This window comes from Anabrus simplex, chromosome 1 (assembly GCF_040414725.1).
Source record: "Anabrus simplex isolate iqAnaSimp1 chromosome 1, ASM4041472v1, whole genome shotgun sequence".
NCBI lineage: Eukaryota > Metazoa > Arthropoda > Insecta > Orthoptera > Tettigoniidae > Anabrus > Anabrus simplex.
Genome location: NC_090265.1, coordinates 221,821,182 through 221,965,360, shown reverse-complemented (window position 1 = coordinate 221,965,360; position 144,179 = coordinate 221,821,182). Strand labels below are relative to the sequence as shown.

Here is a 144,179-nt window from a genome sequence, read left to right as displayed (position 1 = left end):
AATTGAACTACCTAAATTTAATGGGAAACAAACGAACCCGCTAGATTTCCTTAAGATGATAGAAAAACGATTTGAAAAGCGTTCAGAGGAAGGGTCTATGGACTGGGAAGACGTTATGGAAAATATTGACCATGCTTTTGTAGGAGAAACTCGGTCTTGGTTCATGGTATATAGGCAAACGATGACGAACCTGAAAGAATTCAGAAATAAGTTTAGAGAGAAATTCTGGAATGAAGCGATACAAGCTAGGGAGAGAGAAAGGGTGGTATTTGGGAGGTACAAACAGCATGAAGGAGTTACTATGACCGAGTACTTCCTGGCACATGTCATGATTTGTCAGAACTTAGATGGTATAACCGAGGGGTCTGATGTAGTAAGACTACTTTTGAGACATTTTCCGGACAGGGTGAGAGAAGCGGCCTGCATGCAAAAAGTTGGAACTATTCAGGAGATGGAGAACCTACTAGGCAGTTTTGATGCGTTAGGTAACCTTAGGAGTAGAACGGAGAATATTCAGAACTTTAGTCATCACAACGGAATGAGACATAACGGTAGAATACAGAATCACGAAGCTCGCAATCAGTTCAGACCTCAGCAGAACAGCAGGAGCGGAGCACCTGAATATAGGACAGGAAATTCCCAACGGAGGCCAGAGCAATGTACTAATGAGTCCAACGTCAATACACAAAGGGAACCTTTAAACTAACTAGAGGCTGTAATGTTAGGTCAGAATTCCAGCCTAGTACGAAGGTAGCGAAGTGTCTTGCCATGAAAGTGTTACCATATGACCTAGATGTTAGAGACGATTTGTTGTATGAACCCGAGCAGAATAATGGAGATTCAAGTAATAAAGTAGTATATCCCGTTGTTAAATTGAAAGTCTGGGGGGGCGTGGGTTAAAGTTTTGATTGATTCTGGTAGCCAAATATCATGTATTAGTTCTCAGTGGTATGAGTCATTAGTGAAACAGGGTATTCAGTTGGAGGAAATGCCTGTTAAGTCTACTTTCATCATTACGGCTGTTGGAAAGAGGTCTAAGCAAATTTGTAAACAAGTAGCTGTCCCGATCTGCATTAATAATTCTATTAGCGTTCAGATATGTTTGGTAATTCCGCATTTAATATTTGATCTTATCTTGGGATCTGACTGGTTAACGTTAAAATTGGCTCAGTTAAATTACAATGATCTAGTGCTAAATTTGAGGTGGAATAATGAGGATATCAAGGTCAAGTTTGAGGAGGAAACTCAGAGGAAAACGGAAGTTAGTACAGTGTGGAGAATGAGAGAGGTTTCTAAAGTAAATGAAGAGGCTAGTGAGGGCCTGAAGTTGTGCCAGTTGTGGATTAATGAGGATAAAATATGTGGCTTGAAAGAAGCCATAAGTAGAAATCAGTTGAATGAAATCCAGAAGGACAAGTTATATGAAGTGTTATGTGAACACGTGGAGATTTTCTCCGAGAAACCTGGTGTTACCCATCTGTATGAACATTCTTTTTCTGTGCTGGATAAGACTCCATTCAGCGGACCGCGGTATCCGATACCACACAAATATGCCAAAGCCGTAGAGGATCAAATTCAAGCTATGTTAGCAGACGATGTGATTGAATTATCAAACAGTCAATATGTTAATCCCTTAATTGTCGTGCCTAAGTCTGATGGATCAATACGTCTGTGTATTGAATGCGAGAGCGTAGTGAGAGTGTTAGGTTTGCCTGAGGAACCACCTCGTAATGCTGAATTTTACGTCCGACTGGCACGGGAGAACCTGATTAAATTTGGAGATAAACGTAAAAGGCAGCAGAAACGTAAGGTACTGGATAACTTTGAGGTAGGTGATATGGTTTTGGTGAGAGTTCCAATGTTGTCAAATAGTGAGGATAAGGTAACAAAGAAATTTTTTCTTTTATATCAAGGCCCTTATAAAGTACATAGAAAACTAGGACCCTGTGCTTACAAGTTAGCGGATGGCGAGAGCGTAATGAATGGTTCATATAACATTAGTAGTTTACGGAGATACCTGTCGTGTGAGGTGGCTGAACCGGATTGTGAGATATAGGTCAGTAACTCGGGGAAGTTGCTACTTGTTATGTCAGACTACGAGCGGAATGAGTTTACGTCTCAATTGTGGTGGTATTTCCTAGTTGTGTTTGTAAACAAGGGAGGTGTTTGTGTGGCGGTAGATTTACGCTCGTTCATTGACGATAGATCATCTGTTTTCCGTATGTGAGGCCATGAAATTTTATATATTTGTTTTCTGAGATGTTACAGAAGGCTAATTAAAGCTGACGACGGCAAATAATTAATTTTCCCGTATGTGCATTTCTAACTTGCAATAATTTTACCGTGAGCTTAAATCACGTGTGTATTCATGTGAAGTGTATTGCATCCTGCTTCAAGATAAGGTTGAAACATTCGAAAGAGTGATAAAAGTGTAAATTGTTTGTATCATTTGTTTTCCATGGTTCTAATGTAAAAGATTGGAAGAGAACGTGTTACTGCTATCTAGCAAAGAATGTCGGAGAGATGGGGAGTAAAAGGACAAATAGACACTCGGCAGAGTCTGTAATCTGAATTGTATATATATTATGTTATATTCTCTAGGATAATCTTGTTTTTTACAAAAATGGAAAGTTGCTTGTGTTGGGCATAATTTAGTATCTAAACCTCAAGATGAACTGAAATAACAGACATTCGCAATGGTAAGCAGTCTAAGAGAGATATGGAAACAGTGAGATATAATTAATTGTATGAAAATAATGTCGCTCGTTATGGGCAGGTAATAGAGGTATTTCAAGTCAATGTGGGAGTAAGTGTGTGAGTTCTCAACTCATGTGATATTTGTTAAGAACTCATGGGGGCGTATGTAACGTTCCAGACGTTACAGTGTAATTATGTTAATTTTATTATGTGTAATTAATTCAGGAATTTAACGTCATGATATTTATTTTGGTATGTAATTGTATTATAATTCATGTTTAATCATTTGCTCACTATCATTTCATTACTTTGTAACTACGACTTGTAAACGAGGGCTGAATATCCTAATATTCACTTAGATTCTTGCGACATTCGTTTAAAATTAACTTGCAGTAGATTTCCAGAATTATTCAAACTGATCACCGCCTATATTTTCAAAGGAGCGTCATGTTGCCATGGATACTGAGTGAAAGGACTAATAGAAGAACAGTTGATATCAGGGTTAAGACCCGTCAACTCTAATATCTGGAGTGGGGAGAGACGTGTCATCTGATTGGACCACGTGTAGCGACCTGTAATTAGCGCCAGAGAAGGTTATAAAAGGGCGTGTTGGAGCTCTTGGCATCTTCTTCTAAGTGATTCTTATTGAGTTTCTACAATCTTCTACGTGATTCTTATTGAGTTTCTACAATCTTCTACTTGATCTTCTACGTGATTCTTATTGAGTTTCTACAATCTTCTACTTGATCTTCTACGTGATTCTTATTGAGTTTCTACAATCTTCTACTTGATCTTCTACTTGATTCTTCTACTTGATTCTTCGGATTCTTCGTTTGATTCTGCATTCGTATTCTACATTAATTACTTCATTTACCACGACGTGGTACTTAGAAATTCTGAATGAGGGGTGTATAGCCACTCTCATCAGGAAGTACGTACAGCTCGGCTACAAGACCGGTTTGAACCAGTCTAAGTCAATAGGTGGTATTAATCTAGATAGAAATGAAACTTCAGAGAACATTTTCAGTAAAGTTGGAAGGATTCTTAATTGAGTATCCTCTCCATATAACGCAAGGTGGTTCTTCTAACTATGACTTAGGGCTTATCTCCAATATATGGGATAGAGCATAATAGGGAGTGTTAGTTTTGAAGCCATCTTCCAATTAGTGGGAGGTGCAATTTGTAAGGCAGGAATGGTACTTAGCTGCAGATGAAGAGATTTCAAAGACGACCGGTGATGTTCCCGCTACAAGGATGGAAGCTTTCCAAGGACCAGCAGAACAAGACTACATGGTGAGCAAGCGAGTTAAAGATATTGCAAGTTTTCGCGAAGTAGAGTCATTCAACTTTTTGTTAAATTCATTTTCTATTTTAAATTCAGTTCTCGTTAAACCGTCGTCATTTATATTAAATATAATAAATAGTATTTTTCTAGTTCATTTTAATCAATCTGCCTTAATTAGCCTTTTGATTTCTAATTCTCCTGCTTAATGATTAGTGCACTATCACCCCACCCCTGTGATAAGAGTCCGTCCAAGCTTGATTATAAATTTTTATCTTTAAGTCCTCAACTTAAAGATTGGCGCCCTTAGCTTGAATGGTTGCATTTCTCGTTCGATGATTGTTCTCCGAGAGGGGAAGTCACAATATCATAAAAGAAAATCCGAAACAAACGTTCCGATATAAAACTCTCGTCAACTACAACAACCATAGAGACATGGACAGAAACAATAAAATCACGAAGTATAGGCCGCTCAAATAACACTCTCCTCGGTAGAAAAACATATCACCCTTGCCAACACACGGCGGAATGACTCAAAGAGGAGATCCACATCTCCCAAAATAAAGCAGCAAATACCAAAACCACAGGGTCCAACCTTTTACAGATGCTGCTCAACAGTCTACCCGAGGCAAGTCACACAATCAAGAAAATGCAAGCTTTTTAGATGAGGAACACATCCTCTTACTCAAAATCACACAAAATAATATCTCATGTCCTAAAGTTGCGTGAAACTGAAGAAATATGAAGGACGTCGTCTAACATTCACTCGCATGAAAGAAACATGACTGCGCTGGTCACAAATCAAAGCACTCGCGCACAAAGTAAACATGAATAATAAAGTGGCCAACTCTGAAATAGATATGATAAAGTGAAACCAAGAAATTGCCACATTGACAATCGATCATGTCTGAACATCGGAAAGTTACTGAAATATCTCAATCCTACATCGCGAGAAACTCGTATTGATAATAATAAATTAAATTGATAATGAGAATAATAAATTTTACAGAACTCGTGAATCAATTACTAATTTACAACCTAGATATAGAAAATAGTTGTGAAAATGACACTAACCAATTCGTGGATCCACACTCCACCGTTTTAACACACTCTCACTCGCACATCATGCAATAAATCCCAGAAAACGTGACAGCATTTTTCCGTACACTTTGAGCTCCCATTAATAATACAATAATCTAGTCCTTCCTGACTTTAATTTGAATCCTTATTTACATTTAAAATTAAGCCCTGAGACGTACACTGCGTCTCAAACATCAAAGCAAACAAATCAAAATATTATATCAGGCTAAAATAAGAAACTGACTCGTAAAGAAATGACGCTAACCACTCAGCTAAATAAATCAGAATAAAATGTAAGAAAGCAAGCTGCGACCTCATGCAAACGGTCCACATTTATGTTACAATTATATTTACATTAACAAGCTTCCTATCATTTACTTTAAATAGGACGTATTCCTTCCAAACAAAGCTATATCTACAGAAATTAAATATCAAACTAACCTATCCCCTTTTGCAACATTAAACACGTTCACACTCGCATAATTACATTAAAAACTCTGTACTCATCTGTTCCATTGACTTATGGCCGCCCGTCTTCAGGAGACAGCCGACCCCATCTTGTTTTTAGCCAGCCATATCGATGATGATGCTGCCTTCCGAAAAGACTTGGATCAGTCCTTTTGTCTCCATCGAGGGGTAGAAAGGTGATGTCGTATTTTCCGTTGCTGATTCTGCTTCTGGATGTCGTCTAAAACATCCCCTCGTTCACGATGTAGAAACTAGGTCAATATCAACCTGCCAGTTACTAGAATACTACAGCCGGGGTAAATTCCACTGACCGTGAAACCAGTTCCCATTCAGTAGCAAAACTGCTTCTCTTACCTACTCCCGTAACTAGGTCAAATATTTCCCATTATATAAACGGCTGGACTGGAAATTGTAAAGTTTATGCCCTTGGAAAACTATTTACACAGGCAGGCTACTATGCATTTTGAAATGATTAAATGAAACTGTTCTCTCCCTTTGGTAATCGCAATTAAATACCATTCTCCCAGTTTTAGAAAACTTGAGTATATCAAATGCAGACTGAGCGTCTTCCAACAAAATCTTACAAGTCCCAACACGATCACTTGCATAAATAACTTCTTCTTCTTACGATGTTACCTGCACAAAATCTCGCCGAATAATTGGGTAACTAACTGATGCGGTCATCGTTTTTATTAACTCGTCCTCGAAGACGCAGTCGAATCCTCGATTGGGGCCACCTCTTCCCTAGACCAATGCCTCACCATATCGAAGGTGGCTCTATCGTTTCATTCGCTCGACACATCGCATACCTGACGCTTACTTCAAACATCACTTATAAGTGACCCTAGCCTCTCCCCGGGCATCTGAAATGTTGTCCATTGGAATTCTATTGTTTCTCTTGTTCGGCTTCGTGTGCGGCATGTCGAAATTCCACCTTCCAAACTTAGCCGGTGAGCAAACAAACCCGAGCTCCACGCTCCCTGCAAAAATTGCAACATGTGCTGCTGAATGTAGATGCCTCCTGCCAGTGACTAGTACTTAATAAAATGAAATATTCTCTGGACTTGATTAATTAAATGGGCACTTCAATAAGGGCTAAATATCCTTCTTCTGCCCTTATGCTAAGGACCTTTAAAATGCAGCTACATCACATCTTTTGTCCATGAACCAACCACCTTCAGCTACTCGCCTTCTGTTTGGCTCACTAACAAGCACTAAGTCTACTTTACTTTCCAAGGCTGTTGCATACATAATGTCATGACTGTCGGGTTTCCTCATGAGATTCGCCTGCAGTATGTCCGTTATTGGCCGTTTAAATTCAACTTCCTTGCTTCTAATATTAACTTCCTGTAAGTAGGGAATTTCATTTGTCTGAGTGGTGGCCTTCTACTTGGCACGTGGTGCAAAACAAATTGTTCCCACACTCCGCCAAATGGCCTCCTTGTCCACAATTTAGACAGCTCCGAGACCGATCATCTTTATCGTTGCACTATGGCGCTTGCAACACCTTGCAACTGTAACTCTTTCCTTCACTAGACAGGTTGCCCATCCCACATTTATTTTCTTTTACTTTAACAGTATTTTCGATGGTTCCGTTGGCAAGATTACAGTAGCATTCAGATTTTCAAACCTCCCCAGTCTTAGACGTAATATTGATCTGTGATTCTTCAACAGGAGCTTCTAAGGAGAGTGCTGCTCTAAGATAAATTAGATCCGGATCCATACCGTACACTAGAATAGTTGTATCCTTCCTCTTTGTTGAAACCTCTACTTCCTTGACATTTTTCATTATCTCACGTAATTCGTCAGCCTTTCCTTTGCCTTCTACAGTAAGTATTAGGTCATCCTTTGCTGTTTTTCGTATTCGTTTTATTTTTAACAACAATTTTTTCGATGTTCACTCCTTCCTTTACTGTTTTAAGCAATTCAGCATACGTTTTGCCAGCAGCTTTGCACATAACTGTTTCCTGAATATTATTATTTAAGAGTTTCCTTTTCGATTATAACTCCGCAGAAACAGCCTGTTATATCTGTGTTTAACCCGGCTACAAGCACCCTATATCGATGTCACTCTTACGAAATATCCATTCCAAGATTTTCCTTGTATAATTCCGGTCAAGACTATCCAGGATAGTTATCAGCACCTTCCTTCTTGAACAAGTATCAATTATCTCCCTCCAGTGGGTGAGAAATGAATACAGGTTCTGCAGGTCACCGCCCGGTTCACACCGCTAAGCTCTCCCGCTTGTGACAGGCCTTGGGTTTCTACATCTATTTCAACCTCTCTGAATTTGACATTGCTATGCTCAATACCTCTACTCTCTTTTGAGGACATAACCGTAAATCATTTAAAGGAGTATAAATGACTTATTTACCTTGACAGAAAAGGGATGCCTTTTTAGCTCTTCAAAGAGAGATAATACCACGTACTGAAGAGCAGCACTTCTACTTATAATAGTAGTAGTAGCAGCAGCAGCAGCAGCAGCAGCAGCAGTAGTAGTAGTAGTAGTTTATTGCTTGTTTATTGTGCATTCTGGATGTGTTTGATGTTCAGATATTCAAAGCAGCAGTATACAGGTTTTGTTTTCTAGCCATTTTAACTTGCTGACCACCCAACAGGTGTGTTAGGACTGCAGCCCAACTAAAGGTTACTGCATGCCCTCACTACGTAAAGAAACAGCAGACAGCACAGGTCAGTGTTTCTACCTCAATGAAACAATAAGCAGTCTATAAGGAGGGCCACAGTGCTGCTGCTGCTGCTGCTGCTAGGCTGAGTGGCTCAGCCAATAGAGTGCTCGCTTTCCAAGTCAAAGTAGGCAGTTTTGATCCCAGTTCAGACCGGTGGTATCTGAAGGAGCTAAAATTTAAATACATCAATCTTGTGTAGTAGATTTACTGGCACATGAAAGAACTCCTTCAGGATATTATAGCATCTCTGCATCTCTAAATGCCATAAAAGTATAGTGGAACCAATAACATTATTACTATTATTTTCTTAGTTGCTACTATTACTTTCCATTCATGATGAATAGCAAAGTCAGTTAACCATGAAAAAAGCACATATTACAGGGTCTACATAAAATATTCATTAAATTGTTAAATGAATTTTATTCTGTACAAAATGTATTTAAAATTTCACTCAAAACAGGTTTTATTAACAAATATATAGAATATGATTACTGTATATACTGTAGTTGTTAGAAGAAAAGGTCCATTTTGTAGTAGAAATTGAGCAGACAAGGGTTGTACTTCTACTACAAAATAAAGTTAAATATTAGGAAGGAGTTAACAATGGCACTTATCAACTCAGTGAAAAACTCAAGACATCAAATAGCTTTCACAGTATCATACAAATTATGAAACAACAGCACAATACAACACTGTCAGAATGAATGAAAAGAAACTTGTTAAGCACTCTGATTTAGATCTTCATCACAAAAGGCATTAGAAGAGTCAACAGTGAAATGATATAGCTGAGTGGTATGTGGACCAGAAGGCACAGGTGAGAACATTTAACATAGGAAGGAAAGATTCAATGGGATCTGAAGATCAAGGACGGTGGACAAAATCCTGCCTGTAACATGATTACCATCCTAGAATGCACAGTGCCAACCAGCTTCTCTGCGAAAGGTTTCATACCCATGCTTTGCTTCCAATTTCAAAGACACCTTTACTCATATCAGCCTCATCAATCTTCACATTCTTTATGTAACCTTCTAGTATAAACACCATGGGACATTGCAAGCAGCACAAAATGGACCTAACCTCATAAGAAACACAATTTCATGAAACAACTCCGGTGTGTCTGGTCTTGCTTCCAGATCTTTAACCATTCAGACAACACAGAAAAACAAGTAAAAAAAACATACCACTTTCCACTTATGCCAATTCCCTTTTGCCTCCCTTAAAAAGTTCAAGCTGGCCATAATATATATACCTCAACTCTCAGAGACTTTGAATTGCACACGTTAAGTCTAGAGCAGACCCAGACTTGAATATCACAGTTTCCCTTTGGTTGTCTTCCTATCTTTCCATTCCTGTCCGTACTACCAGATGGATTACTGTGCTGTTTTAACATTCCACTAAATATACATTCAAGACTTTATATTACAATATTGGGGTGGTGGTGTTTCTTTCTTCTCTCCCCCAACCACTAACTTTGTAATAAGATATCCTCTGATTTTAAAATTCAAGCAATACTAAAATTAGAACAGAAGGAAGGAACCCTTATCAGAATAAAAACTTCCTTACAACAACAATACTTTGTTCAATCCCTCAAGAGTTTTACATTCCCTGGGTAAATATCTCCTTGCTTTATTTTAAACTGTAATTTTTCAATCTACTTTGAAACAATATGCTGAGACAATATTAAATAATGTGAGCCTCCCCCTTATAACCATTTTGAAACTGGCCTTTGCGCCCTAGAATATCTGTGCCAAGTGACTACTCGACTAACAGTTTAAGATAACGTAGGCCGCGCCCGGTTTCTCCTAGCTCTGTTCGGTTGAGCATAACTGCGCATGCGCTGGCCGACTACCAGGCAAAACTTGTCCCCTGCTCGCTCGCCGACGCGAGAGGAGTTCGCTTCGGTCAGCCATGTCGAGCTGGTGTGTATTTGTGTCCGGCGTCATGAAGTGGTTGAGTACCAGGAAACCACCGTAATCTTTACGTTAACGGGGATTTTCCCCGTGTGAACTAGTTGGAGACCTCCTGCCATTTCTTATGATAATGTTTTTGGATTTATTTTTCGTCTGGATACTTCCCAACGAGGTCTGGATGCCGGTCGTGTGACTGTATTTCTTCGTCAACAATGGCCAGGTTCAAATTCCTTTCTTTTCTTCATCACCAAAGGTATGTACCAGCGTTTGAATCATTTTAAACGTCGTCCTGAAGAGGATTTTGATATTTTCGAAGATTTCTGGAAAAATAATAATAATAATAATAATAATAAATATTTGGACTTCGTCGTTAAATTAATACCTATTTGTGTGTGTGGTATTGAAAATCTGAAAAACAGTTTCGGCAACTAATCACAGTAAAGTGGAAGTTTCACCGTGAACTAAATTGGAATTATTAATTTAAAATTTAAATAATTATTTTTGGCACTTTAAATTGTAACCTTCTTTGTAAACCAAGGTACAGTCTCCAAGGTACCGAGCCTTCCTTCTTCAGCTTTCTGTTTGCTTTCCTGTGTTTGTTTTCTAATTCGTTTGGTATGTTTTCTTCTCCCCTCCCCCTTCTGGGGTTTTGGGTGAATTAAAATTTTTCTCTTGCCTGTTTTCCTCCGTGTTTTTGGAGGCGTTGCTTTTGTTTTGGTGTTACCTTGGCAACGTTTTGGTGTGTGTATTGTTGTCGGGTGAATTGTTGTCTGGCGTGTTGAGCCTGTGTGGAACTTGAATTATATATTTCGGGGTTGAGTGTATCGTTTTCTGTTTAAATTAATTTATTTATTTTCTCCTCTTTTCATATTGTGTTACCATTTCCTTGCCCCGCGTGAGGAGGCGTTTTTACGTGAAATTCTATATGCCTTGTAAACTGTCCTTGGTGGAAACTAAACTTTTTCAAGTTCGGTAATTACGAGAAGCGGCTTCGTTGAAGATCCATTTTATTGAATAATTGTTAACTGAGTTTTTTATTATTAACTAACTATCCGTGATCGATCACATTTAATTTCAAGGTAGTTTTAATGTAAGAAAGTCTATTGGTTTTCCGTTGTTTTCTGATCACATTTTATTAGGTACGGAGGTCATCCTTTCTTTCTTGTTGTTTTCATTAAATTTTCAAATTATCATCTGTTGAAGAGTATTTATTTTCAATTAATTGTCAATTAGTAATGAATTAATTTTCTTTTAAACCCTACCTGGGTATATTCTAATTTATTTTATTTATTGTTAATTTCCCTATCCATTTTTCAACCTTACGTTTATTTCATTTACATTTTGGCCTTACGTTTTAAAATAAACTTAGGTTTTATCAACTTAATGACTTGGTTTGTTACTTACTATTTGCCCTTCCATTAAATTTTTTTAACTTCATGTGAATGCTGGTTTTCATTCGCCACGTTCGGTGGAGCACTGCCACCGTTTTTCTTGTGCATTAAGTTCCACGGCCTTAAGTCGCTTTCCTCCGCTGTTTCCGGTAAGTTATTTCTATGGTTTCTTGTTTTTTATTGTGATTGTACCTTGTTGTTGCTCTTCTTGTGCCCATCTCCCTTCCTCGTGTTCGCTATAACTCCCATTTTGGGGCGGACACGCTAGCAACCTTCTCGCCAGGGCCTCTATCTATCTCTCTCTCTCTCTCTCTCTCTCTATCTTCCTCTCTCTTCTTCTCTCACCCTGGTAGGTAAGGTTATTCACCTCATCATCCCTAGGTGGTACCGGGGTCCTAGAGGGTGGTGAGCGGTGAGAGTGGTAGCAGAGCGGTGGTTGTTTGTTGTTCCACTGTTGTTGCTCTGCTGCCTAATCTCTGTTGTTTCTGCCTTGTGCTACCTAACTTTCCTCCCCTCCTACCCTTGTTTGGTGCAGTGCTTTGGCGAATGTTGGTGGATGAAAATCAAAGACTTAAGAAACAAAAAGTGTTATTGTCAATAACTATTGTAAAAGGAAATGCAAGGATCTCGTGTAATTCCCTATGTTATTTGTTTCATGTACCTGTGTTTTGGAGTTCCCTGTTGCTTTCAACTGTGTTTATGCTGAGCTGTATGGACTTGTCTACTTGCTGATTATGATTTTGAAAACCTATGGGTACCTGTGCTGTGAATTCTGCTTCTGCCTTGCTGTTTTGAGGTGACCTGTAAATTTTTCTTCCTTTTCCCGGCGGATTTGGTGAGTGATTGCAATGTAATTAATTATTCTGGGTTGGTGGAAGTTGTAATAATTGAACAACTTGTAATGGAGTATGACTTGGTTGACTCAGGGCTACTGGTGTACTACCGCCTGGTACATGTCCTGTATTATCTGTACTGGCTGTCAACCTTGTATTTTTGCTGCCTACCTGCATACTGTGGTTGCGATTTCGGTGGGAATTAATCTGGTTTAATCGTGGAGAGCTTTTCTGATCATCTTGTTAGGTGAAGGTTGCTCGGTTGCTTTTGGAGAGTGACATAGTGTGTCCTGGGATCATTTTATTGCGTTATCTGTTCTGGCCTTGCTTTGGGCTCCGAGACTTAATGATGTTACTATCATTTCTAGTATATTTCCTGTATGGTACCTCGGTGGTGTACATGCTAACCGTTTATTGGTCTTTTAAATTTAATACCTTCTTACTGCGTTAACCCTGGGGTGTGATTCTGATTATAAATTGACCTGGCCACTAAGCATGTCCAAATATGCCTACTTATATGTGTAATCGGTTATGTGCTGAAGTGCACGGTGATGTGTTATGCCCTTTCATGGTTTTGAAATGTGACCTGGTGTTATGGTATTGATGGTTGTATGTGCTTTTCATTTAATTGGGGCTGTGTGGGTAAAGTTATTTGCCCCTACTAACTTATGGCTAACCTCTGTTGTTTCCATGCCAGTGACCGTTCTTGGCTGTTAGTATCTGATAATCTAGTGGACAACATCATGGTATTTTGAAACTTTTCAAACCTGTAATGTTTCTGTGCTCTTTGGTTGGTTTTTAATTTGGAAATTGCTTAACCTTACTCGTCTATTGTTATTTCTTTAAATTTGGTTTAGGTTTCTGTTATCTGTAGTGTAGTTGGCTTTTAGTGTGGCGTTAAACATGCACCCTTGTGAGATCATGTCTGGTTTATTTGACCTGTTACTAGAGAGGTGTTCCCATCCTTGTGTGGAATTTGGTATATTGAATCTGCCTATATGATGTGCCTCGATCTTTACCGAGCTTTGTGTGTTTGTGCCTTGGCTGTGTGCTGTGTGTTGTCGGTTTGTGTGTCCTTTCATTTCATCATCCCGCCCATGAATATGTATGTATGTCTGATCTTGGTTTGTGATTGGAGTTACCTTTTCTGTCAACTGGTTGTGAGGCAGTTATCAGTTATGGTTGGGTCATGTTGGCCGGTATTAGGTTGGGATAACTGGATGGCCTTGTGCCTGAGCTATTATAGTTTTAACTGGTTTTTTCCTTTTCTGACATTTGGTCGAGCATGTTAGCTATTTCTGGTGTGTCGTGAACCATCTTCCTCGTGTAACCTATCAACTAGTTCAAGGATAGTTATCTGGTGACTGGGCCACTTCAAGTTTTGCTACTCGTAACTTGTCTTGCTGGGTATTAATTAATCTGACTGACCTTTTCTGAACTACTGCTTTGGATTTCATCCTGCTGTAAACATTACTAGGTGGTTTAGTGTTTCTTATGCCCGATTATTTACTCCATTTTGGTATCGTGCACTACTGTGGTAATTATAGGCCTAGAATATGTGTTGTCAAAATTTTGTTAACCTATTGGTACTTATCTAATTCCTTTGAGTTGTGGGTTCAAGTATTCCTTACCATATCTACTTGTCGGGTCTTGTGTTGTGTTGTTGATGATCCTCTGCCTGAGGGGTGGTATATGCCCTTTTGAACCTTCATTGGGATGGCTTTGGACATATGTAAGGTGGTTGTGTTGTAACGGTACCGTGGATTATTTTTGGGGAATTATTTTGGGGTGGCATGAGAACTTCACGGCATGTTGTTGAGGATGTTTGTGTTCCTTTAATCCCTTTGTGGAGCTGACACATGTCCGGTGTGGTTGGTCATGGTTTGGGTTATTATTTGTGTTGTATTATTTGGTGATGTTGGCACCTTGGTATGGGCAGTGTTCGTGTCTGTCTTTGATTTACCTCCGTGTTCTGTGGATATGGCCATTTCTTCTACATGAATCTACTACTCTCAGAATTAGCTTGTTGGTCTTCAGTAATGTGTCTGTTTGGTTTGCTCGGGTTTTCTTTCCCTGTCTCCATGCATTTCCTATTGATCTGATGTCGTGTCTGTAACTTCTTCTACTGTAATGCTCATTTTAATTTTACCTACCACTCTATGGTGTTTCATTTTTCACAGTGGATCTCTTGTGTCTGTTGACTTTGGTGTTTGTCATCTTACCGTGCTCTGGGTTTGCTACTCTGGTATGGGACGGAGTAGTGCTCCCTTGGTCGGTACTGGAATCTTCCTGCGAGTTGATTATGGGGTCTTCTTGTAGAGTACTGCCTTCTTCATGCTACTGTGAGCATTTTCCATGGACTCGCCTCGTATTCCGCCACTTATGTTTTATTTGCTTGCTCTCCTGGTGGATAGGAGAAAGTACCTGTGGCCTTATTGGGACAGTGTGATGGGAAAGTCACGTATTTGTAGACCGGGTAATGCCGAGACCCTATTGGGTATCCGGTGGTGTACGTTGTGTGCGTCATTGCTCGATATTTTCCATTTTGGTCTTCCGATCTGAGGTTTTACTTTGCCTTTTAATTTGATTGGCTGGCCGTTGTGAAATTAATTGTATTTAAGGTTCTGTGTAGTAGGTTGGTTACTGATTCCAGATTGTGTTCCCTCCTGTGATTCTTCTATCCCTATTTCTGTTCCGTTAATTCCAGGATGCTTATTTGTGACTAATGATGTGCGCGGTTGCTTGGTGTTGCTTGGCTGATTTGTTGTCGATGACAGACTATTCGCGAACCCTCCATCTGGATACCTTAAGAAGTCTCCAACAGGTCCAGTCAATCCTTCCCTTGCTCTAAACATGTTTACCCTTTTAAGCCTTGGATTTTCCATATTTAATATCCTAACTCTAACTTCTTGAAGCTGGATTTATCTATTGCGTCTTGGTTGCTTGTTCTCTCTCTTATTCAACTAGGTGGTGTATTTTGATGTGGGAAGTTGAACCTGTATTTGAAATTTTTTTTCTTCTCCTAATGCTCTTGTCAGTGGATCTCGGAAGCTGTTAGTGGTCGGTTCTTCACTGTGTCGTAGCCCTGTATCTACTAAATTCTAAATCTTGGACTTAACTTGCTTTCTTTGGGGTATGCCTGTGTAATGACCTTTGCCTAGATGAAAAACCTTCTCGACCTATGTCATATTTATTTATGTTTAGTTAGTGGTGGTAAGCCGTTGTACTGTTGTGATGGTACTTGTGGACTAGGTGTTGTTTCACTCAGAGTTTCTGATCTGAACTTCTGTGGAAAATCGCTATTTGGCACTGCGGTCATGGCACCTTATGTTGTGGTTGATGCTCTTGATTATGGGTTGTTGTTTTTGCGGTAATTTTATTCTGGGTATTTAATTGCTAACCGAACCGAGGATTGAAGTTTGAGGTCTTGTTCGGCTATGGTGATGGGTGTGGGTGCTCGTTCCATTCCGGTATTATGGATACTCCGTGTACTGACTGGTGCTTACCCTGTTGACTACCTACTACTGTGGTTTGAGTGGTGTACCGTGGCCCTGACTCAATCAAGCGTAACAAAACTGTATTGATCTAAATTTGCGGTTCACTTATTTTGAAGATTACATTCACCAATTGCGCTTTCTTTGGTCCTCCCCTGATCCCGTTGTGCGTTTCATTCCCCTGTTGTCACCCTTTTGCAACTCGAGATCATGCATTCCCTTAATATCAAAGGAGACTTGTAAAGGTATTCATGCATTAAAAATTAATTTACCACCGTGCTTGAGAAAATAACCTGGATGCGTGGACTTATAATCATGTGGTTTTTGTTTAATTTTGGTCAGTATATCTGTGATTAGTGTGAGAGTTGCCAAACCTCAAGGTGAACTGCGTCATGTGTCATAAACTATATCATTGTCTGATGCATTGAAAAAATGTGTATTGGGTGAAACTGATTATTTGGCGAACTCTGGTCATTGTGCTCTCTATTTGATGACAAACTTTACTCTGGTGATTTTCCGAGTGCTCGGTAACGTTTCTGGACACTGATGTTGATTGCACCCCGCCAATTATTTCTAAAAACTATGTGATGTGGAACTGTGTCTTGGTCTATTAACCTGGTCATGTGAACTTCTAACTAAAACTAGTTAATCTTGGTGGTCGTTTTCTGTTGGACTACTCCGCCCAAATTTAGTGTATGTGTGACCACCTCATCATTGATGGCATATGCATGAGATTTTGTCGTCGTTTCGGGGCGGGAGGGCTGAGACAATATTAAATAATGTGAGCCTCCCCCTTATAACCATTTTGAAACTGGCCTTTGCGCCCTAGAATATCTGTGCCAAGTGACTACTCGACTAACAGTTTAAGATAACGTAGGCCGCGCCCGGTTTCTCCTAGCTCTGTTCGGTTGAGCATAACTGCGCATGCGCTGGCCGACTACCAGGCAAAACTTGTCCCCTGCTCGCTCGCCGACGCGAGAGGAGTTCGCTTCGGTCAGCCATGTCGAGCTGGTGTGTATTTGTGTCCGGCGTCATGAAGTGGTTGAGTACCAGGAAACCACCGTAATCTTTACGTTAACGGGGATTTTCCCCGTGTGAACTAGTTGGAGACCTCCTGCCATTTCTTATGATAATGTTTTTGGATTTATTTTTCGTCTGGATACTTCCCAACGAGGTCTGGATGCCGGTCGTGTGACTGTATTTCTTCGTCAACAATGGCCAGGTTCAAATTCCTTTCTTTTCTTCATCACCAAAGGTATGTACCAGCGTTTGAATCATTTTAAACGTCGTCCTGAAGAGGATTTTGATATTTTCGAAGATTTCTGGAAAAATAATAATAATAATAATAATAAATATTTGGACTTCGTCGTTAAATTAATACCTATTTGTGTGTGTGGTATTGAAAATCTGAAAAACAGTTTCGGCAACTAATCACAGTAAAGTGGAAGTTTCACCGTGAACTAAATTGGAATTATTAATTTAAAATTTAAATAATTATTTTTGGCACTTTAAATTGTAACCTTCTTTGTAAACCAAGGTACAGTCTCCAAGGTACCGAGCCTTCCTTCTTCAGCTTTCTGTTTGCTTTCCTGTGTTTGTTTTCTAATTCGTTTGGTATGTTTTCTTCTCCCCTCCCCCTTCTGGGGTTTTGGGTGAATTAAAATTTTTCTCTTGCCTGTTTTCCTCCGTGTTTTTGGAGGCGTTGCTTTTGTTTTGGTGTTACCTTGGCAACGTTTTGGTGTGTGTATTGTTGTCGGGTGAATTGTTGTCTGGCGTGTTGAGCCTGTGTGGAACTTGAATTATATATTTCGGGGTTGAGTGTATCGTTTTCTGTTTAAATTTATTTATTTATTTTCTCCTCTTTTCATATTGTGTTACCATTTCCTTGCCCCGCGTGAGGAGGCGTTTTTACGTGAAATTCTATATGCCTTGTAAACTGTCCTTGGTGGAAACTAAACTTTTTCAAGTTCGGTAATTACGAGAAGCGGCTCCGTTGAAGATCCATTTTATTGAATAATTGTTAACTGAGTTTTTTATTATTAACTAACTATCCGTGATCGATCACATTTAATTTCAAGGTAGTTTTAATGTAAGAAAGTCTATTGGTTTTCCGTTGTTTTCTGATCACATTTTATTAGGTACGGAGGTCATCCTTTCTTTCTTGTTGTTTTCATTAAATTTTCAAATTATCATCTGTTGAAGAGTATTTATTTTCAATTAATTGTCAATTAGTAATGAATTAATTTTCTTTTAAACCCTACCTGGGTATATTCTAATTTATTTTATTTATTGTTAATTTCCCTATCCATTTTTCAACCTTACGTTTATTTCATTTACATTTTGGCCTTACGTTTTAAAATAAACTTAGGTTTTATCAACTTAATGACTTGGTTTGTTACTTACTATTTGCCCTTCCATTAAATTTTTTTAACTTCATGTGAATGCTGGTTTTCATTCGCCACGTTCGGTGGAGCACTGCCACCGTTTTTCTTGTGCATTAAGTTCCACGGCCTTAAGTCGCTTTCCTCCGCTGTTTCCGGTAAGTTATTTCTATGGTTTCTTGTTTTTTATTGTGATTGTACCTTGTTGTTGCTCTTCTTGTGCCCATCTCCCTTCCTCGTGTTCGCTATAACTCCCATTTTGGGGCGGACACGCTAGCAACCTTCTCGCCAGGGCCTCTATCTATCTCTCTCTCTCTCTCTCTCTCTCTCTTCCTCTCTCTTCTTCTCTCACCCTGGTGGGTAAGGTTATTCACCTCATCATCCCTAGGTGGTACCGGGGTCCTAGAGGGTGGTGAGCGGTGAGAATGCCAAAGTCTTATGTATCACCATTTCCAAAATCCATTCTATGGCTCCTTCTATGGACACATGTCCACATAACCAAACAATAATCAAATAATCAAACAACTTTGATAACTGGATATCTCTGGTATTAATGTGCTTAGTTCTCATAAACAGATCCTAAACATTCAACAGCTCAAACAGATGACCACAGAGAACAACACCACAACGTTCTTATGTTTTGTGGGCTACAAGATAGCTTTCAGCAAAGTGATATGGTCAAGTTCTGGACTATTCTCATGGAGATAGGGATGTCAAGCCACCAGGTATACCTGCTTCAACACTTGTACTCTTCAAACACTATGACAGTAAGAGTCAATAACACTTCCAGATAACTTCTTTACAGCTGCCAGAGTGAGCTTTCCCGTCTCTTGTTTAACATATACAGTGAATACATCGTTAATGGGTTTCTAGAAGACTGGAATGGCAGCATTGCAATTAAGAGGAGAAAAATAAAACATCTTGGATACACAGATGACACTCTTGACAATTATGACAGAAAAATACCGTATGAACCAGGAATCATCATGCAGAAGCTAGAAGAAAGGCAGAGCCAATGGTCTTGAAATCAACAACACAAAGACTAAAGTGACGATTGTAGACTGCCCCCATAACAACAGACCAGATACCACAAAAATTGCTGATTACAAGTTCATCAGTCACTTCAAGTATCAAGGATCTGAGTCAGAGATCCATAGGTGCATTGTGATAGCGAGAAATTCGACAGAAAAACTTACTCGCATTTTGAAGGACACCTCAATCATTAACAAGCAAAGTTCATCCTCATGTGAACTCTAATCTTCCCTATATGGTCTACGCAGTGGAAACTTGGGTGATGACTGATGAAGATGACTGTTTGCCGCAAAACTAACATTCTAGAAATGTGGCAGTAATTCTAGCTTAGTGCAGCCCTCGCAAGGCAGACCCTCTGACAAGGATGGGTGGTTTATGCCAAGTGTAGGAAACTGTGTGTTTCTGTGGTGGAGTATAGTGTTGGGTGTGGTTGCAGGGATGTTGAGAACAGCACAAGCGCCTAGTCCCCAAGTTCAGAATATTAACCATTTAATACTAAAACTCCCAACCCACTTGCAAATCGAATCCAGGGCTCTCTGAACCGAAGGACACTACGCTGACCATTCAGGAGATTACTTCCAATCTTGGATGGCACACCGAACTAATTAATCAATCCTGAAACAACTAGGCATCAGAATAAGACTGTTGTTGTCCCTCATCAGCCAAAGAAACTCTAGTATGGTCATCACACTACCAGGAGACCAGAAGCAATGAAAAGACTCATCATAAAGGCTAACAACCATACAATCATCCAAAAGTTCATTTCCATTTTTACTGGTTCACATCATAGTAAAATACTGTAGATGTTAATTTCAGGAATGCATTTTTTTCACATCACTATTTAAAAAGTTATAGTACCATACTTTTGTGACCTCCTCACAGGACACATTTGCAGCTGCATGTAGAATAGTACTGTACAATTTTATTACCGTAGTGAGGAAAATGTATTAACATTCAATTTTGAGTAGATAATCGTGATACATCCTTCGAATGTGCTGATGTTATCAGAGACCAGAGGAAGAGTAAGCTAGTAACAAAAAGAACTAGAGAGGGCTACAGTTTGCATATCTACTTGTGCAAAGAAAGAATTTTGTAAGTACTGCAGTAACCACAAGTTAAAAATTCTCTCTTCTTTTTAAATATACCTTCATAATAGATATCTATCTTTTCAATATTTAAGGCCATTACCAACACATACCATATTTACTCACGTAATTAACACTCTTTTTGACTAAAAATATAGGCAAAAAATCTGGTTTCATACATTCACATAATTCTGACATACAAAAAATGTATTTACAAGGAAAGAAAAATACATGAAATGCTGTACATACAAGACCAATATGTAAAGTGCAATTTGATCGTCATATGGTGTAAAATTATCACGTTGGTTTTCTTCACAACTATCAAGAGCAAAAGCTTACATCTGGCATATTGAACACACATATCATGCATCACGTATTCCAGACGTTCCTCTTGTACTCGTGGAAACTTAGCAGTTTTCGGTTTGAAGTAACCTACTGGTACAGGAAAGATATTCTTCCCATTGAGAGATAACAACAACACCAAAAAAAAAAAAAGAATTAGTTAAAGTACCAATCATATTTGTATATAATGGCATACCACAAAAAGAAGAAAACAATTTCCTTTGTATGCTATTCGTTGTTGTTATTGCAGGAAGAACTGCTGTTGTAGTTGCTACTTGCATCTTTCCAGAGCAAATCCTCTTCACTTCTGTCTAACATGTTCAGTTTTGTTGAACTGTTTTCCATTATCTCCAAAAAATAATGCCACAAGAAATGACATAAACATTGTAACACAATGATACCACGTATTCCAGATGTTCCTTTTGTACTTGCAAAAACTTGAGCTGCGAAACACTTTGCAACAATTGTTGGTAGCTTGATGTGCAATTTATTCTGTTTCCACTAGTACCATATATTACACTCGGACACTGCCCTAATCCCATAAACCTTAGCGTAATTGATTACCGCACCACTAGCTTATACGATGCAGTATTACTTGCACAATTCCTCACAGTAGATTTATTAACAAACAGTTATGAGATCACAGAACACATGAGAAACACTTGCATAGAACCCAATATCAACCATTCTACAGGGAATGTTCTTGTGTCATGGCATCCCTGACTCACACAATGAACTAGTTGAGTACCACAATTTGGAAATGCAACACTCGCAGAACTGCACAGCAAATGCACGAGAAAATGGGTGCATCAAATACCCATGAAAAAGATATTTTCTTAAATTTTAAAAAAATGGGGTGCATAAATTATGCAATAGAGAGAATTACATGAGCAAATATGGTGTTTTCCCTTTTAGGAGTAATTTCTTCTTACTAGCTCCCTCAATTATGACTCCTGAACCTTCTCAAATGAATCTGCATTTGCACGACACAGGTAACTTGACATGAAGGATACGGTTGGGTTATATTGTTCAGTTTATTCAAGACTTGTGCTATTTTATAGTATTAAAGAGAATACTGAAAGAAGAGCATCCTCAGTGGTTCAAGTACATATGGTTTAAATAAGGAGCACGACATGATTTTATTACACAAGCTGACAAGTATTTGGTATTAGTGAATGTACTGTAATCACATTCTGCTAAATAAAGAAAGTCTAAAGAAAACCTTTAGAGTCTAAAAAATTGAAAATTTAATGACCTTCACCAACTTGTTTTTTAACCCATTTATGCCCAGCGGGTCGTTTGTGAACCATCCGAAAGAAAAAATTAAGCAGAGCGCATTTTTTGTTGTTTCGCGTTGGTAGCGTATCCACTGTGTGTAGTAACGTTGCCCACACTGCCGTGCTTCGGTCGGAGCGGTTCCCCCCTCCACAGTGCAGTCGCTGCTCGGCAGCTAGTTGAGTCATGGTGGAATCTGCATCACGCTCTCGCCATTACTGATAAGTAGAGTGGTTAAAAGTGTTAAAATGTAGTGTTCAGTGTGTTGATATTGTTCAGGGATATCCGATGCGTGTTGAGATCCCTTTACTGTTTCAATATGTCAAATGGTTCTTACAATACGCCACGAATAACATAGCGTGGGTCGAAAACGACCCGCTGGGCACCGCAGCCACAAATTAAGAATTCATCATCATCATCGGTTTGCCCTTCTAGCGAGCCAGGTAGGGTGTTTGAAAACGAGCGTCTTCCAAAGTTGCCTATTCAAAAACATTTAGTTGTCCAAGACAGATTCCCAATTCCATCCTCTTCTCTCCACGTCTTCCCTCAGTTGGTCCGTCCATCTTCTTCTTGGTCTTCCAGCTGGTCTTCTACCTGTTATTCTCTTTTCCAAATAAGCACATGGTAACCTTGTGCTATTCATTCGTTTAACATGCCCAAACCATTTAAGTCTAGATGACCTAAGTCGATTCATTTAGACCTAGGTTAGATCGGATCTCATCATTTTTCACATGATCAAGTCGGGTCTTTTGGAGGGCAGTTCTAAGAAATTTCATTTCACAGGCATTTCAGTTTTAACCATATCTTCATGTGCTGTCCTGACAACGTCCAACAGCATTTCAGCATAATTTTAACAAGCACTACAGGAACATTTCATTTTATTTACATTGGTTGATGTGGAAACTCCACCTAGCAGTTCTGTGTCAGTGGCGTCCAGTGGCTTGCATACTGCTAACACCACTCAAGTAGATTTTGTGATTGATGATCTGACTACAGAGTCAACATTTACCATTTCAAGTTTTGCAATTGAAATTGTAATGAGCTAATGACTAACAATTATATGAATATTAATGCAAAAAAAAGTCTGGATGATGAGCATACTCCAGCTGCTAAGAATTTAGAGCCTAATTTATTTATTTTTCAAATTTTACACATAGTTTATCCCAGATTTTAATGTCAATTGTATTTTTATACATTTGTTTTTATGTCAATTGTGTGGTTGTACATTTTTTTTTTTTTTTTTTGCTAGGGGCTTTACGTCGCACCGACACAGATAGGTCTTATGGCGACGATGGGATAGGATAGGCCTAGGAGTTGGAAGGAAGCGGCCGTGGCCTTAATTAAGGTACAGCCCCAGCAATTGCCTGGTGTGAAAATGGGAAACCACGGAAAACCATCTTCAGGGCTGCCGACAGTGGGATTCGAACCCCCTATCTCCCGGATGCAAGCTCACATCCGCGCGCCTCAGCGCGCACGGCCAACTCGCCCGGTTGGTTGTACATTTGTTTAGTTATTAGATGTATTACATTAAGGCTGAAGATGGCCAGCCAAGACCGAAACTAGTCCCTAGTTTAGTAATGTAATTAAAAAATATTGCATATTATTAGAGCCCGGATTTCTGTGCACTATCAAATCTCAAAAGATGCATACATTCATGCACTATCATATCGCGGAACATGCACAATAAAGTGGAAAATATGCACTATCAATATTCAACTCCATTTGAAACATTGTACAACTACTAATTTCTCCAAATTGTCTTGATTTAAGCTCGTCCGTTTATCTGTCAGCACATTCTTAAGCACAGAAAATGATCTTTCTACTTACTTAAACCAAGACATTTGGGATTGAGTGAGGTCAAATTGTACGTCTTTTGCATTTTCACCACAATACGTAATTTATAAGCTTGACGAATTCAAAATCAGGATTTGAACAGATCACTTCGGTGCGATGATTGCATACACATTTGAATGTCCTCTATAACTGGTAACGATTGCCTGCTGTGATAACAAAGACGTGTGACGAGTGAGAGTTCCGGGGAGGAATTTACAGGATAACAACGGAAGAAGGTTCAATGCAAAACCAAGGTTTGTAAGTTGCTATTTTAGTAACTCGGCGTTACAGAAGTGCGATACAAGTTTAGTTTTGTTCGTCTAACATAGATGAAAATATGAGCCGTCAATGAGTAATGCAAAATTTACAGTTCAATTTATAGCAATGTACAACTGTAAAACTGGGACACCTTATTCCTAAGAATTACAGATCGACGTGGGACCTTCCGGCTTACATCAATGTAGCAATAAAGCAACAGATAATAAAGTATTTGGTTAATTGGATTATAGGACCTCTACCATATTTACTAACTTTGGTTGTCAGATAGGATGCCAGGAATACATTCTCTTCGTCTCTCAGTGATAGACGTACTGTATGACGTGGAAAAATGGTCCCAATTCTGCAAACTAACATTCAGAAAAGGCACTATCATGCAAGTTAACATTATATATCACAAAAGACAGAGGAAAAGTCATATTATGCAATATTAAACGACCAACTATTCGCTATTAAATCCAATACCTTCAAAATATGCATAATGCATTAATTTTCTCCTAAAATGGCCAAAACATGCAAACATGCACCGAAGAAGAACGGTTATTTGGAATTATTAAGCCATAAAACGTATGTTTACAAAGTTTGAGAAGTGTAACTACCTTATTTAAAAAGATACATTTGCATGGAAATCCAGGCTCTACATATTATGGTACTGAAAAGGTGGACCGTTACCATAATTTAATAATTATTATTGCGCTGAATACGCTACCAACACGAAACAACAAAAAATGCACCCGGCAGAAATTTTTCTTTCCGCCCTGGCATTCCGACAATTCACTGTGACCAGCTTGTTAGAGAAGTATAGAACCCCTCCTCGTCGGTAACTGAAGCAATGCGGGAAAGCCACGGTGGTCATCTTCTGGTGGATGATCAGCCTCAGCGATGTTGTCGCATTTTCAAAAGTAAAACTATCCAAGCATGCCGAAGATGTGATGTTGCTCTACACCCATATTATTTTGCAGAATTCCACAAGAAGTAAAGTGCACTCTGTAAATGAGAACGTATTTATAGCTTCGTAGTTTTAGAAATTTTGAATGATTCAGTTTTTATGTAAGAAAATGCTTTTTAACAATAATGCCAAAGCCTGTTGCGCCATTTCAATAATGAGTATTCACAGGAAAGTGTAAGACTGACTAGGAAACTCGACTGGCAGCCGGCACAATTCCTATTGTCGCTGCTAGATGGGGCTTTATTTATTCCATTCCTGACCCTGTCAAATGACAGGAAACAGGCTGTAGATTTTCGATGTACTTATTCTGATCATAAACCGATCATTTTTCATCTTTCCTGGGTTCGTTTTCAAGAGCCATCTTTTCCATCGGAGAATGTTCTTAGATTACAGTAGACTCTCCTGGCATATAAATAAACATTTAAACACATTTGAAATAAACGATAGGAATGAGATTGACCGTCAAATTGTTCACCTCTATAATAAGGTCAATAATGCATGGAAGTACAGTACAGTATGTCATTCGTATCGCCAGAAATCCCGCACACTTGCCTACGCGCACAATGACAGCAGATGTAATTTACCGCCAAGTAGCGGTCTTGCATCTTGCTGTGGGGTCCAGAGCATCTATCATAATAATAATAATAATAATAATAATAATAATAATAATAATAATAATAATAATAATAATAATAATAATAATAATAATAATAATAATAACAATAACAATAATAATAACAATAATAATAACAATAATAATAATAATAATAATAATAATAATAATAATAATAATAATAATAATGTTCTGGACCGTAATAGTGCTTTATGGAACCTGATTGTAGTTTACTCTATAAGACAGATAAATCTCAACTTCTGCACCCAGATAAAATAATAAAATATTTTCAGTATATTTGTCCCCTTTCATCAATATCTGTGTGTCAAGAAATATTAAAACTACAGGCTCCACACACCTTACATACTGAAGTCATATGCCATCACAACAAGAATTACTTGATGGTGTGTTTCTCCAGCCAAAATAGAGCCTCGACTATTTGTAACAGGAATGTCTCATTATCATACCAAGTTCTACAGAAGTTACAAAAAACTGAATTCCTTCCTAATCTTTAACTTCCTCCAAAATGCTTCTTACAAAATATTGACTCCACCCATGATGTTAACTGGACGATTTTTGTATTTCTTCGAAATGTCCTCTTCAATCTGCAAGACAAGCAAATGTTCACTTTAACCAAATTTTATTACCATTATAACAAAAACAAATGATTGTCAAAGCAAGGCAGAATGTAGGAAATAAATCAAGTGGGATAAGGAAAACATGCAAAGAAGCAGTAAACACACAAGACATATATAGATTACAATAACACAAAAAATAAAATCTGACATTTCATCAGTCACCAAGGATAAAATGTGAGGTGTTGCAGTAGACTGGACAGTATTCCAGAAGGGATGGATGAAGTACTGAGTATAGATGGGGAAGAGTTTAGCAAAAGAAAGAAAGAAAGAAAGAAAGAAAGATGGAAAGAATTATCGAATAAGGCCTGAGTCCACTTTAAACAAAAGAATAAACTCTTATGCAATCTCCATTTCTCTCAGAGCAGGAACAGAGGTAAGGACAAGTACATGACAATAACAGAGAAGCATTCATAAAGAAAGAAGCATTGCAGGGGTGTGCAAGAATTAAGGAGGCAACTGCATTGTTACCATAACTTCTGAAGCTCTTCAATCACTTTGAGGAAAATAGAAATTTCTATATGGAAGAAGTGAAACCAGATATTATTTTTGGTATAATTATTGCTGTCCTCTTTAGGATATGGTCAGTTTACATGAAAGGAGCTACAGGTGAGGTATAGAAAGAGCTAATGGTAGATCAAAATGTTTTTAAGACTGGAAGAGTTTCTATAGATTACAAGGGTAGTAAACCATTTATCTTGGATGACAAGGTAAGGCTGCCACATCTATGAAGGCCATAACTGCTGAGCACAGGCTGTTAGATTTCTGCTACCCCTGCAAATACTTCCACCAACATTAAGGTTTTATGAACAGCTAAGGAATATGGCTGTTCTACTCTCATGTCTGTTATTCTTTCTGTTTACTTTAAGGCTAAGAATTAGCAGCAATATTCCATTTGTTCATGTGCCTTTCAGTTCAATATGGCTTTAGGTTGTGAATATGAGCGCACTGAGAGTCTGCCTGGAAGTGTTTTAGACAGTGGATCAAAAGTGAAAGTGATAATGAAGAGAGTGTGTGTGATAAAATTTAAGTGAGGCTGACGACTCATCATCCCTGTGAGGCAGCGACAGTTGTCTCAGTCATCAGTCCACAGACAGGTTTCATGCAGCATCCAAGCCACCCTATCCTGTGTTAAGGACCATAACCTTAATTAATTAAGGTACAGCATTTGCCTGGTGTGAAAATGGGAAACCACCGGAAACCATATTCAGAGCTGCCGACAGTGGTGTTCCAACCCACTATCTCACAAATGCAAGCTGAAGCTACGTTATCCAAACCACACAGCCGCTAGCTCAGTCTGTATCAATGTATGAAATGAGCAAATTTCTTTTCTTAAGAAAGACCTTCCTTAATTGTGCTAGTCTGCAATTTATGTCATCCTTACTTATTATTTAGTTATTCTACTACCCAAGTAACAATATTAATCTATTTCCTTCAAGACTTCATCTCCTAATCTATTATTTCTTGCATCACCTGACTTCATTCGACATCACCCCACTACTTCTGTTTTAGATTTATTTTATTTATTTATTTAATTATTCATTCATTCATTCATTCATTCATTCATTCATTCATTCATTCATTCATTCATTCATTCATCTTATACTCCTCCAAGACTGTGTCCGTACCATTCAGCAGCAATTTCTCTAGATCTTTTGCAGACTCAGATAAAATAATAGTATCAACGGCAAATCTCAGAATTTTCATTTCCTCTCCTTGGATTGTGATTCCCTTTCGAAATTCCTCTTTGATTCCCTTTTTCTTCTGTTCTACATAAACAATGAAAAGGAGAAGGGACACAAACTGTAGCTTGGCCTCAATCCTTTATGGATTGCAGGTTCTTTCTCATAGCCCTCGATTCTTATCACAGCAGACAGATTTTTTTTACAGATTGTAGAAATCTTTCTTCCTCAGTATCTGATCCTAATCACATTCAGAATCTCAAATAGCTGGGTCCAATCAACATTACTGAATGCCTTTTCTAGATCTACAAATGCCCTGTACATCTTTTTCAAGTTTTTCGCTCCCTTCTTAACTACTCGTGGTGATGGTCACTCTACAAAGACAGACTGTCAATTCTGAATTTTTAACACAGTGTTTTCGTCCTGTTTTCAATTATATCACACTGAAAAATGTTTAGACTAAGAGGTCCACAACCTCACTATAAACATTTATTGTTTGTTTCCGTCTTACCTCATTTGTTTTCCCTCTTTTCTTCAGAGGTTTTAACACAATTTTTAGCTTTAATTTATGTAAAAATGTTAACTTTTTTCACTGAAGATGTCTCAAACGAGTTGATTATTACTCCATCTAATGATAGAAATGTGTATATATTGAATTGTTTTTTATTTCCATCATATCTCTTTTGTTTTTCATTTGTTCCTTCAATATGTTTTAAACACATTTTTAGCTTCTACTATGTAAATAACTTTAACCCCACTTTTTTCACTGAAGATGGCTCAAACGAGTCGAAACATGTTTGACTTTTATTACTCCATTTAATGCTTTAGTTATGTACTGAATAGGAGGACATATTAAATTTTCCTTTGTAAAGTGAAAACCGTCAATATGGAATGATTCTAATATCTTGTAATGGAAATGCCATCCAGGCAGGCAAGAAAGCAACCTCAAAATAAAGGTTGCCAAATTAAGGCAAGACTTACATTTTTTTGAAAAAATGCTTGATCAATAAATTAACTCCCAAATTTTTAAAATTCACCAAGAAAACTCATAGGAACGCAGCAAAAACTCATGCAACTCAGTTTAAAACTGATAAAATTTGGATTGAAGACAAAATCAAATTTATCCATAAAAAGAAATCTCCTCTGAACCACAAACTATATGGAACTCATTTAGAAGTCTTTGCCCCCTCGAATGGACATCCTTTCAATTACACGTCACTAACAAAATCATACTTTGTTAAAGAAACAACAAACACTTGACATAAAATGGAATGCTCTCTCAAAAACAACACTTAGAAAACATAATACCGCAAACAGCACAAAACTAAATGTTTTTTCACGAACCTGTAGTGAACATAAGTAACATCAATCTCGATGCCAAGAATCTCGAAGAGCTGAGCAAGGGACCTAAACATAATTGGGGTAATCCTTCTAACCGCGATAATTTAATTTCCACCACAGCTGAATCTGAATTAGCCACTAATAAGTTACCCATAAACATACAAGAAAAGGTCCGATATGAAGTCAAACGTAAACTATCTTCTACCCTTAATCAACAACAAACCATTAAACCCAACAATGAACACATAGCTAAAGTCCACAAACTAGAAAAAGTCAAACACAATGACTTAATAACAACAAAAGCCGACAAAGGGAACACTACCGCAATCATGGACAAAAGTGAATATATCAATAAAGCACAAACGTTTTTTACAGAAAACAACTTCATAAACTCTAAAAAAGATCCAACTAATAAAATACAAAGAGACCTAAAAACCATTATTAAGAATGTTTCATACTTGTTTAATGACCTTGAAAAATCCAATATTATTATTATGAATCCGAAGCTTCCCACAACAAAAGCGCTACCCAAGATCCATAAAGCCGACATCCCCATAAGACCCATTATCAATTTCAGAAATAGTCCGACTTATGAAATATCTCAGTTCATTCACAAACTCCTTAAATCATACTATCGTTTTCAAACCAATACATCAGTGAAAAATTCCATAGAATTTTGCAATAAAATTATACACTTTAATTTATCCAAACACCACACTCTTCATTCATTTGATATTACTAACATGTATGCTAATGAGCTGGTTAACAGCACCGCACAACTGATTAAGAACAATCTTTCCAAATTCAGCAATTTAAATATAGGCAAAATAGATGAATTTATTCAGATTTTGAAATTTACATTGAATAACAATTTCTTCACTTTCAATAATGTCGTTTACCAACAGATAGGTCTTCCCATGGGGTCACAAGCTTCAGGGATACTTGCAAATATTTACATCAATCATTTAGAACATTCTCACCTTACTGGTAAGATTAACGGCATTCAACGCTAGACACGCCATGTAGACGACACGTTTGTTATTTTAGACTCCCATGTTACTAACAGCAATACAGTACTTGAAATTCTCAACTCCACTAACCCACATATAAAATTCACCATAGAGTCAGAAAACAATAATGCCCTCAATTACCTGGACTTCCATCAAGCACAACTGCACAATACTTTATCCTTTAATACATACAGGAAACCCACCCATACCATCCAACAAACACCTATGCATATAAGAAAGCAGCTTACAGTAGCATGGTACTCAGAGCATTAACTGTTCCTTTATCTTGCAAGAATTACAAAAAAGAAATTAATACTATTTACAATATTGCAGAACACAACGGTTTCAGTAAAACCTTCATCAACAGAATCATCAATAGATATAAGAGCAGACTCAAGGCTACCCTAGAAAAAGATTCTGCTCCTAAGGAGAAGTTTTCCACTTTCACATTCAATAATAGTAGCATTTACAAAATTCCTATCTTTAAAAATCACAACATTCAAATAGCGTTTAGAACCTCCCACACCAACTCCAAACTCATTTTCAATCCACACACTTTCAACAATAACAATATTAATAATAGATATCTGAACTCCGGAGTTTACAAATTAGAATGCCAATCCTACAATTCCAGCTATGATGGTCAAACAGGCCGCAATTTCGTCATAAGATACACCGAACATCGCAACACTCTCAAATATAATTGTTTTTCAGCTATGAGTGAACATCATACAGAATCCAGTCATGAATACACATCAATAGATAAAGATCTCGCATTATGAGCAAAAAGGCACCATGCTCAATATTCTCGAGAGCATCCACATCGATTTAGATCAGTTTACGAACTACTCTCATAATTTAAATAAAATCAACGAAAAAAAGAACATTCTACTTGAAACATTCATAATCATCATCATCAGTTTTCCACTCCAGTTGCCCGGGTGTGGTTTACGAGCACTCTCCACTTCTGTCTGTCCATGTACCACTCTTCTCTCAAGACGACATCCCAGCTGATTCCTGTTGTTCCTATGTCCTCTTTCACTTGGTCCAGCCACCTCTTCCTAGGTCTTCCTACCGGTCGTTTTCTGGCCACGACTTTGTGTAGCCATTGTTTTGCTGTCCTTCCATCGTCCATTCGTTTGACATGGCCAAACCATTTCAAACGGGCCCTTGTCACTATTTCATTCAGGGATGGGTACTGTAACGGACTCTTTACTTCATCAGCAACTACTGTTATGAAACTCGCCACGCACATAACCTTTCTTCTACGATTTGTATGGACTTACCCTCATCATGATATAACTGCATTTTTCTCCAACTGGAACTTGCATACTTCATACCTTGCATGAACTCTACTCTATTCATCTTCACCATCTTCGATAAACTAACTTCCTTTTGCCGGCTGAAGTCATGTGACCGCCTGGTTTATTCGCGCATGCTTCACTAATCTCTGGAATCTTCCAGATATATTTCTCATTCTACTCCACACTATAAATACCTGGCCTTCCTCTGGAAACATTGAGATGGACTTAGGCCTGTGTGGAGGGAGCAACATCCTACGTCAACTTCGTCCTTAATTATATGTGCCCAGAAGACTTCATGTGCGGGCAGTTCAATTTGTTCCAAGATGAGGTATGACAAACTGATTTCTTTACTGTAAATACTTTTAATCGCATTGGGATAGACTTTGCCTGCAAAATTAAGCTGGGAGCATGGCATTTCCAGGCCGAAATTTCACTTGCCCTTCTTGGGTTTAAAACTTTTCATTCACGACCTTTCGTAACAACTTTCTTTTGAAATGTGCGTGTGGTGTATTGGCAACTGTGCGACTTCTATTGTACACGTACTTCTATTCGTTCAGTGCTTCAGGATATTGTGAAACTGGTTCTATGAAACTACATGGTGATTACTCGGCTGTAGAACTATGTTACCTAGTGTTAATCTGTGGGATAACAGAAGTAGTGGTGACCTGGATATTGTATTTGCATTTTGTTCAGATAATTCTTTCTGCTGGTGTACTCGAATTTGCTAACTGAACATCTTCCCTTTCTTGTCGTTCTCGATTTCTCTTTTTATCGCAGTATTCATTCTTTCCTTGTTTGCCCTTTTCCTTTCCTGCGGCATCTTCTCTTTTTCCTTTCTTTCTCTTGCATATCTTATCTCTTTTTGTTGTTGTTGTTGTTGTTGTTGATATATGAATTTGTAATCCGTGTAAGTGGTTGGGAAAATTTTATATTTATATAGTTCTCATTTCATGTAAATTGTCAGATGTTCGATTTATTGTTTCAATATATATATATCTATTTTTAAATCTTCTACTGGTTTCTGATCTATTTTCACTTATGTCCCTTATTCCTTCGTATATTTCTCTTTAACTTTCCTGGTTATGTAGCATACTCCCTTTACCCAATGTCTTGTAACTCTGCAATGCTTGTTGGAGATTTCTAAGTCCACGGCCTCCATTCTTAATTTGATAGTTACTCCACTGCATAAATTTTACTACTCGAGGGAAACTATTCTTAGATTTTCCATTGGCACTATAATACATAATATATGTGTATTACTCCCATGGGCCCAGTTACAGTACACACCAGCTTGCTCCCTTATTCTTTCATTCCTTACCCTGTCCCTTTTTGTCTTCTGTACCATAGTTCGTAGGAACTTCATTTCTGCGGCTTGTAGTTTGCTGTCCACTTGTTGGGTTGTTGTGCAGGTTTCTAGGCCATATGTTATTATGGGGGTGAAGTATGATTGGAATAGAATCTGCTTTGATCTTAAGGGAACTTGTTCGTTCCAGAGGAGGTTCCGAACTTGATGGTAAAACTGAGCTGATTTTTGAATGCGGTTGTTAATCTCATGCTGTATTCTGTTATCACTTGAAATGATGCACCCAAGATATTTATATTGGTCTACTGTTTCCAGTTGTGTACCTTCCAGCATTATTTTTCCTTTCTTCTTCTGCCTGTTGACAGACATAGTAACAGTTTTCGATTTATTTATTGTTAATCCGTGTGCTTTCAAATGTTCATTCCAGGTGTTCAGCCTCTCTTGGACTTCCTTCTCTGTATTTCCCCAAATTACTACATCATCTGCAAATGCAAATGCATTGATGTCCATATTGTTCTTCTGCTTAATTTCTTTCATGACTTCATCCATGACAGTGATAAAAAGTAATGGTGAAAGGGTACTGCCTTGTTGCACTCCTTTAGTGGTTTGGAACCAATCAGAATTACCGTTTCCTATCTGTACGCAACTGCAGCAGTCTTCGTAAAGCATTTTAACTTTCTGGATAAGCCCCTTGGGTACATTCTTCTTTCTTAAACATTCCCATATAGTCTTCCTTGGAACACTATCAAATGCTTTTTCGAGATCCAAAAACACTAGTGTTAAGTCTTTGCCCTTCTCCCAATGCTTTTCTAACAGTATTCTAAGTGCAAATATGAGATCGGTAGTTGATCGGTGTTCTCTGAATCCATATTGTTCTTCCTGTAGTTGTGGTTCTATTATTTTCCTTAGCCTTTTTTCAAGTATTTTCTCAAATATTTTCAAACCATGAGACAATAAAGTGATCCCTCTATAATTGCTACATTTCTTCCGGCTTCCTTTTTTGAAGAGAGGTATTATTATTCCCTTTTTCCAATCATCTGGGACTTTCCTATCCTTCCGTATTGCATTAATTACTCTATGAAGCCACTGTATTCCTATTGCACCAGTTGCTTTGATCATATCTGCACTGACTTCATCAAATCCTGTAGATCTTTCTTTGGGCATACTATTAAGGGCCGTCTCTACTTCCTTTCATGTTGGCGGACTCTCTTGGTCAGGCTCATCATTGCAGCTTAAACTGACCTGCGTGGTTACATCATTGGAGTCTTTCCCAGTACTGTTGTATAAATTATCAAAATAGGATTTCATGATCTTCCTTATTTCTGTCTCCTCCCTAACTATGTTACCATCTGGTTCCTCTATTGCTGTTATGTATTCATTGTCTCTTCTTATATTTCGTATTGTTCGGTAAAGCTTTGCTGTCTTGCTCTAGTTTATCTGTGAAATCAGTCCAAGCTTTCTGTTTTTCTTCGGCCACAATTTTCTTTACTTGTAACTTCTGATCTCTGTATTTCTGCTGCAGTTCATTTACTCTAGATTCGTTCCTTTGACTTCCTTTTTGCATTTCTTTGTCTCTGGCTTTCCTGGTTTCATTTTTCACTTTCACAGCAATCTTCACCCAATTGTTCCACCAAGGAGTTTCCTTTCCCTTCATTTTGCTATTAGTTTTACCACAAACTTCTAATGCAGCTCCGACAATGCTTTCTTTGAATCTAGTCCACTTGATGTTGCCTTCTTGTAATGCATCTGATGGTAAATTATTGGTCACTTTTTTTGTGTATTCAACTTGTTTCTCTGTCTTCTTTAGCTCCCATGTCTTAATTTTTGGTTTCCTGTATTTCTGAGGTCTATAAATTTCAATGTGCTTTATTGTTGCGAGGAGAAGTCTGTGGTCACTGTCCAGGCTTTCACTTGGTATAACTCTGACATCACATATGGTCTTTCCTGCTTCATTGTCAGATATAAAATAATCTATCAGAGTTTTAGTATCTCCATTCCAACTGTATCTTGTTAGTTTATGACTTAGCTGCTTCTGAAACCAACTGTTGTTTATTCTCAAGCCATTCCTTACACATAGATCTAGAAGACTTTCTCCTTCTGGGTTCCTGTCTCCATAACCATGTGGACCTAGTACATTTTCATATCCACGCCTGTCTGATCCAACTTGAGCATTTAGATCTCCCATTATTATGATATTTTCCTCTCTTTCTATAGCTTCTTCTAAATCAGTTCGGAATTTTTCCTCTTCGTTACAGCCAGTCTGTGGGGCATACACCTGGACTACTGTCAGCACACTCTTGTTAAGAGAGATGTTCAACTTAATAATTCTTTCATTAACATATATTACCTCACTGATGACATCAATGTCCTCTCTTAATATAAAACCTACACCATTTTTGGCTTCTATTTTATTTCCATTCCAATGTAGTTTGTATCCTTTTCTTAGCTTTTTTGTTCCTCTTCCCTTCCACTTTGCCTCACTCAGGCCAAGAATACAGAGGTTCCTCCTTTCCATCATATCTATCAGCTCCTCGCTTCTGCCAGTCAGGGTCAGGATATTTAATGTTCCAATTCTGTGTTTAGGACTCTTTCTTTTGGGCTTCTTCTCAGAACATCGTACTTGAACATCAGCCTTACGGTCATCATACGTTGCAGATGTTTGAGAAGACGTGTCTATCCGGTATTTTCTTTGCGTTCCGAGGCTCGTTTTGTAGTTGAAAGCAATCGATATAACCCTTCAGTTGACTTGCTAAGCCTAACACTGCTGGGGATTTTCTGTCAGGGGTATTCTCCCTTAGCCTTTGGCAGTCCCCTACTTCACTGCAAAGCAGCAGCTGATGAATTTATGTGTCATTTCCTACACAAGGGTCTCATCAAACCTTCTAGGGGAAAACTCCTCCACCCGTAGCTGTTGGTCTTCCCCTAGTTTGTCGGGTTTGGTGTCAGCCGCCCAACCCTCGGCCAGACAGTCGCAGGTAGTACCGTCTACTGTCGGATACGGTATCAGGATCACTCCTGACCTGACTGTATCATTCATATATTCTATATATTTGTTAGGACTTCTATAATAAAAACCAACCTCGCCTCCATCTCTCCAACTCACCACCACTCCCCTTTTCCCCACCAGCCCTGCACCCCTCTTCCCTTCCCTCTTCACTCATCCCATCCTTGCAAACACAGCTGAGCCAACAATAGACATGATCCTAAGAACGGGACCGTTAACTTTGAGAAGGTCAGGCTGTTTCAAGAGGACAACCGCTTAATAAGTAAGTTTCTTCACACTTATTTTCCATTTTTTACTTATCAGCCCAAGTTTCACATACAACCTAATTTTTTTCATTACAGATTAGAACTTCATTGACGGTCACATACAGTTTACCATGCATCTGTCATTTTCTCTAACACAGCTTCTCAATTTTTTGCTGCCCTCCTGACTATTTAAAATAAGGCAAACACACCTAGTCAACATTGGAAACAATCACTGAGAACGAGGACTGCTAAAACTGAGAAGATCAGGCCTTTTGAAAGTGCTACTATTCTAAAATTTGAAATTCATTGGCGGTTTTCCATCACGTGACACATACATTTCACCTGGCACGTGTTTCCTCTCAAATTTAGATTCTCAAATTTTTCGCTCCCCTCTTAACTACTCGTGGTGATGGTGACTCTATAAAGACAGACTGTCAATTCTGAATTTTTAAACCACAGTGTTTTCGTCCTGTTTTTAATTATATCACACTGAAAAATTTTTAGACTAAGAGGTCCACAACCTCACTATAAACACTTATTGTTTGTTTCCGTCTTACCTCATTTGTTTTTCCTCTTTTTTTCATAGGTTGTAACACACTTTTAAGCTTCATGTAAAAATGTTAACTTTTTTCACTGCAGATGTCTCAAATGAGTTGATTATTACTCCATCTAATGATGGAAATGTGTATATACTGAATTGTTTTTTATTTCCGTCATGTCTCTCTTGTTATTCATTTGTTCCTTCATTATGTTTTTAACACATTTTTAGCTTCTATTATGTAAATAACTTTAACCCCCTTTTTTCACTGAAGATGGCTCAAACAAGTCGAAATGTTTGACTTTTATTACTCCATCTAATGATGGAGTTATGTATTGAATAAGAGGACGTATTAAATTTTCCTTTGTAAAGTGAAACACTGATGATGTTGAAGTATTCACACTTGAAAGCACATGTGTTTTAGGGAATAGGTATAATAACATTCTGTCTAAAATTGGATGGCACTTCTTCTGTATCGTACATCTTATACAATAAAGGAATAACCTCGCTATGCCAGTTTCTGCTAAGGCTGTTGGTAATTTTGAGGGTATGTCATCAATTCCAGGTGCTGTGATCCTATTTAAGTCCCTCAAAGCTCTGTCAAATTCTGACCTCAAAATTGAATCTCCCACTTCGTCAGCATCAACAGCCTCTTCTTGTTCCAGAACCATACCATGTACTTCTTTCCCTAGATACAATTGTTGAATGCGTTCCTGCCATTTGTCTGCCTTGTCTTCTTTCCCTAAAAGTAGTTTTCCGAGTTCTTAATATTCATACATCTAGTTTTCCTTTCTCCACAGGTTTCCTTTAGTTTCCTAATCTACATTTCCTACAACTATACAACCTTCAACAGCCTTACACTTCTCTTTCAACCATTTTTCCTTAGCTGTCCTTACTTTCTATCTACATTTTAGCTACCTCTGTTGATCAGTGGTAGAGTGTCAGCCTCCAGATCCCAAGATAGCGGGTTCAAACCCAGTAGAGGTAGTCGGACTTTTGAAGGGCGAAAAAAAGTCCATTCAACCCTCCATGTTGTACGATGTCGGCATGTAAAATACCCAACAAAATTAATTAAAATCTCAGCCACAGACGCCCAAGAGAGTTTCGGTTTACTCTATCTGCCATCTAGCGGGCATAGAGTAAAATGGAATGTTGATATTGACGAGCAGACAGCCAGGTGGCTTCAAATCAAAATACACATGGTAGCTGAGGCCATACGATTATTTTTTCTTTAAATTTTTGCTTTACGTTGCACAGACACAGATAGGTCTTATGGTGACAATAGGATAGGAAAGGGCTAGGATTGGGAAGGAAACGGCCGTGGCCTTAATTAATTTACAGCCCTAGCATTTGCCTGGTGTAAAAATGAGAAACCATGGAAAACCATTCTCAGGGCTGCCAACAGTGGGGGTTGAACCCACTATCTCCCGGATGCAAGCTCACAGCTGCATGCCCCTAACCGCACGGTGAACTCGCTCGGTATTATTATCTATATATATATAAAATAACTTGTCCTGACTGACTGACTGATTCATCATCGCCGAGCCAAAACTACTGGACATAAAGAAATGAAATTTTGGGGATATATTCATATTAAGATGTAGGTGCTCGCTAAGAGAGGATTTTTGGATATTCCTTCTCTAAGGGGGTGAAAAGGGGGGTGAAATTTTAAAATGAGTGTATCTACATCTCAAAACTTTAAAGGTTTACAGATGTAAAAATTGGTATTTAGAATCTTCTTTAAAAATAAGGAAACACGTATTTTTTTATTTTCAGAAAATTCCAACAGGAGGGGTGAAAAGGGTGAAAATGGGGAAAAATGGGTTGAATGCCTTTAATCAGGATACCGGTACTTATATCTCAGAAACTGAAGATATTACAGACCTGAAAATTGGTACTTTTGATCTCTTTTAAAAATAAAGAAACACGTATTTTTTTGTTTTTGGAAAATCCAATTAATGGGAGGGTGAAAAGGGGGTGAATTTTTAAAATGAGTGAATCTATATCTCCAAACTTTTAAAGTTTGCAGATGTAAAAATTGGCATTTAGAATCTTCATTAAAAATAAAGAAACACGTATTTTTTTGTTTTCGGAAAATCGCAATAGGAGGAGTGAAAAGGGGTGAAAAAAGGGTTAAATGCCTTTAATGGGGCTACTTATATCTCAGAAACTGAAGATATTACAGACCTGAAAATTGGTGTTTGGGATCTCCTTTAAAAATAGAGAAACACGTATTATTTGTTTCTGGAAAATCCAATTAAGAGAGGGTGAAAAGGGGGTAATATTTTAAAATGAGTGTATCTATATCTCAAAACTTTTAAAGGTTATAGATGTGAAAATTAGTATTTAGAATCTCCTTTAAAAATAAAGAAACATGTATATTTTGTTTTCGGAAATTCCTAATAGGAAGGGTGGAAAAGTCTGAAAAAGTTGTCCAACGCCTTTCATGAGTCTACTTATATTTCAGAACCTGAATATATTACAGATCTGAAAATTGGTGTTTGGGATCTCCTTTAAAATAAAGAAACACGTATTTTTTGTTTTGGGAAAATCCAATTAATGGGGGGGTGAAAAGGGGGGTTATTTTTTAAAATGAGTGTATCTATATCTCGAAACTCTTAAAGTTTATAGATGTAAAAATTGGTATTTAGAATCTTTCAAAAATAAAGAAACACGTATTCTTTTGTTTTCGGAAAATCCCAATAGGAAGGGTGTAAAAGGGTGAATAATGGGTTGAATGTCTTAAATGAGGCTACTTATATTTCAGAACCTGAAGATATTACAGACCTGAAAATTGGTATTTGGGATCTACTTTAAAAGTAAAGAAACACGTATTTTTTCGTTTTTGAAAATTCCAAATATTGGTGGATGAAAAGGGGGGGGTGAATTTTTTAAAATGAGTGTGTCTACATCTTAGAACTTTAAAATTTACAGATGTAAAAATTGGTAGTTAGAATCTCCTCTAAAAATAAAGGAACACATATTTTTTTGTTTGCTGTAAATCGCAATAGGTGGGGTGTAAAAGGGTGAAAAATGGGTTTAATGACTTTAATGAGGATACATATATCTCAGAAACGAAAGATATTACAGAACTGAAAATTTGTATATGGGATCTCCTTTATAAATAAAGAAACACGTATTTTTTTAGTTTTTGGAAAATCCAATTAATGGCGGTTAAACAGGAGTGATAAATTGGGGTGAATTTTTTGAAAGACTATATCTACAGAATATCTTGGAAACGTAAAATGTTACAGACGTAAAAAGTGGGTGTTTGGAATCTCCTGTAAATGTAAAGAAACATAGGTGATTTGTTTTTGGAAACTCCACTTAAGGGGAACTCAAAAGGGGAGAAATTTTAAAATGAGAATTTTTACAGTATATCTAAAAAAACTTAGCATGTTACAGAAGAGAAAAATGGTATTTTTATCTCTATTAAACATAAAGAAACGTGTATTTTTAGTTTTCGGAAATGCCACTTGGGTGGCGGGGGGGGGGGGGGGGGAATGTGACTGAAAATGGTGTTGAATTCTTTTAACGCTACTGATATCTCAGAAATGAAGGAATTACAGACGTGAAATTTGATATTTGCAATCTGCTTTAAAAGTAAAGAAACACGTATTCTCGGAAAATCCAATGAGGGTGTGTGTGTGTGAAATAATTGAAAATTTAATTGACTTAATTGTATGAGAATACATACATCTAACACAAACAAAAGCTGTTACAGACGTGAAAATTCGTATTTGGATCTCCTTTAAAAACAAAGAAAAACGCGTTTTTGGGAGGAAACCATCTTGGAGGGCGGGAGTGTAAAGGAGTTGAATTCCTTTCATGAGGACACATAAATCAAAAACTGAAGAAGTTAGAGTCGTGATAATTGGTATTTAGCAGATCTTTTACTATTAAAGAAACACGTATTTTTTGCGGGAATATTCACTTAGTGGGGGGGGGGAGTAGTATGAAATGAAGTGAAAAAATAAATTATTTTTATGGGGATACTTATATCTCAAAACTGAAGGTAATAGACGTGAACATTGGTGTTTGGAATCTCCTTTAAACATAAAGAAACAAGCCTTCTTTTAATTTTTTTTTTGGGAGGGGAGTGGGTGTCGGTAAATAAACTTAACGGTGGTGGGGTGTAGAAGGAGGTGAAATCTATTGATTTTACTGTTCTTAATGTACTTATAAGGATCCTCCGTTGCTCAGGCGGCAGCGCGCCGGCCTCTCACAGCTGGGTTCCGTGGTTCAAATCCCGGTCACTACATGTGTCATTCGTGCTGGACAAAACGGAGGCGGGACAGGTTTTTCTCCGGATACTCCGGTTTTCCCTGTCATCAGCCATTCCAGCAACACATAATAGTAATAATAATAATAATAATAATAATAATAATAATAATAATAATAATAATAATAATGTTCCGGACCGTCGTCAGTTGTGCGGACTGCGCTGGAAACGGCTCCTGGACTGGTAATGACTAAGAATGCAGTCCGGCCGCGGGTTTAGTGCCACCAAGGCACCCAATATGACACCACGCCGGTTCTCCTGAAGGATTTTATCCATATTAAAAATGATTATAGGAAAATATGGCAAAGATTTAGGGACCCAACTGACCGGGAGGAATACCTGAGCCTAGCCCGGGAAGTACGAAATCGATTGCTGGAAAGGAAGATTGAAAAATGGGAGGAAACATGCCGAAATCTAATAGAAAACGAGTCAGATCGGGAATTTTGGTGGATTCTCGCCGGAAAACGAGTCAGATCGCGAATTTCGGCGGATTATATATCTAAAACAATAAGCATTCAATTATAAATTTCAGTATAATACCGTAGCGAAGCACGGGTATCTTGCTAGTTATCTATATTTTTTAATCGCCCGTATTTTTTCTGCCTTTCTCATCTTTTGCACTCTTGTACTTTTGCCATTCATCAGTCAGGTCCAGTATCTTCTGAGTTATCTACTGATTCTTACTTGATCTTACCTTACTTTCTAACATTTCTTCAGCAGCCATACTGGTCTCATTCTTCATGACTGTACACTTTTCAGCTGTTGTTTCCTTCAGCCTTTTCATTTAGTCCTTGTGCAACATATTCCTTGAAACAATCCCTTGCACTCTTTTCTTTCAACTTACCTAGATCCCATCTTCTTGCATTCCGTTCTTCGATTTCTTCAACTTCAGATGACATTTCATGACCACTGAGTTGTGGTCAGAGACCACGTCTGCTCCTGGAAAGGTCTTACAATCCAATACCTGGTTTCTGAATTTCTGCCTGATCATAATGAAGTCTATTTGATTTCTTCCAGTGTCTCCAGATCTCATCTATGTATACAGTCATCATTTGTGGTGTTTGAGCCAAGTATTAGGAAGGACTAAATTATGATTGGTGCAGAATTCAACCAGCAAACTTCCTCTTTCATTCCTCTGTCCCGATCCTAATCCTCCTACTGCATTATCTTCTCTTCCTTGGCTTACCATTCCTTTCCAGTCTCCCATCGAAATTACATTCTCGTCTCCTTTTATGTTTTGCATCAAATCTTCTATCTCTTCATATTTGTTTTAGATTCCTCCATCATCTGCTGAACTAATAGGCATACAGGCCTGCACTATTGTGGTAGGCATTGGCGTGGTGTCTATCTTGACAACAGTAATTTGTTCACTATGCTGGTCATAGAAGATCACCCACTGACCTATTTTCTTATTCATTATTAAACAAAGTCCTGCATTTCCTATTTGATTTTGTGCTGATAATTCTGTAGTCGCCTGACCAAAAATTCTGCTCTTCCTGCCAACGTACTTCACTTATACCAACTACGTCTAACTTTAGTCTATCCATTTCCATTTTCAGAATTTCTAACCTACCACAACAATTCAAATATCTATCACTCAATGCCCTGACTTATAGAATGTCAGTATTCATTTTCCTGATGATTGCCCCCTCTCGTGTAGTCCCCACCCGGAGATCCAAATGCGGGACTATTTTACCTTCATCGTCAGTACACCATTCATACAGAGTGAGCTGCATATCCTCGGGAGTTATTTACATTTGTAGTTTACCATTGCTTTCAGCCGTGTAGCAGTATCAACACAGCTAAACCATGTTAAATATTCTTACAAGGCCATATCAGTCAATCATCCAGACTGCCACCCTTGCAACTTACGAAAGTCTGCTACCCCCATTTAGATGAACGATTTGTTAGTCTAGTGTCTCGACAGATACCCATCTGATATGGTTGCACCTACGGCTCGGCAACCTGTTTCATTGGGACATACAAGCCTCCCCAATGCAGCAAAATCACATTGTTCAATGGGAGAGTACCATACTTACGCTAAGTAAATGGTTCTGAACAAAATTACAAATACTCTTCTAGTCCCACCTGTGCCTTATCCCACAAATTTCCACTGAAAGTGTTTTACTGTTCAAGTTACCAATGGGTACTGTTCTGTGAGACTCTACCCTTAAATATGAAATATCTTCACCTTCATCAACCCTCTCCACCTTACCTACCATCCCTAAATACTATTCCTTTGTGTTCCTTTGAAACTTCTGTCAGTCCACCACACACAACAGATCTTATGCCTCCCCGACTGATGGTGTGTGTGATATGTATGATTTTGTGTCATTTTAATCCACTATGCATGAGTCTTTGATATCTTTACACATTACTGTATAATAGGGGAGATAAAGAAGCAAACATTATACAAATTATTATAGATTTAAGTGAACATTTACAAAAGTATATTAAAAAATGGTCATGGTGGTAGCAATAACTGTGACAGCAGTTGTTTTCAGGAGAGAAATAATAAGTTAACTGCTTGCTTTCAGCCTGTCTTGCAAAACATGGTTAGCCTTATACAGAATAGTCACTAGCCATAGTAGGCATCTAAGCAAGGTAAAATACCATCACTGAAAGGTGACAGTGGAGTTGACAGGCAAACAATCTGCAACATAATACAGGATTGCAAAACCTGGACCTACAGAGCAGACCTCACCAATTTTCTCATAGCAAGCAGATAATTTTTTCTCTACTTTGGACATTTTGCTGTAAGGATTTATGCTATTACGAAGGCCATCTGGAAAGTGGTACCCGTTTGCGCAATAAAGACACAGGAGTAAATATTAACAAATATACACATTTTTATTGGAAAGAGCATACTTTACACTACTTCTCCACATAATCTCCAAGCAAATTTAGGCATCTGTCATAACGTGGGACGTGTTTTTGTATTCCAGCGCCATAGTCCTCCGCCACCAGCGTATTGAGATGCGTAGTCACGGCTCGTTTAAGTTCTCATCGCTGTCAAATCTTTTTCCCGCCAGAAAGTCTTTAAGCTTCGGAAAGAGATGAAAATCCAAAGGGGCCAAGTCCGGGCTATACGGGGGATGGTCAAAGGTTTCCCACTTAAATTGCTGCAAAAGTTGTTGTGTTATCACAGCTGCGTGAGGCCTGGCATTGTCATGAAGGAGAATGACGCCTGTAGACAACAGACCTTGCCGTCGATTTTGTATTGCCCACCGTAATTTCTTTAATGTTTCACAATATGCATTAGCATTAATTGTGTCTCCACGGGTCATAAAATCAATGAGTAGTACACCTCTGCGATCCCAGAAAACGGTTACCATGAGTTTCCTGGTGGACAGAACTGTCTTTAATTTGTTTTGGTTTGGTTGGTGAATGAGCATGATGCCACTCCATTGACTGTTGTTTACTCTCAGGTGATGCATAACAAACCCATGTTTCGTCCACAGTAATGATGCGAGTCAGGAAAGAGTCTCCTTCATCAGAATAATGTCCCAAAAACGTCAGTGCTGCAGCCGTACGCTTAGTTTTGTGCTCCTCTGTAAGCATGCAAGGGACCCACCTTGCACAGATTTTTGAATAATGCAGATGGTCTTTGACAATTTCATGAACAATTGTTCGAGACACATTAGGAAAATGTTCACAGAGTTAATCAATTGTGACACGCCGATCGTTCCTCACGCATTAGTCTACTGCACTCAGCAGCTGGTCTGTAATGACAGATGGTCTCCCTGAACACTCCTCGTCGTGTGTATTCCCCCTCCCCAGGTTGAGGTTGCGACACCAGCGCCGAATAAACGACTCGTACATCACATTGTCTCCATACATCTCCATTAATTGGCAATGAATATCACAAGGTCGAACGTTTCGTGCATTAAGAAATTTAATCACGGCCTTCACTTCACAACTGGCGGGGTTCTCAATTTGTTTAAACATTTTAAACGATCACAGACACAACACAAGCAATTCTAGTGTCACGCAACCTCGCACAGAGCAGGCAGACAAGCCACTGACGCGGTCTGACCTTGCCCAGTGGCTACCCAAGTCGTCAGCACTTCATGCGGCACTAATGGGTACTACTTTCTGGATAGCCCTCGTATTTTTATGTTTTGTATTTCGTATTATGTGTGCTACTACAGTATATGCTAAATAAATACAAATAAGATTATCAGTTCCTTGGAACATAAATTGGAAGGAGACCTCGCAAAGAACGAAGGCCAAGAAATCCAATATCATAGCTGCCCTGCCAACTTTTAGAAATAAAAAATAGGAAGATTTTTTAATTCTTGGATTTCATCACATAGTGGAGAGAGGGGCAATGGGACATGTCGGGAAATGGGATGTACCCCTCTAAATTCCCTCCCCTGGTAGCAAGCATTCTGCAATCTGCTTCAATCTAATGGGGATTTACCATAACGTTGATGCGAGCCGAGTGTCAGCCTGAGTTGCGTATGTTTCTTGTGCTGTGTAGAAATATTCGTTTTATTACATTATCTTACATCAGAAGGGTTGAATTTACAAACTAAACTGTCCACTATTTTCTCGAAAGTCTTCAGTTTTCTGAATGTGGAATGCAATATCTTGTGATACACATGTGATTTCCATTTTTCTTTCATCGGTTATAAAATGGCAGGACAAAAAGTGTGAAGGTGTCTAGAAGGGTAATAGTACATGCTGTGTCTCATTACTCCTTCAGTGCGTACAATTATCCCTTCCAAACAAAATAGTTTCATGTTTTACCAGAGATTTATGTGAATGACACATTTACACTCCATTAGCAAAATAAGACGTATATGTCCATATAATTATAACTAAAAATTACAATTTTAGATTGTTCGGAACAGTAAGAGGGCTACAGATAAGACTTCTTGGTCTGAAGAAACGTTAGTTGCTGTAATTGCTTCTGTTGGAACTGGACATAAAGTGTGTGAGGATGGGCGTCAGTTTGGTATTCATGAGGCAACTTTAAAGAAGCATTTGACATGTAGTTTAATGGGAGGACCAAAGATGGGGAGGAAAACTGTCTTTACCGAACATCAAGAAAAGGAACTCTGTTCTCACCTTCTTCAGTTGGCTAGGTTGTATTACTGCATGATGATGATTGAACTACGTCGTGTTACCTATGAATTTGCGGACAGGAACAATCTTTCTAACAATTTCAACAAAACTACTCAATTAGCTGGCAAGGACTTGGCGCAAGATTTCCTGAGAAGAAACCCAGTACTCGGTCTGTGGAAACATGAAGCAACTAGCGTAAGCAGAATTTTATAATTTAATAAAGCAAAAGTTGACAGGGTTTATCATCATCTCTTGACTGTCAGTGGAAAACATAAGTTTCCTCCATCACGCACTTATAACGTCGATAAAACCAGCATTTCGACCGTCCAAAAGCCACCTCAAATAATTGCCCGCAAAGGTCAAAAGCAAGTAGGGACAGCGACCAGCTGAGAACGAGGAAGAAATATTACAGTATGTTGCGCCATGAATCCTACGGATAATTATACACCACCCATGTTCATATACCCTGGTGTGAGGATGTCCACTGCAATAACACGTGGAGGCCATCCAGGAAGCATTTATGTGTGCTCCAAGTAAGGATGGATGAATGAGAACTTGTTCCTGACGTGGCTCAAACATTTCACTGTACACACGCAATCATCCGTGAAGAATCCAACTCTTCTATTAATGGACAACCATTCGAGTCACACATCACTTTCCTCCTTTAATTTCTGCAATGAAAACGGAATTGTTGTTGTATCAGTTCCTCTCCTATCCCTATCAGTGCATCATCTTATGTGAAAACACAAAGGTCTAGGCCTAAGAAGCACTCTGAAATTTTGACAGCCACACCCAGAAAATCAATATCATAGGAATTGGAAAAGAAGAGAGAGAAACAAATACACAATGGTCAAGAAGACCCGAGTTGCAAATCAAGAATATGAAGAAAAAGAAGGTACTTTTTCAAGGCAAGAATTTGTCAGATGAAATATGTGATGATGAACTTTGTCAAAATGATGAAAATGATGATAACACGGAAGAAGTGGTGTCTGGGTTGCTACAGAGGAATACCACCAACGATGTTTGTCTCTTTTGTGGTGAAAGAAGTACATACGTGCCATTGCCCCACATGGGTGGGTAATGATATGCAATACCAATTTCTGTATTTTGACAGAAGACTCAGAAACTTTACTACTTGTGTACTTGTATTCCACACTCCGTATTTCTAAATATATTTCCTATCATACTGAAGTACAGTAGAAATTGTGGATCAAACATAGAACCTTACACAGGTGTTTTGGCTTAGATGCATGCAATTGCCCCTCTCTCCCCTATATTGCGCCACGGTCTACGCGCAAAAAGGACAGGATAAAAGGCATACATATCTACAGTTACAATGTGAATTGACCATTAAATTTAAAATCTTAAACTAAAGATTGTGACAAGAAAATGTACCTAATCACTCTCATTTATGACACATACATACGAATAATAATACAGTCGAATCTCGATATCTCGAACCTTCATTACTCAAATTTTCAGTATCTCGAAGTAACTTAAATTTTCTGGCCATTTGTCCTATTCTTCACGTGTATTTATTTCTCTATTACTCCAAATTTGGTTACACGAATTTCTCTATTTCTCGAAGCAAACATTTCCTCCCTTGAAGCAAAAAATTCTTTGTAACTCGAATTTTGTGCAACATTAACTGTGCAATACGACATCTGTGGTTTGTGAGGAACAGTTAACAAGTAAAGAAAGGGTTACAGTGAAGCTGGGAATTAATATGACGGGAACCGAAAAACTCAAATTTCTAGTGATCGGAAAATCAGCAAAGCCTCGCTGTTTCTCGGGTGTCAATTAATTACTGGTCATGTACGAAAGCAAGCGCAGAAGTCGCGGGTGACAAGCTCCATTTACGAAACTCTGCTGCGTGGTATTGACGAGATGTTTCAACATGAAGGGAGGAAAGGTAAACCACAACAAACAGAAGAGACTAACGGATTTTTTTTTTCCAAAGGTGTTAACGGAGCTATGTTTCTCACTTCACTACTGTATGAACTGTATCCTGTCTTCTAAAAAGTTACTAAGTGTTATAATTGAAGTGACGCCATAAAATAGAGTTTCTTTGTATATTTTTAAGTACTGTTAAGAATAATGTATTCAGTAAAAGCCTGTAGATACACATGATTCAATAAAAAGAAATGGCGTATGGCTTTTAGTGCCGGGATGTGTCCAAGGACTTTGGCTCGCCAGGTAGGTCTTTTTTTCATTTGACGCCCGTAGTTGACCTGCGCATAGTGATGAGGAGGAAATGATGATGAAGATGACACATACACCCAGTCCCCATGCCAGGTGAATTAACCAATTAAGGTTAAAATTCCCAACCCTACCAGGAATCGAACCCGGGACCCCTGTGACCAAAGGCCAGCACGCTAAACATTTAGCCATGGAGCCGGATATATGATTCAATTACGTGCTGTACATGCTCAAAAACGGTATTCTCTATATCTCAAAATTTCGATAACGCGAAATAAAATGTATCTCCTGAGGTGATTCGAGATATCAAGGTTCCAACGCATTTATATAATACTGACACATGCAACAAAATGCATAATAGTTTCCCTTATTAGACCGTAAAATTAATGGAAATTTAATATTATAGGTATCTCTGAACACTTAGAGATCATGTTTGTTATGTTTTTCGCCATAACATGAAGAGAAAACACCAGAAACTGTCACCGACACAACTACCTGAAATACATTCAACTCATTAAAATTATGAAGTCAAAATGAACAAAAATGCAAATACTCGAAACCACCACATATAAAACAGATCGGTATGTCTCATACATTATTAACATACGATTTTGACACAGGGAAGAGCACAGAACTGATAGAAAAGACACCTGGCCTAAAACTCCAACAAAATTATGCACATAAACAATGTTAATAGTGCACGAACCACACACTATGAAACTCATTCTTTCGTCCCGATTAACTGAGTCGCTAGCGCGCGCTAACCTCTCTTGCTTGTAGGACGATTGTCATCCCGAATCCCCAGCCGTAAAGCACACCCGCTGCTGTAGCAAGCAGGAAACACGATACACGAAGGCGACGGATGATACACTCGCATCAAATTACACAAGCACGTAAGAATTTATCCTTTAACCTAGGGGAAGAGTATTGACTGTATTGGAGGTTATACTGGTCAAAAATAGGAAGAATTAAAAATGACTGGAAAATCGGAAGACGAGTTAAAAACGGAAAGTTGACAGGTAAATCGGAAGGGTTGGCAGGTATGCAATATCATGAAAATCCGAAAGAATACTAGAACTGGCCAAAAAAACGTTACTATTTTTTTTCAGCTACACAGAGAAATATCAAATCATGGATATGCTTTTAAGCTCAAAAGATGAAATAATTTCCATTTGTTTATAGCCTCTCTTTATAGGTCTAATAAGTCCAATATCACCATCTTCCAGAAACATGTCTTTCCATCCACAAAAAAGGCATCATTCTTCCATCCATATGACGTACACTGGTTGCCTGGTTGCGGTGTCGGTTTCTTGTCCATGCAAGCTTAAAAATAAATTAATTGAAGCTCTTGTAATGCTACATTTTGACTATTGTGATGTTGTTTTCAATGACGTGAGGCCACAATTTTCCCTAAGGCTACAGCGCGCTCAAAATGCATGTGTGTGATATATATGCAATTTAAGAAAATATGACCATGTGTCACCATCTTTCCTAAAATTAGAGTGGTCGGGACTCCATGTTCGTAATAACCATCATACTTTGTCTCTCCTCCATCGAGTTCTTACTACAACTTCCCCTTTCTTACCTTTCTTCGCGTTTCCACTACTTCTCAAATGTTCATGACAGACATACAAGGGCTCAAACATCCAACCTGCTCATCATCCCTCACCATCAAACTGCCGCATATAACAGCTCATTCTCGGTGTTTGCTGCACGAGAATGGAATCGTTTACCGGACAACGTCAGAGGAATACCAACTACAGTGTCATTTAAAAGAGCGTTAAGAGGTACAGCAGGATGCGAGTGACCTGTGCATTTCTGGCCTTTCAGTGATCGTGCTACTACAATATCATTACTAGCTATCATCATCATCATCATCATCATCATCATCATCATTACTATTATTATTTTTATTATTATTATTATCTTCATCATTATTGCTGTTGTATGTATGTCTCACTATGGTGGAATTTTATTTCAGTTATATTTTGATTGTGTTTAAATTATGTCTTCTAGTATTAATTACGGTAGTATTACTTATGACTTTAATACATACTAATTGGTTTAGTGTAGGAGAAGGCCCAATGGCCTTAACTACGCCAATAAAGACACTTATCTATCTATCTATCTGTCTATGCTAATTTCACATAGACCCCCAACCCAAAAACATATCTATGTTAAAAGTCACATAGGAAAGATGACAGGAGTCAAATCAAAAGGATTAAGCAAAGACTGCATAACTGTCATGTACAGTACATCTCACAAATGAAGAGTACTAGGGGAGAATTTAACATTTACAAAACTGATTAGGTACATTTAACAAATAACATTAGCTGTCGTCAGTTAATTCTGTTTTCCAAAAATCTTTTCACCTAAATTATATTATGGTTATAACAAAGATGAGAAAAATGAATTTTAGCTAACACATGCACTGCAGAGAACTCGTTCCTCTCACCTCACTTTGAAGCTCCTTAGTCTTGTCTATGATCAGCTGCATTTTAGGTTGCAATGAGGCAGCTTCCTCACCAACTGCATGTCGTCGCTCCTTCACAACCTCCTGGGCAGCCTCCATACGCTTGGCAACAGCAAGTTTCTGTTTTAAACCATCAACCAGATGATCAACATACCTAGCAAAAGATATAGGAATCAAAGTACAGTATATATTTGTACATTATCTTCAATTTCACAATGTAAATACAAAACAAAAAATATTTACAACTAGTGCTTTACTGATGATGCAATCGAGGAAGATACACCGGCTCCAATACATACAGGAAAGAACGAAAGCCATATAGACAATTGCTGAATTCAAAAAGAAATTATAGAAAGACACTGGAAATATTTTGAGAGCATTACATAAAACCACATGAAAATCACGAGAAAATATTTATGTGCAATAAGATCACTTAAAGTACCAAAATTAAAGGAAACATTCTACGAGAGAGACTATAAGGAACTTAAAGATCTATACGATGCAAAAATGTTAAAATCCAACAGCCAAGTCAATATATTACTAATACGCAAAGTATTAATAGTGTCAGAAAGAAATTCATATGATTCAAGTACGGTATGTATATTTACATTTAGAAGTAAAAAAGCAAAGCAAAGTCATCTCTGTACAGGCCATGAAGGCCCTTGTAGTGGTGGAAGGTAAAGGCCACCACATTTGTAACCTCGGCACTTGATGGAGTAGAGTGGTTAGCTCTACGCCCCGCCGCCTTTGCCCTCAGGAATTAACCTAGTACTCATTTTTGGTGTAGGCTGAGTGAACCTCAGGGCCATGTCAACCTCCGGAAGTAGAAATCTCGTTTCATAAACAATTTCACAATTTGTGCCTTCTAGTATTAATTATGGTAGTATTACTTATGACTTTAATGCATACTAATTGGTTTAGTATAGGAGAAGGCCCAATGGCCTTAACTACGCCAATAAAGACACTTATCTATCTATCTGTCTATGCTAATTTCACATAGACCCCCAGCCCAAAAACATATCTATGTTCAAAGTCACATAGGAAAGATGACAGGAGTCAAATCAAAAGGATTAAGCAAAGACTGACGGGGTTCGAACCCACGTCCTTCCAGGCGAACAGAGCACGCCTTTACCGCCTCGGCCAGACAGCCCTTCATTCAGAAGAGAAACAAAATTCTATAGTAAGATTCATATATGTATTAAAAAAGATATACGAGACATTTTCAGTTTGAATAGACTGACAGAATTTTATTGTTTTCTCTCGTTTAACAAATTTTAGTAATGGGGCGAAAAGCATACATAAACCCTTAAATTAAACTTTAAATAATACTAAAGAAAAGGCTAAATAACAATTGTCATCTTGTCTGAAGAACTGCGTCATATGATAATACTGTTTACTGGGAAGAACATCCCTTGTACTTCAAAACTAAGTGGTCTCGGCTAACGTACAATAAGATATAGTATAGTTTTGGTAAAACTTCTCGCAATTCTAAAACAACAGGCATAACTGTGTATGAGTGTTGAGTTGCACTTTTAGATTGAACTGCTCCATAGACTTTTAATGTACTGAATTTTGGCCAATGTTTTCCCCATAGTCATCTCTTTGTAAAAATCTTGTCTGATCTGCAGTGAATAAAGCATCATCAGGATAACTAAACGTAACTGCCTCTTGCTTGCTTCCAAAACTCTTGAATTAATCTCTGAGAGTCACATTTTATTACATCATCTTGATGTGTCATATAGAAAACAATTTTTCTTGGTCGGAGAGGGTGTGCATTGAATGTCATGATCTCGAACAACTTGATGCTCCAAACATAATTAATGAAACCATTGGTAGTTCCTCTTGTTAATTTCCTTGATGTTTACACACAATTTTTGTTTCTTCTACTTCTGTTTTCCATCTATACCACTCTTGTTCATCTATCAACCAGGAGATATTATGTTTCATGGAAGACCATGATCAGTGATTAAATTTCATATACAGGTAGAAGCCAGTAGCCAATTATCTTTTCTTTTTCAACAAATGATACTACTATCTGCTTCCACTTTGGACTAGGATGATATGAACTTGACAAGGTTCCTTTTGATTCTTCCGTGTCTAATTCAGTGCTGCTGTCAATAACTGACTGGAAATAAAAATCAATTTCTGCTCCAGTCTTGAAATAGTCATCACTTTCATCAATTTCTTCATGGTCATCTTAATCTATTCTTGTGTTTCCAAGTTCTTTCAACATACTGAAAATGGTTTCTGCCACAATTATGACCTGTTCACATTTTTCTGCTTCCTTATGTCCTTTGCCTTTAAAGAACTGCACTAATAATACTAATTCGGTTAGTAGATTCATCATCACAAACAACTGTAGCAAACGCATACAGCACGGCACAGCACAGCACTAATGAGGCTTGCAATACTGGTCATCGATTGTTTCAGCGCACTCCGTAGTAAGTCTTATAACTGATAAGGTTAATACCCTTGAGTGGTGCTACTACAGTACATTGTATTTATTTTTTGGTCCCTCCTCTGCTGGATGTAAATATACCAAACTTAGATTATACACATGCTTTAAAAATATATTTTTAAATATGTTATTCTAAGATTATTAGCAAAATCCAGCAGCAAATCATACTAGGTTCAAAAACTGTGTACAGCAAAATTGAATGAGTAATCTTCCACATCGTTAATCAATATCTAGGGCTAGGGATATCTTTAGTCATCAGTTTCTGTACTGATATGTGAGGAAACTGATGAAATGTAATCCTGTTCATAACACTTGGTTTTGAACCTCAGACCTTCATAATCTGCAGCTTCTCTGTCTTAACAAAGGACATAATCTTACAGGTTCAATCACAGAGAAGCATGATCAAAACCGCTTACTGCTCTTGAATAAAACTAATATGGGGTAGGGGGCAAAGAAAAAAAAGATATCAAATACAAAACCAAATTGCAAACAAATCAAATTGTTGTCTCTTTTACATGACATAAACCCAAAAGATCATCATGCCCTTCATTTTTAACTATAAAAGCATCAATCTAAATACAGTAGTCATCTACTTCCTTTAAGATTTACTGTATTGGCCCAATCTAAGACAATGTCTTTTACATTAAAATATACTAATAAAAACTGTATTCATCTTGCACGTACAGTCTAACATTTAAAGACTCACTTCTTTGAAAGTCTATTTGTATTATTCCCCAACTGTACTGGTTCGTTGCAGCAGGAGTCACTACGTGCATCACAGCTGAGCTCAAGGTTACGAATGAATCAAAATCTTGACCATTGACAAATTCTTCCAATTTGTGACTTGTGATCTCTTGTTGCTTGGGTTGGCATCATTGTGTTATTGCATTCTGTTTTGATTACTATTCCAGTCATAGCAGATCATGTGGAAAGGAGAGTGTAATTGTCACTTTAGTTAAATAAAGAAGACAGATGTTATGATATAAACTTCAAATTGTAGGTTTTACCCAAGGCAAAATGTACTAATAACGTACAAGCTGCAAAAAGTATGGTGTTTATGAGTGTAATGTGCGCAAAGAAATGAGAAGCAATCAGAGGATCAAAGACAAGAAAATTTAAGAAAATTGATAGGCTCAATACTGGATTTGTGCAGGAGAAACTAAATCCAGGTTATTCAAAAAGTTATTTAGTTATTATAGAATTATGGCAGAGATGTGGGATGTGAGTTAAAAGTTCTGGTAACTGAATTTAAAGCAAGCCTAGGGTGGTATAAAAAAATTATATGACGTTCAGGCTTGTATTTACGATGTCAGATTACTATTGTGCAATGCCTGCCGGAAAATTACAATGGTAAAATTGCTTGCGCTATCAGCATTACATAATAAAACTGAGGAACGGCCACAATAATTTCATTTTAATATAAACCTTTGTTTTTAGATTTACTTTAGGGCTTAATGAATTATCAGAGTTGAAGGAGAGCTTGAATATGTTACATTTTTATTTCTTCTTCTTCTTCTTCTTCTTCTTCTTCTTCTTCTTCTTCTTCTTCTTCTTCTTCTTCTTCTTCTTCTTCTTCTTGAGAGCTCCTGGGTCGGGCTGTGGATCATAGAGCCCTATCCACTTCTGGGTTTCAATGGCGGAACCAGCACCCACCTTAATAAGCTCCTCCGCCCAAAGTCAGGTTATTTAAAGCCACCTAACACTCAGCCAGCTCTCCATGCCACCCTATCCTGCCACCTTTTCATTCCAACATAATTACTGCATCCTACATCTACTCTAATCTGTTTGTCATACTCATGCCTAGGTCTACTAACTTTCTTACCACCTACACTTCCTTCAAAAATTAACTGAACAAGTCCTGGATGTCTTAAAATGTGTCGTATCATTCTCTCTCTTCTTCTCATAAAATTGTTAATAGCCAATTCAATTCAGTATCTCGTCATTCATGATTTGATCTACCCATCTCACCTTCAGTTTTCATCTGCAACACCATATTTCAAAAGCTTCCATTCTCTTTCTTTCTGTGCTTGTTCTTGTCCATGTTCCACTTCCATACAATGCCACACTCCAGACGAAAGTCTCCAACTCAGCTTCAACTTTTCTTTCCACCCTACTGTAAATAATACGTAATAATACGTAATTTTTGCAAGTGTGAATACCTTCCAAAAATTTACAGTCAACTTATATGTGAGCCCATCTTATATTCAGGCCAATATGATAATTTTCTAATCTGGTGTTTCTGTATCACCTGATCTGTACATCCACTGCAATCCTAAAGTTCAAGATAATTTTTTCTGCTACATAAATTTCCACAGCTTCCCCTTCTTTATCTTTCCAACTGTAGTACTAGTTCTACTTCTATTGTAGCAAAATCTCTTTCTCTCTTACCATCGACATTGTCTGTACACTTCAAATTTTGGACTCATAATTTGTATTTATGTCAAATTAGGTATAAAAAATTTGAAAATATGTTCAGTTCAATTTTTGAGTCTGTATGTATTTACATCTCAACATCAAGACAAAATTCCAAGAAACTCAGTATTTAAGTTTAGGGATATCTCAAGAGTAGCTTTATTTTATTTTATTAGTACAGTATATTTTGGTGTAGCAATACTAAGGTAATCAAAACAAGAAATGTCACATTTCTCCAATAATAAAAGCTGTTTTGAAAAATGATACATCCTAGAAGTTGTGTACAATATAATTTCTGATCTTTTAAATTTTTTATGCAGTTTTACCTTACAAATTCTACCTGTGGATGCAGTATTTTTGCGTCTGTCTCCTGGAACAGGCCACAGCAACATGTGGGGTTCACTGAAGTCTCAGTTTCATTTAAGCCTGTGACAGTATGGAAGCTACTGAGGTACGGCGTTCAGAGCATGACTAGTGCACCTGGATGTTTTTAAAGGTGCTGAGTCAGTCGTGTCTGGCTCAAGCAGTGGAAAACTACACCACTCCTCATCTTTCTTAGTATGCCTCATTATGACGACATCAGTTTTTGCAGTTTCCTTATAACCAACTAGCCTCCAGGCTGATGTCTAGACAGACCATATGAAGAATAATAATAATAAATAATAAGCGACATATTCACTATAATTACATTTTTCAAAAACTTTCAAATATCTCCAGAAATATTAGGTCTATCTTAAAAGTGTGATGCTGATGATGCTTGTTGTTTAAAGGGGCCTAACACCTAAGGTCATCAGCCCCTTAAAAGTGTGAATAACAACAATTATAGAAACTATTTTTCAACCAGTTTTGTCTGATACAATTTTATCCTACAAGGTATAATAATGGAGAATTTTTAAAATTTAGATTTTTAGTGAAAAGTCCATTGTCACCAAACATCACTAGCCTACTGATCAACAGTACAATTATTTGTGTTTTTTTTTTTTACAATTGGTTTTATGTCATACCGACATAGAGTCTTATTATTACATGTTATGAGTCTCATTATTCGTGGTATGTCAAACGATGGAAAAATGCTATGAGCATAATATAGATCTACATATGTTATTTGTAGATTTTAGACAAGCATTTGACAGTATATACAAGGATAAGCTATATGAATATATGGAGACGATAGAAATGCCACAGAAACTGATTAGGGTGATCAGAATCACTTTAGGAGAAGTAAGGGCAAAGGTGATGGTGGATGGAAGAATTGGAAATGAGTTTGCTCTTAATACAGGAGTCAGAAAAGGTGATGCACTCTCAGCTACTTTGTTTAATCTGGCAATTAACCAAGTCCTTGAAAAAATAATGGATACCGGAAATATTGTATATAAATCTAAACAAATTTGTGCGTATGCAGATGATGTAGTGTTAATGGCCAGGAATGATAGATATTTGAAGGAAATGTTTCTTGAAATGGAGGAAGCAGGAAAACGGATGGGATTGGAGGTGAATGACAGTAAATCTAAGTATATGCATGTGATTGCTATAGAGGGCAGAAGAAGTCACGATAATCTGACAATAAATGGGCATAATTTTGAGAATGTACAAAGTTTTGAGTATTTGGGAACAATGTTGACAAACAATAATAGAATAAGTGAGGAGATACATCGTAGTATAATAGCTGGAAACAGGGCTTATTATGCAAATCTTACATTATTTAAATCTCGTCTATTGTCTAAACCTACAAAATTCAAAATATATAAGACCCTTATTAGACCTGTAGTGACATATGGCTCAGAAGCCTGGAACCTTTTAGTTGATGATGCGAATAAATTAAGAATATATGAAAGAAAGATTATTAGATGAATATATTGCCCAATTCAAGATCAGAATGGTTGGAGGATAAGGACGAGTACTGAAATACAAAACATATTAGACCAGGAGGATATAGTTAGACTTATTAAGGCACAGAGATTGCGATGGCTTAGCCATGTGAAAAGAATGGAGGAAAATCGAATGCCAAGAAAAGCAGTTAAATCCCGAGTATATAAAAGACATTGCAGGTTATAAACTTCATTTTCCTTGTCCATATTGAAGGTCTACTTGTGATACAATTCCTTTAGTTTTGCCAACTGCCACCTTTTCAATACAATAAAAATATATTACAAACTTACATATTTATTATGATGTTTACATGGTACATGTTTCGCTCCTTTTCGTGAGCATCATCAGCCAAACTATCATTAATATCATCCAATAAGATGTCATACAGAAATACAACCAAAACCATAAACATATAATTTTTATCTTTCATTACAGATACACTAACGAGCCATTATGGAATGTTCGAGAACATTTTACATCCAATATCACATCAAAAAGTGTTTCATCAACAAGTTTGTTCACGAACAATTTTACCCCATTGATAATATAAATTTATACCAATACATTTTATAAATGTTACTCCAGCAACGAGAACAAATCTATCGACCATAATGACAATTATCAACTGCAGAAAATATTCAATACTGTTATGAAGTTTTAATGACAATTATACAAGTTAAGCAACGGGAATCAACACAACTAACCAGATTTCAAAGTTCTTTATTTTATTCTTATTTTTAAACAATTTTAAAAGATGTTCACCAGATGAGTTTTGACAATAAAATGTTTGGACTGAAGAAGATTTTAGACAAAAAGTGTTAACTTAAGACATAATTTTATTGTTGTGTGACTTTTAAAATGTTATAAGATTGTCAATTAGTTTTATAGGAGTAATCTTGAACCAAAGAATTGTTTTATAATCTTACACAATCTCACATTAATGACAGTTTGGCTGATGATGCTCACGAAAAGGAGCGAAACATGTACCATGTAAACATCATAATAAATATGTAAGTTTGTAATATATTTTTATTGTATTGAAAAGGTGGCAATTGGCAAAACTAAAGGAATTGTATCACATATATAAAAGACGGCGACAAGGAAGACCCTGTAATAGATGGAGCTATGAAGTTGAAGCCGACCTCTAGCTGGTTCTCTCAATATATAACAACAATTATAGAAAATATACTGTTACGTGCTGTCCATGGAGAGCAGCCGCTCAGGATCGAAGTAGATGGCGGACTATCGTAGAAGAGGCCAAAGCTCACACAGGGCTGTAGCGCCGGATAAGTAAGTAAGTATGAGTCTCATTATGATAGCCGTATTGGAGTACAGAATGTAAAAGTTTCAAACAAAATTTATTAAAAAACAACCATTGAATGGTGGTTTTTTAATAAATTTGTTTGAAACTTTTACACAGTCTTATGACAATGATGGGATAGAAAAGGGGTAAAAGTGGGAAGGAAACAGCCGTGGCCATAATTAAGGTACAGCCCCAGCATTTGCCTGGTGTGAAAATGGAAAACCATGGATAACCATCTTCAGGCCTGCTGACAGTGGGGTTCAAACTCACTATCTCCCGAATGCAAGCTCACAGCTGCACACCCTTAACATCATCTCTGCCTCGATGGCATTACCACTGAAAAAGTAGGTATATAAATTCGGGGACAGCTGGGACATGCACTAAGCTATATACTGCTTGATTAGTAGCGTAGCAATATTAAGGGGACCAAAATAGGAAATGTCGAATTTATCCATTAATATTACTGTAGCTGCATAGGAAAAACTGTACATAATAAAAGCTGTTGGAAATATAATTTCCAATCTTTTATGTTTCATACCCTTTTGTCATACAAGTTCAGCTCCTTGGTTGACTGGTCAGTACAGTAGCTTTCAGTTCAACGGGCCCCAGATTCGATTCCTAGCCAAATTGAGGATTTCAACTATGTTTTGTTAATTCCTCTAGCTTGGGAACTGGAAGTTTATGATCATCATAATACAAATCTTCATTTACACATCACACTGCTAACCAGCACAGAAACACACACTAGTCGATACATTCCTCCGTACAGGGTTGGCATCAGGAAAGGTATCCAGCTGTACAACTAGGCTAATCCACTAAACCCCAGATAACTGTGAAAGAGGTCAGGAAAGAAGAAACCCTTTTACTGTATGAGGAGTAATAATGGACATATTTGTTACTATTACATTTTTCACAAATATCTTACGAAAAATTAGTTCTCTCAATATATGACAACAATTATAGAAAATATACTGTTACGTGCCAGCCCTGTTGTTGCCCCATTCGGTTCTTCCTAGAAGGGATTAGTGAGTCAGACCAGGGATCTCCCAACCAGCCTGGAGGACATGATCGGCCTCTCCTTGTATTGTGCTTTTGTCGGGTTTCCCCATGGACCTTTTGCAATAGGAAGTGAGAAACTTCCCTCTCTATCTGCACTACGAAGGTTCTAGTACCCCATCGTTAGGATATATAAAGGAGGATAGTCGCAAACAGTCAGTGGAGTAACGGGAGTGGGGCGGCCGTAGTGCTGGCTGTCGTTAGTGTCTCATCAGACTCAGAGTATCGTCGTGTACTGAGCAGAGTACTGTCTATGTTCTGCCTTGGAGTAATGTGTGTTAACTACCACAGACTGTAGACCACCTTGAAGTCTGTGTATAGAACAGCTGGTGTGACTAGTGTGGTCCAGTTACGTTGCTATGAGGAATACTGTAGTACTGGTTAGCACGCTGTTGCTGTTTAGTTGTCAGTGCTGAGTAGTTAACTGTGTGGAACAGCCACGTGAATTGACTGTGTTTACTGTGTGAGTGGTGGACTTTCGCTGAAGTAGAGCCAAGGAAAAGTCGTCGTGTGTTGTGGTGATCAGAAGCCCTGTGTTTGTGATGATGATGCTTGTTGTTTAAAGGGGCCTAACATCTATGTCATCAGCCCCATCCTGTATTTGTATCTGTCTCTGTCTGCATGCAGTTATGAGTGGGGTTACTGAACTTGAGAAACAAAGTGAAAGTAAGGCGAGCTGTCAATTAAGATTTACGGAAGGTTGCCCATCCAGGTAAAAGACTGCCCAGCAGGAGTCCTGCTGTGACAGACTTTTAATAGACAGCAATTAGTGGAGTGTGGTCATTCATTGTTGAATATAATTGTGTGTTTATATCTGTGTGTACTAACTGTGTCATCCTAGAATTAAACTAGATCAATAACACAGAGAGTGTTTTCTTTGTAACAGTTTTCTCAATCTTCTATATCTGATACAGTTTTACTATATGAGCTATAATAATTGAGATAATCACAAATTTAGGTTTTTATTATGAAGTCCACCAACAGCAAGCATCGTTGATGTGGAAATATTGTTCAGACGTAATGGTAACAGACCTCTTGGCGATTAGGGTGGTTGCAATTTTTATAAGCAAAAGAAACTACATGGTCCTTAGCCCCTATTGATCAGTAAGATAATAAAAATCACTAAAGGAGTAGAAGAACGTGAAGGAATGATCGCCTGAAGAATGAGGGCAAAAAGAATCACATGGGGGACTGGAAGCCTAAGCCTCTAATGTGATGGCCTACAATGTCCTGAGTTCCTAAAACTTAACAATAACATTATACTGGCTGAGTAGCTGACTATTGTCCTTACTTGAGATGTGCCCTGTTTCTTCTACCAGTCATCCTCGCAAACTGGTGTAACTGGTGCCATCCAAAAACCAAGTTGTCAACAACGGGCACAACAGCTGGACCACGAGGGCTGATGGTCAAGATGCTGACCACTCAGCCGTGGAATTGAACTCTATCACTGATGATGATCAACCACATATTTCTTCTGCACACCTGAAAACACATTCTTAAAATTTTCCAACTCCAATCTTGTTCAACATTTTCAATTTCTGCCCTTGGTATAAGTCTTTGCAGCTGTTTCACACGACACTACATAAACCTATCTACCCTGTATAATCGCTGTCTATCACTTAAAGCTTCACGAGGCGTTGCAACAGCATTCATCAGTTCTTTGCATATTTATTCTTCAAGTCAATATCTAGTCAATCAAGGTTCCAGTTCTTCAATCTACCCAATTATATCTGGAAATCATCTGTCGCTAGCTGATCATTTTAAATTCCCAACCCTGCCCATACCTTTCACCAATAATATGCCAGTACATCATGTCTTACAGATATCAAATGTGGCATATCTTCAAACCAGACTCTCAATACATATCGGCAGCAGCGGCTGTGACTCAGCTCTGAGAATACATCTTCCTCCAGCAATCGTCTTCATATGCAATATACGCAGGCGATCCAGAAATTAAGTTTCCCTATATGAGCATGCACAACAGATCTATGACATAGCAATCATATCATCAAGGGTTATGAATTTCATGTTGTTGGTCCGTACTGAACTGAGAATAACATATGAATAGTAACACAGTAAGGTTTCCACCTATTCAGTACTAATATGTATTTACAATGTTATAAATTACATGGAACTAGTTTCGACCCGCCTAGGGGTCATCATCAGCCATATTAAAGCATACATACGTATTTTGTTGAATCCTGAAAACATGTTATTTTTAACTGTAATAATCGTATGGATTTTATAATTTATAAAGTGAAGTTTGGTAATGAGATGAGAAATGTTAGTATGGTACAGGTGAGTAGTAAATAATAATATATATACAAACAAGTTTGGAACAAAGTACTAGTGGGGTGCTTAGAGTTGTAAAATATAACCTCGTGGATGTCAGTAGTCCTCATACTAAAGAAACAATGTAAAATAACACATATAAACATATATACAAGTATGTACAAAGTCTGGAGAGTAAAGAGTGATACTCTTTTTAATGTTGAGTTGGCTTGACACTGATCACTTAAGCGGAGAAATTAGGTATTTGGTGTATTAAAGCTGTGTTGGTCAGTCGCGTTGTTGATTGTTGGACGTGAAGTTGTTTTTGAATTTCCAGAAATTCAAAAACAACTTCACGTCCAACAATCAACAACGCAACTGACCAACACAGCTTTAATTTCTCCGCTTAAGTGATCAGTGTCAAGCCAACTCAACATTAAAAAGAGTATCACTCTTTACTCTCCAGACTTTGTACATACTTGTATATATGTTTATATGTGTTATTTTACATTGTTTCTTTAGTATGAGGACTACTGACATCCACGAGGTTATATTTTACAACTCTAAGCACCCCACTAGTACTTTGTTCCAAACTTGTTTGTATATATATTATTATTTACTACTCACCTGTACCATACTAACATTTCTCATCTCATTACCAAACTTCACTTTATAAATTATAAAATCCATACGATTATTACAGTTAAAAATAACATGTTTTCAGGATTCGACAAAATACGTATGTATGCTTTAATATGGCTGATGATGACCCCTAGGCGGGTCGAAACTAGTTCCATGTAATTTATAACATTGTAAATACATATTAGTACTGAATAGGTGGAAACCTTACTGTGTTACTATTCATATGTTAGCAATCATATGCCAGCCAGACAAGTCCCACCTGGTGTCAGTAGTGCAGCAGCAGTGGCTCAAAATGATGACCCATATTCTTTCTCCCGCCACCTGCGAGGTTCGGTCTGTGATGTTTCTTAATGCACAAAACATAGCACTAATCGAAATTCATTGTCAGCTGTGTCAGGTCTATGAGTCAAAGGTCATGAGCAAACAGTTGGTGAGTCGCTGGTGTAGGCACTTTGCCGAAAGTCGTCAAAATATCCATGATGAAAAGGGCCGTGGGCAGCCGTCTCTCATCAATGACAACCTTGTGGAACTGGTGCGGCAGCGCATTATGAAGAACCACTATTATAGAAGTCAGCAGCCATTTTCCACAGATATCGCAATTCTTGTTGCATGAAATTGTCACTAAGCACTTGCTGTTCACGAAAGTATGTGCCAAGCAGGTGCCGAAACACCAGACACCTGACCACAAAATGCAGCGTTTAGGAGCAGCACTGACGTTTCTGCAGTGGTACCATGACGACGGTGACAAGTTCCTCAACAGGATCGTCACGGCCAATGAGACGTGGGTTGCTCACTTTACCCTAGAAACCAAGCAGCAGTCAATGCATTAGTGTCACAGTGGATCTCCGGTTAGGATGAAGTGAAACAGACTGTGTCAGTGCAGAAAGTGATGTGCACAGTGTTCGGGGACAGGAAGGGCATTACTGTCAAATACTATGGAAATTGTGACGGGGCATTAAAAACAAGAGGCGTGAAATGTTCAAGGCAGGTGTTGTGCTGATCCATGACAATGCTTGCCAACATGCGGCTCAGCGCTCAGCAACTGTTCTGCAGGAGTTCGGCTGGGAGGTGTTTGATCATCCACTGTACAGTCCGTATCTTGCTCCCAGTGATTTTCATTTTCATCTTTTCTTGCACTTCAAGAAATTCCTGTCCTCCGGTCAGCATTTTCACATTGACGAAGAGCTGAAGATGAATGTCACACGCTCATTCCATTCCCAGGCAGCACCAGCATACGAAAATTTATCCCACAATATGACAAGTGTCTCAATTCTGATGGTGAATACGTCGAAAAATAGCTCCAACATTGCTGTATTGGGTGCCTATAAAGTTTTTCATGTAACTATATTGTCTTTAAGAAATAGGGAATTTAACTTCTGGATAACCCTCGTAGTTTAATGATACACTTATGATGACTGGACAGGCCAATTTTAGCATGAAACCAGTGTTCACGTAACTTGCACTGAATGTATGGTGGAGACCTCAGCTGAGAATGACAGAGTTATCAATATTGTCATCAAGCTGTCTGCAGCATTCTTCTTTGAAAGTGCTTATAGCAGTACAGACAGTGTCACATTAAACTGAACGATTTTCAGCAAGAGTATTGCAGAATTGTGAGTTCATACCTGTCAATTTCATGTTATGTTAAAGCTGATCTTTGTAGCATTTCAAAGCAGCTCCTTTAATTAGGCCTCACAAAAGAGCAAAGTTCACAATAAAGGATTTGGCAAGGAAGTCTGTTATCATCCATACGATGTACATGCCCTGATGTCCAATGATGGTGGGTTTTATGCTACTGATGTGTGCTTTATTGAGAACTGTAAGGTTGGAGACATGGTCCTCCGATTGGATGTTCAATACAGAAGTGGAAACACTCAAGTCTTTTGATGTCATGACCGTAAAGGGTTCAAGTTTCACAGCCATAAAGTAACATTGAGATTACAACAGCTTGGTACAACATTAGTTTGGTATGCACTGTTAGGTCTCTATTCATGAATACATGTTGTGTTAAACATCCAAATGGCACAAGGGCAGCACCAATTCTCTTCACCACATTCTGTTTGCAGGTACAGCTCTTTGATAAGATACTTCCAAGGTACAAAAAATGGTCACATTCTCTAATGTTGTATCCAAAATAGAGCTGTTGAAATCTGGGAGGGTTTTGCCAGGTGAAGGTTGAGCAAGTACTGCAGTGTTTTGAACGTTGATAGAGGGACCAAAGCAACCATATGCTTTCTTGAAGTACTGGAGTAAATTTTTCAGTTCCTTGGTATAAGAACTGGTGATGCAACATCAACTGCATACTGCATTTCACTTTCTGTCATAACCTTAGTCAGCCTCTGGGAGCAAAGTCTTGCTAGATTGAAAGAATTTTCCATCAAAACAATACCTAACAGTTACACCTGAGTTGTCTACTGTTGTTTCCTGTAGAATTACAGCCAAATATAGAGCAATGATCATTGGAGCAGGTACACACCCATTTCAGTTTGATAAGAAAGAAGCCATTCTTTTTCAGTGTCAACTCAGTTAATACAACAACTTAATACAACAAAATTATAATTGCCCCTTTTTTTACATTTAGTGTTTTTTACAAGCTGACAAACTATAAGTTGTAAATAACATCCATTTTGGTTCATGAGTGACTGGAAAAGCCTTGGGAGGGAATACATATCACTATTATCTCCTCACTAGTAATACTTTCTTCCAATGTGTTTACGAAATCCTTTTAATTTCTCTTCCTGATGGGCACATACTGTACTTGTTTCCGATCCTTCTCAATACAGTGAAGCCCCGGATACTCATCACTCAATAACTCAACATTCCGTACAACTCATTGCTGCCGGCAGTATTACAAGAAGTTTTTGTTCTATTTTTAATTTTTGTTTTAGTTTGCAATAACGGATTAACCATGAAACTAAGGCTAAACTCATGTTTCCATTTCTGAGAGTCCAGGTAAGATATGTGGTTACAGGCAATACTTGGGACAGAAGGTTCCAGATACCAAATGCTATTATTTGTGAGTGTCCTTCAAACTTTCCTAAAGTCTAAAATAAGCATATATGTTTCATAATAATAATGTTATTTGTTTTACGTCCCACTAACTACTTTTTAAGGTCTTTGGAGACGCCGAGGTGCCAGAATTTAGTCCTGCAGGAGTTCTTTTACGTGCCAGTAAATCTACCGACACGGGGCTGTCGTATTTGAGCACCTTCAAATACCACCGGACTGAGCCAGGATCGAACCTGCCACGTTGGGGTTAGAAGGCCAGCGCCTTAACCGTCTGAGCCACTCAGCCTGGCATATATATGTTTCATTAATGATGAGAGGTAATACAAAACCTTTCTGCCAGAGTGAATTTGTGATGCCTTCCATTTCCAAGAATCACTATTAGTTATTCTACTTATGATAAATTACTTTATAGAACATTACAGTATTACATGTTATGAATAATCCATTTGAGTCCATAAAACTCATTAGTTTCGGTAACTCATCACCCTCTCATCCCAGTTGAGTTTGCAGGAGTCTACTGTACTTCTAATCCTGGTTGTTAGTTTTATTATTCTATCACATAAATGCTACATTTCCCAGCACACCTTTACTTACTATAATACCTATACCACTTTTTGCTTCCCTTTCCCCATTTCAATATAACTTGAACCTTTTCCTCAGCTCTTTTTCTCCATTTACTATCCATTTTGTTTCACTCAAACCAAACATATCCAGCTCTTGTCACACATGCTGTCCATTAATTCTTCCAACTTCCCATTCAGAGTCAAGATGTTAACTGTACCCACCTTCAGTTTCCAACTTATACGATCACCCACTTATCATGGTATTCCTAGGATTCCAAATACCAAGCAATACTTCCAGGGGATGCCCTTACCTTTATCCTAATCCATTATGATACCCACATTTAAACTATTATTACTATGAGTTGGCCACATCTCGCAGGCATTTTAGAGCTACTGCCAGCATAATATACAGGTTGCTTGCCCTAACTTGGGAAACAAGACACCTTCTGTATTTATCTTGAATATGGGGAACTGACACTACCAGATTATGTAAATCAGTGGCATTTCTTCCACTGGGGATCCACTATTCCTCCTAGAAGAGCTCCTCTACCCCAAACTGTTGGCTCTCCCAGTGTGTCACGCCCAATACTCAGCAATGAGACACTGGCTGTATGGTCTACCCCAATCACCTTAGCAGGATTACTTCTGGCCAGACAAACCAGTTTTATCTTCTCTAAATCAGAAATTTAAAACTTCCAACAACATTCTTACATTTCATGTATGCACATCTACCCCTTTAGTAGCGTTTCCATACAGGGTTGGGGACGAGGTGAAATGAAATTATATGGCATATTTTTACAGCTGGATGCCATTCCTGCCACAAACCTCAGTTGAGGAACTAATGAAGATGAAATGAATGAAGATGAATGAAATTGGATAAGGAGATGGAAGGAATCCTACGGATAGGAACTGTCCAGGCATTTGTCTGCAGGTGAAAATGGGAAACCACAGAAAACCATTCTCAGGACAGTCAATGATGAGTTTCAAACTCACTCATCTCCCAAATTCAGAACTTGACTCCATAACCATCAACCCAGTCTTAAATGTCATAAGCACATGAAGTTAGCTACAAACTAAAACCATTACCAAGGTGAGTAGTACCTGTGTTCATAGTGTTAGGTATGCTGATGGGAGCAGGAGCAGGGGGATCAGTTACAGTAGAAGTCCGCTATAGTGAGTACGTCATATAACGAGAACCCCGTCATAATGATGCCGTTTGTCCGTCCCTTCAAAAGTCCTATATTAAACTGTGTATTATCCTTCGGTTACAGTGAGAGCCCTATCACTGATGCATCCGTTATTACGAGCGATTATGCTCGCTCAATTTTTTCGTTGCCGATATTTATGCACCCAGCCATTATACTGCATGCGATCGATCAACTTCGGTATCGTTTTCTTGCTATGCTCACTAGCAAGTTCTCTCGTAGACATTCGAAGGCATTGTCGGAGTCGATCAGTAATACCCATCAACTGCTCTTCCGCAAGGAAAATGAATGAGGAGAACATGTTTTCGTAATAAATGCGTAGATAACGTGTCCGATAACCGTTAATTCGTTAAAGATAAAAGCTTAATAAACGATCGCTTACTTTTAATGCTAAATACCGCAATTAAGTAAGAATGGGATAGGCCTACTGTACACCTCAAGATATGGCAGAGTGCGTCACTGATTACGAGGTTGGTTTAGATTTTCTCGCGTCCGTTAAATTACGGAAAGGCTATTATCATGTACATTTTTAGCGAGGAGGTTCTAATTTCTCTACTGGCGCTTGAAGTATGTTTTCTTCATACATATAGTACAGTTAAGTTAGGATAGGTGCCGCTATTTGAATAACAAAACTGAAACGTTTGCCACAAAATGCGATCGATCATCTTCGGTACGGTATAGTTTTCGCGCTATGTGCATTTGCGAGCTCTCTCGTCAACGTTCAAAATCAATGTTGAGTCGATTAGTAATACTCGTTGACTGCTGTTCTCTAAAGAAAATTCGAAATGAAAGAGGATAAGACGTTTTTGTAATAAATGCGTGAATAACGTGGCCGATAGCAGTTGTTAACTCGTTAAAAATAAAAGCTGAAGTAAACGATCTCTTCATTTTAATGGTATACCGTATACTGAAATGAAATAAGAATGTGATACACCTCAAGAAATGGCAGGGTACCTACATCACTGATTTCAGAGGATAGTTTATATTTTCTCACGTCTAGTTAAATTTCAGAAAACTATTCCCATATCAATTTTTAGGGAGGAGGTTATCATTTCTCTACATGCTTTTCAAATAGGTTTTCCTGATACATATACGGTTAGGTTAGGTGATGCTGTTTGAAGAAAACTGAAATGTTTGCCACAGAAGCCTCTGGAGTGATACCATATTTCTCCGAATCCAACACGACTTTTTTTCTTCTCAGAATCTCATGTGGGTCGTTTTGTATTCGCGGCCTGATATTACTGAACACCACTGGCAACTACCGCAGTAACAACGCTGTTTCTTTTCACACACGCACACCCCCCCCACCTCGCGCGTACACAAAACTAGTTAACAATAAACTACCGCCTCGTTATCATACATCGCTAGACGCGGCGACCTGTTGTACAGTGCCTATGTGTAACGTCACACTAGATCTCGGGAAATAGTGAAGAGAGAATGGCATTCTATAGTCATCTACAAAAACGTTTCTCAAATCTGCAGAATGGCATCAAAACATGCGAGCCTTCGAATTCTTAGAAAGGCCATGGCTACTCAAGTAGCAGAGTTATAACGCGTCTGCTGTACCTGACGCTTAGTAAAATTAAGTTTAATAGACAGCAGGAATATTTTCGTCGTATTGTAAAGATACGTGGAACAGGTATTGCCGGCAAATTTTCAATGGGATCTTGTCGATGTTATGATACCAATTTTAAGTTAATGGATATTAAACACTCAGAAATGTATAATAATTGTGCAACCGCAAGAAAATACGGCATAGGCCTAACTAAAGCCAATATTCGGCGTTGGCGTGAAGACAAAGATAGGTAGCTTAAAAATGCGTACTGCACAAAAAAATGCATTCAGTGGCCCGCAACAAGGACGCTTCAAAGAAGTCGAAGATGAAATTTTGAAGTATGTGCACAAAAATGCAAGGGTGGAATTGCCATACCGCGGCGCAATAAACTCGTTCGTTGACTTTCAAAGTCCGCGATTAAGGCCTATACATCGCTAGCCGCTGAAGTTGGCCGAAACCGGCAAACAAGACGTGCGTGTAGTGGTAGCCAGTTATATCTGACGCTGAGTGAAAGTAACCGTTTTATAGTAAACAAGAATATTTTCCTGATGGATCGTCATATTGTAGAGACGCGTGGAATGTGTATTGCCGGCAAATTTTCAATGAGTTCCCTTCGATATATATGATGCCAATTTTAAGTTGATGGTTATTAAACTCGTTGAAATAAAGCATAATAATACAGCCGCAAAAAATGCGGCATAACTAAAGCCAATGTTCAGTGTCTACAAATAGTCTAAAAATGCGTACTGTATAAGAAAGACATTCATATGATTTTACAAAGCACTTTTTAAGCCTGATTAAAATTTTTTGAAGGAAAAAGTGGGGGTCATCTTGGATTTGGAGAAAAATGGTAATATATTTTTTTCAGAATGAAATTAAACACACACTTTCACATAATATCGGATTTTGAAAAACAACTAACAAGTAGGCCGTAGTGTGGATATTATCCGCGAAAACGCAAGTTTTGAACAAACTGATTGCCATTCCATACTGATTTTAATGTGTGTGGGGTTTTCCCGACTTTTAAAAAATCGAATATAACGACAATCCGCTATAGCGAGTAAATTTTTTGCTGTTATGAATTCTCGCTATAACGGACTTCTACTGTACTTAAGTGGCACCTTTGAGAAGGTTCACATGAATTTATTTACCTTGGTGAATGTTTGATATTGTGCAAATGTTGAGTACGCGAGTCAGTGATCTGTCCAAGGGTTATCTGAACATGATCCAACATGGTCAGCACACTCTGTGTGGTCTGCAACTGAAGAATTGGAGATGCATCCTGAAGCTGGCTTAGGGATAATAAGTCACTGGCACCTTGCATCTCAAACAGGCGAACCTTCAGGAATGCCTGCAGCTGTAAAAAATAAACCATTTATTAAGAACAGCAACAACAAAACAAGTTATACTGCTGCAGAAATGAAGTGGCGTATGGCTTTTAGTGCTGGGAGTGCCGAGGACAAGTTCGGCTCGCCAGGTGCAGGTATTTTGATTTGACACCCGTAGGCGACCTGCACGTCATGATGAGGATGAAATGATGATGAAGACGACACATACACCCAGCTCCAGCGCTAGCGAAATTAACCAATTAAGGTTAAAATTCCCGACCCTGCCAGGATTCGAACCCGGGACTCCTGTGACCAAAGGCCAGCACGCTAACCATTTAGCCATGGAGCCGGACGTTACTACAGAGACATTCAGGCTTGCAGTATACAATAAGCGAAAAGTAGTTGACCTTTAGATCAATATTATGGGCCATTAGCAGATACACAACAATAAACACAGCTTCTAAAGCTTTGTTCTATTTCACAGATTGGGGATCATTTTTAGATACAGAATAAATTGGAATTTTAGGAGCAAAATGTCAAACTCCTTATCTTGGGATGTTATTTATGACTAGGGCCCGGATTTTTAGGTTTTAAACTATTTTATTCCTTGCTAGTTAACTGCAGTATTTTAACTTACTTATCCATTTCATTACCATTGGAGTAAATTACACGAATCTTATAAAACCTAAAAATAACTAAATAAGACGTTAAAACCTAAAAAAACTAAATGGGCTATTCAAGACAGTATTACTTTATTTTGAAATATAAGTACCAAATATTAATGAAATTCAATGATTTTTTTAAAAAATAAACATTATACACGAGTTTTTGAAATGACTTCATGCTTTGGAACTGGAAGTGGTTTGTAAGTATAACTAGTGCGAGCGAAACAACGTGAAACGATACTATTCCACTAGCGTACAGCACAAATCAAGGGACAACCCCCTGGCATTCACTGACCTGTATCTAGCAGGCACAAGCCCGCCTAACTTGCCAGCTTCAGTGCATCTCTCATTATGTACGGTCGACTACCGCCAGCTACGGCGCTGTTCACTGTTTAGTTCTATACACATTATTATGCGACAGACTAAAATTAATTTTCCCTATAAATTAATTCATTATTGAAGGCAGTTTAAGAAGCTTACGCATCTCAGAAGTAGCGATGCCTAAAGGCAAGTCATCTCGAAGTTGGTTGATTCGCCAGTTGATTGGTAACGATCCGGACTTTATATTATAATTATTATAATATAATATATTATAATTATATTTTGTCAAGTCTGGCTTTTTTTTTTGGTTTTTTGTTTTTTGCTTTACGTCGCACCTACACAGATATGTCTTACGGCGACGATGGGATAGGAAAGGCCTAGGAATTGGAAGGAAGCGGCCGACGCTTAATTAAGGTACAGCCCCGGCATTTGCCTGGTCTGAAAATGGGAAACCACGGATAAACTATCTTCAGGGCTGCCGACAGTGGGGTTTGAACCCACTATCCCCCGATTACTGGATACTGGCCGCACTTAAGTGACTGCAGCTATCGAGCTCGGTAATATCCGTTTATGTGAAGCGCTGGTTTCCGCAAACGTGTCGTGGAACACGCTGACCATAGCTTGCACCGTCCGAGATACTCTTCGCATTCTTTGGCCAAGAGAAAAACAGGATGGCAAGTGTTTACTTCTTTTGAGTGATAGTGCGGCATATACGTATGATCAAAGCTGGTGAAGTATTGAAGAGTTTCTACCCTAACATGCTGCATGTAACTTCCATAGCCCATGGCTTACACAGATTGTCTGAAGAGGTTAGAAATAATTTTCTGTGAGTAAACAGTATTGTTTCTTCTGTGAGAAAGTTGTTTCTTAAAGCTCCTAGCTGCATTCTCACATTCAAGGAATGTTGCCTCAACCTCCTCTTCCTCCCAAACCCATCATCACTCGTTGGGGGACATGGCTCAATGCAGCCCTATACTATGCCAATCACTTTGAAGACATTAAAAATGTTATAAATTCTTTTGATGTCGATGATGCACTTTGCATAGTGTAGGCTAAAACAGCTCTCACGAACAAGAACGCTGTTTCACTTGCCTTCATTAGGGCACACTTTGCTGATCTTCCTGCAGCTATTGAGCGTGTTGAGTCGGCATCGTAGCCATTAGAAGATTCAATAGAAGTTGTGGACTCCATTTCGAAGAAGGAAATACCAGAACCGGTGGGTGAAGCCTATTTACTCAAGCTCACCAAAATTCTACAGTGGAACCCTGGATTTTCAACAATGAACAGTGTGTCTGCAATACAGTACTTCAGGGAGAAGAAATTACTGACGAGGTACCATGGGGACCGAGAGCTATTGCTTTAATGACGTTTGCTCCAATGACTTCTTGTTGTGTGGAGCGTACATTTTCCTGCTATGAGAATATTTTGAGAGATACCAGAAAAAGTTTTACTCTGAATAATCTGGAAATGCATTTAGTTGTACAATGTAACAGCAAGTGAAAACTGTGTTCTATGCTTCTGAAAATGTTTCTTGAATGTATAATATAACTATTTAAAATAGTTTATTTAATCCGCCTTGATCAATACACTCATTAAATGAAAGAAAAACAATTTATTAAATCAAACATGTTTCGGGAAATCTCAACCATTCCCTTCCTCAGTGGTAAAAATTCTAAATCTGTTAAACAATTTCTTTGCCGGCTGGCATTTAGACTAGTCAATACGGACCAAACACAATATTAACCTATCATGGTTAAGTTTATTAAGAATGTTTCTTGATGCATTGGAAGTGACAAAAATTTAACCTACATGAACAATTTATTGTATTTGCGCATAAATATTCTTTGTTATTTTTAATTTCAGTTGGCATGATGTGTTTGAAGCGCTTTCATTAAGCCATTCTGTCCCATATTTTGAAATGAGTGGTATAGTTTTGTACTAGAGAGGCGTGAAGGTTACAATAAAGTACAAAAAATTTGAATGAACAGTATAACTTTAGTAATGATTGAAATGATCATTAAAAACTATTTCAGGAGGATAAAAACTAAAAAAACTATTTTGATCTATTAAAAAAAACTAAAACGTGGTTTTTAAGAACCTAAAAATCCGGGCCCTATTTATGACATAGCCATTGTTATGGATGCCAGCACACATATCCTCTAGGGCTTCTCTGAACATTTCAAAAGAGCTGAGTGAAGATAATGCAGATTGCAACATTCAACACCAGTAGATTTAAGGCTCTAGGGGCTTCTGGTGTGATAAATTATCAAATGCCTTAAGGTAAACTATTGCACGTTTATATATCAACGTTTATATCTAGGAATCTGTGAGTTAGGATGTACAAAGGGAAAACTGCCTCACGAGAGCCGACTTGATACTCACACTTCACATACTAGAACATGACATTTGACCTCAATTTTTTCAAAAACAAAAGTGTATTGACCTAAAACCTTACACACAAGTTACTGTTGAGTGTCCCCTAACAGGTACATTGAAGCTTCTTGAAATCGGCTGGACACAGGGTTTGGCCTCTCCTTGCCAGTATACTACAGTCGAACCTCCCTTCTGCGGACACCGTCGGTTCCGAGGAAAAATGTCCGTTACGAAAGGTGTCCGCTGAAACAAGTTTGTAAAAATCGGACATTTTAACGGCAAAGAACATCCACCTTAAATATAAGCATACGTATTTTTATTATTCTAAGTCATTTCTGTGTTAGTATTTTATAGAGAATTATTGTAAGTGATTTTAAGTCATTTACAAACATTACAGCTTCGTGAAGTAATCCATTGTTACTCATGTTTAACAGACAACTGAAATGGTATTTCTGTCTCACCGATTAGCCCCTGTACTGTCTTTTCCTTCTCAAGTTGACTACCTGAGCTCGACCTTATCAGCAAGTTATGAATAGAATGATGCAAGGAGGGAAGAAAATCCCTAGGTAACTTGTGAGTCAACAGACTCTGGCAGCATTTCTGGGCAATTAGAATTCTCGGAATAGGTCTGTACACTACTAGGTAGAACTGCATTCCGATGTACCTCCTCTCCCCTTGCTCACGAAATAGTACAAACATTCAAAAGGTATTTCCTTATGTCTGAAGAATGGTTTTAAAAGAAAGGATGACATGTGGTCCGGCGTAATAAATTGTCCGGTAACGTGTGAAGTGTCCGCTTAAGTCAAGTGGACGGGACAAATTACGATGTCCGCTGTCCGGAGTTCGAGGTGTCCGCTAAAATGAGGCCAATTTAACACTTGTCTTATGTAAAATAAAATCGGTTCCGAGGAAAATTGTCCGAATAGGGAGGTGTCCGCTGAATAAGGGTGTCCGTTAGGGCAGGTTCGACTGCATTACCATCTAGGCACTACAGTGAAGAGGTAGACTCATAACAATACAGTACTTGTAACAATAATGTTATTTGCTTTACGTCCCACTAACTACTCTTTTACGGTTTTCGGAGACGCCGAGGTGCCGGAATTTAGTCCCGCAGGAGTTCTTTTACGTGCCAGTAAATCTACCGACACGAGGCTGACGTATTGGAGCACCTTTAAATACCACCGGACTGAGCCAGGATCGAACCTGCCACGTTGGGGTCAGAAGGCCAGCGCCTCAACCGTCTGAGCCACTCAGCCCGGCAATACAGTACTTGTAAAGCTAACGTTTATTAGGTCAAAGGAACCATCTATAGCAAATCACAACCAAATGACACTGGAAGATAATGCAAGAACAACATTAACAATAAAAGCAATGAATGAAATGAAAATTAATTGAAAATTCCCACAGTTAATTCATCCATAGATAGCTACAAGTTGCCTACAATAGTAATGACAAACAAAATACAATTACCAGAATAGAGCAGATCACTATTGAGATCTACCACTTCTACTATATCAGGTACTGTAATATACTTTTACAGTATTTTCCATCATAAATAACGCCGAGTTCTCACAATGTAAGTAAAGCTGTTAGTTATGGGCTTAGCCCGTAAACATTGAAGTGCTAATCCGTTAAAATGAAACCACATATGTTACCATAGTAACTAAGCAAGACTTTTTCAATGTTTATTATATCTAGAATTCTTCATTGTTATTCGAAGACCACAAAACATAAAATTATTTTTTCTCTTAAGAATATGTTTGAAAATACTATAGAATATTGCATGTTAGACCATCACTCAGAAAGTTAACTAAGCTCACTCCCGCACACTTCGTTAATTTCCATATTCGCATGTTACGTTCTATATAATGGTGTTATATAACTACACTCATGTTCATAAAAAACAGAACACCTTGAAAGACTAGAGATAGGAAGTTCATATTCACAGGACATGTTCATTAGTATGTTCAGCAGAAACGACTAGCATTTCAGTCACCTAGGTTCAGCATGTGTCCTGTTGTCTAGTAGGCACTGGGTCCTCCTTGGGCACTGATAACTTGTTCCATGTATGATGGCATCGACGCATATAGGAGTGCGAATGGCATCCTGAGGTATAGCCATCCATGCTGCATTCACCTGGTTCCACAGTTCATCGTTGGTGGTTGGCAATGGTTCACAGAGCCACACCCGTCGTTTCACTATATCCCACACATTTACGATTGGTGACAAGTCCGGTGATCGGCGGGCCAGGGCAACAGACTGACATCCTGTGACAACAAGAAGGCACATGTTTGTGCAGCAACATGTGGTCGCGCATTATTGTGCTGAAATATGGTGTCTAGGGTGTTGTGCAGAAAGGGTATGGCTACGGATCGCAGGATGTCATTCACGTAGGTCAAACTAGTCACAGTGCCCTGGACATGCACCAACTGTGATTTGTGGTTGTACCCAATAGCACCCCACACCATTAAGACCTTGAGTTGGCGCTGTATGTCACGTGTGAATGCAGTCAATGGGATGCCTCTCCCCCTGCCTGTGGCGAACCAAAATGCGGCCATCATTTTCAAACAAACAGAACCTGGATTCAGCCGAAAACACCATCTGCTGCCATTCCTGTCCCCAGTGAAGTTCCATACACCATTGCAGTCTAGCATGTTTAGGCACATTAGTCAAAGGTAGGCGGAGAAGTGGGCAACGCGCTGGTAACCCAGACCGTAATAAACAGCAACGGGCTGTCACTCCTGATAGTGTACGATGTGTTACACTGTTCCACTATTGCGTCAGAGCCAAAATGCAGATCTGTCCTGCAATATGCTATTCGGATGACGTGTTGATCTTCTCGGGGGTGGTCTGGGTGGTGCGACCAGACGCATCTCGTCATGTTCTACGGCCTTCTGTGAACCATTCTGTACACACCCATTGCACTGCTGACACACTTTGTCCCACACGAGCAACATTTCCCGGATGGATGCATCATGTTCTCTCATGCCAATAATGCGCCCTCTTTCAAACTCACTCATTTGACAGTACGGTTCTTGCATACGTCTGCAAGGCATCCTGCATGTCTGCTCACGTCACACTGATCCATTACCTTCGGTTTATAGTGACAACGAGAGCTGCAGGCACATTTTACCAGTCGGTGGTGGTGCGCCGAGATATCGATGTGGACCTCAAAACTGAGGGCTGACATGGTTCAAATTCTAATAATTTCTTCAGAACATACTAATACATGCCATGTGAATATGAACTTCCTATCTCTAGTCTTTCAAGGTGTTCTGGTTTATATGTACGAGTGTATAATAGGCAAAAATGATAAGAGAAAGAAAGTCATTCACATCGGACTGAGCTGCAGAGTTCCAAAGTTCAAACTGCCTGATGACCAAAATGACCTTGAGTTTAGAAGAGCATCTCAAGTCTTTGTCTTACTTCACAATACTAAAATTTACACAACCAAAGAACTTAACGACTTTATCTACCAACAATATTTTCAACCAATTCCAACTAATACCATAAAATTATATCACAGTACCCAGTATAGTAAAGTTGATAGAGCTGTCTATATAGGGCATCTCTGTCCACACAATGGAGCCAAAATAATTCCCCAATCCATTCCCATGCATACCCACTCCAAAAATGTTTTGATGGTTGATTTCACTGTTAGTCTCAATTCTCAATGCTCTGCATCTCTGCCTGCAATAAGAGACTTGAAAGTTGTACAGCATGTAATTCAAAGCCTTTTCCTGTTATTGTGCAACTTTCCCCAACCTATCTCATGTTGTGAGGGCTGAATGTTTCAGCAACCACCTTCCACACTTTTTCTAACTTCTTCCCTGCCACTTCAGTTTCTACTCAGAACCATTGTCAGTGTATGAAGTAACTTCATAAAAGTACTCCTCTTCTTCTCTTGACTTACTAGCAATGAAATACGGTGAGTCCTCATTGGTGTATTATCATTAACATGTTTTCTCACTTAACACATCGTAAATTCAATGTCCCAATCCCCATCGTATTAAATCTATATAAAAATACCCCTCTTCTCATGTCATTAATTTTCACTAATGGCTTAGTATGATCACATTTTTCATAGGCCTGAAAATTTTCTGTCATCCCTTGTGAAATGAACACAATTTTCAACACTGATAAGAGCCCTCGGCACAGGAGGCAGGTTGGGGAAAGTTGCACAATAACAGGAAAAAGCTTTGAATTCCTGAAACTTCACAGGAAAAGTTGCACCTTCAGCCTCAGGAAAGTTCAATTTTGCTTGCCATTTAGCAATGAGATTGCCAACTAACCCAATGAGCCTGTTTGTGCATCTACTTTGAATTCCACTCTGTGTTGAGTGGTACAGTGAAAAGTAGCAAATATATGGATTAGGAACATAATCGTGTGAAGATGACTAGCGTGGTGTATATCTGCCTTGTTCTAGGCTAGTTACAGATATGGATAAAGTCCTGAAATTGCTTAGTAATGAAGACAAAATTAAAATCCATCAGGAAGTGGACTGGCATCTGCATATTTAGCGCATAGAGGCGGTACAAATGATGAAACTTGCACATTCAAGTTTTGACTGGAGTCGATCAAGGTTGTAGATTGTTGTATTCAAAATGGCGGCCAAAATAATTCTCTCGCACATGGCTAAGTGTAACCTCTGAATAATACATGGTCGAAGAGCGTGAATAGAACTGAAATATAAGTCTTCAACTATTTGTTTTATAAAGAATGTGATTTGCAAAATCTTTATGGAACCAGCGAGCCACAGACAAGGTTGGACAAACAAGAACTTCAGAAATAAGTATCAAAAGAGGAGTACGCCAAAGTTGCATATTTTCACTGCTCCTATCAAACCTCTATGCTGATCATATCTTCAAAGAAGTCTTGCATGATACTGAATTTGGTGTGAAAGTAAATGGAGTCGTCATAAACAAGATTAGATATGCAGGTGACACCCTAATTATATGTGACACCATTGAAGGTCTTCAAGGACTGCTCAGAAGAATTCATATCAGTGGATTAAGATATGGTCCAAACATCAATACCACAAAAACCAAGTTCATGGTATTTAGCAGAAGAAACCATGAAGGTGTCTCCATTTCATTAAATAATCAGAACATTGAACGAGTAAGTCAGTTCACAGACAATCTGGACCCTGAAAAAGAGATCAGACACTGTACTGAGATTTCCAGATCATCTTTCCATTCTTTTGTGATGATAATCTAAACCTCAAACTGAGGTAAAAACTATTGAGATGTTATGTCTGGTGAACACTGCTTTATGGAGAGACCTGGACTGTCAATGCTTCCTCCATGAACAGATTAGAGGCCTTTGAAATGTGGTTACATAGGAGAATGCTCAGAATAGCCTGGACAGATTTTAATGAAGTGTCAAGGAGAACTCGAACTGGCAAACATAATCAAAGCCAGGAAAACATCTTATTTAGGCCATGTTCTACAAGGTAGAAAATATCAGCTTCATATTACAAAGAAAGATAGAAGGCAAGCAAGGAGCTGGTAGACCACCATTGTTATGGCTCAAAGACATCAAAGACTGGACTTGCAGCAACAACACCGAACAACTTTTCAAGTTAGCTACAGAAAGGGGGTGCTTTCTCCGGGGTGATCGCCAATGTATGGGGGACTAGAAGAAGAAGAATAATTTATCTGTAATAAGATACCGATACTTTTATGGGCCTCGGTGGAAATATTTTCATATTTATTGTCTGGTGTGTTTCACGCCTTTCAATACACTTATGTTACAAGCCCCAGTGAAAAAGGTTTCAGATTTGTTCTCTCATGTTTTTCACACTTTGTAATACTCTCCTCTCATCTTTAAAAACAGAAGATACAGCTTTCACAGTACTCACACATACATGACGTAAAATGCACTCATGTCGGAAAAAGAACAAATCAAGTGTTCCCATATCAATGTTGTATAGTTTTTATTTGTGTACTCAATAGTACGTTTTCTTGCTTAAAACATTCTTTTTCCTTGTCCTCTGCAGAGACACCACTCTTCTATTACCAACCAACTTCTTGTCCAAGTGTCTCTCCTGTGCTCTCATTTTTTATTCCTTATTCAGTTTGATTTCTTTTTGTGATATGCCTTTTGTTTGAAGATGATTTTACCTCCATCAAGTCATCTATGAACGTGTTCCTTGTCTTCGGATTGTCCAAAAGAGTAAGAGCCTCAGTTCCCTTGGCCACACCTCCATCAACTCCTGTCGACTCGACTACAATACCCGACTCTTCTAATGAGATGTTGAAATCAATCTAAAACAGAGAAAAAAACTAAGCAATAAACATTTTTCCATCTTGTCTTTAATAATAACAGAAAATATATTACAAGTGAGATACAACATAGACTCAGAAACAAACAGAAAATCAAACAATACACAGACATTCAAAGTGACATTAGAAAACACAGATTAAAATTTTATGGACATATCACAAGAATAAAGCCCGACAGACTCAAGTAACCAATAGACAAATTCTATGAAAATGGGAGTAACGCCAAAACAGATCAGCAAAATTGAAAATAACCTTAAATTGCCGGCAAACATATAGGGAGATATCCAAAACAGGGAGATCTTTAGATCTAAAATTTACAAATGGCAAATTGATCAAGAGGATGAACTGAAGCAAACAAGCTGAACAACTTGGACCAAAGAGAGAAAAGAAACCCTCAACAAAATAATTCTAAAAATATGAGCATAAAGGAAGGCAAATAAATGCCTGTAAGTAATTAGCATAGTCCTAAATTGGCTTATTCACAACGAAATAATTATAATACCGGTAATATAAATATACAATACTAGTATGAAAGCCTGTCTTTGACAGTCGAAATTGCTATTTGTAAAAGTACGGTAACTAAGATTTGAACATGTTAGTGTACCGTATCTTATAAACAAAACTTGCACTTCATATCATTCCAGCCCCATGCAGAAAAAATGCCAAATGTATACAACCCGAACAGATATTATAACATTTCCTTATAAGCCATTAAGAGTAAAATTGTAGATGGGAGATGGTCTTTGACGTCTATGGATCTAGTCTTCCCAAGAGTACGCAGATGGGCGGAATTTCTGCATGAACAATACTTTTGTCTAGCTTCAGCACAGCCAATCTCATTGCACAACCAGCTTTGGTATTTAAATAGTTATGACCAGAGCCAGAGTTGGAAAGTAACTGAGTAAAAGTATGCAAATTACTTGTAACTATTACTGTTTCAGTAATTTTTACTTGTAATTGCCACTTTTCTTGTAATTTACTCCATGAAATAAAATTGTAATCATTACATTTTAGTAATCATTATATTCTAGTAATCAACATACATCACACCGTGGAGCACCAGCACTCACAAGGCTTCACATCAAGGGTATAAAGCCAAGGATACGACATGCACTTGTTCATTTACTCACAGCTTGTTGTGATTGCTGGTTATTATTATGATTTTGAGATTTAAATAATCACGTCAAGAACAGAATCAAAATGAACATGTGATGGTGAAGGGATTAAGGAATTTCCAGTCCCCTATTTAAATAAATATTCCGAATTAGTTGGCCCTGAAAATAAAAAACAAGAATGTGACATACAAACTTCACCTGGGGGCAATCATTTGGAAAGTATGTTTGGTTTTGCTTAAAGATGATAGCCTCTTAATTTCTATTTTCTAAAGGAAATGACCACAAATCATTTTCTGTGCAAATTTTAATATGATTCCAGTCCCATGCAGAAGAAATGTCAGCGATTTCCTGCATTCTGTGAAGTAATTTTCTGAAATGAAAATTCACCTGCGAAATAGTTTTTTGAAACATACACTGCAACCAATCCCTGTGATAAGGACTCTTATATCTACATGCTGTGAAGGAAACCATTACAAAATAACAAAGAAGAGAACAAAGTATACCAAAGCTATGAAATTTTGAAGACGAGAAAACACGGTTATTAGAAACTATTCCAGTGACAGATATCCGTTAAACTCAAAACCTGGTCAGAAAACTGGAAGAAAGTGTGCTGGAATCTACAAAAGAAATAGACCTATGTTCAACTAGAAAACAATATGAGACATGCCTTATCTAGAATCTGCATGCAAAGTAATGCCAAAAATTAAATCATTAATGAATCAAAACAAGACATTCTGCTTAGTGGAATTAAAAAGATATTCACCAAGAATATAATGTTCAAAGAAATTATAAAGGAAAACATTGATTCACCACAGTTAAGTCCAGGAATTATTGATAACTAGGTAAACATTTTTTTAATCAGCTGAGTGATCGTCATATTTTAAGCACCGCATTCCAATAAATACTAATTCTGGAGAACAACTCACCAAGCCCGAACTCATGCATTAACACAAGATTAAGTAAAATGTAATAGTGTACAAGGTTTCCAAGACATTAAGAAATCATGCCTATTAAATTATAGTAAAGTCACTAATATGGCTAAAACAACTATCACAACTGAAGCAGGGCTCCTTCATGCAAAAATAGATAAATCACAAGACAGTACAGTACATGTCCATATTGTAGAAAGCAACATAAATCAATTAGTATACATATACAGGGGGCACTTCCAAGTGAATTCAGAGAGATACTAGCATAAAAATTACTCCATAATTCTTTACAGAAAAAAATCTGGAAAACTGTTCAACCACCATCACCTAAAGATCACAAATTCTGACCAAGTCAAGAATCCCCATGACGAAGAGTTGTACAAATGGTGGTCTAATTTTTCTATCTTTCCTGAATATGAAAATTTTAATCAAGCAGTTCTAATTTCCTAGCCCAGTGAATACAATATCTCCCTGGTCCAAAATATCTGGCAACTAAGTATTATGAGGCAAAAAGAGAAGAAAGGAAACTATGTTAGGAAAAAATTATAAAAAGTCATCAAATCTCATTCGGTCATCAAGAAGTATTTGACAGAAAAGAAAGAAGGAATACACTTATGAAAAAATCCAGTGTGAATAGTACAATCAGCGATAAGGTCAGGTCGATCATTGAAGGAAATAAGCCGTCTTGTAAGTTAGTAAAAGTGTAATTTTTTAATACCTTAGTGATGGATTTTCTAATTTTATACATATGTTATAAAAGAATATTTATCTTCCCTAACTCTTATTTAAACGAGAGTTATGATCCGACAAGAACATTTGACAATGTACAGTACTTCGTGCTATTAATGCAATAAAATTCGTTACTTCCTCAGCCCTAGTCAATTTCTTATCAGATCATTAAAAAATAGTAAATCTGAGTATTTTAGCAGCAATTTATGCAAGAATATCGAGTGTAGGTGTTGCCCCATGCTGCCTAAAGAAAGCAAGAAATATTCTTGTACACAAAGGCGGAGACAAAAATGACCCTTAAAATTTTCGACCTACTACAATTTGCTCTGCTGAAGAGTCCTAGAACGCATAGTGATATTTCATATGAAGAAAGAATGACGTCTGATTCATTCATATGGAATGTAATTCTAAGAGGTTGGATTCACTGCGATCAAGTATGAATGACAGTCAAAACAGAAGTATTTATGTTGACTGAAGTAAAATTTCAACAATTAAATTAAATATGTAAATATGGATCAATTACAGAATGAATTAATTAATGTGATTTGTGTGGTCGTTGAAATTTTAAAAAGGTGAAATACATTATATAAGATAAAGTATTTAAAATCTTACATTACTTGGGAAGAAAGACGGTATAACAGGAACGGCACAGAATGGGATGCCATAATGACTGAAATTATGAATAAAATCATAAGCTCACTGGACAAAAAAATTAGGCACGCCTGGAGAAATAATTACAAGCATCATTTAATACCATGCAACTCCGCCTCTAAACTTGATAATCGCCTTGATTCGGTTACAAAGTGAGACCACAAGGTTGTGCAGATACGTTGCATCCAGGTTCAGCCACTCGCTGAGGATTTGATCATGCAATTCCACCAAATTGCAGGGATGCTGGTATTGGCATTTTACCCGCTGTTGTAACATGTCCCACAGATTGTCAATGGGGTTCAAGTCAGGTGATTTTGCAGGCCAATTGAGATGTAATAGGATGGGGGAGTGTTCTTAAAACCAGTCACATATGCATCCAGCCTAAAGAACTTTACTGTTGTCATCTAGAAAAATTGGAGCATCTATAGCATCCTCATCATGCAAATGATGACTAAAAGGCAAAACCTGATCATCCAGAATGTTTAAATAAACATGCTGGTTCATGTTAGTGGTCACCTCAGTGAGCGAGCCCAATCCATCATACGAAAAACACCCCCCCGAAACATCACAGACCCACCTCCGTCTTGAACCTGAGCTTGCACACATCCAGGACAAAATGCTTCATTAGACCTTCGGTGCACTTGACGACGTACATCATTGGAATACAGGCAAAAACGTGATTCAACAGACCACATTACATTCCACCAGTCAGTTACAGTCACGTTCGATGATTTCTAGCCCAGTGAAGACGCGCAGCTTTATGCACCTGTGTGAGCAATGGCCTCTAGCGAGGTGACCGACTCTAAAGGTTCATTCCATGCAGTTCCCGTTGCTATGTTCTCTCGCTAACAGGTTGGGATGGACCCTCATTCGCTGACTGCAGCAATTCCTGTTGGCTTTGGAAGCGATTGTGATTCACAAGTCATGAAATGCATCTCCGGTCCCCTCAGTCAGGATCTTTTTCCGACCACAATACTGACGTGTTTCGTGGCCACATGTAGTACACCACTGCTTGTAGACACATTGAACAGTCTACTGCAAAACACCAACAAATCCAGCAACTTCACGCACCGTATGGCCATGGGTACGGTCAAACATGATTGCCCCTTTTTGCCACTGTGTCACATAATATAGTACACTGCCCGCTTGAAACATCATTGTAAGTATCAAGCTATAAAAATAGTAAAGACAGAAGTTAAAGGGAAAAACAAAATACTTGATGTAAAGGAGTGCAATACACAGTGATACAAAGTAATAGAATGATGTTTATTCAAAAATAGAGAAGTGAAATGAATTGTGCTAAAAAAAGAAGTTGGAATTGAGTATGAAACTAGGCAGCTATAAGTATTTTTTTAAAAAAAGAAATATTAAAGGATATAAATAAGAACAACAGGCAGCCGAAATGAAATTCTTGAGGAGTATGATACAGAAGAGTAGACGAGACAAAATAAGGAATGAGAAAATCCGGGAAGAAATTGGAGTGGAAAAAATGAATGATAGAATAGAGAAGAGCCGACTAAGATGGTTTGGGCACATAAAGCGAATGAGCGACGAAAGAATGCCAAAAAAGGTGATGGAAATGCAAATCCAAGGAAGGAGAGGCCGTGGACGACCACGATTGAGATGGAAGGATACCATCCAACGCAGCATTATAGAAAGAAACCTGGACTGGGACACAGTGTTGGAGGAGGAGTGGTGGAAAGACCGAAGAAAGTGGAGAGGAACCATATTTGCCCCTACCCGGCTACAGCTGGATAAAGGGAAATGATGATGATGATGATGATGATAAATAAGAACACTCAGAATCAGAGTATAATTGGCCACTCTAACAACAGCCGATTCTCTGTCATCATAAAGCAGCACTGTGCCACAATGACACATTTTCAGACAGTAAATGACAAATAATACGAAAACTAGATGTGATACAATAGAACCAATGACACTTCTGAAATAAGGAGACCTAATTTAGTTAAAATCACGTATCAGATGCTTTGCTGCAAAAATCATGCTGGGTAGTGTAATTTAGAAGCGTCACCTTAATAGATGAAATATACTGTATTGAACAGGAAGACTTAGTAAACATTTACTTTGTGAAAGTGTACTCAGTTTTGCAGATTACACAGTCATAATTGCAAAAAAATAAAGAAGATGCCATAACTCTCGTCAACATGGCTGTAAAAAGATTTAAATAAAATTGAACCTGCCAACTTGAGCTCAGAAGGCCAGTACTGTAGCGTCTGAATCACTCAATCTGGCACTTGAAATTATGCATTATGAAGATTGTAAAGCAGAGCTATTTTCGTTAGCAACATATTTTATAGTAAGTTTTGTTTTCTTGGACAAAACATTAAAAAATAAAAAATAATCCTGTAACAGCAGGACAATTTCACCTTCAAGGGATAATAGGAGTTATACCTACTGTAATAGGAATTATCTAATTGTAAAGAGGCACACTCCACTCCAAAATGAGTTAATTATTATATACCAGAGCCAGTATGGGAATTTACTAAATCAGAAACATAATGAGAAACAAATACTATACCTCCAAATTGGCATCCGGAAGTTCTGCCAATTCAGCATTGTTGATATTACCCCAGTCAATGTCACCAGATTCATCCAAAGTAACGTCACCAAAATCAATCTCATTTGCATTGGCATCACCCAGGTTGCCAAAGTCAATCTCTGCAGTATTATCATCACCAAAATCAATCTAAAAATAAAGGGTGAACATAATTATACTGTATATTCCAAACACTTTCCGGATATGCATCCGGAACATTTTCAATATAGAATACAGGATCATAAAGCAATTAAGCCTGATATGTGAGGGTATTGCACATTAAATGCTGTCACAAAGTAATAGGATGAGATTTGGATATATAACTTGTGATTTAAAAAAGCAACACACATAATTTTTGGAAACGGTTTAACACAGACAGGTTTTTGTGATGATGAGATGGGAAACAGCTAGGACTGAGAGGTGCATGGACATGGCCTTAATTAATGTACAGACCCAGTATTTGTCTGGTGTGAAAATAGCAACCACAGAAAATAATTTTCAGGGCTTCCGACAGTGGAGTTGGAACCCACTATCTCCCAGATGCCAGCTCACAGCTACACACCCCTAACCGCACAGCCAACTCACCCGGTACAGTGGAGTTTGAATCCACCATCTCCCAAATGCAAATTTACAGTTACACGTCCCTTATCATACAGTCAACTCATCTGGTGAATATACATCAATCTACAAGCAAGGGAACAGGAAGAATTGTAACTAATATTGAAGAATTTGTCTTACTAGTATTCCATGTCATCGCTGTCTGCTATGCTTATAACACCTCACCACTTTGTCCAGAACCCAATACACATTAGTTTCACAATACCCCGCCAGTCAGCTCAGAGCACTGCAATTTTATTTTATCCCTCCTGATCTTCTGGATCATTGTGCGTAGGAACTTCATTTCTGCTGCTTGGAGTTTCGAGTTGTCCTTTCTTGTTAATGTAGCGGTTTTCAGGCTGTATGTGAGGATAGGGGTGTAGTATGATTTGTACAGTGTCATCTTGGTTTTCAGTGGTACTTGTTTATCTCATAGTAGCTGTCTTACTTGGAGGTAAACATGTATTGCTTTGTTGATTTGACTGTTTACTTCATATTTAGCTAAGTTATCCTTAGACAATATACTACCCAAGTACTTAAATTCTGTGCCACTGTCCAGCTTAGTGCCATTTAGCATGATTTCTGGCTGGTTGTCACCCTTCTGTACCTTCCACACCACCATTTTAGCCTTGTTGATATTTAATCCATATCTCTCAAACTCCTGACTCCACCCCTGCAGTCTCTCTTCCACATCTTTCTCTGAGTTACCCCAAATTACTACATCATCTGCAAATGCAAATGCTTTTAAGTCTTGTTGCCCCTTTTCTTTTAGTGCCTTTAATATTGTATCCATTACAATGATAAATAATAGGGGCGACAAAGCACTACCTTGTTGTACTCCCCTTTTTGTCTTAAACCAGTCTGAGAGTCCAGAACCGACTTGTACACAGCTTCTGGTTTTCTCGTAAAGCACCTTAACTTTTGAAATTAGACTGTCTCGAACTTTGAGCTTTCTCAGGCACTCCCAAATAAGCTCCCTTGGTATGCTGTCATATGCCTTTTCGATGTCAAGGAACAGTAGATATAAAGGCTTCTCTTTTTCCCAATGTTTTTCCATTAGCATCCTGACAGCAAATATAAGATCTGTTGTTGATCTTCCAGGCCTAAAGCCATATTGTTCCTCTTCTAAAAGTGGTTTTACAATTTCTCATAATCTATCCTCTACAATTTTTTCAAGAATTTTTAGTCCATGAGAGAGTAAAGTGATGCCACGGTAGTTGGTACATTTCAGTCTGCTGCCTTTCTTGAATATAGGTACAGTTATACTTTTCTTCCAGTCTTCTGGGATGGTATTTTGCTGCCATACTATAAAAGTAAGAATTACTATTTTACAAATCAGCTCATTATGACTGCTGTGAGAAGATGGGATGCACATTAGTAAAAAGGATTTTTTCAGCACAGGCAGTCACCTATTCACACACTCTGGAAGACACAAACTTTGCAGCTTCACAAATAAATTGAACAGCAATGGTCAGTAACCATAGTACTTCTTCAGTTGGATAATGCATCTTCACTAAAGCATCTCTGATGTAAATTAAATCTGTCATTGGGGAATTAATTTTCACAATTTTGCTTTAAGTCGTACCCACACAGATAGGTCCGATGGCAATGATGGAATAGGAAAGGGCTAGGAATAGGAAGGAAGTGACTGTGGCCTTAATTAAGGTACAGCCCCAGCATTTCCCTGGTGTGAAATGGGGAACCATGGAAAACCATCTTCAGGGCTGGTTAAATTTGCTAAATATCTTTCATGATCAACTGACCAGCAATATAGTTGCTGACTAAGAAAGGTGATGATGATGATGATGATGATGATGATGATGATGATGCTTGTTGTTTAAAAGGGCCTAACATCTAGGTCATCGGCCCCTAATGGTACGAAATGAGATGAAATGGAACGACAAATTAAAAGTCCAAAAGCCTCCAATGACTAGAATTCAAAACATGAGGACAAAGAATGAATGGATGGATATGAATTTAAAACAATCAGTGGATCCGATCCACAATACCTCACATTCTCAGAAACTGACGTAAAAAGTATTACTGTCCAAAGGACTGCTTCTATAGCATCATACTGAATTGATGATGCTTGTTGTCTAAAGGGGTCCACAATCCAGGTCATCGACCCCTCATAATGGTACTTATGGTGTAGGAAAGTAGAACCATGGTATTTGTTATGTTGCGGTACAAATCAAAAGTAGCGTAGACTCACGGTATTCCACACATTATGGTACTACTCACAGGTAATGAAATTTGCACATGTAATACAGACCTATGGTGTTTTGCACATTGCGGCGCCATTTACAGGCAACACAAACCTATGGTGTTCATCACATACGTGTACTAACCACAGGGACCCGCACTATCCCGGGGTGTTCCTCATATAATGGGTACTAATCATACGCAAGCCAGAACCATGGTGTCGCTCATATAGTGGTACTAATCACAGGTACTATAAAAGCCAGCAACGCACTCTGTTGCTACTAATCTCAAACCTATTTTGCACCGAACATAGTGGTACTACACACAAGCAAAAGCGACCCATGGTGTTCCCCACGTGGTGGTACTAATTACAAGTAGTTTTTTGGTTCCAATACAATCATCCCTTGGTTGCCCCTTTTAGTCGCCTCTTACGACAGGCAGGGGATACCGTGGGTGTATTCTTCGTCTGTGTCCCCCACCCACAGGGGGTTGTGTGTTTGGTCCGCGAGAGGTATTTTATTTCCCTAAAGTCCACCGGCAAGCTAGTTAGGACCCCCCCACCCCTATCCGCCACCTGGGAAGCGCCACGTGGGAGTATCACCTCTCCTCCTGCTACGCCAGCATAGTAGGTTCGTGGACTAAGAATGGATAAGGAAAGGATTCATACCTGTGAGTCTTGTGTTTCCAAGATAATTGCAGGAAGACAATACAGAACTATGATGATTAGGACAAAGTATTTCCTAATGTGTCTCAAGCACTAGGAATGCACCTGCCTTCGCACCCACTTCTACAACCCAGGTACCTCAAGGCCAAGCACAAATGTACACAAGAAGGGATTGGAAACAATATTTATATAACGTTCCGTTTTAATACAGAATTATCCTTCCAAGTAGTTCTGTGCAAGTAAAATGCCAAAAGTGAAACCAACACAAAGTGTATTTTTAAATCAGCTAGTGAATGAAATTGGAAAAGACGTGTTTATTCACAGAAGGGTGTGTTTTATTTTATAAACTGTGCAGTGTTAGAAGTATGGAAAGGAAGTTAATTGTACAACAGCACAATAAACGAGACGAACATCTGAAATCTGTAACAAGTGCAAAGAACAAAAAGTGTTCAAGTTCTTTGGGGGGCAAACAGCTTCCCCAACATTTAGCAAAAGGAGTGGCTACTTTGTGGGTGACTACACTGAAGGAATGTAAATCATCTGTACTTGTTAGTTCATTGAACATTGCATTCTATTAATACTGCCGCTATTTTATTTAGACCCCTCGTAATTTACGGGGCATATATCTCTGGTTCTTACTCCTAAATTGTTTAAGTGTTATAATAACTACATCTAGTAAATGACAGATGTCATAGTAGCTCATTTCCAAACATCCTACCTACCCTGATCTATTTGAGGGGAATGACCAGCTGGACAGGGCATGTCAGATGATTTCTGTCCAAGGTATGAAGCATAATAATTCTTATCCTAATGGCTCGTCCGACATAATTCCTCAAACACATGCTCACTTCCACAAGTGTCTTGAGAGTGTGCCACCTTGCAGGAGAAGTAGGTCACCGACTATAAGTCTTGTGCCCCTTTTTGAGGGCTGCCGAACTTGGTGAAAACTCCATAACAACAACAACAAGTACTCCTTATTTCAGCAATTTCAAAAGTTGTCAGCTAATTGTTGCCATACATTGAAGTTTAGTACGAGATCACTCCTTGATGGTTCTGGTCCAGTGGGTATCATGGTGAGTCGATCGCCTACCAGGAAATACACCTGAGTTAGTACATCGCCAATATCTTCATCTTACATCAGGGGTCTGGAGTTAAGTGCAGTTCTCTACTTATCAAAACAGTCCATAGTCCTTCCTCACTGATGGTGGAATGCACAAGTCCTTTCCGTAGACAATGTTTGGTGGAGCCGACCATTTTCTCCCACCATCCACCCCACCAAGCCACATGAGGCACTGAACTTCCACATTATATCTTGCTGGGATAGGTACTGGGCAGTCTTCGTCTCTGAGAGCACAAGTCTGTCAAATCTCTCTTTATAGAATGCAATCTCTGAGAGTTGTCATTATAGACAGTGTGTAGTATGCCACGTCTACCAACGAAACTCTTTAATGCCTGCAGGAATCTATCCATTGTCCTATCACCACACAGGTCTAAATATAGAGCCCGCACTCTTGCACAGGTGAAAAGGGTGATGTAGCACTTTTGCATTGCAGGATCTATTCTGATGTATAGGGGCCTTTGTCTTTATGAGCGAAGTCTTGCCAGATTGAAAAGGCCTCCATCAAAATGAAATTTAATCTCCATGCCTAAGTTGTTTGCAGATGATTCATGCAGCATAGCGGCCATATACAGTGCCAAGAGTGTAGGAGCAAGCACACAGCCTTGTTTCAAACCATGAGTGATTGGGAATGAATCTGATACTGAGTTACCATGAAGAACCTGTCCAGAAATGCCATCATGAAGAGCTTGAACCAATTCCACATAACGTTCAGGACATCCAAAATGTCTCAATACTTTCCACTGAATCAAAGGCTTTTTCCAGATCATAGAAAACTAAATACAGAGGCTGCTGCTGTTCTCTGCATTTTTTTTCCCAGGATTAACACTTCCTGAGGGCCGATGACCTTCGATGTTAGGCCCCTTTAAACAACAAGCAACACTTCCTGAGTTCAGTATTTCCATCTTGGACACAACACTGGAACAGGTTGATCACTTTTCATATCTTGGAAGCATCTTGTCTAAACGGTGTACCTGTGAACAAGACGTTGATGAAAGAATTGGGGCTGCTCATGCAGCATTCGGACAGTTAATGCACAGAGTCTTCATGAATAACGACCTAAAACTGCATACCAAACTCATGGTGTACAAAGCTGTTGTCATTTCCACGCTGGTGTATGACTGTGAAACTTGAACACTCTATTACCGTAATATCAAAAAACTTGAGCGCTTCCACCAACAGAAAATGAGATTCATCTTGAATATTACGTGGGAGGCCTATGTTACCAACACGGCAGTTCTCGACAAAGCGCAGCTAAATAGCGCTGAGGCAACAATCATCGCTCATCAACTGAGATGCTTAGGCCATGTTCACCGCATGGGTGATACCAGGCTTCCCCGCCAAATTCTTTATGGTGAACTTTGCTCCGGCAGTAGACCTCATGGAGCCTTTCGTAAGCGTTTTAAGGACCAGCTGAAACACATCATGAAGACAACTGGTATAGATATACAGACATGGGAAGAATGTGCTGTGGACCGCTCACTGTGGCGAAACACTACATCCACCACTGTCAAATTGTTTGAAAAAGAAAGCCTCAAACATCAAGAGGCCAAGCGACAAGCAAGAAAACTCTGTCAATTACAACCCCGCCCTCCTCCATCCATTCAGTGTGATTTATGTGGGCGTATGTTTTATGCCAGCTTTGGTCTGTTTAGTCATCGTAAACACATCCATAAACTGAGTTGAACTGGTCAATGTATGCAGGAAGAAGTTATATATACTCCGATCGAGTTACAGCTGATGATGACGATAGGGGCCTGGCAAAGTCAATTTCTGTAACAACGAATGGTCTTTATGGCGTCACACGTTGCACTGGTAGTGAAGCCTTTATCTCTTGTCTGCAGGAATTTCTTGCCATTTTACATGGAAGACAGCGATATAGAACTTACTTGATGGACTGATGAGCACACAATATTAAAAAGGCTGATCGAAAGGACAATTCGAACTCCCAGATGTTTTGTATCCACAACCTTGTGAAGTAATGGTCTCCGTCCCGAATAATTGGGTTGGCGTTGCTCGGTAATCAGCTCCGAGAATTGTAGATGCTGCCAAGGCGTAGCAGTCTGTTGTCCTGGAATGGATTGAAATATTTTATTTTTGACCCATCTGGTAGTGGAACATTTTGCTTGAGAACCTTAAGTTCTATGTTGAAGCATTCAGTCTGTACCACTCTTATCCACTAGTCATGAGCTCCTGTTACTTCCACTGCCTTAACCCTTACCCCTCGAAATAATGTTCTCTGTCTTGTCTCTACTACTCATCTTTTAAATGAGAATGTCTATCTTATATAACCTGTATTCATCTTTCACGATTTTGGAGATAGCACTTGCTCTTAACCCTCAAATGGTCTATTTATATGACTGGTATGGTCACACAATTTTTCAGGATTATGTATACTTTCAGTGAAAAAAATTCTTACAACAGTTTTTAAAAGAAGAGCAAACAGTGTAATTTTTTTTAAATCCTTATATCATAGGCTATTGAAATAAAAATATTTTTGTTTTGTACCTTTTATTATATCTTTACAAACATCCTGAGTTTCCAAAAAAGTGCTCCAAAATTTTATTGTTGAAATGTTTGCACCCACACCAGACACCAACATACTTGAGTTATCCAAGAAAGTCAAATCACAAGGTTTTCACAACTTTATGCACTTCAAAAAAATATAAACACTTTAGATGATATATACACAAATAAAGATACATATACATACATACACAAGCATTACAACGCCTCCGCGCAAGGTCACTCGGAGAAGCTACCAGAACTGGACTGCTCTCTCCTTTTTCCTCCTCTCCTTTCACGCCTCCAAAAGTACTGTAAATTGTGGTAACGCTCCCTGTGAACTGCACAGTTACAACCCGGGCACCAATAATGTGTCCTCCCCCCTACCTTTTTTTTTTAAATCCACAGGCTATACATAAAGAGTTCCAGCTTTCCAGGAAGTTTGTCATCTTGTGTACAGGAATTTTATGCAGGGATTTGGTCAGTTGAAGTTGATAGACTTTTAACTATACTAACAATGAAATCTCTTCTTGTTGTTGGCTTGCCAGTGTTCAAGCTGTACAGAACATTAGCATTGAACAGTGCCAGGTCAATCAAATTGAAAAAGATTTTCTTCCAGTACTGGTGTGTATTTCTGTTGCAAGTTGTATGATATACGCACTTGTCGCTGACATCTACACCTCCCATATCCCGGTTATAGTTATTGATAAGTAGAGGCTTCACTGCCTCTAACTCTCTCTCTTACTTTACACCAATCCATCTTCTGCATGGCACACAGCTATTAGGAAGAAGACCAGTTTTCTCCCTGCTCTTTGCTTGTATTTCACCAGCAAAAGCTCCCCTTGCCTGAAATATACACTCTCTCTAGGCTGAATTACTGCTGTTTGTATCTGTACTGGAAGATGTTTGGAATTTTTATATATAGTACCAGTCAAGTATGTGTTCCGAGCTAGCAGACTCTTCGCAAGAGGCACTATGGTATAAAACTGCTCTGTATAAAGATGATGGCCTTTGTCCAGTAAGTTGCTCTTCTCCATTACTTCCATGACAACACATTCCATATACAACATACTTGGATCACCAGGCCGTACAGATAAATAATTCCTGCCACTATATAGTTCCACATGCAGTACATACCTAGTTTTAATATTGGAAGACTCAAACTTTTTCAATCCATACTGCTTGCAGGTTTTTTTTGTTTTGGTTTTTTTTTTTTTTTTTAAGATACTGTATGAAGGCATACCTTAAATTTTTCATGCTCTGAGAAAGTACAAAATGCCTTGTAAAAGCTGAGTTCAGGAGGTCTAATATGTACCTAATTTTTAGCCAGGGATTGTAACCAGGTGCACCTCAACCGACAGGATTTGCTGAAGACAGATGAAGATAGGAACTAATGAGAAAAAACTTGTTTGCAGGCATCACAGAATTTAAAAAGTGGAAATTTCTGTGACCCCCTCACATCCCAATAACGCCTGACATTCTTTTTATAATAATGACGATGTTTATTATCAAACCAATAAATTTTCTCACATCTGCCACAGTCAGAGGTACCCATCTTTTCGACCTGGCATTGGGTTTCTGGTTCTGATTAGCTGAGATTTCGTGGTCAGCATAAGCCTTTGTCTCTCTGGTAAGTACTTACCAAAAGGCTGTAGTCAAAAATAAATCTAAATAACTCACAGAGGCACTATTTCTCGGGGGACAGGTCCTGATGCCAGGGTTCCTGATAGTAAAATGTTTTGGGGAGCTCTGGTGTGTACACCCTAACCTATGGATTTTGCAGTAAAACATTCCTTTTTTTAATTTTCAATTTGCCTTATGTTGCACCGACAAAGATAGGTCTTATGGCAACGATGGGATATGAAAGGCCTAGGAATGGGAAGGAAGCAGCCGTGATCTTCATTAAGGTACAGCCCCAGCATTTGCCTGGTGTGAAAATGGGAAACCACGGAAAACCATCTTCAGGGCTGCCGACAGTGGGGTTCAAACCCACTATCTTCCGGATGCAAGTCGCAGCTACGCACTTCTAACCGCACGGCCAACTCGCCCGGTGAATAATATACCTAGTCTAGGCCCATTATCATAATCACTGTCTGAATTCTCATTTTCATCTGAGTTATCATTATTACCTTCTAATTCATTATCAACAGGAACAAAATCCACATCACCTTGCGGTAACTGTCACCATCATTATCACTCATATCACTCTCGTCACTCATTGTTTCATCCAACATCTTCCAAATGGGACTTGAACCTAAATTATTCTCCATTTCAGCAAAATAACTGACAAAAACAATGCGTACAACAGAACTACACCGTCACGTGGCAAGACGCCATACTGTACTGCGCTGTCCAGGTAGCGACTGAATTTTAAGACTGCGCAGTTCATTTAAACGGCAGGTTTTTTTTTTTTTTTTTTTTTTTTTTTTTGCTAATTGTTTTACGTCGCACTGACACGGATAGGTCTTACGGCGACGAAGGGACGGGAAAGGGCTAGGAGTGGGAAGGAAGCGGCCGTGGCCTTAATTAAGGTACAGCCCCACCACTTGCCTGGTGTGAAAATGGGAAACCACAGAAAACCATTTTCAGAGCTGCCGACAGTGGGGTTCGAACCTACTATCTCCCGAATACTGGATACTGGCCGCACTTAAGCGACTGCAGCTATCGAGCTCAGTAAAACGGGGCAGTCTACCGCCTAGCAACTGGAGTCAAAAGAGAGACTGTAATATGCTGTTTAAAATGATACTACATAGAGCACATTTGTGTGTTACGAGAGCATGTCTAATGAATGGCTGCAAAACAGATGTATCGTAGTTGACCACAACAATGTGTATACAAAAGGATGTACTTAGGCTATAAACGTTTACAGCAAGCTATACTGGAGCAAATAAGAGCAATATGTGCAATTTAAGACAAATTATTTTACATTTTTATTTTTATTATTACTATCGTTATTGTATACCGACTGATTTCGTTAGTAATTTCACTGAACAAATTTTCGATAAAAAAACAATTGAAGAACTCTAATTCAGTCTCTGGTTTCAGACCTTGCGGTGGTTTGTAGCCTGAAACCGCTGTAAACAGCGATTTCTTGAAATCAGGATCTGTTGATTTATAATTGTGCCAGCCTTCAGCATCAGCTACATGTTGGGTTCCGGTACACAAGCCGACCATCACCAGTTCACGAGTAGGCACCGTCAAATGCTATTAGATATATTCTTTAGGGTACAAGGAAGGAGTAGAGATTTGAAAATGTGGTGGTTTTGTACAATTACCTGACATATACAACACTGAACAGTACACTGTATATGACTAGGAGAGCACAAGACAATCATGTCTGTTTACTATCACTTGAGCCTTCGCATGTGTGAGTGGACTGGACACAGCTGACGGCTACACTGCCATCTAAATAATAGATTTTTGACTGACTGGCAAATAGTATCTGGATTTTACAAAGTTTCAAGCTGAACCAAAAGTTGGCAGTACAGTATAATATCATGTATTTTGTCGGCTAAGAGATGGCAGGCGAGCAGGAGATACAATGTCATGTCGGGCCTCGCCCGACACGTCACCGGAAAGAAATATCGTAATGTCAGGCCTCTCCTGACAGCCGAGGGGTAAAGGTTAAGTTCACCAGTGGGGTGGTCTCGATGAAGAAGGATGTGTTTCAGATGAAGAATCCAAGCCGTAACATGTAGCAGTTTCATGTATGAGCTGAATTTTGAAGCATCAAAGGAACCAGGGAATCCACATAAAGGACTTGCTGAGAGGAGTTTCTAGCCTCAGCAAGTAACGTCCAGGTTGGTGTGTTACATAAATAGTGAGACGGCTCTTGTGATAGACAAAGTGGTCCAAGCACCATACATTCAGCTTGTTCAAATTATTTGCCATGACTCCTCTAGTCAGAAGGTCAGCAGGGTTAACCTTGCCCGCGCAGCTTCTCAATTCCGATGGTGTTGTGAAGGTCTGAAACTCTGTGACCCACTTGCACACGAAGGTCTTTGGTCGACTGGGGTCATTTCAAATCCATCCTAAAACCATGGCCCTTCTGATATCAAATGACAGTACCTTGCAAAAGTAATTCAGAAGTTAGACCTATTAGATCAGCTAATAGCTCAAGCCACAGAAGCGTTACTCTAATCGCTGGGGTGAATATATTTTTGCTGTACACCAGTTGGACAAACGTAGCCACATTGTGAGTAGATCTGGCATGCAAGGCGGCCTCATATGCCCTTTCCGACACGTCTCAAAATACAGTAGAGTCTCGATTATCCGACCTAAATGGGACCTGGAGTACGTCGGATCACCAAAAATGTCGGATAATATAGAATAACTTTGAAAATGAACTAAAACAAACAGGAAGACTATACTGTATTACGTACTATGTTTTACGGGACTCTATTTATTGTCTTATTCATTCAATTGTACAGTAGATGCAGTACTCTTTTCTTACTACGCCTGTAGCCAGGTGCAGACGTCTTGGCTTGGGCTGCAAGAGTTTTGATGTCAGCATCTTGAAATTCAGCCCAGTCTCATCACAATTGGACAGTGTTATGCATGACTTGACCAAGCGCCAAATTGTCATTTCGAGATATTGACGTGAACGCGTTTGTTAGCATATAAATTCGAGTCGTGAATGAATTGGCAGATTTATTTCACCATAAGAAGGACTAAGGTCAGTTCTATTTACAGACCAATCACCAACTGCATAGCAAGTCATTAAGTGTCTGATTTTCCATAAAATGTCGCTTAGTCAATTTTAAATTTCGGAAGTAATTCATTCTTTCTGTTTCGCATCAACTGACCAAGTGACAATTTTGTCGGTTGGTCATGTGATGCATATTAATGTTATGCTTTTACTTATGTTTTACATTGGGGATTGTTACTACGGAAGGGTAATAATCTAGGTAAACAGACATATAAATAGTTTTATGAGTAATGTTGAACAAAACTTTTGTTTATTATTCTACAATACCGTTAGCATACATACAAAGAAACATATTATCCTCACTATCACATACTGACATTTTACAGATGGGTTTCACTTATGCAGGTGACTTGATATCACTAACAACAGAAATTGAAATAAACTTCAGAATGTTCAATCTGACACAGGAATGGGAAGTATCATCAGCTTCATCTAAGTTTCCTCTTCAACAATGAAATCAAGTTCCTGGCAATCGAATCCATCAATATCGTCTTCAATACCCGGATGACTGCAGAGTTTACGATAAAAATCAGTGGCATCTTTTGGAATAAGTGACATCAAAGAGCATATGTCGCTGAGCTTCGCTTCTGAAATGGGTTTTCCATTCGGCCATAGAGGTGTTAACACATTGCTAAAATAGTGGGTCACGCCATTTTGTGAAGGACGACCAACAGCTTTCTTCTTCTGAATGTTTATTTCAACTGGCTGTCCTTTATATTCCTGCTTGAAGAAAATGCTAAATGGTTTGTCTTTATGTAACTCTATCTCTTTTACTTTCAGCCAGTTTATCTTCTCTCTCAAATTATTTGTCTTCCGGTTCACGATTTGTTTCTCAAGTAAATCTGTACTTTTAAAATCCTCAGACTTCATTCTGTGAACAACTAAGGGATTCCTCTTCCTACAAAATTTCATCACATTGATGTAGTCCTCTGCTGTATACAACCTTTGCTGAAGTTTCAGTGCACATTCTATGTCCCCGAAATCACTGTCATTGGGGAGAAAGCTGTGTCCTGGAACAAGGAAACGTTGAGTGAATTTTTTTACTGTGATATGCTGTTCTAAGATAGCGTTTAACATCAAAACCATTTTTATGTTTCGGTTCTGTCCTCCACAGGAATCTGACCACAAGATTACTTCTTCAACAGCTGGTAGCTCTTCCATTAAATATTTCATCAGGCATGAGGATACCTCCTGTGACCCTCGGCCTGCCTCACCCTCTAACCAAACATAGCAGTGTCCTCTTTCATCCTTACCGCTGCGTATTCCTAAGTTATAAAGCCATAACTGCCTTTTATAAAAGACTGTATTTGTAGGAATTCTAGGCAATGGCAAGGTTTTCTCTAGGTCAAAACAAAGAACTTCCAGGGCGCCATCTTTTTTTGCCTTCGACATGTCCGATGATCTCATATCCTGCGCAATTTTGGCTTGTTCAAGATGATTTTCTGTTTTTGATTTAAAATTCTCGGCTTCGCATCCAGTTGTGTTTTGGATCTGAACTTCCAATGTGTCACAAACATTGCATGTGTCCTTTTTCAGTGGTTTCCTTTTGATGTTGAACTTCGTGAGGAATATCTTCTTATAACTTGCTTTTGATACAGGATTTGAAACCTCGTCCTTGTACATATCATACATGACATTGACCGTTATTTCAGGGGCAAGAAATTCTGCTTGTGTATCGCTTCTCCTATAGTGAGATTTGTAACGTGGAAACTTCTTTATGTGGTCTATGACTTCTCTCAGTTTATTTTCAGGGAGTTTATTTCTTCCACCAGCCAATCCACGACGATCCACAACGCCCCTTGGTGACTGTATCTTCTTAATTGCCAGATGAACCTTTCCACTGGAGATCCTAAATGTTTGCAAGAAGAAACTTTTGCATACTTTGACACCGCGGATGGTGTAAGTTCTTGTGGCTGTTCTTTTGTTGGAGTCCTTCACTCTCTTCCGTTTGACATCTTTTGTTGTTACCATGGCACAAATAAGAGCTGTTTGTGCATCGTGTGATGTAGTACTATAGAAGTTTTTAAATTCTTTGGGTTCTTTAAGATATCCCCGCTGTGTGATATAGGTTTCATTTTCAACACATTTCATCTTCCTAATTCTTCGATTCTGAAATTGATATTTTCTTTTCCGACCTTTTCTTGGTCTCCCTTCTCCCAGAGAATCATTATTTTGAGCTTCCAATATCTGAGATGCTTCATTCATCGGCTGAGGAGTTGAATAATGGGTCTGGCTAGCCGCATAATTAGAGATGTTGGAGTCTAAAACAACATGTTCATTAGTAGCATTACTATCATCGAAACTAACGTCTGTATGGGAATGAGAGAAGTGATGTTCGTCCAGTAATACAGGAACGGACTGCTGTTGATCTTCAGACCGTGTATTTACCTGTAAAACAGAAACACTATATTGTGGAGTAAGAATGTATTTCTTCCTAGAAAAACCTTACCCGACTCTAATCTACAGTATCTGCCTGGCAATGCTATAGGATATGATGGTGTTTCTTTTCCATTAAATAAATCGTACTTACCTTCAACAATGTTGTTGCATCCATTCTTCCCTCAACAAAGTTTAAATCACTAGAGCATCTCAGTTTTAAATCTGAATAATCATCCTGAAGATTGCTAGTTGTGGCTGTATTACAGCTCAGAACAGTACTTTGGGTAGCATGACAGCATTTCATTGGACTCAGCTCAGTCAGACTGCTGGAGAAAATGACATCTTTTGGAGATTCGTAAACGGGTGTCACAATAGCTGGTGTCTGTGGATGTAAATCCGGCTCATCTTCCTGCGTAATGAGAAGAGGATATAGAATGGTGAAACTGTTTGAAAAACAATCCATAAGTAACATGTATTTGTCATGTACCGTATGCTAGTGGTACTGTGATGTAGACTGAACAACTAACCTGTAATAATGTTTGCAAGTAGATTTCCTTCCTTGCTAACTCGACGATTCAATGGGCTCTTGAGGAAGACCTAAAGTGATCCATGCCAAAACAGAAGTGAATAGTGTTATTAAGCACTCTCAAAATAATTTTGTTGATATGAAGACGGTAGACAATCACGGAGAAACTTCACTGGTGTCACAGGAATAAAAAGGCGGGAAGGAGCAATACACATAACATGACCAGGCGACCGCCAAATGTCGTTTAGTCAGGTGATGCAAAATTCAACTGCATGAGAGTTTCTTTGGTCAGTTAATGCAGAAATATCTTCAGGCGATATGTGGATTGGCGCATGGTCCTAATCGATTTATTTTCGATATAAATGATGTTCGAGAGTACGAATATTTTTTTCCATGTAGTTTGAAGCCTCGGCTACCAGGTGGTGTAGATATCTCGAAAATTGAGAATTGGTGCTTGGTCAAGTGATGCATAACACAGTCCAATTAAAAATCTGATCACCAGTTAATCCTTCAGCAAGAATTATTTCTTGAAATTGTCTTTTAAATTTCACAACCGCATCGGATTTAGCTGACAGTTCTTCTCCACAGATATTAAGCTGCCCAATGCCATACCGTTTTTCCCACCGATCAAGCCACCCAGCAATAGCAGTAAAATCAGGGTCCCTTTATTAAACTCCTTCTGGATATACACCGCCATTTCTTGCAGAATGGGGCCAGATATTGACAAGCCTTTTTCCTGGTTTTTAGTGAACCAAAGAAATAGTGTTTCACTTACTTTTTCGTACTCACATTTTTCATTTTTTTTCTAATTTTCAGTGCATCACTTGTTGCTCTGGTAGAGCACCACTTTTCAATTTATTCCCTCGTATGTTTCCCGTCTCCCACTGTAACACGTCCAACACCATAATCTGAAGCCATTTTTTGGAGAGTTTCCCCTTTGTCCAGTCTCTTTAACCCACTCTACTTGTCTTCCACAGAAACAATCACTTTCTTACGTTTACTCGCCATACTCACAGAGGATATGAAAACTATAACTTCTGCACCCAACCAATACTACATTGCAAAATCCTACCGCATGACTGCTAGTGCTTGTCCCACAGTCGCACGCACACCCCGTGTCCCAGAATTGCATCCACCTACAGTTCAAATTAAGCCTACCAGTGTCGGACAACACGGAGTGTCGGATAAGCGAAGGTCGGTTGAGCGAGAGACTACTGTACATGAACTTGAGAATTCTCATAATTTATGAGCTCAAGAATTCTCTCGTTCAGTAGCACCTACCCACCTTGGGATAGTTATGTGGAACAAGTAGGAAAGGTCTCAGAGCCAAGTGTGGTGAGATCATGAGGCAATAGCTCATTCCAGCCTACAGTATTTCCCTACAGCGAGTGTCTTGGAAGATTGATATTACTGTCATCAAACCGAGATGGTCACAAAAGCTAGCAGTGCATTTTAGCAGATATCTCTTAGGTGCTGGGCCTTAAGTCATTTTTGTTGTGATTTCTTGATATTCCACAGATAATGTGTCAGTTGAAGTAAGGTATTCCAAGGAGCTCCCAGTATATGAGCTTTGACACAATTTCTTTATCTTCTGCCTTCCATATTTTGACCAGTTGCTTGTAGTTTGTCACCAAATCTGATATGGAAAGTTTGATTTGCTTCATGAGGGATGTGAATTCATAATACAGTGTGATTATGCCATTATCATATATACCAACTGCAGCAAAATCTTCCATGAAGTACTCTCATCTACAAATTGGGATTTATACGTAACAGCTAGCTCCCCCAGTGTAGCTGAGATCAAGAATAAACTTCATATCGGCCCAAAAGGGAGTCACATTTAAAACAATATCTCTCTCTCTCTCTCATGGCCCTCCTGAATTGTCAGTGACATGGTACCAGAAAAACCTTGTTAGATCCCTTTCTTAAAATGGAGTAATAACTGAAGAAATACTTGTGTGATACCTCCAATAATGGTGAGGATATACACAAAATCGCATGAGCTTTGCTAGTATTTCAGGAAGCAAGTCTGGTGCCATTTTCAGAGTATCATTTTGTTCTTGTCATGTGAAGAAGCATCAAAGACAATGCAGCGGTTAATGCTCCCGTGCTTGTCTTTCTTTACATCGTTTGCCTCTGAAGTCCATGATGGAGCTAACTACACATGTCATTTGGTTATGTAATCTGACATCTGAACATCATAAACATCCCAGACAGATTCTCTTCTAACCTCTTTTCCAGTGAACAAAACCTTTTCTCTGCATTATTGCAATTTTGGCAAGCAGACAAATTTTCTCTCATCTTCAATGGAATTCTTCCAGGAGTGCTGTGTCAGTAGTTCTAGATGCTTGGTCTTGTTTGCTCACAATTCCAATTGTTTCCACGTCCCAGAAGCATCAAAGAGCATCAAAGCAAGGAGGAGTATCGTGGTGAGCATCAAAGAAGGTCAATGTAGCGGATTTGACAGATACACTTGAAAGATTTCCACTACGTACCCAACCAAACGGGAGTAGCATCACTAATGTTGAAAGGCATATGGGTGCGGCATCCTTAACAATCTTTCAGTAATGGACCCCTCCAACGAGCATTTTGCCATTGGGTTTGTTGTAGTACAATTACATCATGGGGAGCCATTGGATGGGGCGAGAAAGAGTGGGAACTTGCAAAAGCATTCCATATCTTCCTGACTCTTAAGCGCACACATTTGCGAGAAATGGACATGTCAGACGATGTTTCAAATGCATTAACTGTTAATTCTCTGTCTCCAATTACTTCTAATTTCAGTTTGTTAATCAAGGAATTCCCAATGAAACTGGACTGACTGTCTCTGTTCAACACGCAATGAGTAGGCTTACTTTATGCCTGTGGGGCCCACAATCCAGACTCTAGCCATTTGAAGATGAATAAATCTTGGAGGCATTGCATCTACTTTGCCAACAAAAGCAGTTTCTATAGTACGGGGAACAATGTGACCCGAAGTATTGCATATGAATGTATGGTGACTCTTCTTGCACCGAGAACATGACAAATTTCCCCTCCTGCTACAGGTTTTTCCCTGTCCTCGATTGAGGGACAGAAAGCAGCAATTGCCAGATTTCTGTTTTTTTAATCCATTAATGCGCTCTTCTAACATGCTGGTTGTCTTCAGCCCAATGCCCTGATTATTCACAGAATGCACAAAATGGATCTATAGAACCTTTGGTCTTTTGTGTGAAGTTTCCTAACATGGAGTGGACCAGTAGCATGGCAGTGGTGGGGACAACATTGGCTGAATCCATAGTACTTCCTCACATCTTCCGAGTAACGAGAGCTCTGCCCACTTCTCCTGCTGAGAACTCCATTAAATTGAAGAGGTCCCTCTCTCAAAGCCAATTCTTCATGAGGGTAATCCACTGTCTACACAAGTCGGCAGGAAAAACTCGGAGTATTTTTGGAGCTAGAACTCGTCCGTACTCACTGATATTTTCTCCTAGTGTTTGAAGCACCTACTGAACTCAATAAAGTTGCATTTAGCATCTCTGGACCTAGAAGCTTGCCTGGCAGTGTGGGCCTGTATTATCCAGTTCTGGTTGCCATACTATGCCATCAGGATTTTCTTTGTATCTTTGTGGACACAGTTACGGCAATACCATCAACAAGCAGCTTCGGTTCACCCTCGATGTAACCATGGAGAAAGACGTGCTTGTTAACTGTGAAGAGGGCAAGGTCCTTATCGATGGATGAGTCGAACTGCTCCCACAAATGCATCCAAGTCTCAATATCACCAGAAAATGATTCTAATTTAACTGATAGCAACTTGATTGTGAGAATTGTTCCAGCAGGTGTTGTATATGTCTGATTTACAGTCAGCTTGCCTGGGGTGGCAGCTGAATTCCTAGCTTTGCCTTAAGTATATTTTAAATATTTTGAAAAATTCCACCTTTTCAATACTATAAACAATGTATTTACTTATTAAAATACAATTCAAATCTACTGGGAAATGTTTTGTCCCTTCCTCCGGGACATCCTCAGCCACTTAAATAAGCACCATTCCAAAAACACAAAAATATAAAGTTAAAATAATATGATGCAGTGTGATGCTCTATCCAAAATCATATCACTGTATAATAGGTTATCTCCCATTAAAAATCTTTGGAGACAAATTCTTGATATTGACGAATAGTCAAAGGAGCCCATGTAGGGCAAATAATATTAGCATGATTTACAATTCAAGCACAGTTAGTTGTCAAAAAACTTGTATCCTTAAAAATAGACATATGAGAATATAACAGAATGTTCTTAACACTATGAGCCCGGACAAGTCAAGATAGCGTCCCTACCCTGTGCCGGCGTGATTTAAACTCTCAGAAAAAAATCACATTCTGTTACTTTTTGCAATATAAATAAACAATTTCATATACATATTCTAGAAAAGTGGACTATCACATGCAATCAATTCAAAATGCTTACCTTAATATTGGAAAGAAACTCAGGCTACAAATATTGGTACTTTCTGTTATCCTTGCTCACGCACTTGAATTTCTAACTCACTCAGAAAAGCTTGGTAGTTCTCAGTCACTGAACAACAGAATTACACATTGTTATTTCAAATACCTAGCTTTGGTATGTTAACACTCAAAACATTCTCCTATGCAAAGACCTACGTACATTTACGGCAATATAATGTTGTCATTTTCTTCATAGTACGGTCGGTGTTATGTTTGAACTTCTTGTAGCAAACCTTGCATGTACGTTGTGAGTGTCCTTCCTTCTTCTTGCCCACTGCAGGTATTCTGTGTGGAAAATGATCTCTTCTACTAGCCTTCCCACAGAGGATGCTCGTGATTCTTCAGTAATTTCAGCCCCAACACTACTCACCAAATCATCCACCAAACATTCACAAAATCTGGGATAGGGGAAGTTTTTGTGAACAAACCTAATGGTACAGTAAATAGACATTCACTATGGCAAGATCATACAGATGGAAGAATAATTTTTTCCACCCTTGATCGACTTCCTTGTGAATGCATAATATGCGAGGAATTGGTCGGACTTATCAACACCAATTTTGAATTTGTTATACTCCACTAATGCTGATGGATTGGATTTCTCATGGCTCCCTCTTGCTGCAGGTACTTCAATCCTGTCATCATCATGTGCAGTGCTCAGCATGTACACGTCTCGAACATCTTGCAACATTATTGCTAGAAGGTGTTCTCTCTGCAATGAAATTATTTCACCCTTTTTTTAGTTTTTTCGCGAAGTCTGACTTTGGCATTCCTTTCCAATTTGGCATCACAGCACCAACTGCTTTAGTCTGACAATCCCATAGATGATCATAAATGGTGGGGCTTGAAAATCATCTGTCCATATACTGTGTGCCCCCAATCTTTTACTGATTCACACAGTCTGTCCACAACATTGAAGGAAGAATTGTAATCCTCCACTGTGGCATGGGCCCCAGAATACACTTCCATGTTGCACACATAACCACTCCTTGCTTTCACGTCCCCGAAATGCACATATTGTTTCATCGACTGTCAGTAATTCATTAAGTAACAATTCAGAAAACTTGTTTTCAGGCACTCTTAGTATTGGCCGGATTTTGAACAGAGGATCATAACCTGGATGACTCCTTTTGTTTCTGCTTATCATTGTCGTTCAGATGCAACAGTGTCTGAATAGCGAGAAATCGGTCTCTCGACATTCCAATGGACTTTACATAGTCAGTTTTAAGAATAGGTGTTGTGCTCCAGTAACCCCGGAGAAAAGGTTTACGAATCAAACACGTATGAATCACTACTGCAAAAATATAACTTTAGTTCATTCAATGTCAATGGTTTCCACTGCGCATACACTGATTTAGGTTTCAAAAGACCTTCTTGCTTCTTTAGATTTATTTGTTGCAAGAGCTTATCTGTTACTTTCCACTCGGAGAACATTCAGTACATTACTGTCAAAAAATAAACCAAGATTCTGCAGAAATACCAAGGTTATTAGCATTCAGTCCTGGTGTGCCAGAAAAAACGGGCCTGTTCACAGGAGCAATATCATGTTTCCACTGTGTTCCCGTGCTTCTCACTTCCTTTCGTCTTTTTGCGACCGGTTCTGAAGGGCTTGTAGATTTTTCAATTTTCTTCTTCACAATCACTTTCATACAATCAGAATCCAAATCATTTACAAGTCCCATAATAATCTGTTCATTTATCTGTGGGCTGTATGCACGCGTAGGATTTCCTTTACTTGTACTAGGTCTGGGATCCATATCTCAATATCTATATAAATAAAGTTGTAGGGGGTCCGCTGTCTGTAATTTCATTTATTTTGCCAATTTTTCAGATATTTATCCGTTTTAGGTCAACTCAAGACCGAATCGGTGGTTTTTATTTTTCGTGTCTGTTTGTTCCACCACCACGGCAAAACGGCTGGATAGATCTCAACCAAACTTCATATTTAGATTATACTTATCCCAGGGAAGGTTTCGATATGCATATCATATTAAAATCTTTGAATAGACGGAGGGTTTATAGGAAAACCAGAACGGTTTTCCTCCATTTTCTCTTATACTATTGATTTTCTGCAAACTCCGTGGACCGTATGTGAAACACATCTTCATTATAAACAACTTTCATTATGTTCATAATTTTCCTTACTCTTCAAATGACGGAGAAATTTACTATTTTCTGCGGGTATCATGTTCTGCATTGAGTGACCGACAGACCGACAACAAACCTACAGGTTACCATGGCAACGTCTCTGACTGCATGCCAGCAGGGAAGTAACGTATTGCCATTTTCCTCATCATGCCTTTAAATTCGTGGTTATTCCTTGGGTAGAAGGCAAGAGAGGCGTCAATCGGCCATTCTGCGGGATATTGGCGGAATATCGTTGGAGGTTATAACCGTCCTCGAATAGCTCAAGTAATAACACCATTACTCATCTTCTTATCTGTTTACTTAAGAATCCCTGCGCCTAAATTTCTCCTCTGTTACCGCTTTCTTATATCCATAACTCACACCATGGGGGGCATTTGATTTTCCAATACATTCACTTGGTATTTACTGTAACCATCCATCACCATGCTATGGTAGGTTAGGGTACACTACATATTTGTCGTCATCCGGCTATCCTCAGTTATAATCCATTTTCTATTAATGTCAGCTTTCTTAGATGTATTATTTTGCTTCCTTAATTACTCCGTATGCATGCGAGTGCTAATCCCGAAAGCTGGGCACTCTTCTTTGAGGAAATATTCTAAGCAATGCAAATGTATAACTTTTGGCCCCGGAAAATATCGAAATATGGATGCAATTTTAACTAAGGTGCAGACCTTCGTTTCGGGATAATTGGTGGCTAATCGGTAAGTCGTATCACAAATCAGAAAGCACAATCGCGTTTCATTTTGGAGAGATCTACAACTTTGGTCCTATGACTTTTTATCGTATTTCTATCCCTTATATGTTAAATAGAGCTGTATTTCTCGATTTCAAGTTAATTTTGTACTTTTACACGTATATGTTATCATTTGGCACACTTATAGGAAAGATAGAATCATGACATTCGGTTTGCACCTTAACATGACCAGTGGCCATGTGATAGCCAAATTTTATGATTCTAGCTGTCACATGAGTATCAAAAATATAAAGTAGTATGGAAAAATGTACAAAATTTCACCCCATTCAATGACGCTAACTCAATCAAACGATAAATATAGGAGATACGAGAAGATGTCATGGGACCAGCCATGTAGAACGCTGTACGATGTGTCTGATGGAAAAGTCCGTTTGTTGATATGTCGTACAGTTTCAAAGCATTAACTCTCGAAATAAAGGTCTGCACCACTAGACGTGTCCATGCTTATCTATATAAATAAAGTTGTAGGGGGTCCGCTGTCTGTAATTTCGTTTGTTTTGCCAATTTTTCAGATATTTATCCATTTTAGGTCAACTCAAGAACGAATCGGTGGTTTTTATTTTTCGTGTCTGTTTGTTCCACCATCACGGCAAAATGGCTGGATAGATCTCAACCAAACTTCACATTTAGATTATACTCATCCTGAGGAAGTTTTCGATATGCATATCATATTAAAATCTTTGAATAGACGGAGGGTTTATAGGAAAACCACAAAGGTTTTCGTCCATTTTCTCTTATACTACTGATTTTCTGCAAACCCCGTGGACCGCATGTGAAACGCATTTTCATTATAAACAACTTTCGTTATGTTCATAATTTACCTTACTCTTCAAATGACGGAGAGATTTACTATTTTCTGCGGGTATCATACTCTGCATTGAGTGACCGACAGACCGACAACGAACCTACAGGTTACCATGGTAACGTCTCTGACTGCATGGCAGCAGGGAAGTAATGTATTTCCATTTTCCTCATCATGCCTTTAAATTCATGGTTGTTCCTTGGGTAGAAGGCGAGAGAGGCGTCGATCGGCCATTCTGCGGGATATTGGAGGAATATCGTTGGAGGTTATAACCGTCCTTGAACAGCTCAATAATAACACCATTACTCATCTTCTTATCTGTTTACCTAAGAATCCCTGCACCTAAATTTCTCCTCTGTTACCGCTTTCTTATATCCATAACTCACACCAGCATAATTTATTGAGGGGCATTTTATTTTCCAATACATTCACTTGGTATTTACATATATGTCGTCATCCGGATATCCTCAGTTATAATCCATTTTATATTAATGTCAGCTTTCTTAGATGTATTATTTTGCTTCCTTAATTACTCCTTATGTATGCGAGTGCTAATCCCTAAACCTGGACAATCTTTTCTTGAAGGAAATACATCTTCCAGGCCATACAAATGTATAAATTTTGGCCCCGGAAAATATCGAAATATGGATGCAATTTTAATGACGGTGCAGACCTTCCTTTCGGAATAATTTGTGGCTAAACCATAAGTCATATCACAAAAGATTGCGTTTCAATTTGGAGAAATCTACAACTTTGGGCCTATGACATTTTGTCGTATCTCTATCCCTTATTCGTTAAATAGTACTGCATTTCTTGAGTTCAAGTTAATGTTGTACTTTTTACACGTGTATGTTATTGTTTGGCATACTTACAGGAAAGATGCAATCATGACATTGGGCAGGCACATTGACATGTCCAGTGGCCATATGTTCGCAAAATTTTATGATTCCAGGGTCTTATGAGTATCAAAAAAAGTAAAGTAATATGTGAAAATTGTACCAAATTTCACCCCATTCAATGAATAACTGAATCTAACCCATAAATATGGGAGATACGGGAAAATGGCATGGGACCAACCATGCAGAACACTGAACGAGTCGTCTGATGGTGAAGTCCGTTTGTAGGTGCAATTTAATATAGTCTTACTCACTGCATTTACAGCAATTTAGGGAGAAATCTGGATACAATGTAGAATACCATAGCGAAGCACAGGTACATTTGCTAGTACAGTATAAATGGCTACTTGAGAAATGATTGCAGACTGTTGACTCACAACACTTTCATTCTAAATCTGTGAAGTCATATAATCCATCATTAGAACACACGAGCATAAATTTCAGCTTGTCTAACCGGAGCATGGGAGGAGAACGTATGTCAGCAATTAGGCAAGATCCAGCTGAGCGCACACGGCTATGAAACATTGTCCCTAAGTTACACCACTAATTACTATCGATCGGTAACACCACATAACGACAATCAACTTCGTAAGTGGTGATTTGCTAGCAGTATCGCTTGATGCATTTGTTCATACGGTATGTTGGCTTGTTTGAGTTTTTCTCCCACTCTCAGGATATTGGTATTGTCTAACATCGGATTTAATGTTTTCAATTTGCTCTTGCTCTGAATAGGTATCTTGGACTGCAACTGATGTATTTCCTTAGAGTACGATGTCAACTGAGCCATTCGTATGCAGTGGAAAATTGCGCTGCTGAGCTCTAGTTGTCCTGCAATTTCTTGCAAATCTTAAGTATGCTACAACACGCTGCAGTTTGGTAAGCTTGGAAAAGCGGTTGATAATATTATCCTCAGGAATCGTTGAGATATTACATGTCACCTTGCACCTTTCTTCAGGTAGCGTTAGGGGTAGCTTAGTGGTAGAACTGGGTTTTTTGACAACCGCGTGATGAGGTACACAGTATGCAGGATTTGCAGAAGGGAGTGTCAATTCCATGTGCCCTACCTTTTCATATTCCTTCATGAATTTCACGTGCAATCTTCTCTCTAGATGATAGAATCGCCTGGCTGCCATCTGAAATGAGTCACCCATTTGTGGCAGGTGTTCTCTGAATACTACAAGAACAATAAATCTTCCTGTAGGATCTTTCTTGGTATGTTGCACAAAGTGTGCTTGACATTGCTCTTCTTCCTTCATACGTTGAGTCTGATGCTAATCTTCAATCTCCCAAAATCTTTGAAGCTGCTATTGGACTTCAACATCTCTCTCTTAGCAAAGCATGACAGTACCGGCCACCGTGAAATGACTAAAGGACCTTCACTAATTGTGTATCCTCTGGTTAAAACCCATCTCAGTTTGGTTTCTTGAAGAACGGGATGATTAGCATCTTTGGTGAGCTTGCCTGGCTGCTGAATGTACAGACCGACCTCAGCTCCTAGAAGGGTGTCGATCTTAGAGGGCTTATAAAAGTCGGGATCAGCTAAAACAATGTGTTGGGGAATGTTCCATGTTGCAGAATCAATCATGTAACCTAGTAAGTCATCTGTTATCTTAGGAAGCACAGAACAATTTGCTGAAGTTGTAAAGTCACTAATGCATGAGCCAAGATCTACTGAAACACTGTACTTGGTTTTTGAAATGGTATCGCCTATTCCCTGAACAGGCTTTCTGTTAAGTTCTCTATGCAACCTTAATCGCTGGGCACAGGACTCTGACATAAAACAGGATTGGGAGCCTGAATCTAGTACAGCTCTACATGTCTGCCAATCTGCATTCCTATCCTTAATTCTGATGCATGCAGTGGATAAAAGGATGTGTTTACTTGGTTCCACCTTTAGTGAACAATAGCTATTAATACGTGACTCTGATTGTGATGAAGTACAGTGGAAGTCCGCTATAGTGAGTACGGCATATAACGAGAACCCGTTATAACGACAATTTTTCTGTCCCTTCAAAATTCCTATATTAAACTGTGTATTATCGTTCGGTTACGCCGAGAGCCCTATCACTGATGCATCCGTTATTACGAGTGATTAAGCGTGCGCGATTTTTTCCGTTGCCAGTATTTATGCACCCCAGCGATTTTGTTGCATGCCACAGATTACCTTCGGTATCGTTCCCTCGCTATTTCCACTAGCGAGTTCTCTCGTCGACATTCGAAGGCAATGTCGGAGTTGATTAGTAATACCCACCAACTGTTGTTTCGCAACAAAAATTCGAAATGAAGGAGGACATATTTCGTAATAAATGCGTAAATAACGTGTCCGATAACAGTTGTTAACTCGTTAAAAATAAAGGCTGACTAAACGATCGCTTAATTTTAATGCAAAATAATGCAATTAAGTAAGAATAGGATACACCTCGAGATATGGCAGAGTGCATAATTGATTTCAGAGGTTAGTTTATATTTTCTCGCGTCTGGTTAAATTACAGAAAGGCTATTATAAAAATGTATAATGAGAAGGTTGTTATTTCTCTACTGGCCCTTGAAGTGTGTTTTCATCATACGTATAATACGGTTAAGTTAGGATAGGTGACGCTGTTTGAATAAGAAAACAGAAACGTTTGCAACATAATGCGAACGAACATCTTCGGTACGGTATAGTTATCTCACTTTGTGCATTAAGGGTTATAAATTTCATGTTGTAGGTCCGTATTGAACTGAGAATAACATATGAGTAACAACACAGTAAAGGTTTCCACCTATTCAATACAAAATATATTCACAATATTTTAAAATTACATGGAACTAGTTTTGACCCATCTAGGGGTCATCATCAGCCACATCAAAGCAAAGATCACTCTTGACGAAATACTAAGAACATGTTAATTTTAACGGTAAGATTATTATGGAATAACAAGTGAATGTGGTAAATGAAAAGAGATGTTAGTATGGGACAGGTGAGTAATAGCTAATAAATATACAAGGAATATACATAAGAGGTTTGGAACAAAGTATAAAAGGGGGCTTAAGTGTTGTAAAAATTATATAATCATGGAAAACAGTAAGTCCTTATAATGAAGAATGCAATGTGAAATGACACATATAAAATTATATATGGCTTAGGAAGAGTGGAGGTGGTTTAGGAGGGGAAGAGGGCTTAAGGTGGGGTTGAAGGGTGCGGGAGAAAGGGTAATTGTCTCGGAAAAGTACCTTTGATTAAATTTAGGATTGAGTTTTGGTTGGCTGCATTATTGTTTCTGAGGAAAGTGATAAATAGATCGAAGAGTATGTTGGGTTTCTCTGAGATTTCATTGAGATTGTGACTGGCGTTACAGTATTGGTCTAGGTGTATGTAGTAATTTTCCATAATGTCGAGTAAAGGGCCCTTGTTTGCTAATACGAGGATGTCCATGTCTTGTTCGATATTGGTGAAATTATGGTTATAATCTTGCATGTGTTGGCCGATGGCTGAAAACTTGTTGTATTTTATTGCGATAGTGTGCTCGTGGTATCTGATATTGAAGTTTCTACCGGTTTGCCTGATGTAGGTTTTTTCCACAGGTGTTACATTTGATCTTATAAACTCCTGATTTTAAAAAACTGCTGGTCCTGTTGATGTGTGAAGTATTGTGTAAAACGTTCATGTTCTTATAGTTGGTTTTGAAGGCTATTTTAACGCCTTGTTTCTTAAAGATATTGGTTAACTTGTAGATATCATTGTTGAACGTGAAGGTGGAAAATGTTAGAGGTTTAGTTGTTTCTTTTTTTAGGGTACTTTTGGGTGATATTTATGTTTATTGATTATCCTTTCTATAAAATGGTTGCTGAAGCCGTTGAATTTTGCGATTCCGCGGATTGTGTTGAGTTCATTCTTTAGATCTTCCTTGGACATAGGTATGTTGAAGGCTCGGTGAACTAGGCTGTTGTATGTGGCTCGTTTGTGGGACTGGGGGTGCACTGAATCTTGGCGAATGGTGGAGACTGTTTGAGTGGGTTTTCTGAATATTTTATAACTGAAAGAATCTGAGTTTCTAGTGATGGTTAAATCTAGAAAGTTGATTTTTAGTTTTGATTCGGATTCTAGTGTGAATTTGATATGAGGATCAATATTGTTGAGTCTTAAGAGGGTGGTGGAAGCGTTAATTGATTTCTCATTCATGATTACAAAGACATCGTCAACATATCTGACCCAAAAGAGAATGTTTTCAAATACATTGTCAATTTTGGTGTATTCGAGGAAATCCAGGTATATTTCTGCTATGATACCTGAGGCCGGTGACCCCATTGCCAAACCATCTTGTTGATATATGACATTGTCGAAAGTGAAAAAATTATTGAGGATTAGTTTTAATACTGTGATAAAGTCTTGTATCTCTAGTTTGCTTAAGTGGCTGTTTTTGTTTAAATTGTTTATAATTATCAGAATTAATTTTGATACCTGTATGCTTGGGTACATGTTTACAATATCGAAAGAGTGGATAGAATGATCAGGTTGCAAATTAAACTTGTTAAGTTTTTCTACTAGCTCTGATGTGTTTTTAATAGACTTTTTGGATAAAAATTGATAATTTTTTCTTAAGAAACATTGGATGAATTGTGATATTTTGTATAAGGGGCTTGGTCTATAGTTGATAATTGGGCGGATGGGAACTCCGGCTTTGTGAATTTTTTATTTACCGAACAGGAAAAATCCAAACTCATACAAATGAACCCAGGACTCCCCACTGCTAAAGCTCTTCCCAAAATACACAAGGCTGGAGTTCCCATCCGCCCAATTATCAACCATAGACCAAGCCCCTTATACAAAGTATCACAATTCATCCAATGTTTAAGAAAAAATTATCAATTTTTATCCAAAAAGTCTATTAAAAACACATCAGAGCTAGTAGAAAAACTTAACAAGTTTAATTTGCAACCTGATCATTCTATCCACTCTTTCGATATTGTAAACATGTACCCAAGCATACAAGTATCAAAATTAATTCTGATAATTATAAACAATTTAAACAAAAACAGCCACTTAAGCAAACTAGAGATACAAGACTTTATCACAGTATTAAAACTAATCCTCAATAATTTTTTCACTTTCGACAATGTCATATATCAACAAGATGGTTTGGCAATGGGGTCACCGGCCTCAGGTATCATAGCAGAAATATACCTGGATTTCCTCGAATACACCAAAATTGACAATGTATTTGAAAACATTCTCTTTTGGGTCAGATATGTTGATGATGTCTTTGTAATCATGAATGAGAAATCGATTAACGCTTCCACCACCCTCTTAAGACTCAACAATATTGATCCTCATATCAAATTCACACTAGAATCCGAATCAAATCTAAAAATCAACTTTCTAGATTTAACCATCACTAGAAACTCAGATTCTTTCAGTTATAAAATATTCAGAAAACCCACTCAAACAGTCTCCACCATTCGCCAAGATTCAGTGCACCCCCAGTCCCACAAACGAGCCACATACAACAGCCTAGTTCACCGAGCCTTCAACATACCTATGTCCAAGGAAGATCTAAAGAATGAACTCAACACAATCCGCGGAATTGCAAAATTCAACGGCTTCAGCAACCATTTTATAGAAAGGATAATCAATAAACATAAATATCACCCAAAAGTACCCTAAAAAAAGAAACAACTAAACCTCTAACATTTTCCACCTTCACGTTCAACAATGATATCTACAAGTTAACCAATATCTTTAAGAAACAAGGCGTTAAAATAGCCTTCAAATCCAACTATAAGAACATGAACGTTTTACACAATACTTCACACATCAACAGGACCAGCAGTTTTTTTAAAATCAGGAGTTTATAAGATCAAATGTAACACCTGTGGAAAAAACCTACATCAGGCAAACCGGTAGAAACTTCAATATCAGATACCACGAGCACACTATCGCAATAAAATACAACAAGTTTTCAGCCATCGGCCAACACATGCAAGATTATAACCATAATTTCACCAATATCGAACAAGACATGGACATCCTCGTATTAGCAAACAAGGGCCCTTTACTCGACATTATGGAAAATTACTACATACACCTAGACCAATACTGTAACGCCAGTCACAATCTCAATGAAATCTCAGAGAAACCCAACATACTCTTCGATCTATTTATCACTTTCCTCAGAAACAATAATGCAGCCAACCAAAACTCAATCCTAAATTTAATCAAAGGTACTTTTCCGAGACAATTACCCTTTCTCCCGCACCCTTCAACCCCACCTTAAGCCCTCTTCCCCTCCTAAAACCACCTCCACTCTTCCTAAGCCATATATAATTTTATATGTGTCATTGCACATTGCATTCTTCATAATAAGGACTTACTGTTTTCCATGTATATATAATTTTTACAACACTAAGCCCCCTTTTATACTTTGTTCCAAACCTCTTATGTATATTCCTTGTATATTTATTAGCTATTACTCACCTGTCCCATACTAACATCTCTTTTCATTTACCACATTCACTTGTTATTCCATAATAATCTTACCGTTAAAATTAACATGTTCTTAGTATTTTGTCAAGAGTGATCTTTGCTTTGATGTGGCTGATGATGACCCCTAGATGGGTCGAAACTAGTTCCATGTAATTTTAAAATATTGTGAATATATTTTGTATTGAATAGGTGGAAACCTTTACTGTGTTGTTACTCACTTTGTGCATTTGCAAGCTCTCTCATAGACATTCAAAGGCAATGTTGGAGTTGATTAGTAATACCTGTCGACTGCTGTTCTTTAAAGAAAATTCAAAATGAAAAAGGATAACGCATTTTCGTAATAAATGCGTAAATAACGTGGCAGATAGCAGTTGATGACTCATTAAAAATAAAGACTGAAGTAAACGATAAACTTAATTTTAATGTTGTATACGGAAATTAAGTAAGAATGTGATACACCTCAAGATATGGCAGAGTACATCACTGATTTCAGAGGATAGTTCATATTTTCTCACGTCTAGTTAAATTTCGGAAAGACTATTCACACGTAAATTTTTAGCAATGAAGTTTTCATTTCTTTACATGCATTTCAAATATGTTTTCATGATACATATATGGTTAAGTTAGGTGACGTCATTTAAAGAAAAGTGAAATGTTTGCCACAGAAGACTCTGGAGTGATACCGCATTTCTCCGAATCCAAGACGACTTTTTTTCTCAGAATCTCATGCGAAAAATTAAGGGTTGTCTTGCATTTGCGGCCTAACAGTAACAATTACCACTGGCAACTACCACGGTAACCACGCTGCTTCTTTTCATCCCCGCACGCGCGCGCACACACACACACACACAACTTGTTGACAATAAACAACCGCTCTTTATTATATATCGCTAGCCGCGACAACCAGTTGTACAGTGCCTGTGTGTAACGTCACTGGATCTCGGGAAATAGTGAAGAGAGAATGACGTTCTATTAGCCTCTACAAAAAAGTTTCTCAAATCTGCAGAATAGCATCAAAACTTCAGAATTATTTGATAAGACAATCAGCTACGTGGGAAACAATAAGGAAAGGAACGTGATTGTAGCGGGTTATCTCAATTTACCAAATGTCAATTGGGAAGGTAATGTGAACGACAGGAAGCATGACCAACAAATGGCAAATAAGTTAATATGGGAAGGGCCCCTAATTCAGAAAGTGATGGAACCAACTAGAGGGAAGAATATTCTGGATGTGGTGCTGGTAAAACCAGATGAGCTCTACAGAAAAACCGAAGTAATAGATGATATTAGTGGTCACGAAGCTATTTTTGTGGTAATTACAAATAAATGTGAAAGAAAGGAAGAGATTAAAATTAGGACTGTTAGGCAGTACCATATGGCTGATAAAACAGGCATGAGGGAGTTTTTAATAAGTAACTATGATCGGTGGAAAACGGTAAATAAAAATGTAAACAGACTCTGGGTTGGGTTTAAAGCAACTGTTGAAGAATGTGAAAATAGGTTTGTACCTTTAAAGGTAGTAAGGAATGGTAAAGATCCACTATATTATAAAGAGACTAAGAAGGAGGTGCAGGTTGGAAAGAAATAGAGTTAGAAATGGCTGTGGAAGTAAGGAGAAATTGAAGGAACTTACTAGGAAATTGAATCTAGCAAAGAAGTCAGCTAAGGATAACATGATGGCAAGCATAATAGGTGGCCATACTAAGTTTAGTGAAAAATGGAAGGGTATGGATAGGTGCTTTAAGGCAGAAACAGGTTCCAAGAAGGACATTCCAGGAATCATTAATGAACAAGGGGAGAGTGTATGCGAGGATCTTCAAAAGGCAGAAGTATTCAGCCAGCAGTATGTAAAGATTGTTGGTTACAAGGATAATATCCAGATAGAGGAGGTGACTAATATTAAGTATTAAGTATTAAAATTTACCTATGACAGCAATGACATTTACAGTTAGATACAAAAGTTGAAAACTAGAAAAGCAGCTGGAATTGATAAGGTTTCGGGGGATATACCAAAGACAATGGGTTGGGATATAGTACCATATCTGAAGTACTTATTTGGTTATTGTTTGGTCGGAGGAGCTATACCAGATGAATGGAGAGTTGCCATAGTAGCCCCTGTGTATAAAGGAAAGGGTGATAGACATAAAGCTGAAAATTACAGGCCAGTCAGTTTGACATGCATTGTATGTAAGCTTTGGGAAAGCATTCTTTCTGATTATATTAGACATGTTTGTGAAATTAATAACTGGTTTGATAGAAGGCAGTTTGGGTTTAGGGAAGGTTATTCCACTGAAGCCCAACTTGTAGGATTCCAGCAAGGTATAGCAGATATCCTGGATTCAGGAGGTCAATTGGACTGTATCGCGATTAACCTGTCTAAGGCATTTGATAGTGTAGATCATGGGAGACTACTGGCAAAAATGAGTGCAACTGGACTTGATAAAAGAGTGACTGAATGGGTTGCTCTGTTTCTAGAAAACAGAACTCAGAGAATTAGAGTAGGTCAAGCTTTATCCGTCCCTGTAAAAATGAAGAGGGGAATACCTCAAGGCAGTATTATTGGACCTTTATGTTTTCTTATATATATCAATGTTATGTGTAAAGAAGTTGAATCAGAGATAAGGCTTTTCGCAGACGATGTTATTCTGTACAGAGTAATAAATAAGTTACAAGATTGTGAGCAACTGCAAAATGACCTTGATAATATTGTGAGATGGACAGTAGGCAATGGTATGATGATAAACAGGGATAAAAGTCAGGTTGTGAGTTTCACAAATAGGAAAAGTCCTCTCAGTTTTAATTACTGCGTTGATGGGGTGAAAGTTCCTTTTGGGGATCATTGTAAATACCTAGGTATTAATTTAAGGAAAGATCTTCATTGGGGTAATCACATAAATGGAATTGTAAATAAAGGGTACAGATCTCTGCACATGGTTATGAGAGTATTTAGGGGTTGTAGTAAGGATGTAAAGAACATATTTGTCTCTGGTGAGACGCCAACTAGAGTATGGTTTCAGTGCATGGGACCCTTACCAGGATTACTTGATTCAGGAACTGGAAAAAATCCAAAGAAAAGCAGCTTGATTTGTTCTGGGCGATTTCCAACAAAAGAGTAGCGTTACAAAAATGTTGCAAAGTTTGGGCTGGGAAGACTTGAAAGAAAGGAGACGAGCTGCTCGACTAAGTGGTATGTTCCGAGCTGTCATCAGTGGAGAGATGGCGTGGGAGAACATCAGTAGACGAATAAGTTTCGATGGTGTCTTTAAAAGTAGGAAAGATCACAATATGAAGATAAAGTTGGAATTCAAGAGGACAAATTGGGGCAAATATTCATTTATAGGAAGGGGAGTTAGGGATTGGAATAACTTACCAAGGGAGATGTTCATTAAATTTCCAATTTCCTTGCAATCATTTAAGAGAAGGCTAGGAAAGCAACAGATAGGGAATCTGCCGCCTGGGCGACTGCCCTAAATGCAGATCAGTAGTGATTGATTGATGCGAGCCTTCGAATTCTTAGAAAGGCCACGGCTACTCAGTGTCAGATTTATAACGAGTCTACTGTACCTGACGCTTAGTAAAATTAAGTTTTATAGACAGCAGGAACATTTTCGTGATGGACAGTCGTATTGTAAAGATACGTGGAACAGTTAGACTATTGCCGGCAAATTATCAACGGGTTCTCGTCGATATTATGATGTCAATTTTAAGTTAACGGTTATTAAACACTCGGAAATGTAGAATTTTTGAGCAGCCACAAGAAAATACGACATACGACAACTAAAGCCAACATTTGACATTAGCGTGAAGACAAAGATAGCTAAAAAATGCTTACTGTACAAAAAATGCATTCTGTGATCCGCAACAAGGATGCTTTAAAGAAGTCGAAGAAGAAATTGTGAGGCATGTGCACGAAAATCTGAAGGGCAGAATGGCCATACCGTGGTACAATAAACTCGTTCTTTGACCTCCAATGTCCGCGATTAGGCCTATACATCGCCTGCCGCTGAAGCTGGCCGAACCCGGCAAGCGAGACGTGCGTGTAGCGGTAGCCGGTTATATCTGATGCTGAGTAAAAGCAAATACAGTAAAGACAATATGCGACACTAACGGATTTAGCCTTGTTAAAATGGGAGACAATTCGACGGTGGCGCTCCTAGTGACTTGACCTGAAATGTAGCGCTAAAATCAAATAAATGGAAATGCATATAAGAAAATGGATAAATAAATTACGTCTAGAAAGAAAGTGTTATTGAGATATTAACTTCGAAGTTGCTAAAGCAATTCTGGATAAATAAATGAAGAATTATTTAAAAGGTTATTATTCAAAGACTGAAATGAGACATATAAACAAGATGTGAAATGGACTGCTGTGAAATGGCTTGATCTTTCATTTACTGTACGCATTACTTTTTTTGCTTTGTCATTCCTGCCTGAACTTTTACGGTTATATTTGTCTTTTTTCTCATTTAAAAAACATTTTATCATCACATTAAGACACTTGTCAATAAAAATATCAGCACATTCCTTACACACATGAGCAATGAATTAACATTTAAAAGCTGGACAATTTTCCTCTTACCATGAAGCCTACTAACAGAAAGAAAATCTATAAAATCAGCCTCAAAAACATTCAAAACTTCCCTATAAGCAATACTTGCTACTACATTATGGTAAAGCAAATTTGCATCATCATATTGCTTCAACAAAATGTGTACATTTCTTAAGTCACCCATATTTTGTTCAGGATTTTTAAAGTCGCTGGCCTGGAAATGATCTGAACAGATCTTATAATTCTTATATAAGCATAACGTCCCTTCTTTCTTGTACACCTTATCCAAATCACTTCTGTGACATTTCAAAACCCACAGATCACACCTACAACAACACATCGGTATTGAAGGCTAACTGCTGCACTATACAATAAAATATGCGTATTATATTTTAAGCCAGTTAAAATATGGGTCAAGCAGTACTATGAAGTACTATAAAAATCTCTTTGTCACTGGAAGAATATATATGCAAACACAATATTACTTACATTTTCTTGTCACGACGGAAATGAAAGAAAGACCGCGCATTCTTCTCTACTTCATAGTTACTGCAGCCAAACACAGCACATACCTTTCCCCTCATGTTGAGAGGAGATATCAAGGAATGACACACGCTACTATTTAATTATGTCAACTCACTGAAAACACATAAATAACACCAAAAACTTCACACACAAATACACATGGTCTTATGACAGAATCAGTAGTTCTCAGGTCCATCCGCTAGAGAGAGCTCTAATAGCTGTCCCTCGATATCTCGCTGAGTACAGAGACTTACAGTAATTGAAAATTTAGCTTCGTCAGCAGATAAGTACAGTGTCCTTGATCAAAGCCGAGTCCGTTCGGAGATCCGCAAGGCATAACATACAGTTAGACTTAAAAACGACCGGCAAACAGCATACAACATGGCACTGGCTACCATACGTGAAGTAGCGTAACATACGAACTGAAAAACCTGTGCACATACGGCTGTAGACTATTTACAAGATCCAGTGTGGAGGACCAAAAAATGTTTGTTTGCTGGTAAAATAACATCTCTCTGGTAGGTCATTATGTAAAACATATACGGAAGACAATTAACACTAATTCATTATCCATATTTAGATCACATACTTCAGAAACACAATAGAGCACGGCAATCATTGTTAACAGCGTGATAAGCAAAACATAGGAGCTCAAGTTCAAATCTACAATCGATCATTGTTACCAAGACAAGTCCAACAGTCTTTTCAGCCTACTGTTAAGGGTGTCCGACAGAGCAGCTGAGCGGGACACATGAGAACTACTTCAATAATTCAAATACCATAACAAATATAATATCAACAATTATACAAATAAACACATAAGAAAGTCACTGACCCAACACATGCAGTCCATTGAAATTCCGAGAACTTCTTTATTTGATAGACATTTTTCACAAATTATTTTAATGGCCTAGTAAAACTTGGAGCTACTTCGTTTGTGAGTTATTAGCTCTGCTGCAGCGACACATTTTGCTACATCATTTAGAGACTTTGATTTGAGTTTTAAATGAGTTCTTCACATTTAAAGCATGTGTCAACTTGCGGTCTTCTAAATGAAAGGTTGAACCTCTTATGGAATATTTTCAAAAAGAAAGTGTAGGTAACTGCAACATTTAGGTATTTCTCTTTGAAGTGTTCGTACATTAATAGTACATTAAGTTTGACATCAAGGAATTCGACATCCCTTGTTGTATAGTGTCCCTTTTTTGTTGGGTACGATTTGATGTGGCTCTTCACGACAGCAATTTCACCAGAAATAGCATTTCCTGACCTCTGTTTCTCTCGCCTGTCATTAGGACTCTTCCCGTCTGCAAGTAGTGCTCCTAGTCTGGCAGTTCTGTGCTTTAAAATACTGTTGATGCTCAAAAAGGCTTTTTTGCAAATTTCCACACGTACATCGTACAATTTACAGAATACTTGAAATTCTAGCATAGAGGTTTTCTAGTTTCATCATCAGAATCCTTTGAAGATCTCCTTTGTTTAATAGCACAAATTTCTATGAGTGGCTGCAAATACACATCTTGACTATTTTTACAATCCATATCACAAAACTTACTAAAAATGTCTTCCTGATCACTATGTGAAACTCGTTGAAACATTTTCTAGGGCAACCGAAAAGATTAAAGCATATCCATCTAAATTCTGTAACATTCGCGGCACTACGCATAGCAAACGATTATACAAAATAACGTTCAAAATCCAGAAAACTTCTCTTGCTACTTAATTAAAACATAATTTATTTTTATTGTTAATATCACTATTTTATTAACTGGGCAGAAATGTTTTAGGAACCTAACAGTTAATACTCACCCATAATTTTCTCCAGCCGTCTTGGGGCTTAAAGGTTTTCCCAAATAGTTCACATATCCTATGCCTCAGATTCTACTTCTTTTAATTACTTCCTGCTTGTATTCCACACTTTTTACACCTTTTTTGCATTTATTATTTCCTTCAGTGATAACACTAACACCACTTGACTCCATATTGTAACTCGCAGTAACAGTGACACTTGCACTCTGCTTTCGATCGGACAATATATCGCCCCAACTCGAACATTACGGGCAAAAGGCCATCTCTCGAAGAGGTCCGGTTTCTGCATAAAATGTTAAATCCCATGTCACCATACAGATAATTTAGATAGTTCAGATACGTAGCATTTCTGTCTAAAATGATAGCTCTATGTTAGATGACAGTATATGTACCATTAACTCAAAACCACCAAAAAGTGGGAAGACCAGTTTCTGAAATAATTGATTCAGTTATCCCCTTTTTCTAGTTTCTCCAGGAATTCTTCAATATCCTCCTCTTTGTTCCCTGTCTGTGATGCATACACTTGTATGAAGTCCTTCACTTCATTCCTCATTCTAAGTCTCATTTTCATTATCCTGTCACTGATGTATTCTACCATATCCACATACTCCTCCAGCTATTTTAAAATTATCAGACCACCTCCATTTTTCACCTCTTGGCCACCATTCCAGTAAAGTGTATACCTTTCCTCATTCCCTTTTTTCCTTTCCCCTTCCATGCAATTTTGCTCAACCCCCCATCATTTCTATACATTCTTTCTCCATAAAAGCTGATAAAGGTATCATTCTAATCCACTAAGTCTTCACCAACCTTATCTATACAAGCTGCCCTTTCTTTTTCTTATTTTCTGAAAACCGTAAAAGTAGTTAGTGGGACGTAAAGCAAATAACATCTTTTTCTTATTTATCTTTATACTATCTATTTGAATGAACTCACATTGGAAGACAACCATACTTACCGTATCTCCAATTTTACTATCATCAATTTCATCACTGAAGTCTATATCCAAAGGGGTTTCTTCTATCGTTAAAGGTGGCTCTCCATACATCCACTCATATGTCGTAGTATTTCCATGATCTACACAAAAACACAAAGTATTACAGCATATATATATATATATTTACACACACAACATATTAAAAACGAAGGATGCTACCAAACCTGCAACACTTGTTTACAATATAAGGTCAAATGAGAGCAAAAGTTCACAACGGAATTTTGGAAGTTATTATCAATCAGCTCTTTTCTGGACTTTCTTCTGCACCATATCACCTTTTCTAAGTCATCCCAAGAAAGGCAAAATTGTAAAAGCCTACATAAAAGCCATTTTTCATTGTGCTGATGGTTTTATATGTATGTAAATATATTTCTGTTTATATTTCCAAATATTGAGGGTGACTGATAGAATCTGATGATGTTCTTTTGTCATTCTTTGTTTCATAGTGTGTATTTTTGTTCCTTGTTTAATAGTGTGTTATTTTACTGGTATATTATAGTGTAATATTTATACTGAAGACTGGAAACTATGGCCTCCTTTTTAACAAAATAACAAGCTAGTGTTGCACATTTTCAGTAAGCCTTCAAGTTTGCCGTAGACATTTTCAATGTGTCTACTGAACAAGATAGACTTCACCAGCTTAAAACCTTGCCTATTGGTTCTGGTAGCAACCAGGAACATAGAGAAGTTGGATCCCATACTTTCACGCTGCGCTTGTTCCCAGGGGTTGACCACCCAGGGAATTGAAAGTTATTAAAGACTTCTGTTGTGGACCACCGTAGGCAGGTTTCGGTCGTTTCAAAGCCATGTCCAAAATCTTCCTCTCCGTATGCCACCCACTCCGATCAGAGGCCTCTGTAGCCGATCCAAGCAGCCGAGGCAAGTCCCATCTGGTCATAGCAGGTATTACCTGGGGTCAGATGTTGGACGATGCCCAATATGGACCAAGGCAATGAGAACCAGGGCTCCCTTCCTCATATCTTCCATAAATTATGTACCCCACAGCGTGTAAAGAGTGATAAATATAGATTTAAAAAACAATTAATAATACGTTTTCCTGGTATTCGGCTGTGCGGGAACCTGCGTTGTCTAGCAGATGCTACTGCCGACTACATGGTGCTCCTGGCTGACGGGTTGAGGATACCATCTGGGACCCTACCCAAACAGCACGCACATCAAATTTTGATTCGGTCTACAACCAAACCTCAAGAAGAAATAGAAAATAAAGAGGGGACCGATAGCTACATGACCCTTTTAGTTGCCTTCTACAACATGCAGGGATTACCAGTGGATGTATTCAGCCCCTCCCATCCACAGGCAGGACAATTCATAGTACCAAAGCCAAAATCCATTTCCAAGCCTATGTCACCTCTTTTAGTCAGGCATAAGGACTCAGTCTCTTATGACAGACAGAGGATACCATGGGTGTATTCTTCATTAGCGTCCCCTACCCACAAAGGGTAGTAAGGCTGAGTAATAAGTTCAAATGTCAATGCGATGAACGTGACAGAGCCCACCTGATGAGGCCGATGGGACAAGGAACGTCTCTATCAAACATAGAAAGACTACAACACCTTTTGCTAGTGATACCCAACACATCTAGTTCCATGTTGACATTTTACTATTTGAAGTGCTCTGTCTACTATCAAAGTCTACAATCCATAACGAACAAGAGATGTTAGTCCAACCCAGCCTGATAGACACTTAATTTAGCACAAGACAAGTTTGTTCCAACCCATTTGTCATTTCTTATTAAATCAGAAGCAAGAAGATACTCCAAGACAGACCCTGAACATTATGTTTTAAAAACATTTCAATTAGCTCTTTCATGTATTTCATCATTTTATCTATTTACATTATTTAACGTATTTTATAACTGTTTAAGATGTCTTTCCGATGTGTATAGTTGGCTGAAGATGACCCCAACAGTGTTGAAACATATACCATGCTTTTATATGACTAAATTTACCGCTATGTTACTTTATCATAGCGGAATTTCATCAGACTCTTTCTTTCTTAAATAATGTTATTTGCTTTACATCCCATTAACTACTTTTATGGTTTTAGGCGCTCAAATAGATCAGCCTCATGCCAGTAGATTTACTGGCATGTAAAAGAACTCCTACGGGACAAAATTCCGGCACCTCGGCATCTCCGAAAACTAAACAATAGTTAGTGAGACATAAAGCCAATAATATTATCATTATTAAACCACAACACAATATATAGAATTTCAGATGTTGAAAATTGAGCAAAAACACTTTTTTTTTCCTACTATTTGCTTTAGGTCGCACCGACACAGATAGGTCTTACAGCAACGATTGGATAGGAATGGGAACGAAGCGGCTGTGGTCTTAATTAAGGTACAGCCGCAGCATTTGCCTGGTGTGAAAATGGAAAACCACGGAAAACCACCTTCAGGACTGCTTACAGTGGGGTTCAAACCCACTATCTCCCGGATGTAAGCTCACAGCTGTGCACCCCTAACCACACGGCCAACTCGCCCAGTAGCAAAAACACTAAAGGATATTGGTAAAACTATCAGTGATGCAGGAACCGTGATGAAAATCATTGGTAGGCTGCCTCTGAAATACAAGAATTTTCTGTTTTCTGAAAGGCACAGCGTTCTATAATGAAGATGCATGTATGTATGTATGTGTATGCACGGTTATTAGTTGCTCGGCAAAATCAAACTAGCAAATGTAACTGCTCAATTAATTATTTAATTGCTAACATGAGCAAATTAAAAATGCTTTTATGGAGGAACCCAAAAGTAAATGTCTTCTGGTCAGTCAAAAAATTAATCACGAAATCCAAATCTTACTAAGGTGAATGTTGTGTAATAGGCCTACTGTTGTTGAAAAAGAGGTCACATTGCACATTACTGCGAGGAGAAGGATAAACAAAAATCAATCAAACAAAGACAAGGAGAATTTTTTGCTTTTCACACTAAATTCTCTGGAGCAACAGACAACACAAGTAATTTATTTATTTATTTATTTGGCGTATGATGAATAATGACAACCCATAAACTATTTACACAACCAGTGAAAGATGAGTACAAAGTAAATACAAATTATCATATCTATACAGTCAAAGAAAGCAATTTACAAAGTTTGAAAGTACAAGAAGAAAACACAATATATTTACATCGCTATCCACCTATCAACTCTGACAGTTCATATATACACACTGAGTGCGAGTGATGTACATGTCACTAAATGTGAATGTCCAAACCCGCCACCCACTTCACTGCTTCGGGTGTTGCTGTGTTGAGGTCTTCCATGGTGCCAGTGAAAGCACGGAGTGGACATTCCTGCACTATATGTTTCATTGTTTGTCGAACCTCCCCACAATCACAGTATGGAGAAACTGACCAGCCCCAGGTGTGTAAAGTAGATGCTGTTCTACCTACTCCACATCTCATGCGGTTTAGTCTACTCCAGGTGCAACGTGGCAGATCAAAGCCTGCCAGCTTTGTGGATGGGTTATTAATACCCACTATTGCCCGAGCTGGGGATAAAGACCACTCTGTTAACCATTTAGAGGTGGGGTTGAATTCACTAGATGTTATATTCACGGCTGTCTTCCAAGCAGGCTGGCGAGACTTCAGGCGTGTGCATTTCTGTCTGATATCCTCATGAACAGGTAGACGTTCATTCTTTAGCATTCTGGTCCATAGCTGAAAAAGGGCCTTCTGTCTCCTGATAAACACAAGTAATGTTTGAATTACAAGGAGTGGAGCATCTGCTCACGTGACATTTCAGACATTATTTTTCCATGTTACACAAAGCTGACCCAGGCACAACTGTTGTTCTCACCACTTCCTGTTTTGGGAAAAAGATGTACTACAATCCAAAAGAAATCTGTTTTCCGAAAGCATTATTGCTAAAGAGGGTTGGTCAGTTATTAATGATGATGTTTGTTGTTTAATAATAATAATAATAATAATAATAATAATAATAATAATAATAATATTTGTTTTATGACCCACTAACTACTTTTTAAGGTCTTCGGAGACGCCGAGGTGCCGGAATTTAGTCCCACAGGAGTTCTTTTACGTGCCGGTAAATCTACCGACACGGCGCTGTCGTATTTGAGCACCTTCAAATACCACCGGACTGAGCCAGGATCGAACCTGCCAAGTTGGGTTTGTTGTTTAAAGGGGCCAAAGAGCTAGGTCATCGGCCCAGGTTGATTATTAGCAGGGACGATCATATTGACATCTTTGACAATTTCAAGTTGGCTGCCAGTGCAATTCTGGATCAAAATAACATTTATATAATGCTATTAGAACAAATGTGTCACACCAGGCATTTCAAGCTGCTGAGGACAGTTTATAACTGTGGCACGACAGGCTTAGTCATGTAAATACTTCACCCATTCGAGACATAATAAAGAAAGAAACAAACTGACATTACCTTAGAAAAACAAAGATTTCTTTGTGAATTGTGCTTATATGGCAAACATCATCATTCTCCACAATCATCCAAAGATGTTAGAAGAGAGAAGATTGGCGCACAAATATACTGAGATATTTGTTGACTAACGTTGATGAAACAGTTGGAGGAGCAAAATACTTTGTACATTTAAATTACAGTGCATCTGTTTATCTAACAGTTTATTAATTTATTAAAAAAAAAAAAAGTCGTCTTGTAAAATTTAGGGATTATTTGAAGATGTCTGACAAGCAATTTAGCTACAGGGTAAAAACATTTCAATGCAACAACAACAGAAAGAAGTATATAAGTGAAGATTTTGTAGGTTTTCTGAAGAGAGAGGGAATTATTTTAGAAAACAGTTCCTTATATGCCTCAACAAAATGGCTGCATTGAGAGCAAAATGCGTGTGGTCTTGGAGACTACAAGGTACATGGTGCATGCAATGAACGTACCAAAAAAAGTGTGAGTTGAAGCGGTCAACACAACCATGTATCTCTTGAATAGAACCACGACAAATGGGATGGAAGATGCAACATCAATGGAGACATTCATAGGAAGAAAGCTTTCAATAATAGAGGCTGCACTGGTTTCCTGCACATATAGGATAGTAAAAGGACCAAACTTGATGGAAAATCTCAAAAGTTCATAATGGCAACTCAGATTATTTTTTATAAAAGTATCCTATCAACAATGGCTAGAAGGCAGTTCAAACTCAGCCACAAAATTTTCAAGATCTCTTAAGAACATGTAACCGGGCGAGTTGGCCGTGCGCGTAGAGGCGCGCGGCTGTGAGCTTGCATCTGGGAGATAGTAGGTTCGAGTCCCACTATCGGCAGCCCTGAAGATGGTTTTCCGTGGTTTCCCATTTTCACACCAGGCAAATGCTGGGGCTGTACCTTAATTAAGGCCACGGCCGCTTCCTTCCAACTCCTAGGCCTTTCCTATCCCATCGTCGCCATAAGACCTATCCGTGTCGGTGCGACGTAAAGCCCCTAGCAAAAAAAAAAAAAGAACATGTAGACAATAGGGTCCAAAAAGAAAAGAAAAAACCGTAGTCTTAGAAAATAACAATCAAGAAAATCAAGTCAAAGATTATGTTCTCCGTGATAACAATCAAATACAGCCCCACTGTCCTCAGCCCTAATATGGCTTTCCACGGTTTCCTATTTTCACACCGGGCAAATGATGGGGCTGTACCCTAATTAAGGCCACAACTGATTCCTTCCCACTCCTAGACCTTTCCTATACCATCGACGCCATAAGACCTACTGTATCGGTGCGACGTAAAGCAAATTGTAATGTGTTTCGAGAAAACATCATTCTCTTCTTCAGCAAAAGAGTATTTACCAAAATCACAATGACTTGATTGCAAACTCACAGCCGCGCAACCCTAACCGCACGGCCAACTCGCTCAGTAAGCACAACTACATTTGTGAGAAATTGGAAGACAGGACCATCAATGTGATCTTCATTCCTTCTGCAGAACAAATAGCAGATCTGCTTACTAAGTCCATTCCTCACATTATTTCAGTACAAGGTTCTGTACATTTCAAGCTTAAGTTTAAATAAAGAAATAATTATGGTTATTTGGAAACCAATTTGATAATTTAAGAAGTCTAACCACAGAATACAAGGAAAGTAGTTTAACACTAACCTAAAACTTACCAATAATGTATTTCAGCAATGATACACTGCCTCCAGTATGTTCCTCACCCAGAACAAACTTCACAAAAGCTGAATAAAATTCAACAGCAGGGCTTAGTAATTTTGCATTATCAGCAACTTTAGTATAGATTTCTGGAAGTTCTTTAACTCTCTCAGCTAATTCATGTTTAATTTTTTGCCCAGGAATTCCAAGTTGTTTGCACATTGTCTGAAATTCACCCAAGACTAAACTTTTGGTCTTCAGGTAGCCTTTCTCTTTCTTGTCACATTCCTTTAACAACAACAACAACAACAAAATATCAACGAGTGATGATTATTTACAATGGCAAAAATTGAGATAACAATTACATATTAAAATATTACAAATAATGTTGCCAATAAAGGATGCAATCTGTCAATCTGAAGAGAAAACCAATCTGTCAATCTGAAAAGAAAACCAACTGACGATTTAAAAAAAAAATGCAAATAGAAAATATCTATACCTACATCATCATCATCATCATCATCGGTTTGCACTTCCAGACAGGCGGGTAGGGTGTTTGAAAACGAGTGTCTTCCAAAGTTGCCTGTTCAAAAAGATTGTGTTGTCCATGACAGATTCCCAATTCCATCTTCTTCTCTCAACGTCTTCCCTCAGTTGGTCCATCCATCTTCTTCTTGGTCTTCTCCCTGTTATTCTCTTTCCCAAATAAGCACCATTCGTTCAACATGCCCAAACCATTGAAGTCTAGATGATCTAAGTCTTTCCTCCATCGATTCATTTAGACCTAGGTTAGATCGGATCTCATCATTTTTCACATGATCAAGTCGTGTCTTTTGGAAGGCAGTTCTAGGAAATTTCATTTCACAGGCTTGAATCCTACTACAATCCTTTGATGTTAGTGTGCAAGTTTCCAGAGAATATGTAAGGGTGGGAATGAAATATGACTTATACAAGGTCATTTTTGTTCTTTGTGGGACCTTCTCATCCCATAGTAGGTGTCGAATAATACTGTAAAAGTTAGAGCCTTTGGTTACTCTGTTATTTCTATCAAAACTCTATAGCCATTACGCTTCCTAAATATCTGAATTGGTGTAGGCTACTTCAACTTGGTAGTCCTGTATTTTTATGTTGCATTCTGTATTATGACTGCTGATTTTCACTGGGCGAGTTGGCCGTGCGGTTAGGAGCGCGCAGCTGTGAGCTCGCATCTGGGAGATAGTGGGTTCGAACCCCATCGTCGCCATAAGACCTATCTGTGTCAGTGTGACGTAAAGCCACTAGCAAAAAGCTGATTTTCAATGCTACTGTTTTTGATGGGTTCAATTTCATTCCATAATCATCAAACTTCTTACACCATACATTCAGATTATTTTGCACTCCCTCCTCGGTTTCATCCCATATTGCCACATCATCTGCAAACACCAGAGCCTGAAGATCTTTATTACCTTTTCCTTTTAGTTCCTTTAAAATAGTATCCATAACTGCTATGAACAGAAGTGATAAGGCACTCCCCTGTTGTACTCCTTTGGTTGTATCGAACGATTCAGAGTGACCATCTCCAATACTGACACAGCTTCTGCAATTGGTATATAGCATTTGGATCTTCCTAATAAGGTACTCCAGTACACTAAGTTTTCTGAGACTTTTCCAAATAGTTGATCTAGGAACATTATTGTACGCCTTTTCAAGGTCCATAAACACATTAATTAGGTCTTTTCCTCTTTCCCAGTGTTTCTCTGCGAACATCCTCAAAGCAAGTATCAGGCCAGTTGTGCTTCTTCCAGCCTTAAAGCCATGTTGTTCCTCTTCTAAGATAGGCTCTAGTATATCCCTTACTCTGGCTTCGATGATCTCCATAATTTTAAGGTCGTGTGATAAGAGGGTAATGCCATAATTTTCACTTTTCCTTCTGCTCCCTTTCTTAATGATATGTACTATCACCCCTTTTGTCCAATATGGGATATCTTCCTCTATTGTTTTCTGTCCTACATCCTCAACAGAGATCTCATTAGGGCCATTTAGGAGCTTGTCAAAATACTGTCACATTGTATCTGTAATATCTTTCATATTGCAAACTATATTCCCATCTGCTGTCTCCAGAGCTGTAATTGCTTCTTTATCTGATCTTTTACTTTTAACTATTTCATATATCATTTTCATATTCCCTTTACTGACTTCTTCCAGTTTATTTGCTTGCTTGTTGTTTTAAGGGGCCTAACATCGAAGGTCATTGGCCCCCAGTTTATTTGTAAATTCTATCCAACTTTTTTCTTCCCGTACAATTCTCTTGACTTCCAACTTCCTGTATCTATATTCTTTTGTCATCTCTTCCAATTTATTGTTGTCTATTCCGACGCTGTTGATTCTTCTGTCAGACTTAGCCACATCAAGAACTGTTTTGGCTTGATTCCCTTTATTATGGCTTCTTTCACTTTATCATTCCACCAAGATGTTCTTCTAACTCTTCTGCTTGTTCTTCCACATATTTTATCTGCTTTACCAAATCATTCCATTCTTCATTACCTTTCTTTGTGTCTGTTATTGGTATTTTAGCTCTGATTTCCTATGGAAACTGCTGTTTGACTTCCAATCCTTCAATTTCCAGTCTTTAATTCATGGTTTCTTCTTCTTGTTTACTTTAATAACTTTAATGGTCACTATCAAGGCTCTCACTAGGTATCACTTTTACATCATGCACCTTTTCTCCACTTGACCTATCTGTGATGACAAGTCCTATCACTGATCTATACTGACCATCCCAGCTGTATCTCGTTATCTTGTGGCTATCCCGTTTCTGAAACCACGAGTTCTTCACGAGAAGTTGGTTTCTTGTACATAGATCAAGCAGAAGTTCACCCTCCTCATTTCTATTACCAAATCCATATGGACCAATAATTCCTTCATAACCTGACCTATCAGTTCCTACTTGGCATTAAAATCCCCAATTATCTTTATGATCTCTTCATCAATGATGTCCTCTAGTTTTTCTAGAAAGCTTGCTTTTTGATCATCGCTAAAACCCTGTTGGGGAGCATAAACTTGGATCACAGTTTGAGTTTCTCCATTTAGGCATATTTTAGCTTTGATTAATCTCTCATTGATGAATGAGACATCTGTTACACTATCAATGTCTTTATGGAGTACAAAACCAACTCCATTCCTTGCCACTGCAGGATTACCACTCCAGTATAATTTACATCCGCCCTCTAACATTCTTGTGTTGCAAACCTTCCATTTGGTTTCACTTAGCCCTAGGATGTGAATATGTCTACGGTTCATTAAATCCGTGATTTTGTTGCATTTTCCTGTTAGAGTCATAACGTTTAAGGATCCAATCTGAAGCTTGTTTCTATGATTGGTTCTTCTCGTACATCTTGAATGAACATCGGACATGACGTCATCATTAGTTCCAAGAGTACTTGAAGTATTGTTAACATCCAGAATATGTTTCTTTCCGAGGCTCGTTTTCGTTTTGAAAGCAACTGCATAGTACTCCTGTACTGTCTTGCTAGGCCTAACTTACTAGAGGATTTTCTTTCAGAGTGGTCTCCCTTAGCCTTTGGCAGTCCCCTGACTTACTGCAAGGCAGCAGCTAATGAATTTATGTGTTATTTCCCACACAAAGGTCTCATTTTATCCATCCTTCTAAGGGAAAACTCCTCTGCTCACAGCTATTGGTTTTCCCTTAGTTTGCCTGCTTTGGTATCGGTCGCCAGACCCTCGGCCAGACAGTCACAGGTAGTACCGTCTACTGTCGCATACGGTAGCAGAATATATTCTCACCTGACCTTCTATCTAAACCTACAGTACCGTGCAAATTGATCTGAACAAACTTGTTTTTCATAAATTTCCCAATGGTTGACAAGAGTGGGTTACACATTGCTTAATCTTAGGTCCTGCACTCTCTATGCATTCTTTTTCAATGGTAATTAATCTGTGTGTATGTTGTTTTAGGTTAAAAGTATACTTATTTTGATATGTATAACTGTTAAGGAGTTCTGAGATTTCCTTGCACGATTAGTAATATCTGTCTCCAACGGATATGATTCCCAGGAAGCACACTGCAATTGTAAACTTATCTCAGAATACTTTCATGAAATAAAGGTGTAGGTACTGTAAATAGAATTATTCAGCTGCACAGACTGGCTCAACTTCACTGAAGAAGGTGAACTGTGCCAAGGGAAGGAAAAAAAAAAAAAAACACACCAACTGATGAACATTTTCTCTTCAGAAGCAGCAAATCAAACCCCAGTCTCACTGATGACGACTTGGCTCGCAAACTGGGGAAAAGCGGAGAGAATCTGTACGTTAATAATGTTCATCATAGACTTCTGGCAGGTGGAAGGAAAGCCCACAAACCTGTAAAGAAACACCTTCTAACAGGAGACACATACAGGAAACATCTCTTGTGAGTGCACAGTTATCAGGAATGGACAATGGAAGAAAGTTCTTTTCTCTGACAAGACGTGAAGAAATTCTTCAGCAAGAACAAACCTTTTGTCTTAAGTGTAGCCAGGGAACGTGTGAGCTATTTGCAAAAGGACACCCATAAAACTTTATGTACATACATATTCATTATAGACTTATGACTTTCCGTGTTCACTCTGCAAGAATTTCATAAACGCCTCCACAATACTCTAGCTCTGTGGCCTGAAGTAGTTCTATACCTCTTATCTTTCAATCATTAGAAACTGAGCTTAACCACTGTCATCTTAGTCTCCTTCTATTTCTCATTATTCTCATAGGCAACGTATCTTGCTCCATTTGCCTCACATGGTCCCACCACTGGAACTGGTTATGTGTCCAGCTTCACCCTTCCGAGTTCCTTCCTAACTCAGCTTATATTTCCTCATTCCAAGCACTCTCCTGCCATTGTTCCGACAATCATTCTCGATACTTTCATGTCTGTTACTTCTAACTTATGAATAAGGTAACAAACTAACAGCAGGATAGCGAGAAGGCATTCACTACCCCGGTAGATTATAATAAGAACATCTACTAGGCATTCATTTCAAGGGCACGGCAGGATTGTTTGATCTGCTCTATTTACATCTGGACAAAATCCTCACAGGACGATTTTGTTCAATAAACTACGTACCATGGGGGCAACTCATTCTAAAGTGGTAGCAACCTATAACCTGTGGAGGATAAGATCTTAGCAGGGTTTTTAAGAGCAAGACCATGGATGTTAATTGTTTTAATTTTGACTTCATCCAAGAGATCAACGGTGGTTTTTTTAATATGATCTTTTAAAGTGCTTCCTCAACATTAAGAACAAACATAACAGCTATTAATGCAATTTAGACAAGCATTATAGAGGGAGGAAGAGAGAGAGAGTTAATTTATTTATTTTATCATATTTTTAACCATTTATGTTTTAAGAGAGAGTTAGTGTGTGTAAATTAATTTCTTACATTTTTTAACTATTTGTGTTTTTAGTGTAAGTTAGGTTAATGCATCTTTGAATACAAGGAATTTTTGTTTAGGGCCTATGATATCAAGTTCGCTAATGAAGGGAGTGGCCATCTCTCGAAACATGTACGAATAGTAATTGTGCAAACTAACAAGTTTATAATAAATATTGACAGGGCGGACCTAACAACTACCCATGGAATTTTTTTATGAGCTTAGTCAATACAGACCAATCGAGGACCAAAAATGGTCAAATTTGTTGAGGACTGTGCATATCAGAAAGCACAATACATATCTAAATAACTTATAACCATTCATTGGCAGCCCTGGCAGTGCTGTACATGTAGAATACACCCGCGGTACCCCCTGCCTGTCGTAAGAGGCGACTAACAGGGGCCCAAGGGGCTCTCAACTTGGGAGTGTGGATTGGCGACCACGGGGCCCTTAGCTGAGTCTTGGCATTGCTTCCACTTACTTGTGCCAGGCTCCTCACTTTCGTCTATCATGTCCGATCTCCCTTGGTCAACTCTTGTCCTTTTCCGACCCCGACAGTATTAGAGCATTCGAGGCCTAGGGAATCTTTCATTTCACGCCCTTCGTGGCCCTTGCCTTTCTTCGTCCGTTACTTCATCTTTCGAAGTGACGGATCCCTTCTTTCTTCTTCTTTTCTCTCTCTCCTTACCCCCTGTGGGTGGGGGACGCAGACGAATAATACACCCACGATATCCCCTGCCTGTCATGAGAGGCGACTAAAAGGGGCAACAAAGGGATGATTGAATTAGAACCATGAAACCACTCTTGATTCACACCATCATGCGGGGAACACCATGGGTTGCCTGTACTTGCGAGTTGTACCACTATATTCGGTACGAAATGGGTTTGTGATTAGTAGCAGCCTGGCCAGGGGGGTTTCCAGTACCTGCACGTCGTACCCATGTCAGCAACACCGCAGGTCTGGGCGTTGCCTGCGAGTTGTACTATTATATGAGCGACACCGTGGGTCTGCGTTGCCTGTGATTAGTATCCACTATGTGAGGAAAACCACGGGGCCCGTGGGACCGGCACCCATGACTAGTACACCTAGGTGAGGAAACTCATCGGTTTGCGTTGGCTCTGAGTGGCACCATTGTGTGAGAAACACCATAGGTCTGCGTTACCTGTACGAAGTACAATACTTGTGAGTAGTATCATCTTGTGTGGAACACCGTGAGTCTTCGCTACTTTTGATTAGTACCCCAACATGACAAATACCATGGTTCTACCTTACTCGCGACATGTACCATTCTGTGGGGCCTTAGACGTGGATTTTGCACCCCTGTAGACATCAAGCATCATTGTGCTTTATGAGTGGTCCCTTGGTCAGTAATACTATTATTTGCGATCCTTTTTTGAGCCTGATCCACTGTTTTGGTTTGTTTTTTGTTTTATTTATTGTTGGGTTCATGTCCATCCCTTCATTCTTCACGACATTTTTTATTTTATTTTGGTCAGTGGATGAAATTGAAATTTTTGTTATTTCATTCCGTACCATTAGGGGCCGATGACCTCGATGTTAGGCCCCTTTAAACAACAAGCATCATCATCGTCTGGCAGTGCTGTAAAGTATCTGGGTGGACAAGTGCAGGCAAAATGTGACGTCATGCTGTTACTGCGCCAATTAATGTTTTGCCTAAGAACTTTTTTTTTTAAAAAAGAGTATAGGAGCAATATAAATCTAGGGTAGGGAGAGGTAAATATGAGACAAAATCAAAACTTTCATTTTCATTTAAATTATTGTAAGTGATTAAAATGATGTTAAATGGCATGCTGAATTCAATTTTACTTCAGTGTATATACTTCTTTGTTAAAGAAAATAAAACTCTGTCTTTTTTTACATGACAATTGGGGTAAAAAGAAGACAGTGTGGGGCAAATAAAGGACAGCATTATATCTCCATACAAAAAATAGCTAGAGCAATAGGAGTGCAAAACTGAGACACGGCACGTTTCTTTTAGTATAATGTGCTGAAAAAATTATAATTTTGTCCAATAAAAGTCTATTTTTACACAAAGTAAATAAGCGGCTGATGTGTTTTAGGCACTAATTTATGACAATTTTTTTTTTTTTGCTAGTGGCTTTACGTCGCACCCCACACAGATAGGTCTTATGGCGACGATGGGATAGGAAAGGCCTAGGAGTCAGAAGGAAGCGGCCGTGGCCTTAATTAAGGTACAGCACCAGCATTTGCCTGGTGTGAAAACGGGAAACCACGGAAAACCATCTTCAGAGCCGCCACAGTGGGGTTCAAACCCACTATCTCCTGGATGCAAGCTCAAAGTCGCGCACCTCTAACCGCATGGCCAACTCGCCCGGTTATTATGACAATTAACAGTTCAAGAAAATATTGAAAACAAACATTCTAGATAACCTGCAAACATTATTTTTCAAATACATCAACAGGCTGTGAGAGCCTCCGTGGCTCAGGCGGCAGCACGCCTGCCTCTCACCGCTGGGTTCCTTGGGTCAAATCTCGGTCACTCTATGTGAGATTTGTGTTGGACAAAGCGGAGGCGGAACAGGTTTTTCTCCGGGTACTTCAGTTTTCCCTGTCATATTTCATTCCAACAACACTCTCCAACATCATTTCATGTCATCTGTCATTCATTAATCGTCGCCCCAGAGGAGTGCGACAGGCTTCGGCAGCCAGCACAATTCCTGCCCTCAACGCTAGATGGGGGTTTATTCATTCCATTCCTGGCCCGGTCGACTGACTGGAAACAGGCTCTGAATTTTTATCAACAGGCTGTAGAAAACAATATTACTCTACAGTAGCTTCACTAGTACCAATCATAGGCCTAGGCTAATTCTAAATATCTGCTCTGACTCCTTCCTGAACTGTCTTTCTTTTTCTCCTCTTGATTATTTACTTTTTAAACTGAATGGGAAATATGAAAACAGCACTTTTCACCATTAACTCGGCAGCACTCCAAAGATAAACCAATATAGATGCCTTTCAGCATGAAAACAGAGCAGCCAACTATGCAAATACATTTTTCTTTTTTTTATTATTATTATTATTTTTTTTTTTTTGCTATTTGCTTTACGTCGCACTGACACAGATAGGTCTTATGGCGACGATGGGATAGGAAAGGCCTAGGAGTTGGAAGGAAGCGGCCGTGGCCTTAATTAAGGTACAGCCCCAGCAGCAAATACAAAATAACAAAAGATGTTTGGCAAGCACATTTGAAAGTTTTCCTGCCAAAATTTTCATGCATACAAAATTAATTTGGTGTAAATTTATTAAATCTATTTTATGTGATTTCATTGCAAGATGTGCTTTTATGCATATTAAAGAGTGCTGTGAATCAAATACATTGTTTTCTTTAAATGGTGTTCGTGATAAGCTTGTCTTTTATTTGCCCCACTTTCTGTGTCTCTTATATTTAACCCTCCCTACCCTACATATTACAAACAAAGCATCAACTTACCACCTGTAATTGCTTGCACTTGGCTATTTGCTTCTTGATACTGGGCACTTCATAATTGACATTTCTTATTAGCATCTGTGCAACTTCTGCTAAATAAACATTATCCTTTTCATAAAGTTTAACAATTTCTTGCCAATCCTTCATTCGTTGTGATCCATAAGATCCGAAGAAATTTTTACTACTGGCTTCTGTTTCTTTTAGGATATCAATTATTTTTTTACAGTGAAAATAGTTGATGTCTAAGATAAAAAAACATGAAAATATTAATTAATCTGACCAAAATGTAACACAAAATTAACAGGTTAAATACTGATATTGTTTTTCTCATGCGTTTAATATTCTCAAATACTTACATGATCCCGACAGTAGCTTAGCAATTCCTTCATGAACTGGCATGTCCTGAATTGCATTGTTAATTTTCTCTCTAATAACCAAAACCTGAGTCTGCCAATCTCTATTTACGTGTCGACGGCTAATAAGCCAATCTAGAAGTTTGTTCGTGTGGATGTCAATGGGTATATTCTGCTCCTGTACATATTAAAGACATAAAACACATTTATGAAATTTCACTATCAGTAATATCAGCCATATGTTTCCTCAACGTCACACCAACAGTGAGACGTATTCAAGATATAATATGGATAAATCAACAACAAATTCAAAATTTTATTGCAATAAGAATCAGTGAAAAAATACCATAACGAGAAAAATACAATTGTGTTTGTACTTAGCGCTGCAAAATTACGAACGTGTCATACTCATGTGCGCGGCCATGCTGTTTCTATGGTCAGTCTCCTGTTATTTTGCACCAACATTCCAATATCAAATTCCCGTCAGGGGAAATTATAGGATTAAAAATATGTCAAAAAGCAGGCCAAACCACTTCTCTTACATGATCCTAGTCGATGCATGTCTGAACGTGTGAGAAGCATACACGAGAGGAATAGAGAGCTTTAACAGGGAAAGAAGAAATAAGAGAAAGACACACACACACTCACGTCGACATATCTCATAGTAACCAAATACAGTAGAGGCAATACGCGACACTTACGGATTTAGCCTTGTGCGAGACAATTCGACAGTGGCGGTCCTAGTGATTTGACCTATAAAAAATCGCGCTAAATTCAAATATCAATGGAAATGTATATATATATACGGAAATGGATAAATAAATTACGTCTAGAAAGAAAGTGTTATTGAGATATTAACTTCGATGTTGTTAAAGCAATTCTGGATTAATGAATGAAGAATTATTTTAAAAGCCTGAAATTAGACATATAAACAAGATGTGAACTGGACTGCTGTGAAATGGCTTGATCGTTCATTTATGCACTACTTTTTAGTTTTAGCATTCCTGCCTGAACTCTTACGGTTGGATTTGTTTTTTTTTTTCTCATTTAAAAACATTGTATCATCACATTAACACACTTGTCAATAAAAATATCGGCACATTCCTTACACATATGATGCAATGAATTAACATTTAAGAGCTGGACAATTTTCCTCTTAACATGAAGCCTACTAACAGAAAGAAAATCTATAAAATCCCGGCTTTAATCTGAGAAGAGGGATAAAAGAAAGAAAAGTATGAAAATGTTATCCATAGTGATGTTTTGAGGAATATTTACGTACAATTAGAGTAAAAATGTAACATACCCTTGGATGTATAGTCGAGGATTTTTAAAGTCGCTAGCCTGGAAATGATCGGAACAGATCTTATAATTCTTATATAAACGGAACGTCCCTTCTTTCTTGTACACCTTATCCAAATCACTTCTGTGACATTTGAAAACCCACAGAACACACCTACAACAACACATCGGTATTGAAGGTTAACTGCTGCACTATACTGTACAATAAAATATGCGTAATACATTTTAAGCCAGTTAAAACATGGGTCGAGCAAGTCAGAAGATTATGAAGTACTATAAAAATCTCTGTCACTGGAAGAATATATATGCAAACACAATATTACTTACATTTTCTTGTCACGAGGGAACCTGAAGAACGACCGCGCATTCTTCTCTACTTCATAGTTACTGCAGCCAAACTCAGCACATACCTTTCCCCTCATGTTCAGAGGAGATATCAAGGAATGATACACGCTACTATTTAATTATGTCAACTCACTGAAAACGCATAAATAACACCAAAAACTTCACACAAAAATACACGTGCTCTTATGACAGAATCAGTAGTTTTCAGGTCTACTCGCTAGAGAGAGCTCTAATAGCTGTCCCTCGATATCTCGCTCAGTGTCGCGTATTGTCACTACTGTATTTGTAGTAACCTGCCGGGGATGACGACCCCCATATTACGATCTTCGCTTCCACCAGCTAAACTCAGGCTGTTTCTTCTCTTCTCCTTAATTTATTTATTGGGTTTCGCGTTCGCGTTGTACCCAGCCACTAGTCAACTGCTCCATTCGGGATTCGGCCTCCGTTAGTGATGGGCAAACGATACCCGTGTTCGAGCGGGATCGAGCCGACCCGATACGTGCCGAGGTTCGAGCCTGTTCGAAACAAGTTCGAGCAGTCACGTCACCGAAGGCGAAGTCTGACTCGGGCTACAGCGCGAACGTACAGATAAGCAAATAAGTTTTGAAGTCAAGCACCGTTCACGCAGCTGTGTGTATAATATTGAAAACGAAGGTGCGTGCTGTCATATAATACCGGTACCGTACTACATTCAGTCATTGACGTATATCTTATGGGGAATAAAGATTGCCCATAAAATTAGAAGGCTTAGATTATGACAATATGCTATAAAAAGGACAAAGCCTGTATACGTAATATTCCCCGCGTATTAACGGAAGTATTTCCTCCCAAGGCAGTACTTGTGTAAACACCAACACGCTAACCATTTAGCCATGGAGCCGTGCGAGGAACATGTCAACAACTGAAAACAGAATATCATACAGTTTTAGTCTTATAACCATTCAAATATGTAACTATTTCCACACGTGTAATGGTTTCCTCTTTCTGTATTTATTATACGGCCCAAGCAACACATTTTAGTAGACAATTGGTTTATTCTGATGGAGGCATTTGTAACGAATCATCGCACAAACACAAATTTTGACTTTCTCCAATATACAGATATGGGCCGAAATTATACTACTGTATGTAGAAAAGACACGGAAGTAACAGTAAACAGAGGACGAACCGGTACTGACCAGCATAATACTCTTACACATCCTTCTCAAGTCTTCTGGGTATTTGTAAGAGCAAGGCGCTAGGTTGCGGCGCGCACAAAATTGTTCGAACTCTGACGTCACCTCTTGGAGCAGCTCGAGCCAAACTTAAGAACATCACTAGCCTCAGTCGCGCGCCCGCTAATGTATCTGGTTGGAACTCCTAAGAATTGCTATTGGTGGAAACTCTTGCTTCGTTTTTAAATGGATATCATTTATCGGTCTTCTTTATAATTGTCTCAAAGGTCTTAGAGCAATCGGGAGATGCATTAATTGATCGGGAGTAATCCAACAATCACAGAAAATGTCCGTATTTTTACCAGTCCGGAACAATTCAGTAACATTCCGGGCTCTTGACTCTTTGGAAGTGCGTCTGACATTGATGTACAGCTCGTCCGGCGAATGGTGAAGCCTCAAGGTCGCGCTCCAATATTATACTCCCGGCCATCTTTTGAACAGTCGCTTCCAGTGAACGAGCAGTCTAAAGCGGAAGTAACGCCATTGCCTCGTCATCACACTCGCCTTACTCGTCAAACGAACCGGTGCGCGAATGAAAGTTTTACCAAATACACTATAGGGAATACGTGGCACTTTGCAAGATACCGCAAGAAATTGATTGCCAGCGCACCTTGCGGGACGGCCTTAAAACGTAGTGTAGTAGCAATACCGATCAGCTGATGTACTGTGAAATTTTGATCTTGGATTTGCATTAAGAAGATTTTCGTGAAAATTTTATTTATCCGGTGACGAAAGTTTTTGGAATTAAAAATCAGACAAACACCGAACTATGTATGGTCAGGTTTGTGCTGTTTTTGGATGCAATAAATTTGAACTTGTTCAGCTATCAAGATCTTTCTTCCACTTTCCTCGAGACAAAACATTGTAGAATAGTACCAATATTGTAAAATATTATTGTACAAATAATATTAGGTTTAACATTTAGTTATCAGCAAGTACGGTATTCTTATCTTAGACTAATTACAAGAAGGAAATTGAAACAAAATGCATACCATAAAACAAAACTTCTTATTCTACTGCTTTTCCCAGATCTGTGGGTTCGCAGGTGAGAGCTGTGTCACACATGTGGGTTTGGCCCTATTTTACGGCTGGATGCCCTTCCTGACGCCCACCCGATATGGAGGGATGAAATGAATAGACCTCGGATTTTAGGGAAAGACCTATTTTGTTCTTGAAGACAGAACATAAAATGAAGCTGTATTTACACTTTTCGGTATTTATAAAGTTAGAAATGGTGGTTCTATAGTGCCTAAAAATTCCTGGATTGACATTATAGAACCTATATTTGCCTATATTCATCTAATTCGCATTTTTATCCCTAAATCGGTTAAAAAGCTTTAAATATATTCCGTGAAACTAAAATATTTGCTGACTCATTTTCAGCTTCTTAAATAATATCCTAAAATTGGAAAGCTGTAAACCACACTTCCCGCAAAAACCTCCTGCAGTGAACACTCCCATAGTCTGCCACGAGGCAGGAGACAGTATCCATTGACCTGTGAGAAAAAAGTCCATTTCATTCTGTGAGAAAATTTTGGAATTCCCGTTTGCTCAGTGTGTGAATTATACAGAAAATGTCAGATTCCAAATTAAAAAGTGGTTACATGAGTTTTCCCATTTCATATCGGATGGTAAAATTATATTCTGTGACGTTTGCAGCAAAAAGGTGTCAGGCTCGTTTTATATTTCCCCCTAATGAGTTATCATCAGTTTAGCAACATAAACATTATATTTTAATTCATTTCTATTAAAATACGTAAAACTGAAGCTGCCTAAAAATATTTTTGAACATATTTGAGAGCCTATTTTAGGGAGCTATGTAACATTTTAGCACCTAAAAATCCGAGACCTAGTA

At 38.5% G+C, this 144,179-nt stretch overlaps 1 protein-coding gene across 4 annotated transcripts; it reads right to left on the bottom strand.

The window, feature by feature from the left end:
- Positions 1–25,900: 25,900 nt before the first annotated feature.
- On the bottom strand, positions 25,901–139,896 carry LOC136864202 (CDK5 regulatory subunit-associated protein 3). 4 transcript variants are annotated; one of them, XM_067140887.2, is made up of 10 exons: positions 139,810–139,896; positions 139,467–139,641; positions 139,114–139,352; positions 130,252–130,522; positions 124,106–124,224; positions 85,996–86,163; positions 79,868–80,011; positions 70,210–70,415; positions 50,698–50,869; positions 25,901–26,234 (listed from the first exon to the last, which is right to left on the bottom strand). In XM_067140887.2, the coding sequence occupies exons 1-10, from the start codon at positions 139,810–139,812 to the stop codon at positions 26,163–26,165; spliced, it is 1,569 nt and encodes a 522-aa protein (XP_066996988.1). In that variant the 5' UTR covers positions 139,813–139,896; the 3' UTR covers positions 25,901–26,162. The 4 variants fall into 4 exon arrangements, with proteins under 4 accessions (XP_066996988.1, XP_066996998.1, XP_066997007.1 ...); XM_067140897.2 differs by having other exon boundaries at positions 139,117–139,352; XM_067140906.2 differs by having other exon boundaries at positions 139,827–139,879.
- Positions 139,897–144,179: the final 4,283 nt, after the last annotated feature.

Coding starts and splice junctions, on each gene's coding strand:
- LOC136864202 (XM_067140887.2), bottom strand. Junction 130,523..139,113: donor AGTGCAAGCAATTACAGGTG/GTAAGTTGATGC, acceptor TTGTTGTTAAAG/GAATGTGACAAGAAAGAGAA. Junction 124,225..130,251: donor ATTGCTGAAATACATTATTG/GTAAGTTTTAGG, acceptor GTTTTTGTGTAG/ATCATGGAAATACTACGACA.